The sequence below is a fragment of the Vidua chalybeata genome, chromosome 4, assembly GCF_026979565.1.
Source record: "Vidua chalybeata isolate OUT-0048 chromosome 4, bVidCha1 merged haplotype, whole genome shotgun sequence".
NCBI lineage: Eukaryota > Metazoa > Chordata > Aves > Passeriformes > Viduidae > Vidua > Vidua chalybeata.
The window spans coordinates 13,958,412-14,102,590 of NC_071533.1; the positions used below are offsets into that span (position 1 = coordinate 13,958,412).

The window sequence follows — 144,179 nt, forward strand, 5'->3', positions numbered from 1 at the left end:
AATTTTTGTTTTCCTGTGACTCTTCAAATTCTCACATTTAATATCCTTTTTCTCCATTTCCTCTAAGTTTGAGGTGGGGATAAGGCCTAATGACTCATTCTTACAACTGATTATAAAATACTTACTCCACTTTAATGGAACCACCTGAAGAATATAATACATTTTATTGCCAGATAAATGATTAAAAATCAAACTTTAAGTGCCTTATTCATGTTTAAGACTTGCTTTTGTAGATAGAGAAGAAAATCCATTCTCTGGGGGGTATTTTGAATCCCAAAGCACTTTCCCTGAATTACTTTTCCAGTGGGCCTTCTAGTATGCCACAGGAAGTTATAAAAGCACTCCAGTACTGAAAATACCTAATTCTTAAAGCATATATCAGTGTGCAATACTAATTAATTTCTTAGGTGTTCATATGTATTCTCAGAGATACTTTTGAAAAATGAAACTTTGTCTTGTTGCAGGGACAGACAGGACAAATGGAAAGAAGGAAGGGAATTTTCCATTATTCTCTTGAGATTCCTTTCATCCTGGAAAAGGGATTTGTACCATATAATAGCATTAAATCACCTGTCCCTGCAAGTTAACTCATAAAACACAGGCCATTAGAAACAAAGGTTGTAAACATTAAAAAAAATTGAAAGAAAAGGCTTTTAATTTTTTTCAGTTAAATGTAACAAAATTGCTGTAAAATACTCTTTTGTCCCATGTTTCTTGAGGGCAAGAAGAAATGGAAAAAGGCAGAAAAATGTAATTGTTTCTATGAATTCATACTCACTTAGGATTTTTCCTTAGGAAGAAAGGAGCTTTGCCTTGGCAGAAATTAGTCTTTACCCATCCTTTGCGCCTCAAAAACTGTTGGGTTTGGCCCCACTAGTAAAGCCTTGCTTATGGCAGCTGACATATTTAAAATTTAGCAAACTCATTTCACCATTACATTTCACATAATGTCATTAGATGACACACTTATTAGAATTAAAGTTTGGCAACTATTTGAAAAAAAAAATCTGCCATGTCTAATGATTTAGAAATCCCATATAAAAGAGGCTTAATTCACATGCTGCACCATAGCAAGGGAGTTCAGTTCCCCTGGAGAAGAAAAGCAATCAAAAGATTTAAGTATGGTCTTCAAATCTTGGAAAGGTCCAGATCTAAGGATATTTATCTTATAAGGCAATAAGCACCATTAACACATTATTTCATAGTGGATGGGTTATCTTGCATTTCATTTCCAAATGGAGAAAATGAAACAATTCCTGAACTAATGTTCTTTTAAATATTTCTATTGGTCTTCTATGGATGATGGTTTGATATTACAGAATTCTGTGTGTCTTTAGTTTTAGCTTCAGTTACTTTATTTACAGTGAAACTGGGTAGCATGTTTTGCTTTTTATTTGGAGAATATGTTTGCTACTTGTCTTGAAAAGAACTGCATTTATTAAAGTATTTAAGCTCCACATTTACTAAAGACAAGTAGGTCTTCCAAGCACATTCCAGCAACAGCTCAAAGCCAGAGATGATGGCTTTGCATTCCAGCTCTGCTCCCCACAGTGAAAACAGGTTTGAGAGAGAAAACTTCATCCAAGAGAATGGAAAAAAAATGTTCGTGGCAGGTGCAGGAATATCTGTGCCACCAGGTGAGCAGAAATGCAGACCTGGCAGATCTAGCATTGTAACTGAGATGTGATGTTATCTGTGGCTGTCTCCAGTCGTGGGGGATTCCTCTCACTGCTTGTGCAGGCCAAAGCAACTGGATCAAATTAAATGCACAAGGTTTTGATGACTGCAAGAGGGAAATTCATTCTGAGGTTTCGTTTTTCTCCCCTGCCCTTCATCCTGACCATGCATTTTGCTTCAAAGCTGCAGGAATCTTGCGAGTAATTTGTTTCCAGATGTTTGATTCAATGTCTTTTCCCTCAGTAAAAAGGGAAGAGCACAAAGTATCCTAGAGCACTTTAGTATATCCTAGAAGTAGCTGACTGGTTTCCCAAGTATTTTTTTCCACCATTAAATGGCATGTAGACTGCTTTGTTGGAAAATGTGGAGTCTTCCAAAATTAGATCTGTGTCCAGTCCAATAATTCCTTCTTTCCAATAACTAAATGCCCATGAACTCTGAGCAGCCAATCAGACACATTAGTCAACAAAGAACTTGTGAGCAAATATTGCCAGACCACTATCCCATGTCAGATGGTACACAGAAAACTTTAAATATGCCTTCTTACCTATAGACATAAAGGTAATTTTTCTTTTTCTCTTGGACACAGTTACTTGCATGGGATGGGACTCATGTCAATGAAAAATAAAATGTTCATTTTACTACAAACAGATTATTTTTTTTAAGAATGTGTCTAAACACTTTACATGCTCAGAGTATTTCATGTTCACAAACGACCATAAATTTATGCAAAGCTGGCAAGATTTTAAATGTAAACATTTTTGTAACCCTTCCTGACTGAAATATGGGTGTGGATAAATAACAGTTTTATCCTTCTGATTCCCTCTGATCTGTTCAGAAAGGAGCAAGCAACTTTCATGCTAGAGGGACAGAGAGAACTGTCTGAGAGAGCTCATGCTGAAAGTGCTCACAGGTGGAACTGTTCTTTCGCAAGATCGAGGAGGAGGTACAAAGATTGTGTTCCTGTCACAGTGGATTTGAAATCTTGCATGTTTTTGGCCTAGTTCTGTAGGATTCACTGAAGGTCAGCGTCATTCTCATTTCCACAGCCTCTCAAAAATCCTTGATCTAAGAGCTGGATGGTCATCTTACAGGATCCATCCAGTCTCCCGCTGTCACTGCCAGAACTATTTTGTCATGTCTCAGTCTCATCTGCTTCCCCACCCAAAGCCTGCTCCTGTCACGGCTGGTGTCCTCAAGTCACAGCCCACTGGCTACTCCTGATTGTGGTGCGTGCTAGGACAAGGTTCATGGGAAGCACTGACTGGAAATATAACTCCAAGAAACAGGGAGATGCAAAGCCTTGACTGGCAAGTAAAAAGCCTTCCTGCTGTTCCCCTTCCCACCATTTAAATGACAGGCATTTACAGATGTCATGGCCAAGAACCTGTTGTCTCAGGGTTTTAAAATAAATGCTTTTTGTCAGCTTGCTTGCAAAGCCCCAGTGCTGGTTGATCACCAGGAACTCTGCTCAGATGTGATTTTTGCATAAGGGTAGTGAGCAGACTTTCTCATCCTCTGGCAGATCAGTGTTCCAGATCACTTCCCACCGAAGGTACTGGACTAAGATCCTTGGCTGAAGTCCAGGAAGCACGTTCCTGCTCATGTTTATGGATGTTGGCATGTTTAAGCCACATCAAGGGCTGGACCAATGTTTTAATTGTGGTTAAGATGTGCAAGATGACCAAGAGAATCAGTCTTTGCTGAATTGCTCAAAGTGATGTCTTCAATTTTACCTGAATCAGACTATCAGTCTGTTTTCTTTCCAATACCTCACTCCAAACTTGGGGCAAAAATAAACTCTAAGCCTTACACATCAAGATTTCTTTTACACTTTCTTTGGATGCCATGAAGTAATTTTAATTTTTTTTTTTGTTGTCTTTGGGTTCAACATAAGGAGAAGTAGTCCCACTCGGCATCTGTCAAAGCATTTTCTTCTGAAAAATCTGCAGGGCTCTTACCCAAAATTCTCTTCACACGTTTGCACGTCTCTGCACTTGTCCTTGCCTCCAAGAAATAATGATTGATTTAGAGGGCCAGCTCTGTGTTCTGTGTTTAATTAAAGCCTACACTGCCCTCCTTTTTGCTATACTGTCTTCCACGTCCCAGGACTCTTTGTACAGAGTGTACAGTTGGCATTGTAATTAAATCCTTCCATTCTGGGGCCTTGTTTTTTACTACTAACCACTGGGTTTTCACCTTTAGAGCAAAGTTTTGGTATTCCTAGAGCATGGGACTTATGTCCTAGAGTACAGACTTCACCCTTCCCTGTCAAGGCTTCCTAACTTTCCTCCCCGGCCAATTTTCTGATTCTGAAGAGCCTCAATACATCAGTACTGCTCTGGTACACTGCTCTTGCCTGGACACGTGAGACATGCTTGTGGTTTTATGGCCATAAACCCCATCTTTCCAGATATTCCTGTGCTTGGGGTCCCTGTAACTCCTCAAAATGCTTCTCTAGACCCTCAACAGCAGTCACAGCATTTTTAGTCTCACGTTTCTTGCAGAAGCCCTTGTTTTTAACGCTGTACTGCTGTGTCCTGCCTTGCTGCAGGGCATACCCGTGGCATTTTCCACAGGTAAAGGCATTTATCAGCATCTATTTAACAAAGGTGTGTTCATGTTCACTGAGTGCTGCTTCAGGAACATTTCTCAATTTCACAGCACTGATGTGGGTATGTGAAGGGGCGCTCATTCTTAGCCAAAGATTTGCTGGTGAGTAATCTTTTTTTCTTTACCAAGCAGTTTATAAAGTTTGCAGTTTATTTGTGTTATAAATAGACCATGACAAAACAAATTTTATATTAAGTGATGCTTTAAAGAAGTCTACATTTCAATGAAGACTCCTAGTAGGTTTTCCGAATGAATATATTCATTTATGTATAAATCTGAATGGCTGCACACTGAATACCTAAAGGAAAGCAATTCAGCTTTAAGGATCAAATTTTTAGTAGGTGTTCAAGTAATCCATGATATTCTTCCTTGCATAACTTGGGTTCTCAGAGGCAGACAGACATCTGTGGGCTAGATAAGCATGTGCTAAATATCTGTATTTACATGTCTTCCTCTGGCACAAAGGTACATCTAAAATACATCAGTGGAAGTTTGAAACGTAGGTGAAGGTTACCTCAGGCTAATGCTGCCATTCTTCAAAGCCACCTCCATAAAGAGGTCTGAAAAAACCAATTTTAATATGAAAGCTTATTAAAAATAGCATTTATGGCATTTATATGTTATCAAGCTCCCTCACTGAGCACAATATGTGTAACTTAATCAATTTTTCATCCACTTTTATCTTTGTCCTCTGTAATCTGGCTCATTTTTTCAATGTGGGGAAAAATATAGGAAGTCAATCTGCTTCACCTTCTCCTCTAAATATAGAATCTGTTTAATGCAGCAAAAAGAGCAAAGCCAAAAATGGATGTAAATATTGACACATTTAAAATGCATCAGAAATCCTTTCTCTAAAAGCATGCCATAATTTTGAAAAACTAACTCTAAAAAATTATATTGTGTGGAAGGCAATTTGGATTTTTCTCTCTTGACTTGCTAAATAGGACCTTTCCTAATTGCAATGAGCACAGTTCAAATAATCTGAAAAGCCAATTTGATTAAAACAAAAAAATTGGTTTCATTCCACTAATTTAAATGAAATATTTGAAGTACCAAAAGCTTAAATAGGAGAATGCAGATTTAAATTAGCATAGATGCTATTAGTAACAGAATATAAATTTGCAAATCACTGACAATGAGGATCATGCTTCATTATTAACTCAGCAGGATTTAGTCCAAAGTTGAACAACATTATTTGATGTGTGTGCTCAACACACTGACAACTTCAAGGTGTGATTTGAACAAACTGAACTGTCATAACATTTTTTAAAGGAAATGCTGTTTATAATTCTATTTTTAAGGGTGGCAGAAGAATCTTTAGTGACTCTTTCAGTTTTTCTATATTAATGATGACTGTTTCTCAACAGTAATGACTAAATATTTTTTTTTTTCTTCCTGGATGAAGTAATCTGAAAATACCTGGCAACTGTGAAGAATGATATGACTGAGATTCCACCTTCCCTGGGATTTTGCTTCTGTAGTGACAGTAATTATTAATTATGAAGTCATTAGGATTAAATGGAAATGTCACATTGATGTTGTTATTAATGAAGTAGGTTTTCCTAGAGGTGACAATGTGCCTCGCTTACAAACCAGTGTGATGACAGCCACTACATATTTTTGTGGTAACTAGTGTGGTCCAAATTTTCTATGCTCCCAGGAACAGCAGCAACATGTGTTGGAGTCATCTGGCTCTATAATCAGAACATGAATGTAATTATAGAGACACACACACTGCTCTGACTCCATGCCCGTGAGGGCTGCTGCCGCTGCAATCTCCCTGCGGCACCTGGGGCCAGCTCCCACTTCATGCTGCTTCCCAGGCAGGGAATAGGTTTATCCTGGGATTTTGTCCTGTTCTGGAGCAGGAAACACTTCCTGTTCAGCCATTAGCTAAGGAAGAGTCTGGGTTTCTAAAACACTTGGGTTGCATTTTCCTAACTCCACTTGTGTGCTCGTCATCCCTGCTCCCTCCCAAAAGTTGTGTATAAAAGCAGGCATTGGATTCAGAGTATTTAGGAATCTGATTTCCTCAGTTGATTGTAATTCTAATAGAGCTAATAATGTTCCTCAGAAAGCCAAATTACCCAACTAACTATTATACATTTATAGTGAGATAACATTGAAGCTGTCAGTAAGCAGTCAGTGATGCTGTATTTATTAAAAATGAACACAGTTTCTGCATTCCTCTGCTTGGCTTTAAGTGGTGGCTGGTTTAGTTTTGTTTTGTTTCAACTGCACAGCTTCTACTAATCTACTTCTCATTAACAGCACCAAGGCAAATCCTTTCTTTCTGCTTTGGCTGGCAGTTTCAGAATTGTCTGTACATATAGTGCAAACAAATTTTGCCTTACTAATACCAACCGCCTACCTCCCGTGCATTTGATTAATCCACCTAATCTGTGGTGTTCAAGATACACCTATTGCCGTGGCATAATTTCATTTCCAGGTTAAATATAATTTGATTTCACTGGGAGGGAATTACTTTCCATGGCATGGGTGGATCTTGTGGAAGGTTTGGAAGAAGCTCCTTAATGAGCTAGTCAGGGATTTAGTGGTGGTAACCCTCTGCTGGGAAGGCAAAACACTAAAGAACATAACCAGCCGAGGTGTGTGGCTTGAACAAGGAGAAAATGCAAGTGTGAAATTAGTGAAAAAATATATTGATGGGAGAATGGAGCCTTGCTCGGACCACTGCTGCAGTCCCTATCATCCTTGTGTACCGCTCACATCTGACTTTGGTTTATGTCAATAGGATTATAAAGCTGTTGATACACATGAATGCTATTACCTCCAGTAATAAGATGCTGAATTAGTAGTAAAATACTTAATCCTCTTCCACTGTGTGTGAATTTAATGCTGTGAATACAGTGCAAGAGAAAACACAGACAAGTCTAAACTTCCTTGGAAACAGACATTTAGATATTGACTTTCCTTAAAGGCACCTACTTGGCTTGCAGGGATTTCTGAGATCTGGAACACTTGTCAAAGGAGAGAAATTACTGTTTTCCTGTGTTGGCCATGGCATTAATGAGTGTCTTAACGTGGATAGTTAATATAGTGGCTTCATACAGGGCCATAATTTATCATTCTTAATTAGAAAATAATTGAGTTTATTTTCTATTTTTCTGACAAAACCTGACGGAACTTCTGATAAATCTGGCTTCAATCAGTTTGGTTTGATTTACTGTAAGAGTGATAGTAATTAGTGGTGAAAGGGAAAGAGTATAAATAGCTGCTAAAAACTGCAGAAAAACACAGCAGATATGATAGTGGAGCCCCAGGCACCAAATGGATTCTTACCCCTTAAGAAACACAGATTAATCTGAAAACAGTTGCAAAAGTATTTTAAAATGAGGCTCTCGGCAACAAGATGGAAAAGCTGTTGATGTCATGGATACACTCTGATTTCTAGTGCTGTACAGGCAGCTTCCTCGGTTATTTTCAGACTACTTTCAATCCTCTCCTTTATAGTAAGATTGTCTTTGCCATGGTGACTAACGACTTTTTCTTACGTTTGTCAAGGTTGATTTTTGTGCTGCCCTTCTGTCTCACTTCACCAAGTCTCTAGTGAGACACTAAAGGTTCCTTCTCACACTGAGAATTATTCCCCAAGCCTTGGATAATATGTGAGACACAGCTTCAAGCATTTCCACCACTGACTGTGTCACCTGAAGGGAAACTTAACCTGCACCAGCAAATACAAAAATCCCTTTAGTCCCAGCACTTCTCCAGCAATTCACACCTGACTCCCACCCAGATAATTTAATCTGTGGAGGCTTCAGAACTCCATTTATCATCTCTTCCTCTTCTCATTTACAAGACAGCTAAAGTTATCTCCACCTCCTTCTGCCTGGGTCCCATTACCCCCTTAATCCATTTAAATCCTTCCATTATTTTTTTTTCCTCTGCTAAATCCTCAGCTTCAAGGTCCTATGTGCCACCCCTTAATGTTTTCAAGAATATTCAGCACTAAAGTACTGGAGTGATTTTTGCCAAGACTGAGTAGAGCCTTGCTGACAGTGTATCTTTGGCTTTTATTCTGCTGCTTATGGCTATGCAGCAAAATGGACTTTGGGCTTTTTTTCCAGTCTTCTTGAAGGTTCAGGATCTCACCTGTAAGGAAGTGAATAATGATTGGACTCAATGATCTTAAAGGCCTTTTCCAACCTAAATGAATAAATCTGTGAATGGGTCTAACTGGTAAATTTGTTTAGTTGAATACAGCATTTCAACAATAGACTAGTTTTTGTCTGTTTGTTTTGGTTTGTTTTTTTTTTTTTTTCCCCCACAGGAACTGTATCATCAAATTCATGCTTTTTACTCTTTTAGTCTCAACTCCATTTGTATTTTTTAGACCTTTTTTTTTAATGAGACTTGTTTCCAAAAGAAAGCTAAAAAAAGATGTGTGTTGCTCTACATCTAAATATCCTTTAATCCTTTTGGGCAGTGTACTCCATAAAACAATCTCATAAACTCTCCGATGCCTCAGCCAGTCCTTTACCTCCTCTCCCAGGTTCCATTTCAATTGTCTGCATCATAAGAGCGTTAACAGGTTTTTATGAAGATGACACACACATGGAAACAGCCAGTACCCAAACCCTTTGATCTTGTGTCCTAGATTTTGACTTCTGTTTGGCTTTCTACAGTGTGCTAATGCCGTGGAGAAAAGGCAGAGAAGGGTGTTGGGTAATGCAACCTGAGTGGTAGGAGATCAGCTAATGGTGAGCAGGAAGACACTCAGGAATGCACCGCCACACTCAGAGCTGATGAAGAGCTCTTCCAAAGCTATCATCATGTTCGTTTTCCAGGTTCCCTGACACTTACTGGGCCAAACCAAATGCTACTGAAATCCAAACTCCTTTGAAAATGTCTGCATCTGTCAATTCAGGGGAGTTTTTTGTCCATTACTGACAAATACGAATCTGTGGAAGCTGTTACTGTTATTGACATTACTACTACTGTTTTGGGTTGTAGTGGCTTATGACATTTCATAGGAACAGCCAACAAATATCCAAACTTAGTATCTGCCCTGAACCAATTTTACGTACTTTCTGAATCTCTTCTGAGTTACCTTTACCTTCTGAAGTGTCAGTAAATCACATAGCTTATGTGTTTCGTAAGTGCAGAAATAACTGGTTTTCCCATTATGACACAACAAATTCAATTTTTCTTTATAAACCCCTCATTTTTTTTTTCATATGGGAAAATAGCAAGTGGAAAAGTTAATTGCTTTGATGCAAGTATGTGTCTAAAGTTTTGAGTTATTTTGCTGTGTTGCATGAGGAAACATAATTTGATTCTTTCCTTTTCATTCTGTTTAAAATGGATTTTTTTGGATTCCTAAAATCCATTAGAATAAACAGTCTGGATGATGAAAAACAGAGTTTCTTATTTAGGGGAAGGAATGAAATTCAGCTTATCAAATGACACTAATGACCAAACTAAATTCACTTCCACACAAAATGCACATGCTGTTTTTCAATCAACATTAATTTGTCTTTCTCATTCTATTTTCAAAGTCTAATGGGACATTTCTAAGGATATATTTTAGCTGCCTCTTCTAGATTCAGAAGATCTGCAATTAATCTAAGCAAACTTATCCAAAATATGCTCGAAAAATTCTTCATCTCACTATGTCTCATCTGTGTTTAGACATGTGTTAGAAGGGGACTAATCAAGTGGTTTCATAGATGCAGTGAAATAGATTAAAACCCTTTTCTATTTACCCCTCTTGATTATAATTTGTCATGAATAATTTTATTTTCTGAGTGTCTACAAGAGTTTAGTGGCCTCAGCCTGGGGAAAAAATATAGTTTCTATTGCAATTTTTTTTTGGATTATGCTGATTACTTGTATTTACTAACTTTGTGAGCACAAAAATAATTCTGAATAGTATGACTATTCAACTAGACGTTGGTGGAGCAGTGGGAGATGCTGAAACAGTTTTGCAGGGGCAAAGGCCAGAGCTGTCCTATGAGGAATTTTGCCAGCAAGGGCCACCAGGACAGCTCTGAACTTGCTCCTTCTGCTCCTGGCTCCTCCAGTGCTCCCACTGAGTTCCTGCAGGTGCTCCATGTTCCTTGAGCCTCCTCGTAGGAAAGGAAGATCTGTATTTGCTATTTTGAGCACAGCTTATGCTAAGGAACAAAGATGGGCATGATTGCATTCCATATTATCTTCCAAAGTGCTGGTAAGTCTGGAAGCTGAGCTTATAGATAACCCCAAATTTGTGTTTGATAGATGTAGCACCCTTACAGGTAAGGCGATGGAAGGTAGAACACTGCCCTGGCTTCACAGGAAACAGGCTGGGTGGGTGAAGTTTGTTTAAAGGATGGGCAAAATGAAATCCTGCCATTTTCTCACTTCTGAAGTGATGATTTGCAGAGCCCTCACAAACTGAGAAGAAGGGCAGCAGTCAGTGCTAAACGACCTGGGCAGCCTGCCCACCTGCCTAGGGATTGTAGTGGAGTGTCTAAAACGCACAAATTCACAAATAACATGAAACCCTTGAGCCAAGGTAAGCTAGATGTAGAGAAAATGTGTTAAAATGACTCATTATAGTATCACAGTGTGCCTTCTCACATAAAAGCTTTTGAGCTACTACAGGCCTAGGGCAGAAGTTTGTAAGAGCTTATACAGCAAAAGAAGGATTTTGGTTATTTATTACTCCTGGTTTAGCCTGAAGAGTTTATGCTAATTCAATAACATCAGTCAAACTTAGCTGGTTGAAGCATGTTTATGCCTATCTTGTGTTACTGAAGTGGTAGAAAATATTTTGGCAAGCCTTACTTTAGCTTGTCATTTGACCAGGCATAAGAAAGGAGATAGGAAAGATTTACTATTTTTATGGTACTGATGGAGAAATAGAAGAAGCAGGTAAGGTGACATGAGTTGCTCAAGATCACAGAGCAGGTCAAGGCAAGTGTTCAGACACTGCCTGTAACACAGACTGATGAAAACACTGATATTATGTGAGAAATATACATATATATATATATATATATATATATATATATTTACTTAGGTTATTTATACACCAAATTTCCCAAAGTTCACAGCTTATTCATGTGTCATATAAAGCAAATATTTCGTTAGGTTTCACTAAGTTTATACAAAATCTTGTGCCAGCATTATGTCTTTCATTATTGTAGTTATTTTGAATATTCAGTTGAACATTCAACTGATATTTTGAATATTAGTTACCTAAGAATGTAACAATTTCTTCCATGCCTGATCTGAGAATGTTGCTGAATATACTTCTGGACCAACTCACATAAAAAGTCACTTTCATGATTTAGCTTTCTCTTTTGACTTATTGCTATGGATTTTTTTTTTTTTTTCTACTCCACAGACATTTTCATGCCATCACTTAACAGCATCTAAATTCTCCCATTCCCGAGGAACAGACAATTATATTTTCATCCAGCAGGACAACTGCAGCACCTGTTTTCAAGAATATCATTGCTTTAGTGTTAATTTTGGCTGGCCTTGTGCATTGTCAACTGTTATTAAATGGAATGGTGATGTTATACCACAACTCATATTGCACAAATATTGGGTAACATGTTACTTCAAGGTAGGAGGAAGCTGAAGCAGATTCATGTTGCTGTACACACAGAAGTATTTGATATTAGAATGACACAGGCTGGACAGACCACAGCACTCCAGAGCACTACACCAACATGCATTTCGTGGATACTAAAAGCAGGTGTTTGGGATTTTTTGTGTAGCTGGCTAAAAATTTAGCTGGGTGTCTGATTTTGCAGACATGCAGCTAAACCCTTGCCCAGTAAGTATCAGAGGTTGAGCATCAATTATTAATCAGAAGATTTCTATCTTCCTACTTCTTTGAAGATGCATATTTGTGTGTGTATAAATATTACACATACATATAAAAAAGATGCTGCAGCAAATCTTTAAAAGCCAATGCCTGGGTTTTGATCAAGAGGCATAAAAAGTGCCTCCAAGCCTATCGACTAAATTTAGTGTGCAGTTGGGAGGACAGTGCTCTCACGTCAGCACAGAGCAAGAAAAAAAGCTACTCCTGAGAGAATTCAGAGCATTTAGACTGATCCTCTATTTTGAACAGTCACCTGGCAGAGTGTTTTCCTTGACAGCGTAGCAGGGACAAACAATTGGACCAACACGATGATAGTAACACACAGTAGTAGATATAAGCACAGTTATAACTACATGTGATACAAATTATATTTCCCAGACATGGACAGCAGGTCATTTGAGTTTATCTTAAGTGTTATTAAGCTGCAAAATGAACATCCACCACTGCTGGGTATTCAATGCACACATGTATTTGTACAGAGGATGAGGATATGTGGACGCAAACCTCCTGCTTTTCCTTTTCAGTGGCTACAGGACAGACCCTGCCCCTGTGTACCAAGGAACAGAGAATTGCCTTTTCTAACCCAAAGCACAATAGCCATTTCTCTACCAAAATGCAACTAGATTATATTGTGATGGCAGTTCTGTAATGACCTAGAATTGAATGCTGTCAGCCTGGAAACAGGAGCTATTTCCTTTTCAGGGAGAATGCAAATACAGCTCCCTCCTCTCCTGGCCAACTGTTCCAGCCACCACATGATCCTATCCCACATCTTTTGTTTAATTTTGCTTCAACTTAGTCATTCTTGCATCCTTTGTTCACAGAGCTCCAGTTTCAATAGATGGGATAGATAGTACTCCTACCCAAATTACCTGGTAATGAGGAAGGGTGAGGAAAGAGCTGAAAGGAACTATTATGCTTCCTGGCTATATTCTTATGTAAAAGAACACTATTACCTTCATCCATTGAAAATCGAAATTGTGAGTGCAAGTCCCTGATAAGTAGGAAAAAAAAAAAAGCCAAACAAAACCAACCTGCATTATTTTCCTCTTTAAAAAAGACAAGAAGGAACAAGATGGTCAGCTTAACTCAGTTCCAGAGGAGCTCAGGAAGCACATCCTCTTGGAGTCCATTCCCAAGTATGTGACTAAGTGACTCTGAAGGATCTGATAACTGTGACTCTGAAGCTGACTCTGATGGATCTAATAACTGTGAATAAGAACTAACCAGCCCTTTCTGAGGTCTTTGACATCCATCCCCTGCAGCATCATTTAGGAGCGGACGGATTCTGACCAGGGGCATCTCTGGATGACCAGAGATAGATGGATGGATGGATGGATGGATGGATGGATGGATGGATGGATGGATGGATGAGAGACTGCCTGTGGCTGCCAGACTGGACACAGGCTACTCATGAACAGGACTTCCAGGTGATTTTGTGGAGGTATCTTAGACGATACTGACAGTCCCAAGTGCATCTCAGCCTAGACAGATTTTAGGACTAAGACCTGAAACATCAGTATCAGAGAATGTTTTTGCCTGAATACTTCATGTGATAAGATTTCCACTATTTGCTTAGGAAATTACAAAATTTTTATGTTTATGTTCCTATGTTATCCTAAGTCTGCACTATCTTTATTTACCATCAACCTCGCTAATTTTACCTGTCAAAGAATGAAAGCATCTGAATTAAAAGACAATGATGCATGAAAATCAGTAACTCCAAAGTTACAAAAGTAGTTAAAATGACTACACCGTGTTTAAGCAGATAATCACGCTTCAGGCCCACCCTTGCAAAACATTTATTTGTGGATGTGAATCACTGCCTGCCCAAAGCTCTACGCAAGACATGAGGAGCTCCCGAGGATCTGCAGCCCTGGCTCCGCGCTGGCTGGGACGTGCGTGCGCCCCGACCACGGGCCCGCAAGGGCTGAGTCATGCACCAACCACCGCAGAGGGAACAGCGCTCCCAACTACACACAAAGCCAAGTGGCGTTTGTGTACACACAGGACGGCTCCGATTTTGATGGCTCCAAGGATCAGCCTCACGCTGCCTTTCTCATTGTGATCCGTCATGTTCTCCAGTCCATCACGACTGCCTGCTTTCACATCCAAATAACATCATACTGAAACTGCTGAAATAATTGAAAAGCACGTAGCAGTCTTTGCTAATACTCTGCAAAAGATGTGGCAAATCATTTGGAAAGCATAAAAGATTTTTGCTTAACCCAGCCCCTCAGGTTTTCCCATTGTTACTGCAGACTTCTTAATGTTACAACTTTTTGTGCAATCTTTTCATTCAAAGTTTCTTCTTTTATTTAGCCTTAACCGGCTAAATACAAAACCATACCTAAAATGCATGACACAACCATCCCATCATTTAAAATCAGGTGTGTCAGTGTGGCTCAGATTAACCAGGAAGGTTCCCACAGCTTCAGACCACTGAAACAAAAAGTATAAAGTATAAAATACAAAAATAAAAAGTATAAAAAATATGAGTTAATTTTTCTCAGATAGGAAATTTTGCTCTGTTTCATCTTCTTTTAGGGCTTATCTGTCAGCCCTGTAGCCTGCAAGGTTTCAGCCAATTAGATCACGGCTTGTTTCCTATCTGTGTCAAAGTAAGTTATACAAAACCACAAAAATAAGGATTGGTTCTTATCCTGATACTGTCTCATTAACTACAGCGTTGCACAATTGTATCAGAAATATCTGACCCTTAGCTATAATAATTCACCAGGATGATGTCGTCTGAGCTGTCACCTTAGGTATAGGAGGTACTACGCAAATAATCTTGATAACAAAATGCCTCCCTTGCTTTTGAAGGTTGACTTCAGGGTCTTAGTTTCTTGTGTACAGATGAAAGATCGCGACTGTGCCTCTTCATGACAACCTTGGGGTTTTAACCCTTTGAACTTATTTTTAGGGTTTTTTTCTTTTTTCCAAAAAAAAAAAAAAAAAGGGTTTAGCATGAAAAGTGTTTACATGCTGTTGCTTCCTAGTAGTAATTTGAGGGGAGGGTCAGTGCAAGGCCATTCACCTTTAGTTTGTCCATGCTTTGGACTTTGCAAGATTTTGCCTAATTATACTTTAGGCCTGCCACATTTTTTTCCTAACTTCTGTTCCTCTCTCCCTTCCCCTCTCCTTTTTCCATTTGTAATTCCAGCAAGTATTTTATACTCCTGATGCCAGCTGTAAGAGTGATATGCTGAAGGGAAACTTATCTCAGATGCAGTGCCCACCAGTTAGTTTTAGGGGGTTAATTATTTCATGTCCTCTGTACCACACTAAAATCAAATTATTGTAATCTGGTTTAGGATTTATGTATTAGCATGGAAAGGTTAAGTATTTTCACAGTTAGTATCTGTAACTCCATCATGCATACATTTAAATATCTAATTTTAGCAAACCATGCTGTTGTTCCACCTGCTTCACTATATTCACACTGGATGTTGTGAAATCTGATAGTGCCTTTTCATCTAAATTGGCTTCTCACTGTGTCTTGGTCATCAGAAAGGCAGAAGTTGCACTTTCCCCTGCATCTCATCCTTGTCCAATTTATTTTTTTTTTTTCCTCCTCGGGTCACCTACCAGTCTAATGCTTCTGCCAAGATCTGCTTCTTAACGTGTTGAATCTGCAATTATTTCTTGTGGGTTTTTACTTTTTTTTTTCTCTCTGTCAACTTCTGTTTTTTTCTCTAGCCTGCTCAGCAGACTAGTGCTGCAATCCCATCACTCCAACCATTATCTGTCTCTATCCCTTTATTGTTTAAAGAACAAAAAAAAAGAAAAAGAAAATAAAATATTTTACAGTTCAAAGTCTCTTGAACTTGTATTAGCATTAGTTTTGGAAGGGTGGTGCAGCTAGGAAGGAAAAAAAAAAAAAAAACCAAACCAAACCAAACCAAAACAAAACAAAACAAAAAAAAAAAAAAAAAAAAAAAAAACAAAAAAACAAGCCTAGAGAAGATTATTTGCCTAAAATGTAGGATTAAAAAAACTTAACCAAGTCAGAAAGTTTAAAAAAAAACCAAAACAACCACACAACATTTTCTTACTACTAATCATATTTCTGTTTCTCCCCCACTCCCAATTGCTCTGCGAATTTGTAATTCACTGCTTCCAAAGGTTCTTCAAACTTGTTCTACTGGTTTTCAGAAGCAGACAGACTTGTTTTTCTAAGCTCTTAAGCACACTAACTGAATTTATTTAATTTTTAATTTCGCTCCTGCAAAGAACCCCGAGATGCTCCCAAATCAATCACTCAATTGTATCCTATGGATATATTCAGTGTGTACTCCACAATGCTGTAATTACCTTGTGTACAAAACCATATAGAGCCGTGCTAAAATGAAGGCACTGTTTAGCAACCGTAAAGACCTTGATCCCTGATGGAAAAGTGCCTTATCATAACTAATGCAGCCAGCTGCAAGGGGAGCAACTTTTCATAAAAATCCTTCCTTTGTTCTATCATAGACAAAATAAAGGAGGAGAGCGGTTGCTTTGTTGTCATGGGTGGAAGGGGCTTCAATAAGGGCCTCGTAAAGGTGTCCTGGTGCAAGATCCACCCCGTTTTCTTCCATATCAAAGTTATCCTGGAGGACCTTCTACCCTGGTTTCTTCCATATTAAGGTCCCTGGTTCCAAAGGTTTGTAGGGATCCACAAACTGTAAAGCTCAAGGGTCGCTTTAACGGTCTAAGGGAAGGATGTGGGATGCCCCTTGGAGCTCTCACAGTCTTGGAAACATGATATTTGGACCTGTGTATCCCCGCAGGCAAGGTGGGAAAGGTGGAAAAGGTTCAGAATTGCTGCTACGATCTGGGGAGGCTGTCAGGGTAATTAATGGGAACTCTGTCTGAAACGGGCCAGTCCGGGGCACAAGGACAAAAGGCAGCGAGAAGACCACGCTCTGAGGTCCGTGCTTGGTTCAGGAAGACGACTCAAACAAGGTGTTAAATGCGAGGGCCCGTGCCAGCCCCGTGGGGAGAAGGGCTCGCCTCCAGCGAGGACCTTTTCCGCCCAAGTTTCGCGGCCGCGGAGCGGGGCCGGGACGGCGCTCCGAGCCCGCGGCGGGAGGCGCGGCCGCCCCCTGCAGGGCCGCGCCGGGAGGCGCTGCGGGAGCGGCCGGGACGGAGGCGGCCCCGGGGCCGGCACAAAGCCCGGGGCGGCGGCGAGGGGCACCGCCCGTCTCCCTCCGCTTCGCACTACTTCGCCCCAGATGTCCCCGCCGCCGGAGGGGAAGGGGGGCGGGCCGAGGCGGGGCCGGGGCGGGCGGAGCGGGGAGCGAGGGAGGCGCCGAGCAGGGAGAGCACCGGGCGGGCTGAGGCAGCCGCGGAGCGGGGTGGCCGCGGCCCTGGCACGGCGGCGCCCGGGGGCGGGAGCCCAGGGGCCGGGCGGAGGAAGAGGAGGGGCGCGGACAGTGGCGAGAGGGGCCGTCTGGAAGAGCTGCCGCGCCGAGGCGGCGACGGAGGTGAGCAAGCGGCGGGAGGAGGCCCCTGCCCGGGAGGGGCTGACACCGGCGCCAGGGCTGGGGGGTCCCTGCCGGGCGCGGAGCGGGTGCCCGGGTGCCCGTGCGGAGCCGGGTGGGTGCGCGGCGGAGGGCGGCGGGCACAGGGCATGCGGCGCCGCGCCGGGGAACAGAGGCAGAGGGCTGGGACGCTCCCCAGCTGCTCGGGGGATTCCCCGGAGGGAGGTGGTCGCGCTGCCAGGCGACTCCGAGCCGTGCCTGCGTGGCCGTGCCCGGGCGGGCAGGGCGCGGGGCTGAAGCCCGGCCCGGGCTCAGGCGGCGGTTCGGGGTGCGCGGGTGTCGCGCAGGGCACGGGGCGGTGGCGCGGGGTGTCACGCCGTGACCCCGGGGCTGCCGGGCGCCGCTGCCGCGAACAAAGAAGCGTGCGGGGAGCAGCGCTGCCCTGCAACACGAACTCCCGAAAACGCTCGCAGCCGGCAGGAGGAAAATGGGCTGAGGAGAGGATTCGGTGATGAAGCCTCGCTAGGAGGAGTGTTTCTAGGATGGAAGGATATATTCGTTTCTCCTCGGGAGAAAATGAAAGACTTGCTGTGGTTTTGAGGCCACTGTCATATCTGCTCATTGTTTATTGTTGGGGATTTTTTTTTGCATGTGGCTAATCACGCCTGGTAACAACAATTTTTCTTTAAATCGGCTCTCTTTATTAATTCAACAGTATTAGGAAGAATAAGGAATAAGAGCCCTTGACTTTGGTCTTTGTTGTCTGCGTTTGCAGCTGACTGAATTATGACTTGCATGTAGGGTTAAAAGTGCTGTTTCCTTTATTTCAGAGCTCTAGGGGAAGATGTTGTCTCTTCTGACGTCTTGCGATTGAGATACCTGAGAACAGGTTCAGTAAGAATCAAGTTCCTGAAGAAGACACTACGAATGTATTGAAATAAGAAGCTGTAAATATTTTTTTCCCCCCTGTTGCTTGTACTGCATAAGGAACCGTAATGTGAAGCGCTTCTCAGGCACTCTCCCAGATGTATGAAGTCTGCAAAGCTCGCTGGCCAGACTGGCTGCTTTAGTCAGTGGTACTTGCCACATTTGTGGTGTGTATATAGTACTCTGAAGAGAAATCACATTTTTTATGAAATTCCCAGAAGGAACATTTTATTATGTACAGCTTTTTCTGTATGTATATCCAGAGAGATTAATGCCTAGAGTTGAAAGGCGTTTAGTATACACTGCAAAGTTGGCTTTCCCTCAACTTTTCCAGATGTATTGTCTCCCCTGTACACTGGGAGCACACACAACTGCCTGAACCACAGATGCAGCCATGGAGCTGCGTGAACTTGTGAGCCACACCAGAAGCCTCGCTGAGGGCTGGTCCCAGCCACCGCTGCACGATGTCAGCTGAGCTGTGATTTTGCCGTGCTGATCCCAGCACAGCACACAGATGGAGTGACACTCCTGCACAGGAGAGGCTGCTGAGTTTTACCAGGAAGGGTGACCGGTTGCTGTCACCTCTGTCAAGTTCTGCGTGCAAGATCGTCCTGTGCTGGATGAACGTGCGTCTCCCCGCTCCTGAGATGTTGAATATGTGCTGCAGCTTATGACACATCCAAGAGAAGAAGCTTTATAAAATGGCTCAAACCAGCTTGCTGCAGGGAAAGCAGTTTTACTGTAGGGAGTGGGTTTTCCACAAGCTTCAGCACTGCCTCCAGGAGAAAGCGAGCTGCGGTGGCAGTGCTGCCAACAAACCATCTCTTGTAGCGAATCCTGGGAATAACACCAGTGTTGTCTCTGGGAAAGGAGCTGCCTGGGGTGTGTTGTTGGTAGGAGGGCCCGGCAGTGGGAAGACAGCCCTCTGCACTGAGTTACTGTGGCCAAGCTCACCTGCAAACCTACAAAGAGGCTTACATCGCCAGGCCCTGGCCTTCCATTTTTGCAGGGCCCAGGACTCTGACACACTCTGTGTTGGAGGCTTTATTAGAGGTTTAGTCACACAAATATGCCGCAGTGGACTGATCCAGGGATATGAGGACAAACTAAGAGATCCTGCTATTCAAAGTCTCTTGCAGCCCGGGGAATGTGAGAGGAACCCTGCTGAAGCATTTAAAAGGTAAAAACAAATTAAAAAAAAAAAAAAAAAGCCCTGTTGAAAACAAACCCAAAATAAAACAAACAAGAAAAATCTGCTATTTAGGTCTTTCTTCCAGTGAGCCTAAGATGCAGATAGTTTAAAACGTGTTTGTTTCATGGCTTGTTATCTCTGTCAGAGCATGCAGACTTACCATGGAAAAATCTAACTTTGTCGTTATAGTTGACATAAATAAATATTTACTTTTAAAACAAAGTTTATTATTAATAGTGAATTTATTTACATTTGTATGTTAGTACCTTCAGATGTAACTGGGTGTTTTGGAAAGACTTGAAAGTAATTGACTTCAGAGTGGAAAATATCTGGTCCATGGTGTCTATGTGCCATAAAGGTAGGGCAGTTGTCCTTCACAGACCTGAAAGAGACCTTACAGGACCCTTGGAAAGGCTTCCAGTAACGTGCTCTGTCTAAGAGGAAACTGGGCTAATGGACCTCTGGGTCTGATCCAGCACATCGGTTTTATGTTTGTCTAAAAATATGTGGTAGGAAAATGTCAATTAACTCCTTGTGTTACTTCTCACAATATGCACAGATTGTGTCAAATCTTTACTGCTGCTGCTTCTTCTGTAAGTACTTCAAAGTGTTGATGGGATCAGAAATTGATTGAGAAATTGATCAGAAATTGATCACCCTGCCCCTTAAGAGGTTTATCAGCTGTCTAAGCTGAATGGAAAAGAAACAGGATTTTTTTACTAGTGTTGCCTAACAAACTATAGTCTCCTGAGTATATCACTGATAATTCTGTTTCTGTGAGGATAAGGGTATATGAAAGGATAAATTATATGTGTATAAGTGTATATCCATAGATATTCTTAAAACAATGTACGGTCTTGAGCACAGCCTGTGTCAGCATGTGTCTGTTGGTCTTTATTCCTTTGGGTCACAATGTAGGAAAATCATGAAGGGTAAGGCTTGTCTTCATCAACAGAGCTTCAGATGAATGTGTTGCCAATATAAAACTTCTCTGGAATATTGGTTAAACTGAATATTTTTTTTTTTTTTTGGTACTGTGTAGTGGGGTAACTTTTTGTGGTACTTGAGGGTTTATTGCCTGTTTCCAGCATAAAATTCCTCCCCTCTATTTTTTCTTTCCTGCCTACCACTATTGTGGAGACAAGTCCCGAGGTTGAACTGTAGTGCTTGCTCTCATTGCCATGGTGGTGTGAAAGAGCCTTCTAGTTCTGGTGGCTGTTACGTCCTTGCCTGCTGAATAAACAGGATGCATGTCTACATTGTTCTCAGTGTAGTGTCTTAAAACAAATAGTCTAAACCGAGACTAGCTCTGGATTTTTTCTTTCTGCTAAGTGAATATGCAACTTCTAACAGTGATTAGGGTCCTAATTTCAGAGGTACTAAGCCCTCTTAAATTCTAATGAATAAAAACTGGGTGCAATTAAGTGTCTATAAATGGAATATCAGACTGGCCATGTAGCTTCAGGCAGTCTTTTAAAATCATGAAAGTGGATTAATCTGGTGCATAAGAGCCTGTTTGTGTTTAAAAGTCTATTACAGGGAAATCTGACTAATTTAGTACACACAAGTTCTCAGTAAGAGCTGGAATCCTTCCTCTGTTCTAAAAGTGATTGCCTTACTGTACAGAACAGGAGCTAGGTAAATGTCTTTAGACAAAAATGCAATCTAGAAATATAAAATATAATACAGATTTGTTTAGACTGATTTTTATAAACACAGGGTTTAATGATGGGCTGTTTTGAGTAGGTCAGTATATGCGGTTCTTGGTTTTGTACTGGAAAAATAAAATGGGCACAACATGCAGCAATAGTCTTTTCCTTCTCAAATTTTGCAGCACTGATTGTGAACTCCTGTTATTACACTAAAAATACTTACGGGATAGTACAGCAGCTTCAGTCAGTCAAGGAGATTTTTCTTTTTGTCCTTCATCTATTCCCTTGCTCCCACTTATCCTGATCTCCTGCTCTCAAAAGCAGCTGTGGTGGCTAGTCTTCGTTCTCCTGTTTCAAATTTAAGGGAGATGAGGTGTTGGAGACAAGGTGCTGTGCTGGGAATATAAGTTTTCAGCACTGTGGCAGGGGACCAGGAGGTGGCTGTTGACAGCAGCACCAGGAGCTTGTTCTGCTGGGTGATACAATCTCTGTCCACAAACAAGATGCACTTGCCCCCCCCCTTCCCACCATCAGACGCCTCAATCATTTGTTTAATTGAACCTTTGCTAGTGTATAAACCGTGCAAGGAAGGTTTTAACAAAATTAAAATTTAGGATGTTCTGTGGTTTCTGAGTCTTGCCACTGAGCACTTGGATCCTCTGCTCCGGTGTGTTTAGAGTTTATGTTAAAAAGGTTGTTGTTAAACAACCTGTTTATGTTAAAAAGGAGGTTGTTGTAATGTGAAATGAGTTCTAGGAAGACTTACTAATCAGATGATTGCATCTCTCATTGTGTAGAGGCACTGAAGAAGCACAAAGTGCTTTGTCTCAATGCTCCATCGATTTCTGCCTTATTTTAGATTATTCAGTAGAAGAGGAGAAAGATTTTTCTTTAAAGACACTGTCAAATTTTTGCTCTGCTTTTCACAGCTGCTCCAGACCCAGCCGTGTATTCATGGCCTAAAATGGAAAGACTTCTCTTCATAAGTGCTAAACAAGATGATACCACTCTATTTTTGTGCTAATTGTCCTGGAAATACTGAGAAAGAAAAGCTTCTTAATGTCTGGTAACATGCTAGTTTATAAACAATGTAAAGTTTGTTAGTTAAAATGGTGACATGTTTTCCTGAAGGATGTTTTTTAAATAGATTTTCAGCAGTCCTGATGGTCATAGTGCTACATGTGCAAGCAATGACCCTCAAGAGTTAAGACGGTTCTCACACTGTTTAAATATCTCCTCTGTAAAACTTCTTATGCATTTATAAGCTTTAAATGCCCTAAAATTCTTTTGGGGCAGATCTTGAAGTTTTGAAGAACCATAAAGGCTGAATTATACAAATGCATTTAGCATTTTGAATTTGTTGCTGCACTGACAGCTGAGAGAAAGAACAGCTACTTACAGCACTTTTCTTATCAGGCACTTGGTGGTGGAGCACAAAAGCAGCTTAAAATGTGAGGGAGAGTACTGAACCCTCACACTCAAATTTTCAGTGAAAGTACAGCAGAAGGGAAGGAAAAGATGTTATAGACATCAGAAGTTAAGAAATTACGTGATAAACAAAGAATTTAATTCAAAATTAGGCTATTCTTCCCTATTGATACAAAAAGGTTAAATTCTGAATAACCCAAATTTTGTAATGTTATCTCTAAGGTTGTTTTGGTTTTCCTGCAGCAAGTTTATGCTTCCAGTGATTTGGTAGGAATACAGGCAGATACCACTTATCCAAGGCCATGAGGGCCTAGAGCAACTCTGATATAAGCTGTGGATAATGCTGAAATTTGTGTAAACCAGGCTGTAGAAAGGCATTTCCCTTATGTTCCTGGTTTATGTTTTCCAGACAGAGGAGATGACATTAAACACCTTCAGACAGTAGGGAAAAACACATAATTCCCATGGGTTGTGCTGCAGTTGGGATTATTGGTGGGAGGCTGAGCTTGCTTCGTTCACAGCCCAGAGAGTGCCTGTCACTAGGAGTGTGGGCATGGTTTACCCTGCAGAGCTGATTCTTTTTTGCACCATTGCTCTTGAGTTTGAAAGATAGCCAAGACCAAAGCTCCTGGGATAGAGAATTAAGAGGTAGAAGGTATTAAATAACATCATGTTTTTAAAGTTCCACCAAACTCACCTTTATTGTGTCTTGGTCTGGTACAAACTTAAACCAAACTTTGAATTTTGTTTGGGTGTGTTGCTGCAATTAATAAATTACCAAAAAATGGTGGATTTTCCCATCTCCCAGCAGGTTGGTGCAGGTGGAGCTGCATTGCTCTCACTCACAGGTGAAGTTTCTTTCCAGCTTCTGGGTGTCTTTTCAAGGAACTTCAAATCTTGTGAGACTTTTCACATCCTTATTTTTCACATACTGAATTTGGGTCAACAGTGTCCAAGTGTTTTTTTGCTTGTGAAATATCCTAATTTTATTACTAAAGTATTTCTCATACAGCTACTTTAATGTTAGAGGGTCTGAGTGACTTTTATCGGGAAAAAGAATGAAGCTGTGAATTCAGATTTCCACTTACTGCATTGCTAAAGTTGCATTCCCCATTCCCATGCAAGGAGATTTCCCTGATCAGCAGAGACCCAAAACCTCCAGAAATTTAAAAGAAATAAAGCCACAAAACCTAAACCAGAAAGAGCTGCTGAACAAATCTATTGCTCTTTAAGAACTTCTTAGACATTGTCTCAAGCTGATGTTACATCCTCTTTACCAAAAGTGAATGTAGGGAAGCGGTACCCCAGAGCTTAAGTTTTTTGGTTTTTTTTGGTTTTTTTTGGTTTTTTTTTTTTTTTAATGTCAGCATCAAAAGATGTTTATTTTCTTTCTGTTTCCTCCAGAAAGGACACCAGATTCTATGCATGCTGGTGCTAAATTCAGTGCAGTGGTTCCTTTTGTGCAGATTCCCAGACTATCAGAGCTTTTCTTCTGTTTCTAACTCCTCATCTCTGCATATTTGCCTTGTGATTTAATGTAGGCAATAATGTTAAGTGATGTAAAAGGCCAAACAGTTTTACAGTTCTCTAGAATATGCAAATACCTGTAGACTTGAGTGTAAGAGGTGTGAGAGGTCATGTAAGGTTCTCTGCTGACTGCAAGTTTGAAGCAGGGGTTTATTTTGTTTAAATTTGAAAGCCTTGTATGAGTTGTGTGAGTCACTCCCTTGGAAAGCGTTAAACTGCAGCAGGGCTTGTGCCAGTTGCTGTTATCTATGTAAAGTTCCTTCTGCCTGCTTGGAAACTCCAAAGGATTGAGCCTCTGGTGTTCTGTCTTTGGCAATGTAATGGAAAGCTCTTAAAGGGCAGAATTCAGAGGAAAAACCTCTGACTGTCAGCCAGAGCAAACAAGCATTTCCTTCCCGCAGCCCTTCACCTGTATTGCCTTTCCACGTTACTAAGTTTTTTATCTTTTTCTTCCCTCTTCCCTCAAGAGTGGTGTATCATGAGAAAGTTGCAAATTGTAGGTGATAGAGTTTTTACTCCTATCTAAATGATACGGGGTAAGAAGCTTTATTTCAAGTTCTGGAATCTTTGTCTGACAATGTAGAAAAACAGTGATTTGTTCAGCAAACCTTCTGTGACTTTTGTCCAGGGACTTTCAATCTGCAGTACTGAAATGTATTTTCCTGCTTAGATGAAGGAAAAGATTTAGACACTGAGTTGTAAACGATGGCAGATGAAGTGTGAAGAAGCTGTTCATTTTTAGAACTCCTTGTACCATCTTTGAAGTCAGTAATATAATTAAAATTATAATGGATTGTGTAGGCTTTATTGAGCAATTAACTAGTGAGCTTTTTGCTGGTTTGGAGTAGCCTATTCTTAATTGCAAAAATCTGAGTGCATTTTGGAGTAAATTTGAGATGAATTAGGAGTATCCTGACTTTAATGGGTTTTGATATTGCACCCTACAAACTTGGGAGTTTTCCTTGCTAGTGAATTAACCATGGTATGTGCTTCTACTGCAGTTTGCAGCACCCAAGTTCCAAGACTGCTGTGAAAAGGTGAGAGGCAGCACATTGGAGACAGTTGAAGATACCTGAGCTTGGGCTACTGGAAACCCAAAAGCTGCTGGGATTTCTAGCAATTTACTCTAGAGGACATTAGTAATTCAGTATTAATCTTTCATAGATGATAAATGACTCATTTTTTCTCACCCAGGTCTCAGACTGTCTGGGAGTGATCTACTTCTTTCTCTCTAATCTACTTCCTTCTGGAAAGGGCTGCTACAGAGCCCTTCCCTCTGCTTCCAGAGCTTCAGTACAACCTTGGGAGCTGTAGCTCTCCAGTGGTTGCAAGAAGGGGATGAGGATATAGGTTTTGTCAGACTCCTTTAATTTCGTAGAGCTATAAATGGTAGAAAAAAAGGCAAGGACTAACTGTATCCTGTTTCATGCAAAGAAGGATCTGAATGCATAAAAAATTAATTTACAAGACCCTTTAAAGAAGTAAGTTGTTAAACCTCCAGTGTTTTTGTTATACATTTACCACATGTAAAGTTCAAATGTGCAATTGACTGATTTCAACCTTGAGAAGGTTGGAAGGGGAGCTCAGAAAAATCAAGTCCAGCATCTCCTTCACCAGACAGAAAAAACTGAAGATGCTGGCTTCATCTGCTCTTATGCTTCACAGTTCGTCTAGAAAAAAAAAAAATTCATATGTTACACTGAGTTGGTTTCTTCTTGCTATAAACTAAGTTTTTTGCTACTCAGGGTGTTCTCCAGAGACATGGAGAATAAATTCATTCTTTCCTTTTTTGTGACAGCCTTTTACGTCTTTAAATACAGCTTTATTCTCTTTCATCTCAGCCTGAAATTCACTAATTCATTTTGTTAATGTGTCCTCAGAGGTCATGCCTAAGAATGTGGCATTAAAAAAATCCCTTACCTAAATAAAAGGGTTCGGTTTCTAAAGGGAATTCTTCTTACCAATGTTTTAGATGTGTAAATAGGCAACATTCTACTTTGGTACTTTCCCAGATTTTTGTCCATTCCTACATTGTTCACTTATGCTTGACTAGAATCCTGAAGCTAGATGGGCCCTAGCTCAGAAGAGCTTGATCTGGTAGAAGATTGATTTCTCCTTTTAGTAGTTTTCAGTTAAGAACAATCTCATTACAGTTAAAAGCAAATTGTTTTGGTTATCTGTGATTCATTTAATACTCAACAATGATGGAGGCAAGATACCAACTGAAAATCATACCAATTTATGGGTGAGATGAGAAACTATTTCTGTAAGAGCATGCCACGAAAGGGTTAAAAAGAATCTGCCAACTCAGCCTGTCTTTCCAGTGGACTTGCAGCAGGTAAATTTGCTTTTGTGAGAGCATCTTGACTCTGCTGGAGCTTCTGAGTATTTATGTGTAACTGGGCCTTTAGACTTTTAACTGGTGCTGGGTTTCATAGGAAACACTGTGTTCTGGTGTTCTCCAGACCATTAGAACTGTTGAGAGTTGCCTGAAGCTTAAGTACTTCGTGGCATGTTTCTCTTTAGGCTTTTCCCTTAAATCTGCGGAGTTAACGGGTCACATAGCAGCAGTCAGTGTTTCTGCAAGAGCAAGCTGTATGTTCCTCTTTCATTGTATGGAAGCACAGCCTACAGACTGAACATAATACCGTTTAAGGTTTTAACCTTTTCAGATTAAATTACCATAAGAAAGTTTTCCCGAGGCATTTTAATAATGACAACTTACATAGACCTTTTTGTCTTCTACTTCTATAGGCATTAACATTTTGGCTTTAATCAGTGTGGCTCAGACTTAAACCTTACAGGTTTTCCTATAAGCTATTTAGTTAGGTGGACCTTCATTCTTGTTAATTATTTCCCTTCCCTTCATTTTTCTGTGCACATGTTCATAGCTTGTGCAAGGGTTTAGGTTTCTTTTCCTGTCTTCTTTTTCAATGAAAAAATAAAAAGGATTTGGTGGATTGTGAAGTAGAAAGGATGTAGTGTGTCTTATATACTGGGAGAAGATAGTATTGAAATACTGCCTCCTGAAAGCCATGACTTGAAGAGGTTTCAGTTTCTTGAGTGTGATGATGAGTACAATACTCTGGGAATGGTGAGAAATCTTCTGCCTTTGTCCAGGAGCAGGAGTGTTTTCCATAGTTAATGGAAAGACATTTTGTGATTGAAGAATGACTGCTGAAAAAGAAATAATTGGGCCAAAAAGGCAAGAAAATAATTACATTGACCCAAGGGTTGAGTTGTACAGAGGTGTTCAAAGGTATTGAAGAGCAGGTGCCAGAAAGAATAGAGGTGGGTAGGTTCCTGGTCTGCTTGTGACATCAAAATGTGAGAAGATAGCATGAAAAAAAGAACTGAAAATGAGATCACGAAAAGAAGGCAACTGGGGAAAACTGCATAATGAAGAAGTAAAAGGGGCAAAACAATTGCTATCAAATTTTTCTCTCTGTCATGTTTGCAGATACCTTCACACAGAGTGAGGGCCGTGCAGGCAGGTAGAACGCCATCAGACTTTTGGGCTCAGTTGTGGATGCTGCTGTTTAAATTGATGGGAATGAGAGGAAGGATGAAATAAAGGATCATATGTGAGTGGACTTTGAGTCCACAGACCACCAGCAGTGTCTTTTCCTTGGGTTTTTTTCTTTGTCATGTCCTAATAAGAGGTGGTAGTGCATATGTGAAGAAGGGGAGGTGGGCACCTACCTGGCTGTGCATAAGATGCAAGTTGTGTGCTACAGATCTGTGATATCTTAGAACATGAGAGAAGGAAGGGGCCCTGGCAGCACCTTATTTAAGGTTATTTGCAGCATCATGGAGTTGTCCTGGAAGAAGGAGAGCACTGTTCAGAAGTTCTAGGTTGGTTAAGGAAAATACCAGCAGTGTAGAGATGACAGTAACAGGCAGGTAGGAATGAACCTCAGGAGGAAAAACTGTTCAGAATGGGATTACAGCATGATCTCCATCTTAGAGCAATTAATTGACAAGGCTTGGTTTAACTACATTAGCTCTCCTGCAGCGATAGTGAGCATGACACACTAAGCTGTCTATCCTTTTTCTATGCTTTCCTGGAGTAGAGTTCAGCAGGACATTAGAAAAAAGCTCAGTTTGTAGGTAAAGTGAAGCTGATCCATGCTAAGAGAAATAGTGTCCTGTAGGATTTTGGATTACCTTAAATGATCAAAGTCTTAACAGATGGAAACGTCAGCAGCACAACACCAAATCATTCTGTGTTTCTATACTTTTTTTTGTTAATACCTTCTTTAATTTTAAATTGTGGTTTTCATCCACAGTAAACAATTTGTGTATGAATAATTGGACGGGAGGAAGAGGAAGTTGTAGTTTCTGTCACTTGTTCTATTGTAGCTAAGGCTAATAAATATGAGGCTACAAAAGCAGTTCCAAAGCTAAACACAACAGTACAGTAAGATTATAGAATCAGGTTTACAGTGCTAACCTACAGTGTTTTTTCAGAGTAAATTATGGTGACAATACAGAAAGCATCAATTGGAGCTTTACAGGCAAAACAGAAAAAACTGTATCTGTTTGGGGCTGGGGATGAAAAAACCCAAACCACAAGGTAACTGATAAGGCCCCAGAGTGATGCATGAGGAACGTGTGCTGTGAATCGTGCTTTGGGGAGTATGGGAGAATAATTTTGAATGGGACTCACGAAAGCTGCTCCATCTGTTGCCTCTTCAACTAAGTGCAATAAACATTAGGATAGTCCATTCTACTAAGATGGAAAATAAGATGGATAAAGATATGTGCTAACAAACAGAGTAGGAAAGCTGTCTTAAGTGTGCTTGACTAGGAAGGTAAATTCTCAACAGCTTTTCATCTGGTATTTGTGCAGAGGATTTTCTCAAAATGAGGTTGGGCAGTATAATCCTGCAATCAGTTCAGCAGTGGAAGTGTGAGGTGCTTTATGATGGTGTGCAAGACATGACACAGGCAGGTGTGGAACAACTTCATTAGGGAATGATCAAGATTGTAAAATATCAGCTGTTGTTTGGCCTGGTTCTTCCAGGCTGGCAGTTCAAGAGCCCTCTGTTCTGAAGGAGCAGCTTACTGCTGAAACAGCCACTACAGCTCTTCTTCCTGCTTTCCAATCAGTAAAGTTGGGTTTTTCCCCCCTTTGGAATGCATGGGACAAATCTAATTAATTTGAGGGTCGTCAGACTGAACTGCAGTAGTGATGGTGGCTCTTTTATTGTGTGTATTAATCTGCTGTATTCTCTTTTATGGTCATGGAATAATAGAACATAATAAACAAGCATATAGCCTGACAACAGTCACAAAATTGAATTTATTCAGTGCAGTTTTCTACTTACCTCATCTGGGAGTTTTTAGGTTTCTTTTTGTGATTAGCAGTTCTCTCATGACAGCAAATGCAATCATATACCTGGAAAGAAATATCTGTTCCTTCAGTTGTGTTTATGCACTGCATAAATAGAAACAGAAAAAATAAAGGGATTTTTGTCTATTTCCAAAACGCAGAAGAATACCTACAAATTCAAATGCCTGTAAAGTTACAAGAATTTCAACTGTTGTGTACTAATGTGTTCAGATGACACTGCTTATAGAAGTTACATTTTTGTTTAACAAAGAAATATTAGTTTTGCTATGACTAGGGAATCAGGTAGTTAATAAGGAAAGCTGAAAAGACTGAATGTTTGTATTTGTGTATATATATATATATTTCACTTGCTGTACCTTTGATTTCATAAATGATTTAAAACTAACCTTGTGATTTTGATACATTCTGTTGCATATCTAAACTTGTTCATTTTCTTATTGTGGTGTCCCACTCTTACATGTTGAATTTCAGCCACAGGCTTTTGAATATTTGCAAAGTAAGTTATCCTAAATTTACATGTATGCAAAATAAGGCGAAGTATAGGCAATTCTCTCATTTCTACTAATGATAGTTTTCAGTAAGTCTGATTTGATGCTTTTATCTCATGCATTTGATCGAAAGCCTACGTTCTTTGACACCTCCTACTTTTTTTTAAAAAGAGAGAGATGCATTTGCAGGAAAAAAATACCATTGAGAACTTAACTGATGCTTAATAGAAAGAGAAACATTGATTTTTGACCGTAAATAAAGAGCTTTAAAGCAAAACCTGGTGGATGATAAATTCCAGGAATAAATCTAAATAATAGCAACTTAGACAGCAGCTCAAAAACGGGATGGAGAAGGAGAGGGAAAATAGGCTTAGTCATGTAGGTCATGGGACAGACAAGAAGATAAGTCAGGGAGTAATCAAATGCCTTAGTTGTCTTTATACTAATGGAAAAAAGGTAAGGGGTGAACAAGCAGAACTGGAAATTTTAGTGTACAGTCAAGATTGAGTTCGGTGCTCTAAAAGATCTGTCAGGATAACTTGTGTAACAGGTATGTTTTTTAAAAAAAGTAGCTTGTTTTGTGCATAATATGCTTGCTTGTAGGTCCAGAATAAAGTAAAGAAATTAAAGCCACAGGAAAATCTGAATAAAATACATATATCACGTGTGGTGATAGCCCTACACGTGGGATTTTACTTCAAGGTTTTTTGGTATGCCTGATCTTCCATGGACTGTAAATCAAACTACCTACCAACTACCTATCAGACCATCTTGTGTGTCTAAGAGTTTACCTGCTTTGTCCAAGTAACTAAGAGAGATTCTCTCACCTCAAAACCATGTCTTTTGTAAAATTACAAGTGCTTTACCCTACCAAAGCAGCAAGCTCAAGTAAGCTAAGCTGCTTTAAGATAACAAGTGTTGTCATCCATGGCATAGAACTTGGATGATAATGTCTGTGGAGTTAAAAATTTGAATAACAAATAGGAGATAAACATCAGCTGGGAGGGCGTGATACAAGGAGTCTGCCAGTGACCATGCTTCTGATATCAAAGAGGAGAGAATAGCTAGTAGGGAGACATAAATTAGCTTCAGTCAGATTGGAAAAAATCAGCTGAGGAAGTGAAAGAAATCTTTTGGATATAGTGACTATGAAATGATCTTAAATGCATGTGTTGGGTTAATGGTTGGACTCAAAGGTCTTTTCCACCCTAAATGATTCTATGATTCTTTCCTTAGAAGGGGAGGAAGAAGAAAGACAAACTAAAAAAGATGGAGATGTTCACCATCTCAGAGGATTTATGAGTAAGATCTGATGAAGACAAGTATATGAAAGAAAGGAATTGGCTGGGAAGAGCACTGAGGTCTTAAAGCACTGTATTAAATGTCTGGTTCAGTGGAACTGAGCTCCTCATAGCTCACATGGTTGAACTCTAGGAGGAAGGTGGCAGAAAGAAAGTAGAACAGTCAGTAAATGTGAAAGTGAAAGAGTAATGTAAAAATGAGAGCCAGACTGCAAGTTCAAGGTGCGTTGATCGTGTTTCCTGTGAGGTATGTTTCACAAGAAGTAACTACATATGTTAGCAGAAAAAAGACAATATCCACCAAGTGTTGGTCTGCTATTCCTTGGGGAGAAAAAACTGATAGCAGTAGGAAAGCTAAAATTTCAATGCTCCTGTATATTGCCATTTCTTTAAAAGCAGTCATTTTGCAGTCAGCTAACATAATTAAAAGTAGCAAGAAATAGGTAAGATCAAAGAGAAATACAGCCCAGGCCAAAAACCTCAAACAGATATCCAACATAGAATAGGTGAGATGTTCTCAAACTGTTTCTGATTGTTTTCAAAGCACAGGTTATCTTTATCAGGATTGCTGAAAATTCAGAGTTGAAAGAAAAATGTGTGTATTTAGTGCCTTGATTTAAAACTGATATAAAAGGTGTGGGGAATTAGAAGTGTGTCAAGATGAAAAATGCCAGAAGATATAATCAATCAGACAGACTATTTGCAGACAGCTGGGAGATAACAAAGAGGTGAAAAGCAACTAACATGGTATGACATGGTTTGGTTTTGATAAATTTAATCTAGTGTCTGTTTGGAAGAGTCACAGGACTTGTGGATAAGAGATAACCATAAATGCCATCTTGACTGCTTTGCTTACAGGAGACTGGTGCAAACAGGCCATGTGCAAGGTAGGACTATATTTGACTACATGGAATAAGACGTTGGCAACTGTACATAATTATCAGTACACCACTTTCAAACTGACACAGCACATCAAGTTGGTTTCATAGGTGTCTATCCTGTGGGTTTTTTTTTTCTTTTCAACCTGTTCCTTAACTCTGTGAGGTGACTGAAGAGAAATGGTTATAAATTTTGGGTACTATTGGCTTCCTTGTTATGACCCTGGTGTTATCTGTGGGGCAGAAGTTATAGGGCAGGAAGTACAATGTTTGAATTGCAGGAAAGCAGGTAAAGGTTAGACGCAGGAAGGGAAGGAGAAAACTTCCCATTTTGAAGAATATTGAAGCACTGGAATGGATTGCTTAGGGAGATAGTATTGATTTGTGGAAATCTTCAGGAATGCCTAGGCTTGTATGTCAGGGTGGCAGATGTAGAGCTGATCATGCTAAAGGTGGGGAAGTGGACTAGGTGACCTCTCCATCACTAAAACAGAAGTGTAAGAGTTTGTTTTGAATACATTGCACTTTTTTTTATATTACATGTTTGGGGAAAAATCTTTTCATTGCCTTGTGTACTCTGTACTCTTCCCCTCTTTGCCTTTGGGGACACAGATTTTTGTATGTCAGACTCAGAGTAATTTAGAATACATTTTATGTGTTAGGACATACGGCAATTATATTCAATTTAAAATAGTCAGCCTGCTCCTGGTAGCATTGTGAATGGTTTTCAGCCACAGTTGTCTGTCCTTTATAATAGCCAAGTTGTTTGCTAACTGTTTTGGGCAATCCACTATTACACCAAAATATTTGCTCTTAAGGTTTCTATTTTTCGAGGTTTCAAGTAAATCCACGAGTAGATCCGCTGGCAGTGCTTTGTAGGCAGAAATCACCTCTGTATTTGTGTGAGACTGTAGGAGGGCTCTAATCAATACCCAGGGTCCAGCATGGCCTGTTGCTGTGGGACCAGTGGCGCTGGTTGCACCATAAGCTCTGCTTTTGTCTGGCCTGATGCCCTAGAGCTGGCTTTTGTGCTCTCCTGGTGGGGCTGCAAGTCTGCCTTACAATTGCAGATAAAATCCAGGTTGCTACAAGACATTGCAAAATCAGGTATTGAGTTGCACAAGACTTGCCTGCTGTTTCTAATTCACCACTTCTGAAAAGGCCAGACCCTCGATTTACATCTGTGTACTTCACCTAGAGCTTTCCCAATGTGTGATTCTCAGGGTGGGTTTTGTTTTGTTTGTTTGTTTTCCTCTTCTGCTTTCTGCGCCTTCCTTCATAGGATTAACCATGGTTGGTTAGAATTGTTAGAGCCGGTTTGTCTTCCTGTGCAGCCTGCAAATAAATAATTTACTAGAAACAATAATCTGTATTATACTGTAGCCCAGGAGTGTGCCTTAATTCCAGTATTACACTTAGTCAGAAAGTCATAATCAGCTGCAGTGCACTTTATCTTGTTGAGAAAATACAGAACAAGCACCTTGATAACCAGATCAGATCTGTCAGTGTGTACACAGGTGTGCACACATCCAACTGGGTCACTTCACTTTTGCCTAACGGGTTATATTTTTCAGCTTTTTAAAGTGTGGAATTGTTCTGTGCTTTGCAGCCCTCGTATTTCATAAATATTCCCAGTTATTTAAGGGTCCCGTGTGTCTGTTTTTCTGGATGTTTTTACCAGTATGAGCAGCTGGGCAAATTAGTAAGAAGTAAAGGCCTGTATTCCACATGTATATAGTGCCAAGAATTGGGGTGGTGATATACAGAAAGCAGCTATTTATTTGATCATTAATTTCCCTTTTAATTATTAGCCAGAATGCATTATAAGGCAGGTAAATAAACTGTTTACTGTAAGTCATCCATAAGACATAAATGCCTTGTCACAGGACAAAATAAAACTCACTCCTCTACAAACAGTGCTACAAGCAATTTGTAAAGATGCTCTGGTTTTTCTTTCTGTGTGAATACAGCTGCTAAAAGTACTTGGAAAGAGGGTAATATTTCATCAGCTGAAGAGCAGGAATTGTCAATTTTATTAGAAGTTAAATTCATCTTTTCTTTTTTTATTGCAACCTGTGCCCCAAATGCAGTTTGGAAAACAAAAGAGAAAAATGCAGCTATTGGTGTAAGTCTGTTTTTGCTGAAGCTTCTAACAGTCTTTAACAGCTTTATCTTCACTGGCTCCATGCTTTTAAATGCAAATTGAGAACTGGGGGTGGTGGGGACAGACAGCTTTAATGGATTATACTCCATGCTAACCAACCCCTGGATTATTACAATATACAAATGAACATGTGTCTCTAAGCATAGGAGAAGTGAGCTCTGGTGTTTGCAGTCACTTGTGAGAATTTCTCAAGTAGGGATGATTAAAAATACTTGGAGTTTAGCATTTTGTTTTCTGAGGCATTTAGAAGCTCTTAGTTTACTCCATGAGCAGTGGAAGTAGTGAAAACCCTATTGTATAGATTTGTGCCCTTGGGTACCTCTGTCCTTAGCTGTCCTGCAATGGCCTGAGCTCCCCTCTGTGGTGTCTGTACAAGATAATTCCTTCCCCTTTCTCTGGCATGCAGCTTCTCCAGCTCTTAACTGCCCTACAGAGCCTTCTCCTTCCCAGCAGTGGGCTGGGCACAGCAGAGCTTCTGCTGCATCTCATTTAGAGGCAGCAGCATCAAGTTTCCCCTTAGTGGCTAGGATTTTTGCTGGGTCTCAGTGTGTGATTTTTTAGGCAAAAATCCCACTGCTTCTGTGTTGCTGGCAAAAATTACTACAACATTATGTAAATATAGCTGATTTACAGTCTCACTGTGCACTTTATTTTCAGTTTTTTGCCGATACAACATAAATGGAAGTAAGCGTCTTAAAAATCACATTTTAAAAGGCTGTGATATATCATGTTGTGAGCCACTTACAAGAAGAAAGATGCTTGTTTGCTTTCCTGAAGATTGAGATGAGTGCTTGGAGAATTATCTTGTTATACACTAGATATTGTTAAACTCTTTATATATAAATACATAATCACAAAGACATTGATCCTATACATATATATATATAGGCATATATTCCTGATCAATATGCAGGGTTTAGGAATATGACAAATAGCTGGTGAATTTCCTCAAGGAATCTGGTGTAGAAACGTGGGAAAAAGCAGGAGGAGGCTATGTGTGGAATAACGATGTTGTCCACTTTTTTACAAACTTTCTTTGGAAAGAACAAAGAAAGATGTTCATGAAATATACAAATAACGCAGGAGGAGGCTTTGTGTGGAATAACGATGTTGTCCACTTTTTTACAAACTTTCTTTGGAAAGAACAAAGAAAGATGCAGACATCTGGGATGGCGCTTGTCAGGAATACAAATTGGAAATACTGAGATATAAACTCTTGGGAGTTGTCTCAAGAAGCAGTTTGTTGAAGCATTGTTACAATGTTTAGAAAAGGAAAAGTCAGAGCTCAGTAGTAGTACAACAGATTTCGAAGTACGTACCTTCCGTCATAAAATTTGAAGCATGTCATGCTTTGCTAAAGTAGCAGCACTTGGAGTCTGATAAATCAGGGGTAGTGGTTGTGTTTTTCTTTGTGGGTTTGTTGTTTTTTTTTTGTTTTGGTTTGTTTTTTTTGTTTTTATTTTTGTTTGTTTGTTTGTTTTTTTTTTTTTTTTTTTGTTTTTTTTTTTTTTTGTGTTTGGGTTTTTTTTTTTTTTTTTTTTGCCCTGCTGCTTCTGGCCTGCTTAGGAGATGATTTTTATACACTTGTTCTGTGTGTTTGTCAGTAGAGAATGCTGACAGCAGGGTAGAGAAACAGGAGCACTTCTAGCAAGCTACACTCCCAATTTAAGTGGGACATAGCTGAATTTTTTATACACCAGAGAGAGTCAAATATGAGTAACACATTATTATTTCTTTTGCTCCTAGAGCCACTCAGTAATTGCTATTTGGCAACGTGTTTGCTTTATTATTTTTTTTCTTTTTTAAATAAGTATGTGCACTCCACTGTGACTCTTTACAGCTTTTTTGGACAATGCCGCTGTCTTTCTGCTCTGTTCTGTTGTGTCTTTGTGTTTTTTGTGGATCTAATCTAAAAATCTCAAGGCCAGCCATAAGCAGAACTTCAGCATAGCCTGTATGTATTCCTGTCATGTGTGGAAAATCATGTTTGCATGGGTTCAGTCAATTCAGTAGCAATCCTGAAGAATTCTATGGGATGACTCATTGTTCTGAGGAATTCTTGTTTGCTGCAGAGCATGTAAAACATTTTTGCTCTGCATAAGTAAGTCATTAGATTACCATTAAAATGAATTCCATCTTATAAAATAACTAATTGTGCTGTTTTCTCTGGAGATTTTATATTTTTACAAATATCCAGGTTAACTTGGAGTTTTTTTAATTATGACCACTTTTATATCTATATTAAATATAAAACTTGTTAAGATTAAGCTGTTACCCTTTCAGAAGGTAAAGAAAATCAACTTCCAGTCTTTTGCGAGGCACTCTGCAATTAAGCAATCTGTTACAACAATCTGTAGATGAATCACCCTTGAGGGAAGTGCTTTAAAGACATTGTTAATTCCTTGTTGATTTATGTTATTTTCCTGTGTAATCAAGAAATGGTAGGGGAGGGGAATTACTAAGTCATGTTATGGAGGCAAACACAGACTCACTCATAGGATGGTGGAGAAAAGCCCTTTGAGATCATTGACCCAGTACTGCCCAGTCCACCACTAAACCATGTCTTGGGAGATGAGGCTGACTTAGGGAGGGTTCACTCGGTGCCCCTGTCCAGGTCAGCGATAAGGATACGAAACAGAACCAGCCCCAAAACTGAGCCCAGGCAATACCACTTGTGACCTGGCCCCAGGTGGGTTTAACTCTGTTCCCCACCTCACTTTGGACTCCACCATCCAGCCAGTTTGTCCAGGAGGCTGATGAGGGTGATGCTGGCAGAGACTTTAGTGAAGTCCAGGTAAACAACATCCACAGCCTTGCCCTCATCCCCTGAGCAGGTCACCCTGTCCTAGAAGGAGATCAGGTTGGTCAGGCAGGACCTGCCTTTCCTAACCCCGTGCTGTCTGGGGCTGATCCCCTGGCTGTCACATAATGGGACTTTGGCAAATTAGCACAGCACTTCCCGAAAAGTTTCCCTATTATGTTCCTTGGCATCCACTCTGAACTCGTGATGTAAAGTGTCTCGGAAGAACAGAATTTTATCAAACAGTTTCAAAGGGCACTTAAAGAGAAAGCCTGATCAATATCTTGTTAATGCCACACTTTTATTAATATTGCTTGAAGCTGGGAGAAGTCATTGTGCCTCATTTCTTATGTGCATATATTTTTCCTAGTGGAATTTAAATTATGTTAAGATTCAGAAATACAAGTATTGTGAAGTGGAAAGAAGCAGAGCACAGGGAGACAAGGGGCTGTGGAATAGCAGCTTCAATATGCTAGGACTCATCTGCCTGGGAAGAAATAGCTCAGAGAGGCTGTGGTACAAATGGCATAGATAGTGGGAATATGACATTACTGCTCACTGCCCCTTCCAGTCAGAAGTTGAAGGATATCAAATGGACCAAGGACATTTTGGTTTTTAAACCACAAAAGGAAGAACCCTTCCACTTCATGCACTGTGCAGCTAAGCTGCAGACAGCCTTTCTGTTATGAATGTCGGAGCCTTAAACCAGTTGGACAGATCTGTGGAAGTGTGGTCAGTTAAGGGATGTTAAATGCAAAGGCTGAATTTCAGAAAGTCCCTGGAAGCAGTGATTGCTGAGATACTGGTAAAATTTGGCCTTCTAGTGCTTGCCCAGTGCTTAAATTATTCCTTAGACATCTGCTTCCAGCCCTGTTTGGAGCAGAGTGATCTGGAAATCTTTCCCAGACAAGACTATTTGCTTTTCTTGGTGGTGATCCCAACAGGTAAAAACTGACACAAGAATGCTTCTGGATGCTCCTAAGGTATTTCGTAGGCATTTTGTTAGGGTCACATGGATTTTAAGTGAAATTTTTAGTTTAAGATAACCATTACCATTTCTTCATATCTCATAGTAACATTCATTCTCAAAAAGTAATTTCATACAGAGAACTATGTGAGAAGAAAATTAGTTTTGATAGGGAAAGGGATGTTGCAGGAAAAATGCCTTGACACAAATAGCTGAAGGGGGCAAGGCAGTGTTGTGGTGGGGGAAGGGGTGGAAAATGTGGTCATTTCCAACCTCCTCCTTTCATTGTGGGATTGGCATCACTTGGAAAAGTAATTTTAACCTCATGGCTACTTTAATTTCCTGTTCTGTAAATTGGTAGCTGCTTAACTTCCCAGCGTAGTGAGCAGTGATTTCAGTTCTACACAGGCATCCTCTAAAGGAGTACCTAGCTGGGGAATTACAAGAGTTCCAGAAATCTTGTGCTTCTTAAAAAAAGAGGGGAAAGGCCATGTTTTAAAATCCATGTAATACTGAATATTTTCAGATCACAAGTATTCCATACTTCCTTTTTATACCTCTGAGGAAATTTCCCCCCTAGTCTGTTCTGCTAGATTCTGCTGTTACTGTCAGACGTGAAAAGTGCACCACTGTTTCCATTTTGCTTTTTTATCTGTCAGAAAACCAGAAAATAACAAACCTCCCCCAACAAGGCTTATGAATCATTTCTGAAGTGGGTTAAATTCTTGCATTAACAGGCAGGATTTTCCTATTCCCATTTGAATGCTTGGTAGGTGATAATGTGTTGACCAAAGTCTTCTAAAGGTAAATTTGTTCAGTAAAATAAATGAAAAAAGGTTATTATGGACTTGAGTAAAACAAAAATACTTATGATGGGCATGCCTTCGGGACATGTGCAAACAGCAAATTTACAAGAGAGTAAACTGTCAGATATGTATTTTTCTCACCTCATTTCATTTTCCAAATCCTTGTACTATAAAGTCAAAGTTTACTTGCCAAGTGTATTTAAAGATAATTTAGTCAGTGAAACTTACAGGCTTAAATCACTATGAAGTTTCCCAAAAAATAGTAGTGTAGTGTGGAAATACTGAATAGATGCATGATGGTTATGTAGTGCTATTTAAAGATACATGTAAATACAGTTAGGTATATTTTTAAGAACCACCTGCTAAAGAGAGCAACAGTAGATGCAAATTTGAATTTTTTTAGCCACACAATCAGATGTGTTGTTAGAGCTGCATCCCAAGGATGCAGATAATCCTTTCCCGGTAACAGGAGCTTGGCAACTTCAATATAAATAAAAGCTAATACATCAAAGTCACTACCGAATGCCTCAATCTGCTACTAATTTGCATTTTATTTGTGAAGGTATGGCAGAAATTCTGTTCTTTGTAATACTGTTGTTCATTCAGACTTGAACTCTTTGAGCTTTGATATTTCATGTGTCTTTCAGACTTTTTTTTCCATGACCAGCTATTGTTCACTATTGGTTTCTGATAAGCAGTAGCAACAGCTTTGGCAGAGACAATAGTAGTGAAGTTCTTAAGCTTTAGGCCAAGTAGCTTCTTAGTGAACCAACATTTTTCCAAGTCTTCTAATTAGCCTTGAACACTATTACATAATTTTAAAGTATTGTTATAAATTAGAAGTTCATGAAAAAGTAATGGTGCCTAAACAAGAGCTATATCACTACCTACTTGTTCAAAGTATTTCTTCTAGTTTAGTCTACTTCAATATTTTCCATGGTGACTTTTTTTAAAAAGTAACTTTGCATTTTAAGTTGATCATAGCTTTGTCCTGGATGCCTATGTGACAGTCAATGTATTGTTCAATGCATTTAAAATACCAATTTTGTGTTGTGCTCCTTCCAGGTGCATTCTGCTGCCTCTCTTGGGAATGAAGCCCCCTCAGCAGACCCTCTTCATGCTGGTGGATTCGGTGGATGAGGGCTGTAATGTTTCTGAGGGTGAACAGACTTCCACGAGTTTATCTGGGACAATAGCAGAGATTTTGGCCAGCCACTTCGAGTTCTTCCCTCCCTGGCTGCTCCTCCTGTGTTCTGCCCGCAAGCAGAGTAAAGCTGTTACAAAAATGTTTACAGGTGAGCACAGAGCACAGGAATTGTTTGGGACCTCTACCTAGGATGTTGTATTTGCCTGGCCCTGGGGATGGTGGGAAGCACTGCTGCATGCTTACTTCTAAAAAATGACAATAGCAAAAACAGTAATTCTAAATTAAAAATCACACATCCCTGTTTCCTAAGGACTATGGAAAGTTTAAATCAGCCAAACATTTTAGAGTTAAATTTTATCTTTGCAAAGCATCCATGTTCTCGTCAATATCTTGAGTTTTCCTCTTCTTTACTCATTTTAGAAGGCTTCAAAATAGGTGATGTGTAAGTGCAGAAGTATTTCAGCTGCATACACCCATTCCTTATAACCTCAGAAGGTTTTCCATTAAAATCTCTCCCCATGTTTGCAAAACGCCGGTAATAATCTCTGAAGTTGAAACTGGAGAGAGGAACAATGTAGATGTGAATTCTTAGACTGTGCTTTTGGCAAAAGTTGCACAGTAAAAAAAAAATTTTACAGCTTCTTCTTCCAGGCTTTACTGTGTCATGAGAACGTTTCTTCACTGTAATGACATTGTTACTGGAAGTTCTCTGAAATTTAATAAAAGGCAATATCTGGACTGGATTCCAGGCCTATGTATAAAGCCTGTGTGTATTAAGGACACAATTAGGACAAAAAATGTGATTATAGAACTTAGACCCATAGGCTTGCTCGTTTCCACAGTGGCAGAAGGTCAATGGGATAATTGCATTTTGGAATGAAGTACTGTATTAATCAGCGGCAGACATGAAGACTGGTATTTGGGAGTATGTGACAACTGAAAGAAACTTTGGGGTGGCTTCACAGGGTTCCTTCAGGCATTCACATGGGAATAGTTTTGTCAGAGTTTGGCTGGTTAGATATGTTGTTATTGCCAAAAACCAGACAAGACTTTCTCACAACAGTCCTGTTTCCTTTCCATTGAATCATACAATGTTTCAGACTAGCCCTAAAAAATTGCTGTTGTCTTTTAAGTATATTTCCAGATGGAATTCCTGACAGGAAGAATCAGCAGAACTAATGGGTATGCCTTTAAAAAATATTTAATTCCAGTGAGTTAATTTTTCATTTCCACAGAGTGTGACTTGATAAATAGCATAAAGGAAATTGGTGTGTGATACTATAATCCCATCTTCACTGTGGAAAAGGTACAGCAAAGAAAGAATTGGATACAAATTGAGAAGATATTTTAGGGTCTATTTGGAGGCAGTTATGGTTTAGCCACTATGAAAGGAAAATGTGACATTACAGCCAATGTGATGGCTGCCCATTTAATACATGGTTGGAGGATTTTCCTGTTACCAGCCAATATTCAGGTTTGCAATAGTGAGGAACTGAGGAGCATGGCTGAAGCTTCTGTTAACTTCAAAAACTATGCAACTTGGTGTTGTAAAACTGCAAATATTGTGGGTTTATTTTTGGTTCTGGCCTGCAAAGGATTAACTGACATTAACTCTTCTGCTGGAGCAAACTCTTCTCCTTCTTTGTGGTATTTGAACGTTTACTTTTAGCTAAGCCAATTTTTAAAGCTATTTATATTTAGTTGGTGGGTGGGCAGTAGTGGAGATTGACAATGAGTATTTGGACCAAATAAAAATCAGTTGCACTGATCTTTAACTTGGTGAGAGAGATTAGGATCCTTTCAGAACTGATGAAGAAAATGTGTCCCATCTGTAGTTTTTTCTGTTAAAAAAGTTTTGGAGCATGGTATGAAATATGCATACATTGGCCAGTTTTAATTTGTTTGCAGTGAGTTTGTATCTGTTTTCATTTAAAATTTTCATTCAGTAAAAAATTCTTCTGAATCTGTCTAACAAATAGGTTTAGCGCTCATGTCAGCAAAGTGTTCCCAAAAACTGGAAGCAGGCTTGCTGCAGTGGCCTTGTCCTGATGATGCTCTTTTTTTGGGTGTGCAGTACAGATGGGAGCTGTGCAAGCGGCTCCTGAGCCAAAAATAGTGATGACATGGAAGAGAGAGTCCAGTCTTTCTCACCCACTGTCATCCTGACACTGCCAGTGGTGAATAATCATCCCTAGCACTCTTAACAATGAGAAAAGGAGGAGGGGTGTTTGTTCTGGTCCTCTTTGTTCTTTCACTTCTGGTGGCGACTTATTTATGAAAACTGAATAGCTGTGCCTTCATCTGCTGCAGCTTGTGCTCTGGGCCCTTCTGTATTCCCAGATTCTGTAGTAGCACAGCGTACTACAGGTTTTTTCCCCTTGCTCAAATTCTCAGCTTTCACTAATTTAAAACCAAAAAAAGAAAAGTGGAAAAAAAAAAAGTCTTGCCTCTTGTGGCTACAGAGACAACCTCAAAAATATGAACCAAATGTGAGACGATGCCTGGCTGAGTCTGTGGTCACCCTCCACAATGAGCAAATGCCAAATGAGTTAAAAAAGGAGAGGGACAGATAACTGCCTTCTCTTCATATGCTCTGTCACCAACTGCTACATGCTGCCTGCTTGCTTTTCCTAGTGGCTTTTCCCCTAAATTTAACAATTCTGTCTTGCACCCGTAGTTATCCACGTTGTCTCCCACATCATCGTTTGTTATCATTTGGCTCCAAGTGTGGGCACTCAAGCAGCTACATCAACACAGCCTTTCCAACATGGAAGTGGCACAGAACATAAAATGTATTTTTTTTCATTTTTAGCTAATGAGCTAATGAGCTCTCTTTTAAAATGAGACTAAATCTTGAAAGCATAGGAGTTGTGCTTACAAAACTAATTTCCTGGTTTGAAGATCCCTCATATTAGTTGGAAAACTTGAGGCATTTTCAAATCAGGCAATTTTACATAGATAAGTTGGAGTGAACAGCAGATAATTTCTCATTAAAAGCATAAAGGTAAGTAGGCAAAAGTGCATATATACAAATGGTTTTAAAAGACTTCTTTTTAATAGGCATTTACCTAATTTCTTCTTTTTTTTTGCTAGACACGTAAATCAAGTTTCTGTGGCATGGGGCTTGATTATACCCCTCAGTTAAACACTGACATTCTTGTGAAGAATTCCTTATCATGCGTGAAGGATGGCTGCACAACCTGTGCAGATGTCACATCTCAGGGAGCCATAGTTCTCATTAAGTTCATGACAAATACCAGAAAGATACTGGAAAATTTAATAAAAAAATGAAAGTGGAGGTGAAAGGGTTCAGTTTAGCTTCAGAGGCAGTTTAAGTTCCACTCACCCACATGTCCAGAGGCAGGAACTGACAAAGTCATCCATTTTTCACTCATCCTTTTATTTGTCATTCAGTTCCAGACAGACAGGAACTTTTAGGAGTTGGTGTTTATCCGAATTTGTTCTTGATTAGAAATCTCGGGAACATGTCTTGCTCATGTTTCTGCTGTTTACTGGTCTGAATAGATGTGAAGAGTTGTTTTCCTTACAACCTTTCCAAAAAATTAAAAAATAAGCAAAAATGTGAAAATCTTAGAGAAATACAGTAAAAAATCACAATGCAGCTTCTCTGAGAAACCTCACTTTCTGGTGATTAGAGCTACTCATGTAGTTCTATTGCTGAATCCCCAAACCAAATTGGTTGCCAGATTTGGAGCTGAACTTTTCTGCCATTCCAGAAAATAAATGGCATGAGACTACTTCAGGAGAGATTGCTTCCAAAATAAAAAAAAATCTAAGTTGTCCTCTAATTTTTCATTGTAGGTTGGAATTTATTTGGGTGATTTAATGTTTCTTTGAAGTCTTCATGGGAGTTGGATTCTTACTGTAAAAGATAAACTATATTTTTATGTGGTTGTGAAACTTCCTTTTATAATATTGAAGCTTTGAAAAAGTTTATTTTTTGTTTAGGTTTGGGGTTTTGAAAGAAACATAATTTAAAATGCTTGGGAAATATATAGGGAGCTTTTAATTACTGTGTCCTTTCTTTTCATTACTACTTTGAAAGCATTGTACTAGGGAATTTCATATTTCGTTGTAAAAAGTTGTGTGAACTTGGAATTTAATTGCCTTGTAATTAAAGAGGGAAGACTAAATTGTTTCAAATGGACTATTACCTGTAGATCTAATTAAAGAAACTTCTGTGCAGTGACACGGACCAGGGAAAGCAGCAGATTCAGCCTCAAAGTCTCGTAGCACCTGCAGAAGAGACAGAGAAATTTGTAATGCACAATATACTGCAAATGCACTAAAAGCTAAGTGTGCTGCCTGAGTCTCCAGGTGCCCTTTACTCTGCTGGATAAGTTATTCTTTTTGAGCAGGTGTGCATAAATGGCCACAGAAGTACCTAATTCAATACATGTTTAGATCAGCAGCATGAAGTATTAATGCCAAATTACTGCCATGTTCGTAATAATTTGTATTACTCTAAAGCTAACAATTCAGTTAAATACATTAAAATGCATTTAAAACTTCTGTTATGTGCTTATGTACATCCATTTAAAGATATGAAAGTGGAAGGATATTTTTAAGTATTGAAACTTGCTAGTTAATAGCTTTTTGACTATTAAAGTATGAAAAGGTTGACATGCTATAAAAGTATTTATAATCAAGATCCTTTTTTTTCCCCTTTTGAATGACCCTAGATCTTGCCAATGAATACATTTGGAACAAATTTGTTTACAGAACTGCCAGAAATTTAATAAATTAGAACAATCCATATTGGAGCTCTCGTTGGATTGAAACTGATGTGTTATATGAAAAATTTTAACAATGCAAGAAGCAGGGTCGTGGGACTGCAAGTTCTGTCTACTGTAACTTCTGTTTTGCTGAGCTTAAGTAGTTCATGGGAATGCATCAGAAACAAAATGAGCTTTCTCTTAATATTTTTGTGCTTCTTGTCCATGAAAGTGACTTATTGTATGGGGCAGGGTTGAAAAGCAAGTTTGCAAGCACTTTGCTTGGAAATGTAAAATGACTTGATTTAGGCAGATATATGGGGAGAAAATACATAGCTTTGTTTTCCTTCTTCAAGCTAGCAACAAAAAATTCAGACTTAAAAAAATTCAGTTCTATCTATAAGGCTTCATTTGAATTATTTGCTTATTATAGTATGGCCTGATGCAGTGGTTAAAATTAACATCCTGTTTTATGTCCAAAAGTCTGCTACAATGGCAGTTTGTTATTCCCAGCCCTTAAAGGGCATTTCATCCCTGGGATGTGTGAAGGTCTGTATAAGCGTAGTGTGCTTCTTGCTATCCAAGCTTACTTTCAGATACAATATATAGGATCTCATTAACAAAGAATGTATTGTAATACTGCAGAAAAGAAAAAACGAAAAGGGGAAAAAAAGCAATTTTTGGCTTCCATAAATATGTTGCCAATCAAATAGTTTAAAACTGCTCTGAAGCCTTCTGAAATTTATTTACTTGTCTGAAGTGCTTAAATATTTGGTGTATCTGAGCTAAGAATAGATAATTTTTAGCTCTAGTATGGAACAAAGTAATCAGAGCATCTTAGAATGTTTTGTGTTGGAAGAGACCTTAAAGACCATCTCATTCCAACCCCCTGCCATGGGCAGGGGCACCTTCCACTATCCCTGGTTATTCAAAGCTCCATCCAACCTGGCCTTGAACACTTCCAGGAATGGAGCATCCACAGCTTCTCAGGGCACTGATACATCATTTAAAGGGGAAAAAAAGTGCCACACACACAAGCCCTTCCTTTTTTTATTTTTTATTTGGAGGGTTTAGGGTTTTTTTGGTTCACTTTCCCACCCATTTTGGGAAGCAAAATGAAAATTGTTTTTCAAAGAACGCTTGCAAGACAGACAAGAGTCTCATTTTTGAAGCAGAGATACAGAAACTGAGAAAGAGGTGCTTAAACTACTATCACTGCGAGTTTTCCTGGGAAGGCTGGGAGTCAGGGGAGGTGAAGTGTAATCATTAGTCAGGCAACACTGAACATCAGCTGAAATCTCAGGCTTGCTATTGTACCAGTCCATCGAGGGTTTTCTCATTGCAGAGAAATGAAATCTGCTACTGAAAAAACATTTACGTGATGTAAAAATAAAAAAGCTTACTTTTGCAGGTATATACTGGAAGGCAGGATGTGGGCATGGGATTAATGTGAGAGGTTGGGGAGCAGGGTCATGTAGGTCTAAAGACACAGAGAATGATTTTGCAGAGCTCCCTGCCTGTTCTTGTTCAGCCAAGAGACAGGGACAGATCTGTGTGAGGCGAAGCAGGGCAGTTCAGAGGAAGGTGAGTGAGTGGGGTAGTTGTGTTTGCTCCAGATTGAGCAAAACAGAGCTGTTCCCTCTGCACAAATGAGCCTGGCAAAGGGACACCTATCCCTAATTACAGCTCCTTGTATGCATGTGACCGTGTGTCCATGCACCAAACAATGCCTTGGCTTTGGTGTTATTTTTTCACTTCTGTATCTTCTGAAGGATCCTGACCTAGAAACAGACTTCACTTCAAGTGGGAGCTTTGGGATCTGCAGAATCACAGGACACTGTCTGCTCTTACTCAGCAAAGTTTTTTGTTTGGGTTATGTGCAAGAATTGAGGGCTTCACAAAGTTACATACAGAATATTTTAATAAAATACATAGTAAAGCAATGAATTATGCTATCCTACAGGTCAGGTTAGGACATTACTTGAATTTGTGGCACATTATGGTGGATAAAGCTGTTTCTGTGTTTCCTTTTAGAGCCAAAAAAAAAAAAAAAAAAAAAAAGAATGGAATGGAGAAAGATTATTTTCTTGCTCCTGGCCTTCTCATTCAAAAATCTTCAAGTAGTCAATCTTACTTGTGTAGTTTTATTCTCTGAAGTGACTGTGCAAAAATGTCCTCTCCAATGATTTCATTTCATGGAGAAGCATGATTTTGTTTTAGGTATTCTATTGATTCAGTCCTGTTTGTAGTGCTTCCATAAATTACTATGGGAAGCAGAAATATTTTAGTAACACTTACATAGCTTACCTCTCTGTTCTCCTCTGTGGTGTTTGTACAGTGCTCATGTAGACTAAACAATTAACAGAGTGACCTTAATGGGACATTCAGAACCTCTGCTGAAGCCACTGGGGAGCAAAAACCACAGCTCTGTTGCCAGCCTGAATTTGCTGTCAAAACAACTTCAGACACTGAGCAGTTTGATCCACAGTGTTTAGATACAATAAAAACATAAATATAGAAGCAACATCCTTCAGAGGCTCACTTAAAATGTTTTTTTCCATGGAGATGGGGTCGGAATTGAATTGAATTGAATTGAACACATCAATCTATGGTTGCTTTTCCTTTGGTATAATTAGTAACATAGCTTTGGTTTGAAGAGCGGTTGGTTTTGTGTCTGACTAGCTGAGCTGGCTGTAAGGAAAGGATCACAAGCTGTCCCTGGAAAAGTGAGGTGCAATTCTGACCTGAAATGCAGTCACTGAAGGTGCTGCCTCCATGACCTCTGTGGTTTTCCCGTAACTTCCACAAGAGCAGCATTCAAACAACGTGATGTGTCATTAATCAGAGAGGGTAGGTCCTCATCAAGTGCTTACCTTGGCCCTACCAGAGCAAATGTTTGAAATGGCAGAGGCAGCCGTGTATCCACATTGGTTCAGCCCCATTCCTGAGAGTCTTATGGCCACTAAGGCAGCGCAGGGAACTTCCTCGCACGCGCTGCTGGGAACGGTGTCCCTTTCCTTGAATGGGGAGGGGACATACACGGTCTGTGTGTATGAAATAATGTCCCTTTTTCTTCTAAAGAGTAAACAGGCTGGAAAAACAAAGAGACATGACTACAAGAGAACCTATGTCTTTATACAATGAGTCACCTACCTGAGAACCAGGGTGTTTATCTAGAACTCAGTCTTCTCTTGCAAAATGTAGGTAACTTTCAGTGTGCAGAGGTCTGAAGATGTTTAAAACTATTTTTTGAGTGTCTCTCCTGTATAAAAAGCTTTTAAAAGAAGCTGTGGTGGTAAAGTTAGTGATTTATATACATTTAATCATGCATGTGCAGCAGGTGTGAATACCCTCTTTTGTAATTAAATAAATATAATAATTGTCTTAATCTAAATAGCTGAAAATTACTTAGAATTCCATTGTTAACCACATTGGAGAAGGGATTATTCCTTCAATAATATAATAATACTTAATAATCTTATTTCAGTTGCAGTTTTGATGGTTTTACTTAGGTGTTTAGTGTTGTCCAAGGCAGACACACAATGCCTAATTCAGAGTGATTTTCAATATTATTTTTGTTAATAGCACCTGTTTTTTCTTATACTAGATGATGATAACAGTGCATCTAATTATCAAAGTTTTCTGCTATTATAATTAATATATATTCACTGTGTTTACTGGGGAAAATATTTTATGGTGGGTGTTCCCCACCCAAAAATGTTTTGGCTTTTATTTACTCTTCTTTCAACATTGAGTTAAGCAGAGCTGGATCAGAAATAATTACAGCTTTCTCTCCTCTCAACAGGTTTTCGAAAAATAAGTCTGGATGACCTCCGAAAGGCTTACATTGTGAAAGATGTGCAGCAATATATTCTGCATCGTTTGGACCAGGAAGAAGCCCTGAGACAACACCTCACAAAAGAAACAGCAGAAATGCTGAATCAGCTTCACATCAAAAGCAGCGGTTGCTTTTTGTATCTGGAACGTGTCCTAGATGGAGTTGTGGAGAATTTTATCATGTTACGGGAGATCCGTGATATTCCAGGAACATTAAATGGCCTCTACCTTTGGCTCTGTCAGAGACTTTTTGTGAGAAAACAGTTTGCAAAGGTCCAGCCCATCCTTAATGTAATTCTTGCAGCCTGCAGGCCCTTGACCACCACAGAATTGTATCATGCCGTGTGGACCAAAAACATGACACTGACGATGGAAGACTTTCAACGCAAATTGGATGTTCTGTCCAAAGTCCTTATCGATGGCCTTGGAAATACAAAAATCTTGTTTCATTACAGTTTTGCGGAGTGGTTGCTGGATGTAAAGCACTGTACACAGAAATACTTGTGTAACGCTGCAGAGGGACACAGAATGCTGGCGATGAGTTACACCTGCCGGGCAAAGGATTTAACACCGTTAGAAGCTCAAGAGTTTGCATTACATCTCATTAATTCTAATTTACAGTTGGAGACTTCAGAGCTGGCTTTGTGGATGATATGGAATGGCACACCTGTCAAAGACTCCCTGTCAACCTTAATTCCTAAAGAGCAAGAGGTGTTACAGCTGCTGGTAAAGGCTGGTGCTCACGTCAACAGCGAAGATGACCGCACGTCTTGCATCGTCCGGCAGGCTCTGGAGAGGGAAGACTCTATCCGTACCTTGTTGGACAACGGAGCGTCAGTAAACCAGTGCGATTCCAATGGGAGAACGCTGCTGGCCAACGCAGCGTACAGCGGCAACCTCGACGTGGTCAACCTGCTGGTGTCGAGGGGAGCAGATCTGGAGATCGAAGACACCCATGGGCAAACAGCGCTGACCTTGGCTTCTCGGCAGGGGCACACCAAGGTGGTCAACTGCCTCATCGGCTGTGGGGCCAACGTCAACCACACAGATCACGACGGCTGGACGGCACTGCGCTCGGCGGCATGGGGAGGGCACACGGAGGTGGTGTCCGCGCTCCTGTACGCTGGGGTCAAAGTGGACTGTGCCGATGCTGACAGCCGGACGGCGCTGAGAGCAGCAGCGTGGGGAGGGCACGAAGATATTGTGCTGAATCTGCTCCAGCACGGGGCTGAAGTTAATAAAGCTGACAACGAGGGCAGGACGGCTCTGATTGCAGCTGCATACATGGGACACAAAGAGATCGTGGAGCACCTGCTGGACCATGGTGCGGAGGTGAATCATGAGGACGTAGACGGGAGGACAGCGCTGTCTGTGGCTGCGCTCTGCGTGCCGGCCAGTAAGGGACACGCCTCGGTGGTCAGCCTTCTCATCGACCGTGGTGCTGAAGTTGACCACTGTGACAAGGATGGCATGACTCCACTGCTGGTGGCTGCCTATGAAGGACACGTGGATGTGGTTGATCTGCTCCTGGAAGGAGGAGCTGATGTTGATCACACAGACAACAATGGCCGGACACCACTTCTGGCAGCAGCCTCCATGGGCCACGCCTCCGTGGTGAATACTCTTTTGTTTTGGGGTGCAGCTGTTGACAGCATTGACAGTGAAGGTAGAACAGTCCTGAGCATAGCATCTGCGCAGGGCAATGTTGAAGTAGTACGGACTCTGCTGGACAGGGGGCTAGATGAAAATCACAGAGACGATGCAGGCTGGACACCTTTGCACATGGCAGCTTTTGAAGGTCACAGGTTGATCTGTGAAGCTCTTATAGAACAAGGTGCTAGAACAAATGAAATTGATAATGATGGACGGATACCTTTCATATTAGCCGCGCAGGAAGGTCACTATGATTGTGTGCAGATGTTACTAGAAAATAAATCCAACATTGATCAGAGAGGCTATGATGGGAGAAATGCTCTCCGAGTTGCTGCCTTAGAAGGTCACAGAGATATAGTTGAGCTACTGCTCAGCCACGGAGCAGATGTGAACTACAAAGATGCTGATGGTCGGCCAACGCTTTATATCCTAGCATTAGAAAACCAGCTTACAATGGCTGAGTATTTTTTAGAAAATGGTGCAAACGTCGAAGCAAGCGATGCTGAAGGAAGAACAGCACTCCATGTTTCCTGCTGGCAGGGCCATTTGGAGATGGTGCAGGTGCTGATAACGTACCACGCTGATGTGAACGCTGCAGATAATGAGAAAAGATCCGCTTTGCAGTCTGCTGCATGGCAAGGCCATGTGAAGGTCGTGCAGCTTCTCATCGAGCATGGTGCTCTGGTTGACCATACTTGTAATCAAGGTGCTACTGGACTCTGCATTGCAGCCCAAGAGGGGCACATTGACGTTGTCCAGATATTACTGGAGCATGGTGCTGATCCAAATCACGCTGACCAATTTGGGCGCACTGCTATGCGGGTTGCAGCCAAAAATGGACACTCCCAGATTATCAAATTACTGGAAAAATATGGTGCATCAACTCTGAATGGTTGCACTCCGTCTCCAGTCCACACAATGGAGCAGAAGCCCTTACAGTCGGTCTCCTCTAAAATGCAATCCTTAACTATGAAGTCCAATAGTTCAGGAAGTACGGGAGGAGACATGCAGCCTGGAATGCGGGGATTATCCAATGGGCCTGCACACGCCTTCAGTTCTCCTTCGGAGTCTCCCGATTCTACGGTTGACCGTCAAAAGTCATCTTTATCAAATAATTCCCTGAAAAGCTCCAAAAATTCTTCTCTCCGCACCACGTCCTCGACGGCCACCGCTCAGACGGTGCCCATCGATAGTTTCCACAGCCTGTCGTTCACAGAGCAAATCCAGCAGCATTCCCTTCCACGCAGCAGAAGCAGGCAGTCCATTGTCTCCCCTTCTTCCACAACTCATTCTCTAAGTCAAAATCATAATTCACCCAGTAGCGAGTTTGAATGGAGCCAAGTGAAACCTAGTTTGAAATCAACTAAAGCAAACAAAGGGGGCAAAACAGACAACTCCAGCAAGTCTGGGTCAGCTGGAAAGAAAATAAAGCAGAGTAGTTCCTCCCAACCCAAAGTGCTAGAGTATGAAATGACTCAGTTTGATAAACGAGTACCTATTACCAAATCTGGCACAAGCATGCCACTGAAATCAATGCCGCCAGAACCACAGTGCAAGATTTTGGTCCCTCCAGCTCAGCAAGAAGTTGGTCGATCTCAGCAGCAGTTCCTGATTCACCAACAGAGTGGGGAGCAGAAGAAGAGAAATGGCATTATGACAAATCCAAATTACCATCTTCAGAGCAATCAGGTTTTTCTCGGCAGGGTTTCTGTCCCACGAACAGTGCAGGACAGAGGGCATCAGGATGTGTTGGAAGGCTATCCCTCCGCAGAGACAGAACTCAGCCTTAAGCAAGCCTTAAAACTTCAGATTGAAGGTAGCGACCCAAGCTTCAACTACAAGAAGGAAACACCATTGTAAAAGGTAACCTACCCAGTCACAAAGGAACCAAATGTCTGCATTTCATTTAAAACGTGTTAAAATGACATTTTATTATAATTTACCATCATAATTGCTTATGTGATGGATGTTAAAATCTTAACCTGTCAAATATTTCCTTTGCTGTAATTTAAAAGCACTAGCCATAGAGGAATTGGATCACTGTCATGTTGTCTGTTGAATTCAGTTGCTCAAATTGTGCCCCACTGTCTTTGATAAGTGAGTTTCAGGTAGCATTGATTTGGAATTTGATTTTCAAATGTAAGGACAGAGGAGAATTTCAGTTCATGATGTTTTCAGATATAGTCTTTATTTCATTATTTATGAAAATGCTCCTCAGAAAGTTTCTGAAGGTTTTTGTAAGTTATGGGCAACCACTTCTCTGAATGTGGATTTCAAGGGTGAATAAGTATAAAATACTATTCTAAAGCTTTGATTTTATATTTCTCTTACTGTAAAGGTAATCCTCCTATAAAAGAGGTGCTTTCCTCAGTGCAAGATTATTATTTATGTTATGGTACCAATTTTCTGACCATTCTCTTGTTCTTAGTCAGTGGAGGTCATTTAGATATCTCACCTCCTCTCCAATACTGAATTTTAAGCTGAAAAAGTAATTATCAGTCTCTTTTTCAGATATGAATCGTCAGTGAGTCAGCTAAAATAGTTCTATTTTTCTCCCTCTTCCTGTTGAGGTGTATATTTTTTAGGGCATTTGGAATGTGTTAATATGTTTTCTATTGGAATCTTTAATTTCGATCACACATTTCATAAAGATGGAAGCAGCATCTTTATGAAATGTGCGCCCACCTCTTATTGCTTGCTCACTTACTTTTGAAAACATTTTTTGTCTGTGAATGCAGCATTTTGGACAGCTCAGGCTGCTGCTCCTTAGAACAAGAATGTTCTTGCCAGTTCTGACTCAGTTCTGCTGCAGGTCATCAAAGACAGCGTGTTTCTAGGACAGTTGAAGGGGGTGCAGAATCCACACATGGAAGGTTTTCAGCTGTCAAAAACTTATAAACAGGCATTTTCCTAAAATGTTCTGGAAATTTACTTTAATTGAATATATCTGTAGATGTAGCTGAGGTCCCTTTAGAATTGCAGAGCAATAGAATATTGTGCAGGACCCTGTTGGGTTGGCGTTTTGCTTCCATTAAAAAATGTTTGAAACAATACAGTGTTTCAGAAACATCTGCACTAGATGTTTGTAAAATTTGTAAAATGCAAATTTTACCAAAGGATCAGATAAGCTGTGGGGCTGGACAGCAGGAACAGGCATAGAGGAATCATCAGCTGGGAGAGAAAAGTCCCTAAATCTTCGTAAAAGTTACAAGTACTTCAGATTCCCACAGTAGTACATCATGCCCAAACAGGATTAGAATTTATTTGTCATTTTTTCCTCCTTCTGTAAAACTTTGAAACATATAATTAAGGATTGTATTTCCTAACTCTGACGTGCCTGCACCTGATGTTCATCGCGTGCTTTCATGTTGTACTTTATTGTAAATCCATTGCATGGTTCTGACGTAGAATGTGTTCATCTGACCTAACCTGTCATCAAAAGCCTGGTTTTGGTGAATTTTTCCATCTTCCTTGATTTTAAAATATAAACAGCATATAAAGAAATCTGAACATTCCTCATATCATACTAAAATTTGGCTTTGCTTTGTCTGGAACAAATGGTGTGTTACTGAAAATTCAGAGTTTCTCTTAGTGAAGTTCTTGGTTTTACAAATGGCTAAAAAATGAGGTGTGGATAACCAAATGGTTCCTTTTGCTTTTCTCTTAACACTTCCCAGAGCATCACTTTAAAGATGGGAATTTAGAACAATTCTGTGTGGATTATGAATTACTTGGCACAGGCTGTAATTTACCTCCTCTTTTGCCAAATCTCAAGCAGAAAAAAGGGTAATTTCCCTGACCAGTGGATAAATGAGTCACCTGTGGGGAGTCACATCAAAAATATTCCAGAGAGGCACCAAAGGAATGGCTTTCCTTCCCTAGCTGCTGCTTCCCACCAGGAAGCTCTCCTGTTGTGGGGACCTTGTAGGTGCTTGGGATGGCAGAGAGCACAGGGAATCAATCACAGGACTGGGGTTAGGCAGGAAACACTTTTCCTCATCAGGTTGTTGTTGTGTGCTTTTGACTTTAATTAGGGATGATACAGCTCTGTTTCTGACAATGCTGTTTGTGTTACAGACTATTTCAAAGCTTAATGTTTTTATTTTATACTTCCAGGCCAATTCCATGATGCTGTGAACAGAAGCGCTTCTGCTCCCGATGATTTATCAGCTGGCTGGGATGAAAGCAAACAATGCTTGTTTAGTCCACCTAGAAATTCAAGAATGTGATTCCTACAGTTCAGTTACCTTAATTACTGTAATGTGCCTACATTTTCAGGCTGCCTTCTCAGTATAACCCTCTGTGCTTCGAATTTTTTTTTGTGTACTTTGTATTTAATACCCAGAATGAGCACTTTTTTTAATTGCAGAAAGATATATGCTGTATTTCCCTGACCACAGCTGAAAATGGTAAGAACCAGGAATTCTGATTTCCTATTCCAGATCGCTTGGTAGAGGTGCATGTGCCACAGTGAACTGTGTTATGGAAAAGGCAGTGCTTTTTGTATTTATTTTTCTGTGGCTAAAGAAAATAAGCAATGAGTTTGTCACATTTGCATTGTTGTCATGTATTGTCAGTTCCCCGTGTATTTCAAAAGGTTCCCTCCAGAATTACAAGTCTTCTAACAGTATTTTATAAATACTGTACTTGTGTGTTCTGTCTGTGTAATTGCTGTTCAGTGGTGGCAAAGAAGTCGGACTGCAACCACCTGCAGTGTCTTTGGGATTTTTAAGCGGCAAAAATCCACTCTCTGGTACTACAGCACCAAATCTGGATAGCAGACTGGGACCACTGAAAGCAATAGGCAAATTTTGGACACTTGGTCTGCAATAGGCTCTGTTATTGCTACGGTGATGAGGTAACTAATATGGGTATGTCTGAGGTGCTAAGAGGTCTGATCCTGTTTTCTTGTATATCTCTATACATTAGAAACAGCTCTTTCTCTTTTCCAAGGTAAAGGACTATTTTTGGGAATGTCACTAAAACAAACCATGGAAAATACAGACCCTTTGTGAGCAAGGCTGAGAGCATATGCAGCGAGAGTGCAGTGGAAAAGCACAGCAACAGCGTTGCCTGGGGAGTACAGAGATGGCTGAGTTGGCCCTGTCCTGAGACAATAACTCCTTAAAGCACAAACTGGTATGAATGTGGTTACTGCTTCACGGGGATTAGGTAGAGCCAGCGTGTCTCTGTACCTGGAGCACGGTGAATCAGCAGTCAGGGGAACCCATCCATGGATAATGGAAAGCTGGTTTCCCACTCTTACAGCAGTAGTATTTTACTTGTGTGAAAGAGAGCAAAGTCAAGGTCATTGTTGTGAAAGTGAGCAGTGTGAGTTTTCCCTTCGAATGTGCACATCTTACTTGCACAGTTCTGCAAGTGATAAAATGAAACAAGTGGGTTCTTTTCTCCTACAAATGCAAGCTATATTCTACTATTCACCATTACACAGCCTTGCTCTTTAGAAAATAAGCCTATTTTTGTATGCAAGTGTTTCTTCTAAAGGCTTGGGTTTCATCTTTTTCATACTCTAATTTTGATCATTCCAGAAATAAGATGATAGAGAGCTGAGGTTATTTTTCAAAGATGATTAATTAGATCCTTAAACTTCGATGAGTGGTGTCTGGATGTAGATGTAATGCATATTATGAGGCACTGAAGTGCTCCATGTCTGGTTATTATAATCAACTGTCATCAGAATACTTCTTTTAAATCTTGCACCTCCATTCTTACTTGCTTTTTCCTAAATGTAAAAAAAAGAATCTTTTCTAGTCAGGCATTCAGCATATAGTAAAATTAGATGTTAGAAGCTGACAGACGGCAACATGGATTACTCTGAATGTTTCACGTATTGAATTTCTTGTCCCCGTGGGACAATTATAAAATAAACATAACAGGAGTCTGGCAGAATGGCCTTAAGAGGGTTAGTGGTTTAGAAAAGAGAAAGTACCAAAATGTTCTCAGCAAACTTGTTCCAAACCTCAAGTGTAGTACATTTGCAATACTGTGCAAGAATACGACTTTCCTTAGTGATTAGATGTATGTTTTGTTCTGTGGAAAGGGATCACTGAATGCCAACATTTTTTCTACTGACCTTGACTGTCATTGGGATTATATTTATTTAAATTTATTGTGTTGTTATGAGTTGTACCTTGTGGACAGAGGACGTAAAAAAATGGCCAATTTCACAAGGGGCCACAACTTACAGATAGTCTGGTGGGTTTTGTGTGAATAGTATTTACATTTGAAACAGTCACTGGGGAAACCCTCTCCAAATCAGCAGAAAGTAGACCTGTCAAAAATGTTTTCAGAATGACAATTCTGCCACATTTTGAATATCCCTCTGGAATGGGGCATGAATTGCTTTTAAATCATCTATTTTCTCAGATGGTCTGTGTAATTTGACATTGCTGTTGCGCGTAATTTTTAGCATCACCATTTGTGAGGGGTTTGTGTGCCAAGCAAAGTTGCTGTTCCCCCATTGCTCCCTCTGCTTTGCCCTTTCCCATCTATAAATGAGTGGAGGTCAGCAGAGAGGTGCAACTGTGACTCAGCACAGTACCTTCTGCCAGGCAGCAGTTCTCACCACCCAAAAAACCTGAATAAAACAGGAATCCTGTTTCTCTTCGTCCCATTTCGCTGGTCCTTCCAAGGTCATCTCCACAAGACATCCAAAATTCTTGATGGGAGAGATGGGGAAAAAGACTGTTTTGTGGACATGGATATCAATACTGTGTGCATGTGGAAAAACTCATCTGGAGAGAAATGCATTAAGAGATAACAAGGCACAATTGATGCATTTTTGTCTTCTCTGTGATCAGTATTGAAAACATTACCATTTCTTTAAAACTAAAAAGGTGTTTTCCCTCCTCAGTTACTCTGCTATGCAAATGTCCATTATGCTTAATATTCCCCATCTGAACTCCTCAGTTAACTTGGTTTGCAGATGGACTGTTTTTTCCTGGAGTGGGTTGTAAATAGCCTTTAATGTACATTGAATGAATTTCACATTGTAAAATTTTTATTTTATTCCTTGTATTATATTAAGCAAAAATCCCTGTGTATATTAAAGTGCATAATAAATATATTTGCTTTTCAGCAGACATCTAAATGTTTTAATTTTTCTACCTCATTTCCTGTGACATTTGAGGAAAAGATTATTAAACTTGATTAACTTTCATGTAGTGCTAAATGAAGCATGATGTATGTGTCATGTAAGCAGCCGAGGCTAGCAAACCTCAGACCCTGGCATTAATTCCTGTGGCTTTGAGCATATGCAGGAGAAGACTTGCTGCATGTCCTTCTGTTTAAAGTGACCATTATATACTGTAAATACCACAAGGGCCAATAAATTAACTATTTCAGTTGCTATGAGTTCTTAACAAAACCCCAAAGGGGTTTTGTTAATTATTGCCTTGATGAGTGTTTCTCTGTAGTATTTTCAGCTTAAGGAAAAGCTCTCTTACTTTGAGTGGCTACTCATTTTTCTTGAATGTGTTACTAGAAAAGGTAGGAGAGAGAAGTTTTCTGGTCCTTGCAATAATACCCTTTGGCTCTGTGATCTTGTCTCACTTCTTCAGATCGTAGAGCCAGCATGATTTCTCTGCAGAGGGTTTTTGAGTGTGCAGGAGGAGTTTGGCTGTGCCTTCTGCAAATGATGATGCTTCAGGTTTACCCCCCAAGTATTCTGGTTCACACAGATCCCAGCAGCTGGTACACATGGCTCAACTGATTCCTAAGATTAGGTGAATGGCAAAATTGTCATTATCTGCTGACTTGTATTCTGTGAATTTCTGTTATTGACCCTCTTTTGTTAAGTTCTCAGTCTGAAATAACAAAGTATGAGATGCGTTAATTCAGTGGCTATTTTTCATTGAAGCAAAGAATTTTCACTGAATTAATCTTGGAATAAGTTTTATTATGTCCCAGAGACAGATATTTTCTTCAGATAAGCACTGTAATAATATTGAAATAAAACTATTCAACACCTGGTTTAAATCTCTTATTCTATGGAATATACACAATCATATTTAATAATGCTTCACCTCTTCTGTGAGATCCCTGCTACCATTTGGCCTGTGCATTACATGTATTTTCCAAAAGAAAGCTGAGATTGATTGGTTGGCACAACAAACTAAAGCCTTTCAGTTGGAGGCCCTTGGAGAGACAGCACTGAGAGTTTGGCCTTGATCTAAATCCTAATCATCTTGTGCTGCAAAGAATCACAGAAACAGGGTATGAGACTGGGAAATCTAGTTGGCAAATCATTTTGATAAAGAAGTCTCCAAATGTGTATGTATGTAATATAAACAGATTGACCTTTAGAATTTAAATGTAATTTTCTGGTTGTGGGGACAGAATAAGGCATTGGGGTCTGGTTGTTGGTTTTGGTTTTTTATTTTCCCCAAAAACTTTTTTGATGTAACAGCTTTTAAGCCTGCATCTCCTAGGGAAAAAGTTATTTTGAAATATTAAAATAAGTAATAAAATTCTCTCCTCTTAGAGTTAAGGCTGTGAGCAGAGCTATTGTGTATTTGTTATATCTTGGTGAACATTAGGCAATCTCATAGAGAGACTTTTAAAACTCAAAACTTTATCCATAAATGACACAGTGGACCTTTATTATGATTTATTCTGTCATTTTCCATTATGTTGGCTATATAATTCACATTGTGTTTTCCCCAAGAACAAAACGTTCCAGTCTTGCTCCATCTTTAATAATAGTGTGATCGTTCTGTTGCTGTTTTTTCATACTGCTCTCACGAAGGGTGTTACTATTCGCCAGTAAATCCCAAAGCACTTCACAGAAAACGCAGGAGAAATACTGAGATGAGGATGCATTTGCTCTGTCAGTCACTGAACAGGCTCAAAACAACGTCAGGAAAAGCCCCTGGGCCGCTCCCAGCACTAAGCAATTCTGCTGCCTTGAATAACCTGTTGTCTGGCATTAACTCATCTCCTGCTTTTTTTTTTTTTTTTTTTTTTTCCCAGTTGCTTTTTTTAGTTGCTTTTTGTGCATTTGCAGTGCACAAAAAGCTGGAGGCTGTCCACGCAGCTGGGTGCTGCCAGCTCCAGCTCCTGGCTGGCTGCTGGAGCTGTGGGAGGGGAGTCAGCTCAATTCTGGAGGCTGCTCCGCCAGCAGATTCCTGCATGGGAATGGGCTGGGGACCAGGGACCACCTCACTGCCTCTGGCCCGTGCTGAGCAACATGGCATGGGGGGGAGAGCTTGCCAAGCTCTCTCTGGAGTTGTGCTCATTTTTCCTACTGCAATCAGAGCTTTCAAAAAAAAGAAAAAGAAAAAAAAACCAGAATTATCCAGGACCTCGTTAACAGGTGAGAGCTCTGTGAGAGGCAGCACTGAGCATGCATCCAAGCCTTTGTGTCCTTGTGCCAGTTTTCTGCTAATGTAACACTCTGAAGTGAAGAGGAGATAAAGCAGTCTGAATGTTTCTGTCTGTGCTAACATTTCACGTCTCCCCTGTGCCTTGATTAGCTGTCAGCCTGCTGAGGAATTAATGGGGTTGCCTGATTTGAAGGCTGTCATTCGATGGTATTCATGGTGTGGAGAGACAAGATCCTTCTACAGGCACAGTGCTCAAAGCAGAGAAGTTTTTCAGAAGCTGGAGAGGACCAAGTTGTATACTTTCCCTTCCAGCTGGACGTCTCCATACAGGAGCAGGAGCAAAAAGCACCTGGACCAGTGATGTACAACATTTAGTTGCATGAGAAGAAAGCAGGGAAGAAAGGCTCACGTCATCTCTGAAGTCTTCAAAATGCAGCTCACTCTTTGCCACATCTAAAAACTTCACTGCTAAAGCAAATCTTGAGATGATTAGAGGGTGCATAATTAAGAGTCCTCACTTGGCTGCCAGAGCTGTTCACTGCAGACCCAGAGCGAGGCAGAAGCGCATTTGCTCTGACTCTTGCAGTGTTGGCCCTGGTAACACCGTGGTTAATTCACTCTGCTTGTGCTCTGCTGAGATTTCCCACAAGAGCACTGGATGGAGTTGGTTTTGAAATGCTTTTGCTAATTACTTTTTTTAACATGTGAAATTAATGAACAGAATTATTCAGGGACATTTTTAATTACATGGGGTCGAGACTTCAGCAGTTACAATCCACTTCCATAGTAATATTTGAAGAGTGTGGTTCCCTTCACCTGAGGAAAGGTAGCAAAATCTGTGCCTAAATTGATAGTAAAGTGCTTTTTGGCTCACACTTCTGGCTCATTTACATGCAGCCTATTTTCTAAAAAGGGTAAGTCTTTCCACTTTGCCAGGATGTGATGATGGATTTAAGAACAGCCATTTCAGGACACTCCAGAAATTCATCCAGCCCTGCAATGTGTCATTAGCAATGACCAATATCAGATGTGAATAGAAAAGTACAACAACAGGGTAAATTTTCAATTATTTTTTCCTCTAAATGTTCTCTAGCTGTTTGTGGTTCAGAGATTTCCCAACCCAGAGACAATGTTTTTATCATTAATATTTTGTGTGTCAGTCAGTGCTAACTAAACCAGGAACAAGTGGCAGAGATTGAAAAAGTGCACTGTAGCTTATAAATATTTGTTCTTTAAGAGTAAGACCACTGGACTATCAGCTACTGAACACAAGTTTTAAGCTGTGAGTAGATTTATGCCAGGTCTCTATACGTCCAAAAGAATTTGGTCTGGAATAATTGTGGAGCAGTTCATGTGAGCATTATACAATGCAGAAAATGAAGATACTATTTGAAGCATAGGGATTTCCTTGCATCTGCTGAAAACCTGTTTTGCAACAAACTAGAAGGAATGTTTCCGTGCCCCAGATCCATGTAGGGAAGTTGGTTGATTTTTTGCATAGAGACAAGACAATCCCAAGAACATCAGAGTTATTCTTCCCTTATTACCAACATGAACAAACTTGAATATTGATTCACTGCCTCTCCAGCTCTTAGCCAAAGCCATCAGATGCTGGTAATAGGGGATGCACACTCTCAAAAATTAGTGTTTTCCAGATTAACAGTGGGCACAAAGGGGAGCACAGGTGCAGGAGTGTATTTCCATGGTGCTGCTCAGCGGTGCTGCTGTGCAGCACGGCAGGAACCAGGTGAAAAGGAAAATTACTGCAGCAGATGTACTCCCTCCTGTGTTTCCTAAGCTCCCAGCTTGCCAAGCCGTATCCCCAGGATGGAGCACTTTCCCTGCAGAAATAATGACTGTGTTTGCCTTTTCAATCTGTTTTCATTTAACTCTGGGATTTTTCACAGATCACACGGACAGTGACTAGAAGTTGCCAAGTAGTGTCAAGCTGCTTTAAACTTGATATTCCCCACACTCCTAATCTACTCCTTCAGGAACAAAACAGATTTCCACAACTTAGGTAACACCGTGGTCAAAGTATTTCTTGGCTTCTCCAGTTTTCCCACTCTGGCAGGACCGCTAGGTTGTGGGTACCATGCCTCACATGGAAACACCAGTCTCAATTAAATCTGCTCTGTTCTCACTTAGGCATCCTAATTATTAGGGCTTGGGGTGGTGCTGAGCATGGAGATGGACAGACAGGGGACCACTGTGGAAAATGAGGCTTGGTCTGTACATGTATGTTTGTTACATCCTGGGGAAAGCATGGAATGCTTGTTTGAACACCTAGCTCCGTGGTGGGTAGCACTGGCTACCCAGAAAGCTGCCCTTCAGTAACAAACGAGAGGTGAGACTGGGAATCAAAGCCTTCCAAAACACACCAGGGTCTCATTTTTGGCACATCAGAGGAGGGGCTGTCAGTGCAGAGCATGGCGAGAGCCATACCAGAAGGCTGTCCTCGGGGTGGATACAGCACGGGATGTGAGGCGTGGGAGTTTTACCTTGTGAGAAGAAAACATTGCTCATCTGCCCAAGAGGTTGCTGAGACTGACAGAAGAGGCCCTGCTAAGTTAGAGGTGATCTGAAGACCAAGTTAGCGACAGAATGTCTTCATCCTCCTCCTAATGTAGTCTGGGCTGTCCCCTGCTTGGAACAGCTGGTGGGAGGACTTTGTTTGGATATCAGGGCGCTGCCGTAGCCTCAGAGTGGAAAGCAGGCTAGCGCAGCGTGACCCCTCCCTTCGGAGGAGGAATCTAATCCGTGCATGTAGTTTTTTGAAATTACATAAGGCTATTTAAGTGTGTTTCTTCCATTTTGGGGACGTTTGCCTGAGTCTGTTGTGCAATTAAGAGCAGCAGTAGCTGGTTTTGTGCAGCTCTGCTGGGGCTGCAGTGCGGTCGCTGCATCCAGAGCTGGAGCACAGCGGCTTTCATGGGGATAAGTCCCAGCCACCACCCGGACTGATGGCTGCCAGCAGGGTTGGCTCCCCTGGGAACAGGCTGAGAGCTATTCAAAGAGCTTGAATCTTTCTCTAAACATGAAATGCAGCCAGGTTATGACACACAGTTCATCCTCTGTTGGTTGAGATTAATCAGGGAGTCCCCAGGTACACTCCCTCAGCCATCAGCGCTGCGGGATGTGCGTGGGAATGCCGTGCACGCGCATCCACACAGAGGCCAGCAGGTTTATTGGCCCCAAGGCAGCGCTGGCTTTTCCTGACCTGTCCTGGCTTCTACAGGGCACATTCATGCAGGCACTGAGCAGGCAGGAGGAGGTGGTTAAAGCCGGCACAGCATCCTCGGAGACAGGACCAAGTGGAGAGACCCACTTGGTGTCTCAGCCCAACCCCAGGGCTGCCATCAGCACAGTGCCCATCTCCACTTTCTTCCCGAGGGAGGTGGGCCCACCTTCTTGGCAGGATTCCCCCTCCAGCACCAGGTTCAGAACAACATCTCTGCTCGTTTTCCATAACCACTTTAATCCCCAAATAACTGTTGAGACTGAAGTTTACTGTATAGTGAGATTGGGTTTAGTTTGAGGTAATCCAAATGGAGCATGATGGAATAAATACTGCTTCACTCACTGTTACTATTTCATCTGGCAGTGGGTGAAGGAAGGGTTGACTAAAAGAGGAAAGCTACTTCACACAGCAAGAATTTCCATATTGCTTTTAAAAATTAGTTAAATAAAATGAAAGAAAGCAACCCTGAGTCCCTTTCCTCCCAGCAGACTGCAGCATCTCAGAAAGAATAATGTGCAGCATCTCAGAAAGAATATCATGTGTGAAAATGCAGAAATAACTCCCAAATGCTTTTTCTATCTCTGTTTTTATCGCTTCAATAGCAGCTTATGAAACATTAGTGTAAAAAGACTCAAAGCATGAGTCTGAAAAGACACAGAAAACAATAAAGTAAATCCCATGGGAACAACTGTCACTGTCCTTCAGCATTCCATTGTTCACTGTATAGGACCAGAATGTCAGTCATTTATCACTTATTGATCACTTTAATGCTAGGCATTAGTATAGGAGTTCTGTAGCTGAAATTCCACTGAAAGAACAGTGTTTTATTGCCGAGTTCAAAACCCATGAAAAAATACTTCCAGAAACATTTATGATTGCATTTAATCTGTGACAAATCACAGCAGAATAAGTTTTGGCCAGTCCCTGGCTTTAACCAGATGCAGAGGGATTCAGGCTTCTCCATTGTACAAGAAAATGACTCATATATTCCTCTTTCATCCTAGGGGACAGATGAAAAACTGATTGCAGGCTTTCTTGCCACTATCTTTTTTTGCTCTTGGACCAGTCCTGTGCTCAAGGCTGCGTTTAAGGAAAATAAAAGATGTTTATGTCTAAGAGATTAAATATGCTTTGGCTGTAGCCATCAGTTAGTCCCAGCTGTGGCACTGTGCTAAACTTGTGCTGTATCTCAATCCTGAGGCATGGTGACAAGGAAAAAACCTTGAGTATTTGCCCCATCACATTTTTATGCTGTTTTTCCTCCACTGGCTTTGCAGACTTTCATAACCACAAGACATTGGAGATTGTGCTGGCAAATTGCAATCTAGATTTAAAAAATATCTATATATAAACTCTCTTCAAAAACCTTACATTCAGTGAAAGTTTGGCCTTGTGAAATGTTTATAGTACAGTATTTTGATGTCTATAAATTCTGTTGAGACTCGGAGCCCAATACAACTGCAGTCATTACAGACACAGAGAAATTGTTTTCAGGCTCGTGCCAACAAATTGTGATTAATTGCTTTGTTGTGGTGCAAGCTGGTTTCTGAACACGTTCCCCATTAACTCTGCGAGCAGCCCGTGCAGTCACTGGCACGCTCCACAGGATCCATCCATCCTCCCTTCCACATTATTGCCTGCAAAATGCAGTGTGCAAAGCTCTGCGTGGCTTCCTTCCCTCTATCTTTGCCTCCAAACTAGAAACTGCTTCTTTTTTAACTCCTCTGAGGATGCATTTGGGACCAGCAAAGACGAGGGTACTGCTGTCCTTCATAGCAATTACATATATTTTTTATTATACATTGCTATATATATATGAGAATAGCAGCAATTTATCTAAATTGAAACTCTTCTGTGGAAAGAAGACTCAGAGTCAGCTCCAATTTTAATTTTCTGCGAAGTTTGAAATCACTGAAACATTTTCTTTTATGATTTTGTTACTTCAGTTTTTTAAAGTAAAACTTACAGAAGGAAAAGGCAGGCATAAAAACGGGGGGCTTGAGATGAGCAGGCAGCATTTTTTAGCTGATTTCATACAGGTTCCTCCCCTTTAGATCTCTGGGTCAGGGTGGCTTTCAGGTGTTGAGCCTGAAGTCTTTAAACACAAAAAGTTTAATCTTCACCCAGCTTTAATTCTCCAGTCTTTTCACCATATGAGCTTGTAAATCTGCCCTGCACCACGTTTTCCAAAGTAGCAGTTTTTTGCCTGCTTTTAGCTTGTTTTATTCGTCAAAATCACTCGGAAGTATGAGCAAGCATATTCCAGTCTCTCGTTCTCTGCTTCCCAGCTTTCCTCTGGCTGCCGTCCACCAGGGACATGGGAAGAGGCACAGACACGACTTGGCTTTGTGGAAAGCAGTGGTGAGGCTTAAAAGCAGGTGAGACAGCACCAGAGAATGTGGGGGAGGAAGCTAATTTTCTCCTCTGGCATGTTTTTCCCTTGATTTAATCATTCCAAGCACCCTATGGATCTAAAATCTGAGCACAGGCGTCTTATCTGCTGAGGTGTAATGTTTCAGAGCTTCTGCTCAGAATAAACAAAATGAGGCATGTGTGCTTTCACAGAATATATTAGTTCATATTTTTGGAGCATTTCTGGTCCAGCTGAGGGAAGTTGGGTTCATGGTCATAAAAAACACATAGGCCTGGAACCTGGTGTGTCCAACAGGCAGGGATTATAAAGCCTGATGCCCTTGTCCAGGAACAAAGCTACAAGGGGAGGTCATACATATGTAAGGGAGAGATTTTTAAGATGAGGATGGTGAAACAGGTTGCCCAGAGAAATGGTGGAGACCTCATCCCTGGAAACATTCAAGGCTTGGTTAGATGGGGCCCTGAGCCATCTGAGCTACTTGAGGTTGCTCCTGCTCATTGCAGGCGGATTGCTCCTTTCCAACCCACACCATTCTGTATTCCTTCATCTCAGATTGCCCTGAAAACCCATCAGATTTATAATCCTCAAGTATAACCAAATTTCCTTTACACTTAGAGTAGCTTCATTGAAGTCAACTTTAGATTGGTGCAGTTGGAGCCATCAGTGGTGAGGAAAAGAAAGGTAATCTCTATCTGTAGGAAAATGTTATGGTGAACTGTGCTGAGCTGATTAATAAGAACAGAAATAATGCCTTTGTTCCGTCATAAGAATGGGTAATTATGTTTATATTACTCACAGCAAACTGTTTGGAGCTGACTACAGGAGATGAAGTAGCTGCTGTGTGATTTCACTCTCCATGGTTCAGGAGTTACATTCTTTTGTCTTAAAACCTCCATCAACAGCAGCTTCTGAACAGTTAACAAGCCTGGTAGAGGATCATACAAATTTGGCATCTAAGGCAGCTTTAATCAGCCTGAAAGTCATGTTGTAAAGAGCTTCTGGTGCTGTTATTTACTGCACTACAGTCATTTCTCTCTTCCTTAGAGCCACAACTCTGCCTAAAGTCATATCACCTACTGCTGTGATCAGATTTCACAAGTTAAGCAGAGTCACACCAAATCTGTGGGTGATGGGAGCCCTTAAAAATACATCTAGTGCTGCAGGCAAAGGCATCTGAGTCTCAGCTGGATGCCTGTGCTGCTTCTTGGGGGTCTCTCTCTCAGGATTAAAAGATATTTTTTGCACACAGCATGACTGCAATATGAAGGAAGAAGGGTGCAGGAAATGCTCCTTCTCTTTTCTGTCTCTTTAATCCCTTTCTACTTTTGTCCCCCTGTTGTCCCCATGCCTTGTGAATTAAAACCTTCTCCTGAGATGCTCTGTAATCTCATCTTGGGGGCAGGGTTTGTGGTGCTGCCGCCCCAGAACTGATAAGGTGCCTCTCTACCTCCCTGCTGGTGCTTCTTCATTCCTCACCACCAGCTTTTTGACAGACAGACACAAATGTCACTACTAAAACAAACCTAGTTGCTAATGATGTTTTTATTATTGTTATTACTATTATTATGGTTATTCTTATTTTAGTTAGGGGCACAAAAGTGTCTTTCTTCCTAGCAGAAGGAACCTAACAGAGGTTCCTTGAGTACTTAAGACCTGCAGAAAATGATAGTTCACATCCTCCTGTATCCTTCTTTTATTAAAGCAAGTGTTAAAGCTAATTATATAGACACCAGGGCAATTGCTGGCTCCATTCAGACACAATGAATGTTAATGAGAACGATGCCTTTTTTTTTTTTTATTCACCATAAAACAAGGTCCGTTGCCTCCAGCTCTCTGCTGCATAAACCCCAGGATGTATTTTTATATCTTTCCATTTGGTTTAGCATTGTCTTGCAGAGAGTGTGTGACAATAACCTTTAATTTGAGGAGATGCTACTGCACACTGTAATTAAGGCAGACAGTTGGGTGTTTTTTTGGTGTGTTTTTTTTTTTTTGTGTGTTTTTTTTTTTGTTTTGTTTTGTTTTTTGTTTTTTTCTTAATTATTTAAAAGAAAAGGCAATCAACCATCAGCAGAATCTTTTTAAAGACCAGGAGACCTCCTCCTTGTTAAGGTGTTTAGAAAGGATGTCTCCTAGAGCTTTTTTCCTTGAGAAAATAACCTTCTTTTTAAATATATTTAATATATCAAGGTATTCTATAGATTGTCTTCTTAAAGGTGGCTTGTTAAGGTTTTGCTGATGTAACAAAAACAAAACTGGGAAGGGTTTTGATTGTAGCTGAGCTCAAATTTCATTTTGAAGGGGAAAAAGCCTTTTAATTATTTCTGAAATAATTGCTTATGATAATACAATCTCCTTTGTAGTGTTTAGACAGAAACAGTTTCTATATAAATAGAGACATTTAATGTAAGAGTAACCTAAGCTTTGTTTGGAACACTGTGATACTTCAATCCCTTTTATAGGATCAAAAGGTTTTTCATATCAGCAGATAGCTGTTAAAAAAACAATTTCAATGATAATTGAAGGCCTAATTAGTTTGTAATGCTTAACTAATATCTTTACTACTTCATGACTTTCTAAGAAAGAGAGAAAATAGCTCCGCCAATTTAAGCTAAAGGAACTCATAAAATATGAATTTGAAAAGGCTGCTTGAAAACAAAAAGTAAAGGTTCTCTTATTTAAAAAAAACCCCAACTTTTTAAATTGAGCTAAATTAGAATGTAGTTTCAGCTTTAAAGTTCTGAGAGTGGCAGTATCTGCATCAATGGATTTCCACACAAACCACAGAGGAGGGCAGTAATTGAGGCTCATGTTTTACAGAGAGGAAAATTAAAGAGTGGAGGAGGAGGTGCTGCGGAGGGCATCCCATCCAGATGCCAAGGGATGGCCAAGGTCTCACCCAGTCAGTGTGAAAAAGGGGATACCAACCTGATATTTCCATTTCTTTTGCAACCACGGTCTTGTTTCATCCATGAGGATTATCAGTGGTTCTGACAAGAGAAGGAGATTTCACAGCAATCAAATAAAAGGGATTATTTGCTGACACTAGGATGGTTTCTGGGTGGAGAACAAGGGTAGAAGTGAGATTTATGGCGTGGAAACCAAAATCCAGGCAAGGTTTTCAGCTTTGTTTTATCAATGCTGCTCAACATTACACTCTCTACTGTGCATCACCTGCTTTCTCCAAAACAAGTTCATCCTCATCATGGAAATATGGACTTGTGGAAAACCACACACTTTTTCTGACAACACTTTTATTTGTAGGGTTCTAAAACAGAACCATGAACATTTTGGGTTGGAAGGGACTTTAAATCCAGTTCGCCGCCCCGTCCTGGGCAGGGAATGTGAGCTGCATAAGTACTAGATGAAAAAATAAATCGTCTTCAAATATGCTTCAAGAGGGCTTTCTGGACTGCTAGGAAAATGGTTTAAAGCCTTAAAGCTTCAGCTGTCTTTAGGATTATACAAGTTGAGCATCTTTGATGGGACTTTTGGTCAGTGGCTTAATGGTTACAGTGTACTGTGTCAGGGATTATGAACCCCCACATGTATGGTGCTAAATTGCTTGTGCCTTGGTTTAGCAGAGGGAAAAAAGCTCTGACATTGCACCCGCTATTTTGATAGAGTCATAAGAGTTCATGCCAGCCAGCTCAGAACCATTGTGATCAGATGTGATCAGGAAAAATGGAAAATGAGATGGTTTAGATGGGATAGCAGAGCACTGAAGAGAGCTAGGCACAGCAATTATGATATATGTATTTTTAATTAAATTTCATAGATTTTAAATGTCGTTCCAAGCAGGGAGAATTCCCAAGGCTACCAATCATTTCGCACCACTTATAATATCCATAAAGTGCTGCTGCCTTTCATCAAGTCACTGCAAAAAAGAAAAAAAAAAAGGAAAATCTTTGAGCAAAATGTGGAAGATTTATAGCTCTGGAAAAGTTTGCAAGAATGACAGTGTTGATATCCAAATTTTGGCACTGTTTGCTGTTCATTTAATCTTTCTGCTTTAATCTCAGCAAATGAAATTGACTTAAAACCTCTGATTTTTGTTACTCTCCAAGCTAATTCTAGGGCCAAAAAAAAAAAAAAATCTGTGATGAATATGCCTGAAGGATAATGGAAATTGATGTGCTTGGTGTTTGTATTAGAGTAGGATGTGCTTTGTACTATATATGCAAAAGTGCTACTGCTTTATCATCATATGTGATCTTCTGCTATAATACTTCCCTAGTGTTTCTGTTTGTATTTAATTTCTCCTTGATATCTGTAGAATACAACTTTCCAGTGGCAATATCCTGGTAAAGAAAAGCCCAGGGATATATTTCTACTGAGCAAAACCTCTGAAAAGAAAGGGAAAACAGATAAAGTCCCCCCACAAAAAACAGCTCGTCTAGAAGATTCTGCTATTGGTGATATATAATTACCTAATCGCTCCCATCCTGGTATGAAGCATATAATTAGCTGACATCCTCCCTCCTCCTGAAAGAGAACAAATGCTGCATGGATTCAATTAGGAAATGATTAAATAAAGTATTGCTGGAGCTCAGTACAAGGAGGAATCTGAAGGACTCAGATATTTCCTCTCAGTATCTCAGCACCTAAGATAATAATATCCATTATATCTTCTAAGTTGCTCAAAGCAAGGGCTCCAAGCAATCCAGGGAGGCAAAACATTAATCAGGAAAAACTGTTGTGTAAATAAGCTGGCAGACAATACCAATGAGAATGTGTTTTAAATAATAAAGGTAGGAATGACTCCTGTTCACTTCTGAACCTGAGCTTTTCTTTAACATGGCCAAGAAAAACTACCTGAGCAAGTTCCATGGCCTCTTCAACAATAGTCATTAAACAGTATTGTTTATATCCCTTTGGTATTATGAGAGCACTGGGGGAAGGCTACAATAATTGTTAAAAGCTAATAATACATATGGTATTTGATGATTTGTTAAATTAATGAATCATTATATACCTCAGATATGCAGTAACTGTGATTCTGGCAAGTATCACTTTATAACTTAACTGTAGCAAGATTGAACTTAATGGAAAAGCTATTAAAGTAAGAATGTGAAATCTTCCAGAAAATAATGCTACCATGTGCAGCGAAGACTGCAGAGCCTCTAGCTTCTAATCTCTTCCCTGGCTTCCCCGTATCTGAAGCAGACCTTTTGTTAAGTCAATTAATGAAATTAAATTATAAGTTAAAGAGAACTGCAGGAGAAAATCTTCTTTATAAGTCATTTATGTGATAGATAAAAAATATGAGAAAACTTAAGCAATTACAATTCCATGCACTTTGCTAAACAGTTGCAGCTGTAGTGAACTTTCATTCACTTATGGAGGTACAACTAGTTAAAATGCCAGCTCCATAGTTCATTTCCATAAATGAGCAATCCCAGCACTGGGCATTTGTGCACAGCAAATCTGTAGGTACCCAGGCTGTGGTAATTGGGAGCCTCATCCCTAACTGGCCACAGCTGTGGGAAGCAGGTGACCAGCATTGAAGGTAATGAGTGCCCAGGTGCACTGACCAACCTCCAAAGGTAACAGAGGGCACACAGGTGCAGTGCATCAACATCAGGGTATAAAAGGTTGGGCTGAAGAAGGGCAGATGCTTGCAGCCTTCTGAAGTGACAGGATGTCACTCTGTGTGGGCAGAAGCTTGAAGCCTTCTGATGAGGTATTGCATGACTCTGTTTGGGTAAATGCTTGAAGCCTTTTGAAATTCTGTGGTGATACTCTGTGTGTCATGGCTCTCTCATCTGTGACATGTGCTGTAACACAAATCCCTATCTGTAATCTGGAGTCAGCCATGGAGGCTGTAAGAGTAGTTTTTTCCACAGTTCTAGTTATTTTTTCCAGGACATGAGCCCTGAATCTGGCTCCAGTTTTCCTGGCTGTGTGTGTGGAGTGCTATTCCTGACAAATGCTGTCTCTCTGAATGGTTTGGGGCTCACCATGTGTCAGCAGGACCCCTGTAGCCAACTGCAGGCTCCATCCCCAGCCCAGTGAAGTACAACCCTTGGCACCATGTAATCTCTGTGGAAAATGCCAATTGTTTCTACTCCCCCAGCACAGATATGGAGGTTTATGGAGATACTTGCATATCTCTATGGGTTAGGTCTATGTGGTATGCAGTAAGAAGAGAAACTGGGAAAGAAGTTGAGAACTCAGCCTTTCCTCCAAACTCAGGGATGCACCAGCCTGGCAGCACCATGTGACACATGTTTATGGTGACAACTGTGGGATTTCTGCTGGCTTGATGCTGAGTTACTTGGAAAAAACCTTCACATAGCTTTTAAGATGGGCTTGTATTAACCCTAAACTTCAAAGAACTTATTTCTAAGTTGGTAAACAGAGTTTACTGGGTTACATAATGGAATTTCTGTAAATAACATCCCATGCTGGCACAATGCTATCTGTTCTGCTGTGGGATTAAAACAGACTTTGTCCTTCTGTAATTCTTGATTTTTCTCTGTTAGCATCCAGATTTTTTGCTTATGGCAATACACAGAGGAGAGGAATATTAGCAGGAATAGAGTTTTATGGCAGCTGTAAAAATAGTTGATTCCATATACCTTTGTGCCTTGCAGAGCATTAGTAACTGGATCCTGGCTACAGCATGTAATTACATTGCTTGATGCATTGTTGGGCATTAGTAGGATTCCTTCCATCTGTCTAATATTTCCCATCCAAGAATACTATCACATTTTATTACAGCCATTTAAAAATTCCTAATCCTTTTCTGGGCTCACTCTGGGTGTGATGATACAGAATTTCACCCAAAATATTTTAAAGGCAAACTAGGCATTAAAAACAGGCACGGGCAGTATTTTTTATCACCAATGTTTCAAAGTTATGCTTTTGCTGGTGTAAAATAATTTTGGGCTCATTAGAGATGACCAATCCTTTTATTTTTATTTTCACAAAATCATCAGTCAAATACAAAAATGCTTATCAGAGACCGAGGACTTCGCAAAATAAACAGTTGCGTCCATGGTCTCTCATGTTAATTACATATTAAATTAGCTCACCCCATAGGCAACTAACTTAAAAAATCAGATCTGAAGACATGTCAGTTGTATCTAAATATGAATTAATTTAACAGAGGAAGGCAAGATCACTCACCCTCCCTCATCCTTTGTTCCTCAGGCAGCAGCTGGAGGTGCCACATGTACATGAGATAAAACGGAAACATCCTGCCTTTGCTGCTGGTGCTTGAGACATTCCTGTATTTTCAGGGGAAGCACAGGTTGGATTGGCCTTTAGGGCTGAAAGGCTCTGTGCTGCTCCCCCTTTGTCACCACTCCCTGTGGAGGTGGCTGCAGCTCCTTCTCTGCAGGTGTCACCAGAGTCTCTCTGCCCTGGCCCTGTACCTCTGGCAGGGCTGGCAATCATGTAGGGCACTTGGGCTTGCCTGCTGCCAGCCTCGGGAAAGCATGGGAGCTCCTTGGCAGGGGATGCCAGGGCTGGCTGTGTGCCCTGCCTCGGGGAGCTGGCTGCACCATCCCCTTCCCTCCCTGCCCGTCTCCAGTGCCATTATTGGTGTTGCCCTGATAAAAGCCTGCAGTGGTTTGGTCTGAGCTACAAATGATCTCAGATGGTTTTGTAAAAAAGTTGAAAGTGTGGGTTTTTTTGCTAAAGTTTTTGTTTTAAATGTAATTATCAAATGAAAAGAAACCTCACAGCCTATCAGTTTTGTGTTGATCTCTAGGAGATATGGCTCCTTAAAAAACCCCACATGTAGGCTCTATAACTTCTCACTTTTGGGATAAGCCATTTTAAAATTATACATGACTTTCCAATGCTAATTAATTTCAGGGTCAAATTCCTTTTTTTTTTTTGTTCTTAATATCCCACTTTTAAAGTGATGGCCCAGTTGAGAGAAATAGGCAAAATACATTCCCTGTGCATTTTTACCCTACCTGGATGAAAAATGGCAAATACCCACAAACTGAAGGATTAGGCAGCATGGTAAATTCTCTAATTACAATAGACTGAAAAAACCCTCAGGAAATAGCAAGACAGAATGTGCTTGTGGTCTGCAGTTGGTTTTCATATAGTAGGGTGAAGATTTCATTAACATATTGAAGTGGCACCTTACTGCCCCACATCAGGGAAGGCTGGAGTAAGAACTATCTGTTGCTGTCTTTATGCACAGATTAGCCAGAAAAAATTCTTGTTAACTGGCAGAAGAGGATATTGCATTTATATGGTGATTTAGGGAAATGGAGGTACTAAATTTCCTGCACACAATCTTTTTTATGGACATACATCTAGAAGTACCATTGTGTGGCTCCATTGAAATCTGAGCAGGAATACTATTTCCTGCCGTTCTCCTCAGTACTTTTCTTATTGTTTCAGCTGTCTCCAGCATCTTGCTTTGAATCCTTGATTATAAATGACCTAAATTCTTGAATTACCATTTTTGTGTTTTCTTCAGGAAGCTTCTGTCAGTTTCCAGAACACACTATTTTAGGATGAAGTGCTTAAAATAGACACATATGATTTTGATAAATAAAAGAAAAACACTGCAGTCTGCAAAGCCATCTGAATATAAAAGTGGTTTGTCTTTTGCCCACTCTAATTAGGCTATCAAAAATAGAAATATTGAGCCAGGCACATCCAATTAAGTTTGCCATTCACCAAGCTTGAGGCTTTCTTATGGAGACTTCTACCATAATGAAAAGGAGATGGAAAAAGAAAGCAGTCATTAGCAACGCTCAGGGAATTTGGTTTTCTTGATGTGAACGACGGCCGTGGTAGATCTGGGAGGTGGCAGGACTTGGTGGCTTTTTCTTAGACAGTTCTCCTGGTGGTGCAGAGTATAATGATGGTCTTCTAGTGGCATCAAAGAATGTTGGTGCTGCTACTGAAATGGGCTTGCAGACTTGAGCAATCACCATGCTCACGTTCATTAAGCTGTGTAAGACTACGGGGCTGGAAGGGATTGCTTTATTTTGATGGCTGCCAAAGAGGAAGGGTGTGGGGTCCTGGAGCAGCTCGGAAGCCTTCCAAGGGCTTGGATTTTGTGTTTACATGGAGTGAGAGAGGGAGGGTTGACCAAATTGACTCACGAGGTCCCTTCTAGCCTAAACTTTTCTATGGTATTTCTGTAAGATCTTGAGTTGATAAGGATTGATTGGAGATAATGGTGGAGGATTGCTTGGGCTTCATAATCATCCTCTCATTCCCATAAGATCTTTTTGCCCAATGGAGTTCATTCAGCACCGCTTTAAATGAACAAGTATCATTTTCTGAATGGTGCTGGCTCGTGCCAGAAAGCTGTCATTCCCTGGAGGAACCATGGCTTTCTGGACAGGGTGGTTTTTGTAGTCGCAATCTTCCAAGCAAGAAAACCAGTGCAACCTGCACATAAGTGAATGAAACTTTGTCACCTGCAAGACAGGCTGAGAATCATTTTCTAGTAAGTGTCAGGAGATTTTGGAAGACATGTCACTGAGAGATTAATTATTACACAGAGGGGAAAAAAAAAAAAAATTGGGAGGCCAGTGTACACACATTCTGGTGAAAACTCACCTGAAAGACCCTTGATAAACTCTAGGATGAAACAATTCATCAGTGCTCATTTGCTGAAGGGAGTTGGTAAATTACTGGGGTAATTTCTATCTGCAAAAGTAGTTCACCAGTTCACAAAGAAGAATATATAATACTAAGGACTGTCTCACATTTCCAGCTGTGGATTAATAACAACTGCATGCATGCTGGCACATAATTTAGATTTCAGCCATGAAGTCTCAGAATTGTGGGCTGGAAACTGCAGTAATGTATTTCATAAATACAGCTATTGTTTTTGCTGGCATCATGTTGCACATAGCATTAAAGAGAGCACAGTGCAACATTTAGCAAACTAAAAGGCCAGGGAACTGTCTGAAAATCAAGTTTGCATTATTTGGGGGATCAAAAAGCTGTTCCAAATTGAACTAAAATGCACAGATCAAGTTGCTAAAATGGAAAGTGTGCGTCTATGGGTTTGAAGTTTTCCCTAATTTGAAACTTTTACTTATAAGGGACTATTTTAAAAGTTATTATTAAGATTGGATATTTATATAAATATCAGGCTGTAGTTCCTCCCCACCCCCAAGAGAAACATTTGAATATTTGATCTTGAATATTTGGTGTCAAGCACAAATCCAAGAGGAATCAAAACATACCACTGAAACAAGCAATTGCTGAACCAAGGCAACTTCATTTCCCTCTTCCAATGACATTATCATGCACATCCCTATGAAATCACAGCTTTTAGAAATTAAATAAATTTACATTAGTTTGGGTTAGGTTTTTTTCAGATCTGGGAACAGAATCACTCCCACTGAGCCTTAAAGTAAATTTTAATCTAAACACCATGAATTCCCTTTTAAATGTAGGTTTTGTAGGTGTAATTCTCTATTCAGACTAATGCAATTTCATTTTTAGGTATGAGATATATCTGAACACTTAGATAAATAAGTATTCCTCTTTTGTAAGAAATTTTTGGAGCATGTTGTTCTTAGATTTGAAATCACATAAAATAATGAGGAAGTTGAAATTCACTTTTTTCACAGCATGATTCCCTATCGTCAAGCTTTTGCTTATTTATGTGAGTATAAAATGGGATTTCAAAAAATTAATATTTTGATTTTACTCATCTGTATTCTAAAGCTGATGAAGGCGCTTAGGAGTGAATCAGATGTGCTTAATTCAGGGCAAACAGACAAGGAGGAGCAGCAATTCTGTCCCCTGAGCATAGATTAAATCAAGATTAGCCAAGTAGGTGTTGTCCATCCTACTCAAAAAGTTTCTATTGATTTCTCAGAGATCTCATGATTAATTTTTTCCAGAAAGAAAACAACACATGCTACAGGAATAGTGCCTTGACACCCATGAAGGCTATTCTATTAGGAGCTTAGTGACTCAAATAAAAACACAGAAGCTTTAAGCGGCCACACTGCAGGCCCAGATTCACACAGCATTTATGTCACTGGTGGTTTTACCAAGAAACTTTGGCATGAGGGGGTTAAATTGACACAAAAAAGCAGCTTTTAAATTCGCATGGTCTGTAAGTTAGGCTCAGGGATGCAGCAGGAACATGTAGACCTCCCCACTCCTGGAGTAGATAAGTGCACACATGTGGCCAACCATGTGTGGGCAAAGTCAGATATCCAAGAAGGAAATTGAGAGAGGACTGAGAAGGAAAGGCCAAGAAGAAAGTTTTTGTTTGCAGTCCATCTTTCAAAGACACTTAGAAACCTCATTCCAGACTAAAAAGGTACATTTAACCCTAAAATGAAATGACAGCTGTGAATCCTTCTCTGCAGTTAATCACTGGAGATGGCCTTTCTCAGCATCCACTTCAGTATTCCAAGAGGGAGGAATGAGCCCTGTTTGGCAGGGTTTTCCCTTGGGTTTAGATGCTGACTGATGAGAATACAAAAGCAAAATTGAAACAATTTTGTATATCCATTTGGACATTCAACATGAGCAGATGCAATCTCCTGTGACCATTCCAAAATTGTTAAATTTCCTTAGTTTGCCAGGGGGATTCCTGGCACAATTCAGAACTGTAACTTAAAGCAAGTTAGTTATTTATGCTTGAATACTCGAATGAACAACTGATAAACACATCTGGATATAATTATCTTTGAGTAACCACTGATCTGCTCTTTCCAAGTATAAAACAATATTTGTTGCACTCTTCTTTATTGAGGTTTCTTACCAAATTCACATCACTGAGTCATGGGAGTAAAGTACTCAAGTATAAACTTCATTGCCTGTGAAACCCCACACTTAATTCACTGATCTTCTCAATTGCTCTGTCCAGGGCAGGATTAATGGAGCAGCGCTTAGGAACTTATCAAAACCACTTTGAGATTGTTTTCCTTTTGTCTCAGTTAAAAATAGGAGTATTAACTTTCTCAATAGGAGTATTGATTTCCAGATAATTTACAGGTGGGACTTGCATCATTATGAATGCATCCATAATGAAACTTGAGAGCATTCAGAGAAGCTGGCTGGAGTTAACAGCCAATACACCGTTGGGAATCCAGTCACTTCAGCTCAAATCTGGGAAGTTTGAAGTATTTTAGAATTGATACAATCTCTCTCACGAGGTACACTTCTCCCACAGGATGTTGTGGCAGCAGGGCTCCCTACCTGCTGCTTCTCCTCTCTTATTTCCACAGAGAAAGCTACTTCTGTACATGCTCTCCCCATCTGTCCTCTAGGCCATATACATGCATTTCATCCACAAGCAATTATGCATGAAGCAGAGTGCTTGCAGCTCGTGAAGTCAGGGGACCGAGTTGTCTGGTTCTTGTTTGGTCTTGTTTACTAAACACATCATGGCTAAACACAACACATGGCTACGGCTTAAACATTGATTCTTCATGGGCCAGGGAGCACTCCCCAGCCCTTTCTGTGACATTTGGACAAAGCCATAGTGGTTGAAATTTATGGTGTCAGGCTGCAGATATGTGATTGATCAAATAGCATCAATCTGTCAGAGCACAGGGAGAGAAGGAAGGACACGTAATAAATAATAGATGTTGCCTGTATTGTAAAGCATGCTGGGAATGGAGCTGTAAATGTAAATCCCTTTCTCCCTCTGTATGGAACTCCAAAAGCAAGCAGTAATTGGAATTATCTGATAAGTGTTATTAAAGTGAAGAATTGTTACAGCTTTTAATGCCGAAGTCTCCCAGAGCACATTCTCTTTGGGCTTACTCAGCCCTAGAGAGGTCAATAACCTTTAGTGCAATCCACTGGGGAAATAGAAATGTCAGAACTATAAAGTAGCCTGTATCTATTTCCAAATAACTGGTTTGACCTATGGATCTAAATACTGGAAATAAATAAGAGTCTTGAGCCATGGAGATGTCAACCACCTCCACACTGCTTGGACTGCAGCAGAAATGGCCATTTTTGCAAGGATGCCAGCTATCATTCAATAGTGATGAGTGACCATCTTTAATTATTATTGCTTTTTCAACATTGCAGGACTGCTGTGCTGCCCTCAGAGTCAGTGACATGTAAGTCATTTGGCTGACATTTTAATAAACATCTGGTTTTTTCAGAGTAAGGCACAGCGGTCATCTTTGTTAGGGTTTCCTGGCATTCTGCTGTTGTCTCCATAGATATCTGCAGTCTGTTCCTGCAGAAACAAAACAAATATAAAACCAACCAACCCCTTCAGAGCTCGCAATGGGATGGGAAGTCCTTGGGAGCTTTCATTCCTCTCTGTCCATTCTTCTCACCCACAGCTCTGCTGGGGTAAGAGCTCACAAGAGGATAGCATTTTCTTCCTCAAGTGATGATGTCTTCCTCATGTAGAGCAAGATTAGTGGACCCTCCAGGGTTAGAAAACTTAGGAAGAGTGACATTATTCCTCATGATCATTGAGTTTCCACCAGCCCAAGGGGCTTAAAGGGGGTGCCTCAGGATAAAGGGCTTAGCTTTAATGTAGTTACATTATGATGTCCATATCAACTTGTGTTTAGGGTTTACATGGGTGCAGTTGTCTTGCCCTAAAAATGCACATATCTTCCATAGTGTGGGATGGTGGGAGTAACACTGCATGAGGTGGTGCAAGAGAAAGAGAGAGGGAGACTTTCTCATAAATTGCCAGCTTAAGCAAATAGTGAGAGTGCCAGACAACCAAACCTGTAAAAATTTTGTTTCACTGCTTCTTAATCCCTCCTGGCCACGAAATATTGTGAGAGGTCAGTAGTAAGAGTGGTGTTGTGCTGTGGAAATATGCTGTTATGACTTAGAGTTCCTGTCAGAGAAACTGAAGTGTTTTCTGAGGTCACAAGGTGAGAAACTTTAGAAAGTGAGAAACTCTCTTATTTATGAAAGGATATAGGCTCACATTAAATGTTTTCATCTGATAACAAGTATCATTATAAAACCGGGTTTGGAAGCTTCAGCATATTCTTTTTGTATTAAAGGGCAAAAATGCACACTGAAAAACCTAAGCAGACTAATCACTGAGCACGTGTGAATTTATTTTGTCTTTGCTTTTATCAGAAGTTACAGAGGACAGGGGTAACAGCAGCAAGAGTGGCTGGACTAAGCAATCTCAAAATATAATTCAGTCAGCAGTGTGCCTGGAGAATTGTAAATAACCTCCTACATGCGCATACAGAGCAGAAACTAACCACAGTTTGTCATATGAAAATTAGTTCTACTCCAGCACCAGCCCTGATCATCACAGAAGGTCTTGCAGTGTTTTGCCTGAAGCAGAAAATCAGGCAAGACACTGAACCCATTTTTCAAGATTCAAACAGATTCCTAAAGGAGGTCTAAAGTGGGTTTTTTGTTTTGTTGTGTTGGGGGATTTTATTTATGTCAATTTTTAGGATATACCACTTGGTAGCTGCCTTGTAGAGCTGGGTCAACCTGAGTGCCTTTGAGCTGTGCTGCATTTTATGACAGATTCAGGAAGGAATAGAAATAGGCCAAAACACTTAAGGCAGCTGGAAGATAACAAACTTCAAGGAAAGGGGAATTATTAAAAAAGTCAGAAAGAAGGCAATGCCCCAGGATATCCTGAGAGTAATTAAAAAATAATAGTGCATAGGACTTACAGCTAACTCCTTGGCAGTGGATTGAAATGTGCCTGAGGAAAAGATCCAAGACTTAATCCGCATTTTTTTTAGATGGAGAAGTTGGCATGGTGAGTGGCAGGGGATTTGTGCTGTCCATGGGCAGTCAGGGTGCCTGTGCAGTCTCAAGTCTCAGCCGTTACAAGTGCTTCACTTGTGGGGCAGCACCTTGCTCCAGACACAGCTAAGTGCAGCTCAGGGCCAGTGGAACACCCACACCTCCACCAATGACACTGCCCAGCTTAGAGAGAAATTAATGGTGGTGTGTTAATTGCTACTTTGGCAAACATTTAATCTGGAGCTCTCCTCCAACTCCCACCAACGCTCTGGGCAAGCTTTCCTCACATCATGTCTCTGCTGAGCTCTGCTTTGCACATTGCAGTAGCCAAATCCAAGACTCCCATCCATCCCTAGGAATGCCATTGCTCATCCCCATCTCCTCACATGGCAAGCTATGAGGTTACTGTGAAAGCTGCCATGTTTTCTGTTCCCCTCAGGCTCTCTATCCTCTCAGTGCTCTTCCATGATATCCACCAAGATCCAAGGAAAGGGAGATGTGTGTCAGTAGTAACACAGCTCCAGCTAAAACCCTTCAGCTGGCCCAATGCACAGAGCTCTGCCTCTCAAGCATTTCCTTCTTACTGGGTCCTCTTCCAGGGAGTGGAAATTGAGGGCAGAGGGGTTGGAACTAGGTGATCTTTAAAGTTCTTTTCAACCCAAACCATTCTGTGGTGATTCTATGGCTCTGTGCATTGTCCTGGGTACTGCAGTAAAGATTATCCTTGAAAATCAGTGTCAGCAGGCACAGACTGTGCCCCTGCTCCTGGAGGAGAGGTGAGGAGAAAAGACACAGAGCAGCTTTTTCCATGTGTGCTGATGAGACAGAAAAGAGAAATACTGCCATTCTATCCTCTGATTCGTTGAAGAAACAAAAGACTCTTGCTATCAAGAGTTGGCTTAAAAACAGTTTAGGACAGAGGAAGGGTACTAATGGGGTAAAAATAACAGGATGAGTTAGCACTACCTGACACCCTTTCCTCAGCTACAATTTCTGCCTTACAGTGCAAATACACCTTACAGCATAATCTAGTCAATACTGCAAAAGCAGGTATTCCTGATCCCTCATCTCAGCTGTCAGAGAGGTTCAGCTCTACCACATTCCTGTAGTGAGGAATGCTTACACCATTAGAGTTTTAGAAGAGAAATAACTGGAAGCAGTACCCTTCACCAGTTGTTGAGCTGTTATTCTGCATTCAGCCAGGAAGCATAAAAATGCTGCACAACCCCAGGGTCCACGTGGCACGAAGGGAGAATATCTGGAGCAGACAGACTATGCACTGAAAAAATATTTTCCTACGCTGTGCAGCAAGGGTTTGTGAATAACAAACAGATTTTTTTTCCCTCGTCTGAGCAGCCTGAAATTAGTTTCTGATGCAGAAATAGCATTCACGTTTCAGATAATTTACATGTAATAAATTATCCAATAGTTCTGCTTCTCTATGTTTAAGGAGTAGCAGACCCTTTACAGATCTAGGGTAACAGCAGGGAGCAATAATTTCAGATAACCTACTCATATAGTACTTATTATAACCAGAATATGGTCATAATATAATAAGTTTGAAGCTGAGACAGAAGCTTGGGAAGATTGAGGTCTGAAGTAATTTTTTAGTGAGGAGAAACCTGTCCTTCTGCCCACCAACCATCTATGACTACTGAATTTTATTGCCAGAATTAAAGCTGCTTTCTCATTTCCAGAGTGCCGCTTTGGCTAGACATACACTTTTGTCAAGTGGAAAACAGAGCAGCACAGAGCAAACAGGACCATTCATTGCTTATTTTCTCAGTGTGCTGGTGATTCCACCCACATCTGCTCAGATGGGTCTGAACATGATCCAGGCTCTACTGGATCCCCAGCAGGGGATTTTAGATCAGGCTCCACGTGTAGCTGGTTCCCAAGACAGAAAGAGCATTTTTGAACTGTGCTCTTAAAGGTGTTAATGTGATGTAATTGCAGCTGCCCTGAGACAGAGTTTAAGAAGGTGAAAAAAAATCTTACTCAGTGGCTCAGTTCCAAACTGAGCTGCAACAAACCTGGTGTTATATTAAGATATGAACACAGCACAGTGAATCTTCTCTGATGAATTAAAACCAGCTGCAGGACCTTGTGAAAATTGATGGTTCACATAATGATAAAAATTTGAGTGTTCTCACTGCACTGTTTAAAAATTGACATTTTTTCAGAGATCTTCGTTTCTATCATTCTTACGTATCCCCATTAACATGCTTTAGCATGGCACCTCTTATCTATGTACTGATAGATCAGGGATTAACTTAACATTTAGTGATGAGTGGCAAAATGACAACATTTCTGGTTGGATTTTTTTGTTCCAAAACCTCATAACAAATAGCTGCATAACCCTCTGTAATCTCAATATAGGCAAAATGGATATCTGAGGATTCAGAGCAAAAGTGATCTTGGCCTGGTCTGCAGCTGAGTTTTGAATTCTGCCAGTTAGTCACTCAAGCAGAATTCAAAGTTTACTGAGTAATCTGGCAATTATCAGAGCAACAAATGTGCTGTGTTTTTTGGGACTGGATAAAACACACTTAGGTTTCATTTTTATTTTTAAAAAAACCTGCATTTTCATCAAAAATAAAATAGTACATGGATAATTAATTAACTTTTTTTTCAGTGTCACTGTTAGAATTCAATATTTCTTAATCATTCCTCAGCGTTAAGAATGTTACTTATTTGAGACAGGAAGCACATTGTGTTCAACATTTTCCCTTTGCAGCGCCTGGCAGGTTTTACACTGTGGCTTTCCCTCCTTGGTGCTGTTTTTTGGGGTGTGCCTTCCATGGCACAAGGCAGAAATGCAGAACAAATCTCTGAATGGAAAAACTGGGCAGGCAAGTCTGACATTTCTGTGGTTTATATTACCTGTTAGTCAAAACAAATAAGCAAACCCCAGCCACATGATGGAGGGAAAGAGAATAATTTATGCATGAATTTTCAGTCTCTCAGCATTTTTAATTTCCCAGGTTTAGTTCTTCACTTCTCATTTTCCTAGCCTGAAAAAGCACACTCTAATGATCTCTACTAAAGACAACTATAAACCCCTCTAATGGTTTTGCATTTGTTGTAATGACATCAATTATTCATGGATTGTTATTCCTGAGTAGAAATGAGGAAACCTTTCATTATGCTTTTGTATCAATCCCCTTCTGATAAGTGTTTCAGTGTATCCTTGCAGCCTGTGCAGTAGGAGGAAGGCTTTAGCCCTCATTTCTCACATCCTGGTTGTATTGATCTGAAGGCTGCACTCCTGGAATGAAGCAGATCCTTGTTTTTTGGAAGAGGGAATGTTGCCAACTGATTAATAAGGGGCTGACTGTAATATCTCAGCAATGTTAACTTTTTTTCAGAAGCTGAAAGTCAACATTTGAAAGGCAAACACTGCAATATACAACCTGCAGCTCAGAAAGCATGTTCATAGCAAATATCCTGCTAACTCATACCAAATTATACCCAATAAGTACTTTCACTTTGTGATCTTGGCAGCTTTAAGATTTCAGAAATTATGGCTTACTATGGGAAATGCCAAATGTTTTCACATATGAAAGCCAAATTAGACACAGTGCCATTTCATACATGGGGTCATTCAGATATGGGAGATGTTTTTTCCCCCTCTCTGAGACCAGTGAAGTACAAATGCATTCTGTATTTATTTATATATTTCAAATTTATTTACAGTACCTTATATTTTTCATGTGTAGTTTGTTTCTACCTGTCTAGTTCTAAAATGCCCTTCAAATACACTCAGTTAGGTGTTCCTTTGAAAAATAAATGAGGGCAGGACTTCAAACCTTTATGCAAAAAAAAAAAAAAAAAAAAAAATTAGCTTGTACAAGTAGACAACAAAAAGGGTTTCTGTGATGTAGAAAGTCTGGCCAAGATCCTTGCCTTGGGTGGAGGAGCCTGTCACTCCTACCAGTGACAGTAGGGTTGTGTGGTGAAGTCTGTGTGGGTGTCCAGGGCCACTGTCACTGGTGCAGACAGAGGGAATAGAAATTGAGTGTGTTTTTGGTGTGTCAGCAAAAGAACTGCATCACCATGGCAAATTACAAATGTTTCTGCAGATGTGCTGGGTTCAGTGCCTCACCCCAGCCAAGCTCAGAGCCTTCTGCAGCCCAGCAAAGGCCACGAAAGCCAGTGCCAAACACAGCAGCTGCCCTTGGAAGAGACATCTGCAGGCTCCACCCAGGGCCCCCCAAAGAGGGACAGGGCAGAGAGAGCTGGCAGTTCCAGGCAGCTTTCCCTAGGGACAGCAGGCAGCTCTTCCCAGGCACCAGGAGCAGGAGTCATCCTCCAGCCCTTCGAGGGGGATGGCCACAGTTAGGACGGGTTTCATGCCAGGGGAGGGAGAAACAGTAGCTATGCTGCTAATTCCTAAGCTTATATCCTATTTTTTCCCATTCAAATTGCCTTTTAGTTGTACAAAATATTTGCTGTCAGTGCAATGGAAGCAGCTCCACCTTGGAGAGGGGATAATTAATTTTCCCAGACTCTGGGAGCTGGATTTGTTGTTTGTTCTGGCTTCAGGAGGACCCTGACCCGTCTGCTGCTTTGCTGAGCAGAGAAGATAATTTCTTAAAACTGCCCTTATCATGAAACCTGCCTCCAGTGTTGATCCAATCTGTGTCAGGCAATTCTTATACTGCAGAAGTAAAGCTGGAAAGTTATCTACAGAGCTCCATCATTTATAGAAACTGCCATGACCTTCTTTTTGCAGAAATATTTGTTCCACTGGACAAGTATTTTATGCTATAGTCCACCATGTCCTCCAATTCTTGTATAAATCATGGGGATAATGTATTTTCACTTTGTCAGACTATTGTAACTACATCTCTCAGCTTTAATTTCTGTGGTAATTTTTGTTTTCAGCCCAAAGTACTTTTAATTAGATTTAGATTAATTAAGACAGCACAAACAAGTCCTAAATACATGGGACAGCTGCTCTGTCTACTGTGAGAAGCAAACTAAAGAGGTCATGTTTGCATTTGTCATAGCCCAGGATCAAGTGGCAGGGATAGATTGCAAAGGTGGGATGGCTTCTTCCCTGGCAGATGCAGACCATGAACATGAAAGGATGCCACCAAACTGGTGGAATCCTTAGTGTCACCTAAACTTAGTGACAACACGGAGTTCCTTGGCACAGGAGAGCTGTCTCCTAGCTATGCTGCGGCAGGAAATGTGTACACCAGCATGAATACGAACGTCTCTGAGTCTTGCTTGCCAGCACAGAGGTGAAAGCTGAGCATAAAGTACTTGAGGCAACTTTTGGTGGGTTACCTTAGGGAGAGTAGAGGTGTTTTGGGGGGAAAGGCATGGAGAAGGCAAATTACAGATGGTCTCATAGCCTAGTCACAAAAACAATGGCATTGTTATGGGCCTAGAAATCAGAACATAGGTCCTCATTCACAATGTGATCCACACCTAGCCATGGAGGAATTTCCATCCAGGGCTTTGGTTTGGTCCCATATGCAGGTCTGCCTCCAAATTGTCAGTCTTAACCTAGATTCACTGTGTGTGTAGCACATTTCTCCATGTCACGCTAGTATATTCAGTTTGAACTGTTCCTTGCATTTGCACCTTAATTCTGAATCTAAAATCAAGACTGGGGATTTTTTCAGATTCTGTTTTCAGTGACAAAATGGACTGCAAAAGTAAAAATGCTTGGTTTTTGTCATTTGGAGAAAGTAAGTGGAAGGTTCTGATGCTGCTGCTACTCCTAAAGCTGGAATGTAGCTCTACCTTTTTTTTCCTATTTCTACCTTTTCCCCTACTGCTCTACCTTTCTCCCTCTTGCATCGTGCAGATCTCATTAAGCTGTCTGTGAGCTTGAGCTTTCTAAAAAGCAGGTCTGGCTGACTCCTTCCGTGCCAGGAAAAGCTGTTGTATAATTGAGTCTCGCTCTGTTGGTGCATATCCGTGTAAGGAATCTGTGGCTATCATGGATGGGCATGTGCTGTCTTGCACTTCTTGCATGGCTCTAGGTATTTGAGGGCTCCCTTGTGCGGTTTCTTTTATTAAAAATAAAATTTTAAAGCCCCCAAAAACTTCCTTCCTTCCTTGGCACACATTAAGAACAATAGCTCTGTTTAATTTTAAAGGGTTTTCTTTCTTAGATGCTGAAGAGAAGATATTCTAATGAGAAAAAAAAAATACTAAAAGAAGAGAATTTCAGATTTACTTCTGCATACAATAAAGTCATAACTGTTTCCTGAGAACTGAATTTTCTCTTCTGGTGAAAAGAACTCTCAGGAATGTTTGAGTATAGATGTCTTTAAATGTACTTCCTTTATTCTACAAAACTCTTCTAAAAATGAGGACAGTAGCTTTTCCTACTTTATTTCAGTACTTCCTACCTTAGGATTTGGAAAAAAACCTGCATCCCTGTCTTAATGCAATCTCCTGACAGCATTGGCAGTGGCAAATTTTAGAAATGTACAAAAATTGTCTTCATATTGTGGATGGTGCAGAAGGTGATAAGAAGCTTAGAGGATAAAATAGCTTGGGGAAAAGGAGGATTAACCTCTCTTACTGAGAGTGGAAGAGATACCAAGAAATTTTATTTTGCCTGAATTGCATTCCTAGTTTGAATGCATTCAGATTTGTGGGAGGATGTTCTGGAGGAGGGTGTGTGGGAAGAACTGTAGTTCTTGAATTTTGCACTCTGGCTGCATTGGCAGAGCAGACTTGGGAGCTGATAGGGAGCTCTTTCACTTAAGTAATGTGTTTTTCTTACTGGGAAGGATAATTTATTAAAAAAAAAAAAAAAAAAGAAAAAAGGTTAAAAAGGCACCTCCATTCCTGGCAACTTTTCCTTTTTTCCTTCCTGATATACCCTTTCTTTCAGCTGTTCCTCAGAATCAGCTCTCAGCCCGGGTGAATCCACCAGCGAATGTCCCAGGCAGCCACAGATGACCCCCAGCTGTTGATCTTGGATGGGACCTGGAAACACAATCTTCTTTTGTGGGAGATTTTGAGTCTAATCATTTTGGTGCTGCTCCAACCCAAACCAAAACTCAAACACTTTGGAATTCTGCATGAAAGGCAGCAGTGCCTGAGGAGAAGGGAGATTTGCTGGCTGTCCTGGAGCTGTGGGTCTTCAAAGTATACAAGTGTCTGAAAGGAGGAGGTCAAGAGGGTAGAGCCAGGTTCTTCTTGGTACTGCTGAGCAACAGGATGAGAGGCAAGGGGCATAAACTGATGCATGGGAAGTTCCACCCGAATATGAGGAAGAATTTCTTTGCTCTGCACTGGAACAGGTTGTCCAGAGAGAGAATGGAGTCTCTTTCTCTGGACATATCCCAGAGGCATCTGGACACAGTCCTGAGTGACAGGGGTGCTCTAGGGGATCCTGTTTGAGCAGGTAGTTTGGACTAGATGATCTCCAGTGGCTCCTTCCAGCCTTCCCCTTCCTGTGATCCTGAGCTCTCAAAGAATACGTGAAGTAGGCAGGCAGGGAGTTCCCTAATAGACCTCTAATTTACATGGAACCTGCAGTGGGAAATTCATAGTGCAGAGAGCATCTCTGACAGGGCTGGTCTGATAGATAAAACTACTGAAACAAATCAGAGGCTCTAAACTGGCACCTGGAGTCAGGATACCAATGCAAAATGGGGGATTTCAGGCTGGAGCTCCCCAAACACCTGACCCCAGCTCTCCTCCACCTGGGCAGGAGGCCAGGCTCTCCACATGGGTGACTGGGAAACCACAGCCCCCTTCAGGTTCAGAGAGACCAGCCTTGTCCTTGCTCAAGATGGTCAGCATTCTCCTCTTGCTTCTACTCAGGACTTTTTATCCCACTCATGGCACAGCTCCGGTTGCCCTACTGAATGTTTTAGAAAACATCACTTCAAATAAAATCTCCAAGGCTTAACTTAGACAAGAATATTTAAACTTTTCCATAGACATGAAATCACCAGTTGGCACTAATCTGTGTTTATAGAAATAAAACCTGCTGGTTATTATTTGCTCTTCTGTTGGTTAAGCTGCTTTAACCCATGCTGCTTCCATGCTGGCCTTTGTTCAGAGGTAGCCTGACAGGGGGTGAACCTCCAGAAGGATTGGTATTTCAGAGGCTGAATGAGTTCCACTGCTAAATAGCTTAAAATTTGTCAAAGTCAGAACTGAATGATACTTCATGGGCTTGGCTTTTACATTAGACATCTTTGGCTATGCCTGAATCCCTCTCTTATGGGACTCCCTTTCCTCAGCACCTCAATTTAAGGAGAGAAATGGCTGAAATTCAAAGCAAATACTACAGAATAATTGTGGGAAACAAAGATTGGGTTCATAATAATTTATTGTATCAAGAAAATTATTTGGGAGTGGTATTTAATCAGTCAGCAAAGAGAATTGTGTCTTGGGCCCCTCTTACCCATTGGTACAAGTTATATTTCAGGGGCTTGAGCAGAGGAAATGATCTATTCATGGAGGAACTCTGGTTCAACAGTTAAAAATGGAAAATATTTGGAAGATATTGTGAGAAGTGGCAATCAATTTGTGATAGAGAAGCAGAAAGCTGGAGAAAAAATAAGACCACAATGCAAATGATTTTGCATTTTTCACCTACTTGTAATAGATCTCTAGATATTTGTGACAATTAAACTGGGAGAGGTAATTAAAAGAAAAATATTATAGAAAGATGATGAAAAGACAACATTCCAAACTGCTGTTCCAAAAGAAGATGACAACCATGAAAACTGACCCCTCAAAAAATTCATTGAATACAAAGGCCAATCTTGAATGGGTGTCTTAAATTGCATATTATTTCTGTCACTTGCAGGATCACCAAAATGGTCCTGGTTTGTTTTTTTTTTTGTTTTTTGTTTTTTTTTAAACGATATCCAAAGGCGAGTGAAAGGATTTCATTGTTAATGTTTGTGGTGTAAATGTTTCTAAGCATTAAATGGCAGTCTGTGGTGTTTATATTGGATTTAGATCCAAAGCAGCTCTTGAAGCTGTTTTGTCAGGTGTTAAACTGCACAGAAAGACACCACATTACTGACTATTGCAATTGTACCATAAATTATCAGATTATAAGAAGAGGACAATATCCTATTATTGTAATAATCTTCTACAGTTACCAATGACAGTCATAAAATAAAAGTCTGAGTATTTTTAGGTTGTCTGGCCCCAGAACGCATGTTTACTTTAAATGTATTTTTTGCCTTGTGAGATGTTGAAGTGGGCAAGTATTTACAGTCAAATGGATCTGAGGAAAATCCTGCCACAATCCAAGACTTTGGAGGTCAAAGGAAAAACCATCGTTTTCCTTCAGTTTACCACTAGTTTTCAGGGCGTAGATATTCACAGATGTGAGGGAGAACAAGATTTTTCCACTATAAGCTTGTCATTTTCTAGAGGTATACAGAGTGGTTGTTTACTTTCAGATGTAAACCAGAAGGCATAAAAAAATTAGGGTTCCAAATGATAGATTCAGTAAGAGACCAAGCACCCAGGATGGGTATTTCAAAGCAGACAAAAACTTTTGATCCATATTTAGCTGAAGTTTATTTGGAAACTGCAGATGAATTGGTTAACAGCTGATGCAAATAGTTGTGAGTGAGCAAAGGGCCCTGACTTCTCATAGCTCTTCTGAAACACAGAAAAACTCATAGAAAATCCTGCTTCATATTTTGAAGAAACCATCCTGTGGCCTTTGCTTATTTTTTGTTTTAATCTGGTTTATCTTCCTAGCCCTTAAAGGCAAACAAAGTTAAGCAAATGGGAAAGTTCATAATTTTCCTCTGCTACTGTTACATGGTATTTTTGGTTGTGTTGGCCTGGAAATCTAAGTCATGGCTTACATTCCTAATATCATGCAAGAGACTCTTTGGATGGTTGCATTTTTACTGGCTCAAAGTGCACAAATACTTTGAAGTGGCAGCATCCAGCTGCAATCTCTGTAACCAGCCAGGAGTACACATCCCAGAGGAACCATGTCCAGAATGAAAACATACTGTTAAATAATAAATAATATTACTGAGCCTTCCACATGTCATTCTAATCTCCTGGGAGATATTTTAATTTAGCTTAACACTCTAAGCGTTAAGGCCTGTCAGCACAACTGGCCTTGCCTACCCCAGGCTTTGGTGGCAGAACTTTGGATCTATAAATTATATTTCTTGTAGCTCTGAGCTTTCATCTTTCTGCAGCAGGTATGATGCAGGTATATACTGCACAAGCCTGTGGAGAAATTAGGAAAATTTCCTTGTTTTTTTTTTTTTTTTCTTGCCAGAGGTTGTGGTATCATTGTTCTTATCTCCATAGCAGTGAATGGCTAAAAACGAGAGGAACCTGTGCTTTTATGTTCACACAAAGAGAAGATCTCTAAGTCTGACTAACAAAAGCACGTAGTTCTTATAGTTGTTCCCTCACCACAGCCCAATGGCTGTTGTCCTTGTTTGCAAGATGGGGATTTTATCCCAGGATTTCACAAAGTCAGGCACTTGCAATTTCAGATACTCCGCTTCTCATCCTGACTAGGATGTGAAACCTGTGTTTTCCCGGTCAAATGGATATCCTGCATTATGAGCAGGCTCACTGCACTGTACCAAGGCTTTATCTGTCAGCTCCAAACCAGGAATTGCTCTCTCCAGAGAGCACAAACATGAGTAACCAGCCGGACATTCCGAGTAACATCACCTCGTGGGAGTGCCAATGGCCCGCTGCTGACCCACTTAATGACAACTTGTGTAGGTGATGCTGCTCTGAGGCTGTTTGCAAACAAACAAGGAGCTCTGCCTTCGAGGCAGGTTACAGCCTGGGAATGAGGCATTATTATGTCTGCGTAGGCAGGGAAGATATTTGCAGTGGAATCATGGCCCCATTGAAGCGAGTGGCAGTGCTCCCAATGCCTTCAGTTTGGCCAAACACTTGTCCTTCTGTTGGTGCTGACCCACAACCCTTGACTGAGTTCAGTGGAGACTAAACAGCACAAAATTCAGCACTGCAGTGCCATGGCACTGCAAAATGAGCTCTGAAACCAGTTAGTGTCTACAGGGTTTGCAGCAGTTTTCACTCAGCTTTGTTTAAACCCAAATATGTGGAGATTATCTGTAAGTTCTCTGCAGGAATTTATGGTTGTCTCGCTAGACAGCTCTCTGAGTAATAATTTTAAATGATGGAGCTGTGTTATCAGGCTGGATAAAGTCCAGTTATGTGGCAAAGACCATAGGCTTCCAGAACAAGATGAGCTACAGATGCAGGGTGGAATAAAACATGTTTTTAAAGCCTCTCGCTTCTATGTGTGTTTTCCACTGAACATGATTGATAGAAAGAGGAAAGCCTGCTTTTCTGTATTAAGCATCAACATCCGTGCATTTTGCGAAGGCAAAACATGGCTCCATGTTTTTATGTTGATCTGAATGTGCTGAGACACTGCAGGGTTCAAGTTCAGGCGAGGAAATACTCTCCCATGAAGTCTATGAATTATTATGGCTTTATAACTGTGGGGTATAAAAATCCTGGGTATTTCTGTAATTTTTAAAAACTGTCAGCTTTCCAGCAGTGTGTAGGACTTGGTGAATTTGTGTGGTGAGGGCACATGAAAGAGGACTGTGTAATTATCATCCTTAAAACCATTCAGTAATGCTGTCCCTGCCATGACATATCCATCTCAGACTGTAAGATATATAACTGTGCTTTATCATCAAAATCTATTTCAACTGGTATGTCTTGGATCACCCTGTTTTCTCATTTGTCTCTGGTATTTCCTGGTCTTTAAATCTCCAGACCACCTGGGGCTCTTAACCCCCTTTAATAAATAGGTCCATCACATTTTCCCCATGCTCAAAAATGTCACAGCTGCTTCCAATATGTTATGCAGGGATCATAAAAATAAGTACAGTATAAAACATTATTATAGCCCTATTTCTATGTTTCTCCAGCACAGCTCACTCAGTTCAAGACATCAGCCCTTCTGCAAACTCTGTGATGTGATTATTCCTTCTAATCACTCTGCTTTAAGATATCCTGAAGGGATGCTGGTACCTTAGTGCCTCAGAGTAGCTGCTTAATAGCCACAAACAACTCTGCATGTTTTTAAAAGGCAGGCAGCGTCCTGGTGACAGGACAAGGGGGAATGGATTTAAACTGAAAGAGAGGAGGTTCAGATTAGATATTAAGAAGAAATTCTTTACTGTGGGGGCAGTGGAAGTGTCCATGGGGATTGGAGCAACCTGGACTAGAGGAAGGTGTCCCTGCCCACGGCAGGGGGTTTGGAACTAGAGGATTTGTAAGGCTCCTTCCAACCCAACCCAGAGTTTCCCACAGCACAAAGCAAGCTGCTGCTGTTCCTGCCTGGGAGGAGGACCCAGAGCAGTGTCTGAGCACGGCCAGTGACAGCGGGTCACACACTGTGCCTTCGGCGGCCATGGGCTCTGTCTCCGTGTCTGGGAGTCTCTGCCACTAATGGGTCTCGACAGAAGGGAGCCGCGGCTTCTAGGCACCGCTCCCTTGAAATATTGCCTGAACCCTGAACGTGCTGCATGTGTGACCTGAGCTGACAGAGGAGCCGTCAAACACTGATGCATGTTGTTTGGGTTTGCTATTACCAGTCCTGTCACTCTTCTCACATTGACTGAGGTGATATAAATGTCTCTGCAGAGCCCAGGGTTTTATTCAAACACATTTCAGGCTGCTTTCATGAATTAACAGGATCTGGGTGATGAACCTGTATTGAGGTTCAGCAGCCAGGCTTACAGGGGTTAGGATTTTACCCAGCACAGTTGTACTGTACATTATTTACAAATTGGAAACAGCTTGAACACAAGGACTAAACAGTTACGATGTTCCTAATTTGTATTTAACCTGCATTACAAGAAGACATCTCCAGATCGTTACACAGAAAGAAGTGCATCATCACATATTGGATGTTCTAAATGTAATTCTCATCTATAATTTCTTATGGTCTGGTTTCTTTGGGTTTTTTTAATCGCTCCAAAGGTGCCAATACATGCACTCAGATCAACATTGTGTGCTAGTCAACAATAGGCATTTTAGCCTGTTGTATAGATAGTTCCCTTGCCTGGAGAACAAGGTTGTTTATGGGATTTAGGAATAAGAAAGTGCAACTGCCCTTTGTTGGCTCCCTTTAAGGTCCCTTCCAACCCAAACCATTGTGTGATTCCATGAATTTCCACCCTGTCATGTTGTCCAGGCAGTTTGGGAGTTCTAGAAATAAAACACACGTTTCCAAGAAAGAGACGGATACTTTCTGTTACCGTAAAAGCACGAACTACATGCAAAAGCCCTATTAATAACAAATTACCGACAGCCTTTTCTGCTGAGGTAAACTTTGAAGTACACACTTCTATAGATAATTCCATCTTCTTTTCACAGGTCATTTTTCTTTCTTGCTGCATTTTCTATTTTTCAGTAGCATCAGTAAATAACCCTCACAGCCAACCTTGCAGGGGCATCATATGGAGTACCTAGAGACAGTTTAATCACAGGCAGCATGGAAAACAAGACCTGAAAGCTATTTTTTATCTTCTACAGATAATTTTCTTTCCAGTTTGCTTCTCTGTGAGGCAAACTGTTAAAATATTTTGAAAAACTGAAAATCTGTCCTACCCCGGTCCATTTAGGCTTAAGTATTCCTGCAAAGGAAGATCGTAACAAAGGGTAAGAAAATTATGCTCCCTCCAGAAGTACTTCTGAAAGCTTACCTTGGGAATGAAAGGGATTTCAAATTAACTTCATCATCTTTAACCAAACCTTCATCATTATTTTAATGTTTTGCTTTCCTTCATGCTGCTGGAAAGCACTGGTTTCATATCTAATCACAGACAGATCAGCAATGTCTCCAGTAAGAAAAAAAAAAATCTGTTCTTTGAGCTAAAATAAAAGTTAGAAGTTTGGCTCTCAAAATGATGACTGATAAATTGGCAAATGGGTGAAGTATTTTAAGAACCCTTAACAACCAGAGAGCCAGATGATGTGAATGGATTTATTTTAGATACAGAGAGCATCCACAGCCCTAATCTGGCCAATTTTTTTCACTGTTTTTTTTAATAAGATTTCTATGATTTGTCTGAAGTTTGTTTGCAGGATACATTCCCAGTAAAGAAGGGTCATCTTCTGTTCTATTTTCTACTTTAGTCTTGGTTTTCTAGACTTGTGTTAAGCCTGTCTATAAAAAACCCACAAAAGGTGAGATTATATTATCAAACATCCTGAACATTCATAGTATCTCAGAGTTAAAATGGTACCAAAGCATTTCCACCCACATCTCTGTTTTCCAGAGCACATTTTCACTGTTCAGCATGAGTGCAGCTCATGAGCTCATTGTAATGGCCTCATGCATCCAGCAAACCTGGCCCCTTTCCATGGGCATGAATAATTCCCAGCTAGGCTTGGATCTCTGTGAAGGTGTGCAAGCCACTTATTTTTAGCAAGCTTCTTGTCAAGAAAGTGTTGACTTCTCTCCCTTGGGTTCTCCTGCTCTAGGGTGCCAGCAGAGCTCCGGTGCCACCAGCCCTGGTGCTGCTGTGATGCCTTTCCAATTAGTAAAGGTTCTGTGATGAGGAACCACTCAGGGGCTTCAATGCCAAAAAATCCTAAACCAAATCAGCTGTAAAATCTGAGACTTCTTGTTGTTATGCACAGGGAGCTCTGGATTGTCTGGAGTTCCTTTGCATCACTAGAGACGGAGTTTTCTCTCACTTCCAAACATGGTAGCAAAGCTGGAAAAGAGGATGGGTTTGCTCTGACCGGATGATAAAAGTGAGAGATTTGCTACATTTGCACATCATGCTTCTATTCTCAAAATGACTGGTTTATGACCAATAGTAAGGAAATTAAACAGGATTTGGATTTGCCCTTCAGGTTATAAACAGCTCTATTATTTACAAGGCACTTTGCACTTGACTCAATTGTAGCAGGATTTTTAACAGCAGCTAAATTAAAGTTGTCTAAAGATTTCCATTAGCACAGGCAAGAGAGATTCATAAGTATGTGTGTATATGATCTTTGACTTGCATGAAAAAGTCAAACAGTTATTTGTTGTAATTTTTTCCATACTCATTTTTAGATACCTTAAAAAGAAGCTCAAACTTTTCATTGCAGGTCAGCTTTTGGCTTCAGTCTTCTACCCTTTTCCCTTTTTTGGCTCTTTTTTTTTGAGATCAGGGATTTTAAGAAATCTCTGGTGTCAGGCTTAAGCTTTGAACAGCCCCAGTTAGATGTGGGATTGCAGATGGATCAGCACAGAGCACTGGGAGAAGCCCATTAGCTCCAGCTTCCTCACTCAAGAGTTTCTGCTTGACAAATTGAGTCTGGGGGTCCAAGACTTTCTATTGCCCTGGTTTTCTAATTTTGTCTAATCAATAAAGTGAAAATTTGGAGAGGCCATGGCTTTTTCTTTGTTTTCTATTTGTCTTCTTGAAAAAAATCCTCAAAAGAATTTTGAAGACTGCTAAATTTTTGACAGTGGAGATGCCAATCAGGTCAGGTCCCTGACTCCTAACCATCCTTTTTTTCTTGCAGCTGTATACCTAAACTTCCTCTAAAGTGCCTGCTATTTTGTAATATCCCATTTTAAAATTGACTGACCATGGCAGATACCCATCTACTTACTTGATGCTAGAATGTCCCTGCAATATTTTACCCTCCATTAATTACATAAATGCTCTTTGGCCCAAGATTTCTGAATGAGACATGAGTCATGTATGTATTTTTTCCCCCCTGTAGTTTACACTACCCCAGTATTTGCCATTGTAGCAGCAGACAATCTGCATGTTCAATTAACATTTTGTGGCCAAAAAATGTGATATGCACTTGCTTCCTCACTGTAGGTCTTGCAGATGCACAAGTAACCATCACCTCTTCAGCCCAAATCTTACTAGAAGATTAATTTTTCAAAAGCATGACTTTATTTACAAAATAATTACACCTTGAAATACATATATCACTGGAATTTGCATTTTTCACAAAAATCAGGTTTGTTCAGGGGCGTTTATTAGGTGTATTAGCTGTGATGCCTTTCCTCAAGAGTAGTGACATGGAATGGGAATAGTATTCATGAAACACTGATGGACTGGGAGGAAATGCTGCATTTCCTTTGTTCTTTACATGTTCTATAAATACTTCATGTGTTTGTTAAAGCTCTGTTATTTCTGGAAGCCTACTTACTCTCGTGTTTAATTTTTCCTGAATCCTTTGAGGCTGCAGATAGTTTGGGATACACAGAGGCTTAACATTCCATATTTATGCTCAGCTAATAGGCACCACATGAAGATTAGGAATGTAAACGGGTTGTGAGGGACAGAGAGGGAAGTTTTAAGCATGTCTAAAAAAGGACTAGACTTAGACTTCTCTTACTCATACTTGTGACTTTCCACCCTTCTCACAGAAAAAAAAAAAAAAAAAAAAAAAAAGGAAAGGTCATCAGAGCATACTAAACTCGATCAGATATTGGAATGGTCCATCATTTGTCACAGAAGACAGTGTTTGTCTCCAGGCTTGTCTTGATCATAACCAGCTTTTTCTCCTTGGGAGAATGTATTGCCAAACATAAAAAGGTTCTCCCTTCACCTCTGAAACTAAGTGCGATTTTTTTCTTGCCACAATATTCCTATCATGCCCCCAAGAAATGAACAACTGGAATGTTCTGTCTATGGCAGTTTGTGGAACAAAGGCGCTTTTAAAATATCAGAGATATATAAAACTTTGTGTCTGTAAATATACTTAGATCACTGAGTGAAAAAGTTGAAGTGCTTTCAGAAATGATTCAGTGCTTTTACTATCCATTTAGAAACACAGGTCAACTGATGAAAATTTGTTTGAAACACAAGCCTAAAATTGTTGAAGATGGTTTTTAGTGCAGTCACAATGTATAAATCATTTTTTAAAGCAGAGTGTAATTCCTTAGGACCTAGGTTCGTTAGGTGCTTATGAAAATTTTACTCATTATGTTTCTATTTTTCAGGCTTCTCTACTATTTGTTTGTTTAAATATACATTTAGTCAGTGAAAAATGAATCATGTATAACAGTTCTTTGATCAGTCAAATATAGCAATAATGCTGTTTTGAAAGGAGTCATCCCAACAAAAGCATTCCTCTTGAGCACCCTCATTTTACTTCAAGGCCTCATATCTTTGCCTGGAAATTCAGCAGTGATGCTGGTTTGGTAATGTCTGTTGGGAGCCACTAGAAAAACACAGAAAACTGGTTTTCCAGTGCAACTGGAAAAATAATGATTTCACCTTATGCTGTGTGAAGAGGTGAAGCAGCCTAAATGTGTCCTGAAGCCTAGAATCATAGGACTTCAGAGTACATTTTCTTTTATTACTGGCATCTTTGGGCTTATAATGCACAGGATGTTTCAAGTGGCAGCAGATTTATATGGCACTGCACATCCTGAAGAACACCCTTCTGCATGAGGAATTCCACTTACAGCAAAGAAATTCCTCACAGCTGAAAATGCTGAGCAGTGCTATAGGGCTGCCAGAGTGTGGTTTCTTCTGTTTTGAACTCCTCCTCCTACCAGGTAGTTAGGAAAGGTCAGGTGTATATTGAGAAAACAGGAGGTTGGTTGGTTGAGCAAATCCCAAGGCACTTTTTTCCCATTCCAAGAAATAGAGCCGGACTCCTGTGTACACCCCAGAAAATAAAAAGTCCCTGAAAATAGAGACCAGAACCTTCTGATCTCCCTGGGGATTCAACACTTTTATTTGTAGTGATGATATCTCTAAGAAAGTAAGGCAGCTGCTGATTCACAAACCATAATGGGAGTTTCAAGGGCATTTGCTCAAGTGAGTGAAATCCTGAGATCATGACTACAAATCTTGGCAATTGCTCAGTTGCTTTTACTGCAGCTCTGAAGCTCATCTCTGCTATTTCCCATGTGAAAAACAAAGCCCACGCAGGTTTCTTGTGCTGCATTAGCATTCTCCCACTTGAAGTTCCAACTTCATCTTGATGTCCCCCATCTCAAGATGGAAACTCCAAAGAAAAATCAGCATTCCCTGTTTTTTCGAAGGCAATAAAAAGATATATTTATATAGAGATAGATAGATAGAGATGTAGATATATATAGGTGTATGTGTATATATATCGTGATTGAAACTGAATTTACAAAAAGCTTTTTTGATCTGAAGCTCTGACTTCTTCAGCCACAGGAAACTATTCAGAGTAGAGACACATTTTAGAGTCAACAAGAGGTTCTGCTGCCAAGAGAGGATGGAGGAGGATCAAGCCATAAAAGAGGGAAAACAAATTTCCTTGCACCAAGACTTGCTGGCAGTCACTGTGCTGGAGTTAGGCCCCCTTTCTCTCCTGTCACAGGTAAATGAGACAGATGTTTAAGGTGTCAACAGTACCAACACAGCTGTAACCCTCCTGGTGATCACTTTTACTGCTGCAGAACCTCCCACAGGAGCACAGGCCCTTTCAGTGTCATTCCCTGGGGGATTTCCTTCAATAAATTGTCTGGATACAGTAGCTCTGGGGTTTTATGTCATTTCTTTAGGTTGTCTTCCTGGAGATGAATCTTTCTTTGGTTTTAACAATTCTTCATTCATGTTACCTTAGTTTATTTTGGTCTAAGGATACCACCTTTTTTATCATTTGTTCAAGGAATTGAATCAAGAACTGCTTGAATTTAATAGTCTTTTTTCATTTACTTTCAGAGAGACTTTCCATCAAGTTCAAAACATTCTAGTCAATGCTGTTTAAGTGTATTCACTTTTTTAAAATGAGTGATTTAAATATATATTTTTTTTTTCATTACTCACCTTGAAAGGCTGAAAGAATTACATAATTTCAGGCTCTGCCCACTCCTTTTAATTCCTACTGGGCTTTCAGACTGGCTTTGAAAATATGAGACAATTTTTTTCCTCCAAAATCTTAGGCCTTTGCAATCTTGTACCATTATTTGATCTGCAAAATCTTGATTTGGACTTCCTGGCAGATTTGTACTGAACAGCATCTCTAATCCCTTTCAGGACACATTTCATAGGTTGAAAGAAAGGGATTTTTTAAATATAGGCAAAATTTTAAAAAGGGCTTTACAAAAGATTTTCCCCTAACCCAATCCTCTTTAAAACACGAAACCCAACACCAAGTAGACACTAATTCCAATTTGTAACAAAACCAGGGAAAAGGGGGAGTGCTAGTGGTTACGCATAATTCTCCATATGAGCCAGACAACTTAATAACACCACTTATTAGAGAAGCCTTAAAGGTAATCCCATTAAAGCTATTCAGCAGAACACTGATATTTTTCTGAAATCTGCTTGGAAGCAGACAGGATTACTCAAATGAAATGTGAGCAGCTTCCTAGTAAACCTCATCCCCCCACCTCTCACCCCCAAGGGCTGCAGACCTTGACGATCTGTCGTTCTCTCCCTGGATGGGTGAGGCAAAATTACGACTCAGTAACAGGCAGTGATGGAGAGGTGGATGTACAACCTACAGCTCTTCTCATCCTGGCAGGATGTGAGGGCTCAATGACCCTGCCACAGCTTTTTTTCCTGGCTCTCTGTAGGGGTAATTTTGGTAAAATGGTCACACTGTGGGACAATTAATTTCCAGCAGATAATTGGCCAAATGTAGGGGCACAGCAACAAATGTTAGGGAGATCATGACTTGCTGTCCAAATGGCCTTGTATGGATATTCTTCCCACTTATTTTCTTCAACCCTACCTGCCTCCCCATCCAAGAAAATGCTACAGCTGGAACATGTGAGGTATTCCTATGATGGTTGGTGGTGAATCCTCGCTGCTGGGAACAAGTGGTGGTGGTTTGATAGAGCTACAGAGAAGTCTGGAATGACAGGAAGCCACGATCTTGTTTGAACCTGAGAAAGGGTGAATTTCTGTTTTAAAGCACCTTATCTAAACAATACTTAAGGAAGGAAACCTTGTGAACTCTTGTTAAAAACTTATAGCTATAATTTAGAAATTCCTTTCATCTTGCATGAAGGGGATTTTTGCCTGGAAGAAACAAGGATGCAGTGTTGTGATTTGCATGGACTGTGCCAACAGAATAGGGATACATTTGACAATGCTGTTTTCACTTAGTTCTACTCTTTTAAATGTCTGCATTTCTCTTGGATCCTCCGAACTCTTGAAGATCCACACATAAATATTCCTTGAAAATGGGTAGGTTTTTCTGATTTTTATGTTAGCAGTGTCTACTTTATTGGTGTTTAACAATAGGAGAACATAACTGTACTCTGTGTAAACATTCTGCAAGTAGTTTAATCCAAACTTACAAGGATCTCTGGTTTCCTTAAAGGTGTCCATAATTATATAGCAAAGTTCTGAAGAGTGTAATTCATCATCTTAGAAAACTGGGCTGGAATACTACATGACTCTGGTTTAGGTTTGGAAAAGGGAATGTCATACATCCAGAGGACTCTTTTTTAGTTCAATTTAGTCTGCTTTGGTTTGGGGTAGTGTACTGGAATGACAGCTGGGAAGAAGTTTGTGCACCAGTGAAACCACGGGTCTAGGGCCTCCCTCTAGACATTATTCAGCTGTCTCTGCCATTTCTGCAAGGCTCTAGAAGTGCAATTTTTACCTGGCATTTGGCTAGGTGCTGAGACTTGCTTTTTCCATAATTAAAAGCAACTCTCTCCTTCTAGCAGGATGATGGCTGGATGGTTCTTTCCTTTCATGGCCTTGCTGAAATTGGCAAGGTACTGGGAAGACTGGAAAATGTTGTTAAGCCTTTACAGAATGGTTTGTCTGCTGGCTAAAACAGATCAGAAGGTGCTCATTTACTAGTCCATGATTAAAAAATAAGGAGGAAATGCTGCTATATTTCTGAATGGTACCTTTTAGTCATGAGTTTATTGTGCTTTAAAAATCACAATTTCAGTGTATTTGTTTTGATTGACTGGATTTTCCCCATCGGAGTTGTCCTGACACCAACACCCTTGTGACTGGTGGCTTACTAGGTGCTTCTGTAAAACAGTCCTGATGCACATGGGACACTCAGAGCTGCTTTCAATGCTGTAGTAGTGGCTCAGGTTTGATAAATTAGAGAGAGGGATGTACTGATCATTTTCCCTTTTTTGCATGAAAACACGGACTTTCCATGCCCTTCTGTTAATTCTGACCTGTACTCTGGCTCTGACCTGGGTATTTGGGCAGCCTGAGACCATGTTTACTGATCTGTACCTCCTTCTGCTTGCTGTCTCTTCCTCGGTCAAACTTTGATTTCCTTTTGGCCTGAGGGAACTGAAATCAAGACAAGGAGCAAAAGTTAGCTTTGCCAATATTATGGTGAGCAGAAAAGAAGGAAAGTGTTTCTTGCCTTGAAAATAAATCGTCTACGTGCGTCTACATGCTCTGCCTGGCTAAAAACAGTAGGGTTCCTCTGCTGAGTCCATCCTTGCTGACCATCTGTGCCATACTGGAAATATTCCCATTTTGGTGGCTTTAGTATAATTCCTCAGTTCATTGCAGACCATGTCTTTTCCTCTCAGAATAAGAATTTTACTTCTAATTTTCCCAGAAGCTGTGGATGTTTATTTGTATTTATGGCAACTTTTCCTTTACAGTGAGCATTTCATTTTGCCTCAATTTGGCAGTCAGATTTCTTATAGCTAGAAGTGCTTCTATCCATGCAGAATTAGGCATATTTCAAGTGAAACTGATTCTTGGTACTGACTAATACTTGATTCAGGATCAGGTTGGATGGGGCCCTGAGCAACCTGGTCCAGTGGAAGGTGTCCCTGCCCACAGCTGAGGTTGGTGCTAAATGATCTTTAAGGTGCCTTCCAACCCAAACCATTCTGTGATTCTGCCATTCTGTTGTAGATAGAGGTGAATCTGGCCCCAGATTCAGCACATTGTTTCTTTTTTTCTAACTGTCAAGCAGCTGGATGACCTGGAAATGAATGCTTCTTGTCAAATAAATTGATATCTAAATTATTGTTCTCCAAAGCAAAACAAGAATGTACCAGAGTTTCTGGGAAAGTTAATTTCATACTTTGGTCACACATGGTTCCTTTCAAAAATACAATAGATAAAGTGCTGCTTAGGGATGTTTTTTTCTACTTACCTTCATGCTATGCACTTTTGATTAGAGGTGATTGAATAATTTATCACAAATTGCTTATTGGAGCAGGTTTGCTTCATTCCCTATCATCCAGAATAATGTATTTTCAAAATATTATTAAAATAATTGTACACGTGATCCTCTGAATAGTTTCAGTGAAAAATTCCTGGTCTAAAGCTTACATGGAAAGAGGTTTGTCACAAAAGAGGTAGAACCACCAAAAGAGAATTTTGATATTCAAGACTGTAGGCTGGTTTGGAGTTGATGAACAGGTCTCTTATTTTCTTCCACGCCTTGACTGTCTGTTCACCAGTCTGTTATTGGTTTTCTAATGTAAACACACTTGTGTTTTACAACATTCACTTTGTAAGTATTCTCCACAAGTCATTGAAAATGTGCTATTTCTATAAACATCCCTGCTACTAAATTCATTTGAAGTGATATTCACCAGTAAATAAATGTAGACCATGCAAGAAGACATGAAAGAAAAATCCCTTGGGGAAGGAGTGGGGGTAAATTGCAGAGATAACATATCTTTTGGAAGCTTTTATATAAATAGACCTACAGATTTCCACATATTTATCATTGGAGGAGATTAAAACGTTTGATGTGCAGTTACCATTTCACATGAAAGCAAAAGGTAGTTTTTCAATTGGATTTGGTCCTTATAATTCAAGTGCTGACAATCGCTGCAAACCTAATTTAATTAATGTTTTATAAGATCTTCAAGTGCTCTGTGGAAATTCCCCCCTCCCTTTGTCTGGCTGTGGTTTCATGTCCGTGGGCCCATTCCTAGCAAGCCCTTCACATGCCAGTGGCTCTCCTCTCCCCTGTTTACCCTCTGGAGCTGCTCCCATCAACACAGGCACTCGACATGCCTACAGCTGCTCCAGCTGGGTGTTTGTTTAATCAACACCATTACCTGTGGCTTGGACAGCCCAACAAGGTGAACAGGCTGCCAGTCTCAGGGCCTGGCTCCTTGTCATCCTGTCCCTGCAGACACGCCCCTGGCACAGCATGAACATCAGTGCCTTTCCAGATGTTTGCCAGGTCCCACTCAAAAGCCAGACACAGGTCTGTGCTGCCCACAGCCCCCACAAACAAAGAGATCCGGATGCCTGCTGTTCCTGTCACCACCTGGTCCCTTTTTCACCCCTTTCTGTTTCACAGCAGCCCTTAGAAGGGCAGATACCCTCTGCAGCCTTCTCTGTAATGCCCTGATTTTGGGTGTTAGCAGGTTTTGCTTTGTCTTGGCAAGGTGATCCATAATGTCCCAGTGAACTGTCACTGACCAGTCTCCATCCAACTACAGAACCACAGAATGGGTTGGAAAGGACCAGAAGGATCATCTTGTTTCAACCCCTCTGCCATGGGCAGGGACACCTTCCACTATCCCAGGTTGCTCAGAGCCCCATCCAGCCCTGCCTTGAACACTGCCAGGGATGGGGCAGCCACAGCTTCTCTGGGCAACCTCTGCCAGGGCCTCACCCCCTTCACAGGGAAGAATCTCTTCTTAATATCTAATCTAACCCCACCCTCTTTCAGTTTAAAGCATCTTCCTCTTGTCTCTCCTGTGCAAAGGCTCATGATAGATGGGAAAGGCAGGTGGTGGATCACAAAAACATGGATCACTTTCCCTGCTGTTGGCCAGCAAGTTTCCCTCTTACCTGCTTACCCCTCTTCTTCCCTGGACTCAGAGGGACACAAAGGTGCAGTTGTGGGTGTAGCAAAAAGGTTCCTGGGGAACAAATTCCTGAGAGTGCTGCTATCCCATCAGGGTCAAGCAAGAAGTTCCTGGCCCCAAGCGCTGGAGGAGTTTGGCTGTGGTCAGGAAGCATACTGCATTCAAGGGAGAAGCTTCAGGAAAAGTTTTTATTTTGTAGGGACTCTCTGCAGCAGGAGTTTCTGAGCAGCTCACTTCCCCCAGGCTGAAATAAGGCCAATGCATTAGGAAGAGCACAGGAATGACAGGAAGCTGTGAGAGGGTCAGGAGGAAAGGGAGCCTGTTGGTTTCCTGGATGACCTTAGAACAATATGATTGCTTATATTAACTGGAGCATTTGCCAAAGAAACAGTTGCAGCAGTCCACGAACACGGCATGATATTGCAGAGAGGATGATTTAATGAGAATAACAACCTTTCCTGTAGCAGTCAGGAATTTTACCCCACCTCCACCACAAGACAAAATATGCTGTTGGGTTTTTCCATTTCATCAGTATGACACTGAGAAAGCAGCAGGCCTTGAGCAGGAAAAGAAAAAAAATCATGTTATAGCAGTTCTTTCAATGAAAAAGGGAAGGTTTGCTTTGCCCACCTCCTCACACCACACTTGTCAGCTGTGCTGGGCCAGAGCTGCCACCAGACAGAGTCATCTCACATACCCTCTCCCTCTTCTAGTTAAAGGAATGATGCCATAAATGCAATTAACAAGGATTTTTTTTTAATTAATCTGGAGAGAAAAAAATGTAGAAGTAGTCCTCCTATGAGTATTTCACAAAAGCTTCTTGGCACAAGCACATAAATTAAAAGAACAGAAGTTTTTCACATCTCTGCACTTTTAATGAGCACAAGATCCAGGACCCTGAACCCTGAATTTTATGTGGAGATTTCAGTAATTCCTTGCAGTCATTTCAGTAGCAATTTCACAGTGTAAATTCCAGATACACAGGGAGGAGGAAAGGACTTTAAGGACAATCACTGCTTTCCAGCATATTACAGCATCTGTCTTTTTTAATGTGTTTTTTCTTTTTTTAATGCACTATCCCTGTTCAGGTTTCCTTCCTTTGTTCTCTTCCTCACTCCGCCCTTACCTTCAAAAATAATGTTCTTTTATGCCTTTGTTAAAGTGATATGAAACACAGAGAGCAGGCTACACAGGGTGTGATAGCTGATGGTCATCTGGGGTGTGGTGGTCAGCTTGTGTACAGCATGTTTCTAAGTTTAGATCCATTGCTAAACTGAGTGGCATCTCTTCACTCACTTCAAAAGGGGAATGTGGACTCAAGCCTGAGAAAGTAATCCCAAATTTTCCAGCTTCTCTTTTATGAACATACTTTAATTTCCTTAATGCAGAGAATTGATTCATATTCCTGTTTGGTTCAGTAATTTCAGGGATACGTACGACCTTCTTCACAATTATTTTTCAATCTGGATCTTCACAGTTTGTACTCAATTCACTCAAGTTTAGTAAATTTATTTCCTGCACTGCTCCACCAATCCATTTTGTCTCAAAACTAAGAGAGGATGTGAGACAAGAGCAGCTGTGGTGACAGATCCTTTTTTTGATGTCATGCCTTTTTTTTTTGATGTCTTTGTCTTTTTTTGTGTCTGTGCTCTTTACTCATGTGCACTTTTTAAAGATACACCTCATGTGAAGGTTGGATGGGCCCTGAGAAACGTGGTCTAGTGGAAGGTGTCCCTGCCAATGGCAGGGGGCTGGAGCAAGATGGTCTTTAAGGTCCTTTCCAACCCAAACCAACCTGTTATTCTATGAATGCACAGGTTGCATGCTTTCCCTGGCAGATCCTTGTTTTATTTCAAGTCCAGAAAAGGCACCAGATCTATATGAAAGCATTGCCCAAGCCAGCTGTCAAACTTAATTCTTTTTTTTTTTTTTCCTTTTGGCCTTGCAAAGTATATGCAACTATGTATGACTGCTTTTTTATAAAATCATTTGTAAAGTTATTTTAAACAGCTGAAAGTACTTTGCTTTTTCTTCCAAGAATATTACTCCAGTCAGAGATCAAGCACAGGCATTTTCAGCTGAAAAGATAAATATTTGGAAAAAGAACACTACATTTTGCAGAGGGGTCAGTGAACCTCACAGTCTCAGTGCTTGATGACACTTGGGTGACTCAAAACGGGCTGTTTTATAAGGAAAGCAAAGATCCTGGTGAACTATTACACAGTGAGCATCTCTCATCCTCTCCCTCCTAGTGTTCTGCTGGCACCTTGGTTAGCTGGGAAGTGAGCAGTGGAGCTTTTCTCCCAGTGCTTTGGTTCCAGAGATGCCAAGCTGCTCTTTCAAAAGAGTGAGTGTCACTTGGTTCTTAACGAGACCGCAGGCGCTCGGCAATTCTTCACTTTAGGGGCTTAAATATAGTTTTAGTTCATGCTTCTATATGGGAAGCTTTTGATTGCCATTTAAAAAAACCCATCAAAAACAAAGAAAGCATAAATAAATATATAAACAATCAGCCCCATAGCAGGCAATGCTCCCAGGTCTGTTGGTGGTGGCCAAAACAGATGTTTTACCCAGCTCAGTAATATTTAAACTGTAGACACTGCAAATATAGTTTTTTGTGGTGATCTTGCTTCTTGTGCTGGGTCAGATTGGGAGCCCTGATTTCAAACTGAGCTGGTTCTGGCTGTACACCAAAATTATGGGCTGGTGATCTTCCTGACTCAGACCAGTGGTCATCACCTGGGGTTAATTACCCTGTTGATTTCATTTCTGGCCAGCCAGTCAAGCCACTGCTTTTTCCAGTGGTTGGGCTGTACCCTCTGTGAATGTAGCAGGTGATGCTTGCTGGAAATTTGGGCTTTTTTGTCTCCATTGTTACATTTTGCCTAATTAAGCATCAGCAGCAAAGTAGGACCAGGGATCATATTTATGGGTTTTTTTCTGAGTCAAGGAATAATGACACCAGAAAGAGGTGTAATTTTGTAAAGTTGATTGCTAACAAATGCCTTTCTTACATTCCTTCTGGAAGCTCAGGGGGGAGCAGCTACTTCACATCCCACAGGCTTCTGTCCTGCTGTCCAATTTGGTTGAAACTGGGCAAGGGTGCATTTTCATGGAGGCAGTGATAAGCAGACAGACAGACAACATGGTCTCATGTGCAGGGTTTCCTTTGGAAACCAGGCTAAAAATAACACAGTGATGAATGGAGCTTGACTGGGAGGCATCTCACAGGAGGGAACTGGTGGGGAGGGGAACAAATGTGACCGTCCTGTTGTTATTTCACATGTCTGGATATCAGCAACAGCCTCTCAGAATATTTCTAGTGATGTGCTCACTTGAAACAGAGCATACAGATGTCCTTCCTTAGCCAGAGCTCAGTGAAAATTTACATCCTGGTAATTTTAAACCCTAAAATCTCCTGAGGATTTCAGCTGGGCTCAGTGTCCAAGAGTATCCTGATCTTTTCTTTTTTCTCCTTGCAACTATACCAAAGATAATAATCATATGTTCTGTTTAAATAAACAGAAGTATTGGTCTCAGTGCTTCTGACTAGCATTGAGCTAGACTAGCACCATCAAAGCATTCATGTGAGTTTGTGCTACCTAACTGGACAGGTCTTCAAGAGGTCTAACAGCAAGAAAACAGAGGCAATAAAAGATAATAATTTTTACTTTGATAGCTTAGCAGAAAATTTTGGAAAGAAAGTGAATATATATTGAAAAGAAACAGCAAACAAAACCCTGCCCAAATCATTCTGTCATTGCAAGTCAGCTTGAAATGTTCTAGTTTCCCCTGTGGGCTATTCAGTCCTCTTGTTTAAATTTGAAAGAAAACAAAAGGTGGCTATATATATTTTTTTTTCAACATTGTAAATTTATTTGCAAGCCTTTTCTCCTTCAGTACTGAGGACAAATTAAGTGTAATCCAAACAGTTTCCCATTCTTAGAGTCCTCTAGGATTTTGTCAAAGTACATAACTTTTGAGTTGCTTAATGGGCTAATATGAAATCTAATTCTGATTTAATTTGATTTTTAATTTATTAAATATACAGAGGCAAAAGTGCTAGAGAGAGATTCCCAAATAGAAGAATGTGTTTACAGGTATTCCTAAGACAAGAATTAGTAATTGCCTTCTATCAGCAGTTAATTCCACTGGAATAAGACAGAGATAGCAGACAGTGTGTGATGAAAAGAGAGAAAATGGGATGATGCCATATTAGGCAGGAGTGGTTTGTCCCTAAAATGTAACTTCCCCATTGGAATTTTCAGCCATAGAAAGAAACTGATTTTTGGAACTGACCACATATCCATTAGCCTTGGCTAATGCTGATTAAACCATGGCAAAACAAACACAAGCAGCAATGAGTTTTGCAGTAAATGTTCCCAGCACACAGTTTATTCTTTCAGGCAGTGTGGTAGATAGGGACAGGCGAACGGAAGATCTCGGGATGTGACGGAAAGCTAGACCCTTCCCCCCTTCTTCCTGCTATAGTTAATCAATTACCCCTAAAGCATGCAGCCCCTCCTAAACTCAGTAGTTTTCCACTCCTTACTAACCCTAGCCAGACCCACCATCCCCTTCTGACGTAGTGAAGCCCCCTTGACTATTTAACCCCATGAGATAAGATAATAAAGGCCATTTGACCATCCACCACATTGGTGTCTGTGCATGTCTGTGGCCCGAGTGATCCGGGCGAGGCCGGGTCGCCGTGCTGTGTCTTGAAACCAGGTCGCCCGCCTTCTCATCAGAAGACGACATATGGTGCCGAAACCCGGGAATGGAAAGGGAAAAGAGAAACCCTCGGGTAGCGGGAATCTCCTAGACGAGAGACAGCGGCCAGAACAGCCAAGCCGATTCTAGGCGGGGGAGACGTCCCCAGACCAGCGATCCACATGGAGGCCATCGCAAAGGTCGTGAGTTCGATTTATAAGCAGTGGGGAATTAAGTGTAAGCTCAAGGATCTTTACCTCGCTATTGCGAGACTCCTTGAGCTCGGGGCGATTGAACGTCCCGTGGATATATTACACCCGGAGGTGTGGGGGAGATGTACGGCCGCATTAGCCGAAGAAACAAAAACCTCAGGCAGCGGGAAAAGCCTTAAGGCTTGGGGAAAAGTCGAGTGGGCTCTGCGCGAGGCGTTAGAGGAACAAGAAACATGGAGCGCGGCGAGCGCATGTTTATTAGCTACACCCAAACTGGGGGTAGGAGCGGCAACGCAAACCGCCTCCGATAGCGAGGTACCCGGGAGCGGGGACCCGGGGGGATCGGGCGCGTCCCCCCCCTCCCCGAGCCCGAGCCCAACCCCCCCCGCGGGGCTTCCCGAAAAACTCGCGGACCCCCCGTACGTCCCTTCACCGCGGATCGGCGACTCAGCGCCAGGGGCGTGGCAGCGCGCACAGTCCTTTTGGGAGGAATTGGCGAGGGAAGCCTGAGACGCGGAGAGACGAGCGGTGCCACCACCGCCCTACCTAGCTGAACATGGCGCCGGCGACCGAGAGGATGGGTGGGGCGCGCATGCTCCCTGCGGGAAGACCCCAAATACCCGGATTCTCGCTAGTGCGCAGCCGCGAGGAAAGGAGGAGGAGGGGGGCGGCGGAGAGCGCATGCCCAATCAGGAGCTGTGCTCAAAGCTGCTACCATTTAAGGGAGAGACCTCCCCCTGCGGGCGGCAGGGCAAGCCCAGGGAGCGGGAACGGCACCACTCCCGAAGGGAGGGGGAGGGACGGGGCCGGAGCCACACGAAAAGGCACCGGGGCCCGGAAACGCGCTGGCACTCGACTTCCGGCTCTGAGTCGAGCTCCACCAGCTCCGACAGCTCGGGAGAGCTGACGGACGCTGACGGGGACTCAGAAACAGAAAAAGCGGAGCTAACGCGGTTTGAAACAAAACCGAATAAAGCCTTAAGCCACATCGGAAGGCAATCCCAACGCGAACCAGCCCAGTTTACCGACTGGGCTAGAATAAAGATAGCTTGTGCAAAGTAGGCTCCCTCAGGGGCAGTAAAAGCCTTCCCGGTGAGGATCACCGGGCCAGAGGGGAATCAGCAAAGGATATATAATCTGGTAAACCCCAAAGGGCAGCCATGCGCAGTGCTGGACATCAAGGACTGCTTCCTTTCAATACAGCCACAACCCAGGGGACTAACAAGAATTTCGAGTTTCTGTTTACAGGACATGCTCGTGGGTCGTCCCCGTAACACGTACATCCCGGCTCCAGAGAAAAGCGACGAGCCACCAAAACGCCAGACAGCACCCAAGAATCCTACACCGGTGAGACCCAGACAGCAACGGTGGCATTGTGTGATCTTAATATTAGCGCTCATCGCCGAGGGGCGAGCCAACCCAGACTATCACCCCCCTCAGCCATTCAGGTGGGTCATGCAGCATCTTTCAAGTGACAAGGTGTTCGAAGAAATCACCACGGCAGGCACCCCATCCTTCGTGTTCCATATCACCGACCTGTTTCCAGGACGACCAAAACTACGACCCCACCACCCGCACATCATGTACATGTACCTGTCCTACTGGTGTCCAGCCTCCAACCCTGGGAAGAAGTATTGTAACTACCTGGGGTGGGGATATTGCGAGCACTGGGGCTGTGAAACCATTGTCACAGATGCCAGACCATCGGGAGAAGGGTGGGAACCGCAAGAGCCCGATATATTCTTGCAGTTCACCTGGGCACCTACCGGCTGTAAAAAGCCCGCCTTCAAGGGAGGGGTCTAATAGCAACTATCATACACAACCCGAACATCGGAAGTGCACATGACGGTTCTGCAGCCAGAACACCCTAGTTGGGCCACAGGCAGAACGTGGACAGTAGTCCTCAAGGCGCCAAAAGAGTGGGTGAACGTGCGAATTATCAGGCTCCAACCACCGGCACCCCGACCGGTAGGACCCAATATAGTTATTAAAGACGTGCTGAAAGGGGGAAACATTACCCATCCCAAACCACTACCCACAAAGGCCACCGATATCCCGACCGGCCATGCAGATGCCTTCCAAATAGGCCGCTTAGCCGAGTCGGACTCAGACCCAATCTTCCGCATGCTAGAGGCTACCTTTCTATCCTTGAACGAATCCAACCCAAACCTAACCAATTCCTGCTGGCTTTGCTACGATGTTAAACCTCCTTTCTACGAAAGATTCGCTCTAGACACCCCCTTCAGTTACTCCACAGCCGAAGCCCCTCACCAGTGCAGATGAGACACCCCCCGTAGGGGGATCACCCTGAGTCAAGTCACAGGCTGGGGCAAATGCTTTGGCAATGCAGCCCTGGCGAAGCAGAAAGGCAACCTCTGCACCGAAGTCGTCAAGCCCAACAGAAAGATCAACAAGTGGGTGGTCCCATCCGCATCTGGGATGTGGGTTTGTCAGAAATCTGGGGTAAGTCCTTGCGTGTTCCTTGCCAAATTCAATGACGCTACCGATTTCTGTGTCCAAGTTCTGATTGTTCCTAGGGTCCTGTACCACTCAGACGAGGAGGTGTACCACATCTTCGAGGAGCCCGGCCGACTCCACAAAAGAGAAATAATAACGGGAGTGACTATCGCAATGCTGCTCGGCCTGGGAGCAGCTGGCACAGCCACAGGTGTCTCGGCCCTCGTGACCCGACACCAAGGGCTTGCTCAGCTGCAAATGACCATTGATGAGGACCTGCAGAGGATCGAGAAATCCATCTCCTTTCTAGAGAAATCAGTTTCCTCGCTTTCGGAAGTGGTCTTACAGAACAGGCGGGGACTGGACCTCTTGTTCATGCAGCAAGGAGGTCTGTGTGCCGCCTTGAAGGAGGAATGCTGCTTCTACGCGGACCACACAGGAGTCGTTAAAGACTCCATGGCAGAACTCCGAGATAGACTGGCTCAAAGAAAGAAAGACAGGGAAACCCAACAGAGCTGGTTCGAGTCCTGGTTCAATCAATCACCATGGCTCACCACTCTAATTTCCACCCTAGTAGGTCCGCTAGCGATACTGCTTTTAACCTTTACATTCGGACCTTGCCTGCTAAACAGGCTGGTCTCATTTGTTCAAGCTCGCCTAGAACGGGCCAACATCCTGTTTATAGGCCGGCAACAAATGCTGTGAACCAGAAACCGAGGACACTGCCAGTCGCAGAGGTTCTCTAAACTTCCCTTGTGAAGATTACTCAGGTTTACCAAAAAACCCTTTTCCCTTATCACATTACAACTTTATACCTCACCTTAGTGCCTATGTTTATAACTACCTCATTCATTAGTAAAAAAGGGGGGGGGAGATGTGGTAGATAGGGACAGGCGAACGGAAGATCTCGGGATGTGACGGAAAGCTAGACCCTTCCCCCCTTCTTCCTGCTATAGTTAATCAATTACCCCTAAAGCATGCAGCCCCTCCTAAACTCAGTAGTTTTCCACTCCTTACTAACCCTAGCCAGACCCACCATCCCCTTCTGACGTAGTGAAGCCCCCTTGACTATTTAACCCCATGAGATAAGATAATAAAGGCCATTTGACCATCCACCACATTGGTGTCTGTGCATGTCTGTGGCCCGAGTGATCCGGGCGAGGCCGGGTCGCCGTGCTGTGTCTTGAAACCAGGTCGCCCGCCTTCTCATCAGAAGGCGACAAGGCAGCCAACACAGGAGCCACAAAGCTGTGCTCAAATGGGAGTAGCTGAGAGATGGAAGCAAATATACCTCCAAGAAAACCTGTTCATAGGGATTTTTTTGCACTTCAATGGATTTCATCCAGAGGCTAAAAAAGATATAGAGATTCTGGAGAGTTAAGCTGCACAGTCCTTCCCTGAGCAAATTAAATTACACTGACTGCCTTTGACAAAAGCAGAATGTAAGATCCTCTACAACAACAGACATTCACACAATAGGCTCTTTATTGTTTGTTGATGATGCATTCAGAATGTACAACTTTGTGGAGAGAATTACTGCTAAAAATAGGAAACCTACAGTCCCCAGAAAGCTGCTCCCCTCTCCTCTGCCCCACCACCTCTGTCAGTCAGCCAAAGTCCATCACCTGTAATGTCCTGGTTCAAAATAAGGCAACTAACTCCATAACATTCCTTCTGTGCTGAAAGCCACAGACCAGGCAGCCTTTTTAGAGTTTGGAGAGGGACCTGACAGGGTGATACCATCTAAACCTATTTAATTCCAAATGGAAGGAAGGTACCTGACTTCATTTTGCTTCCCAGAAAACTCTCAGTCATGGGCTCTTATTTGCATTACCTGTTCATGTTTCAAGATGCTAACTGCCCCTGCAAATTGCACTCATTGAGGTAGAAATTGAGTCTTTAGGATATGCTGGTGCTTTAACAGTGCAGACAGTGGATGACATTCTCTGGGGCAAAGAGGTCACCTGAGGAATCCTGGAGATGTTAGCTTTGAGCAGTGTGTATGACACTCATTTCTGGCTCCACAGAACCATACATGACTGGCTCTCACACAAACATATTTTGAAAATCCCCTCTTGCTGTCTCCCAGCTCAGGCTCCTTTATCCAAGGAGAACTCCCTCTCTTCCCATGCAGGCAGCTATTCCATGGAGGAGTGTTTGTGTGTTCTGCCCAGCTGTATGTGTTTGAATATGTTGCCAGACAGAGCCATTCCAATGAAATCATTGGACTGTTATTTGGAGGGCTGAAATTTCACCCACTTCATAATTTATTTTACTCTCTCCAGAGCCAGTCCATCACTTACCCACTGGAATGTGTTGCCAGCTGTCACAGCGCACTAATACTCCTTGGCTAAAAAACTTCAAAGTCTGGTAGGCTGTCCCAATGGGGAGGGGGAAAAAGTTGGCTGATGAGTTTGGTGTTTCTCCACAACAACTCACTCAGTTGCTTACCAGGCGTGCCCAAATCCCTGTTTCCCATACACTGCAACAGCCAAACAAGAGCAGAAAACTGGCCTGCTGTCCCACATCTCTGCCGGACAGCACCCATGAGTCTCTCACAGGACTTGACATCTGTGGGAATGGGAGCCACTTCCAGCTTTTGTGTCTTTGTGCTGATGGGGGATGGTTTTCCCCTATTAAATATAATATCCCATCTCATCTGGAGAGAGGCTTAATCTGAATCAGAAGTGGGCAATCATAAATGGGAAAGACAAGGAAAGAAACTGTCCCTAAGTCAGTCAAAAGGATAATTTTGGTGGTGGACACTTCAGTTTTTCAATCAGTTTAGGCTCTGTTTGACCCCTTGGACTGTCCATTTTAGAGGTTGTCCCCACATCCTTGTTTTACAGTGCTTGATAGTTTGCAGTGATTGTTGTGATGATGGGGCAGAGAGGCTTTTGTGTCTCTGTGTGTACTTTCTCCCAGTATCATGGGAGCACGGTTTACAAGCAGCCGAAGGGTTTGGAAATGAATGCCACTGATGTGAAGGAATGCAGAGTTTGCAGCAAAGTTATTACCAGAGCCAAGAGGGACATGGAGGGTTTTTGTTGTAGCCTTTATGTCCGCAGGGAAGGGCAGGCTCTGGAATCTCTGGATTGCTTGTTGCAGCCCTTGCACTGAACTTGGTGAGAAAGAGCATGGGAATGAGGGGAGAGGAGGAGGTTTTGGAAAAGGGGCTGTGTCCTCTCAGGAGCAGGAGCCCTAGGTGTGCCATCAATTCCAGGGACACTGATAGACATGCTTAAATCAAATCCTGTTGTTCATCCTTCATTCTCCAAATCTCTGGAGAGGTTTGGTCAAAATCAGGCATTCCTGCTGTAACCCCAGAGCTTTGATCTTACCTCGACTGTATTCTCATGATGAGGTTGATAGAAAACTGTTGGCCTTCATTTGTGATTTTCAGAAGATTAATGGTAACTGGTCATCACCTCATTTATTTGCAAGTGTAGCATAAAGGGAGCACTGGTTTCATCAAAGGAGCTGGCAACAGGTTATATGTTACACATAATCTCCACCAGCTGCAATTGCAGCTATCTGATATCATATACTTCAGTTACACAATGATATCTCTCTTCTTCCTTTACTGTTTTTCTTAGATATTAATATTTCTAAGTACTTTTCTAAAAAAAATTAAAAAAAAGAAAGAGAGAGAGAGAGAAAACAAACCTGTTTCCTCCCCCACTACCATTTCCCTCTGTGTATGAGGGCCTGTTCTTTTCCCCTCTGACCACTACTTTCTGTTTCCTTCATGCAATCCTCCCACTCAGCCCCTCTGCAATTTGATTTAAAAAATTAATTTCTTGGCTGCAGCTTCCTGAAAGCTGTTCTTTAGTGGTTAAGCATAAATCTCTGAGCTTGCTTTTCTCTTTTTCTATGAAATATGAAATACACCTACTCTTGTCTGAGCCATCAAAGGGTGTCATCAAAACATCTAAATATTACATCAGTTGGCTGAATTTCTTCATCTTTTATTTATTTTGATATATTTGCTTTCCTTTTTATATGTTATCAAAAGCTGTGTTTGCCTTTTTGTCTCTTTAAAGTTGTACACATGGTGCTTCTAGGGAAGGAAGGAAAGGAAGGAAAAGAAGGAAGGAAGGTTTCTAGTCATTTTCAAGACATAATGCTCAATGCATTTTTCTCTGACTCAGCTGTGCCTTGGCCAGTGAAGGACACAGGACAGAGATGTTAGATGCAGAGCTGGTTCAGAGGCTCCAGAGCTGTTCCTGCCCACCAGTTGCTAACAGGAGGTAGGAGAAACTGGAGATTGTAGGCACTGATGATAATTTCATTCTCTTAGTGCCACCCTATGCTTTAAACACTGGCAAATAAGTCATGCCCTCCACCCCCAAAAAATTGTGCCAATAAAAAGAGAGAAAATATTTAGATCACCCAGTTATTAATTTTATTAATTTCAACAAGTTTTGGTAAAGGTTAGGGGACCTCACACTGTGCAAACAGGCTGTGGATGAAGGCAGGACAACTCTTTCTTTGGGCATGACAATCCAAACTGTTGTATCTGCTCTGACAGTAGGAATTTGCGTTGTTGTGCTTGCTGGACTATTGCTCGCCCATTGGATTGCATGAGAAATAGTATTTTCACAAAATATTTGACAAATGCAATAATTTATTCTTACCGTGCCCCAGAAGTCATAATTACATTCCAGTCTTACAGGAGACTATGCTCTGTATCCTTCTGACTCTTCCAAACATAATCTGTTCAGTATCAGGCTTTTAATTCTGTGTTGGGAGATAGCCATTTGGCTGATACAGCCCTGAGAATGTCTGGGTAAATGTCTGGATAATTTCAGCTGGAAATTGCTCTGAAAGCCATTTCCAGCCCAGTCAGACATATTTCAGCCTGTGCCCAGATACTCTGGATGCTGAGAACACAACCAGAGCAAATGGGCTCCAGTGTTTGACAGAACATTCAGTCATAGGGCAGTGGTCACGTGGATGATCTTTTTCTGGAAACCTGTTTAATGCTACATCAGAGCTATGCCATCACTGAGCTGACCCTTTTACTGCCTCCTCAGGGTCTGTCAGAGAGCAGCTTCAGGATTTTATTCGTAAGGAAAAACTGAGAGATTTAATATAAAGCACGTCTATCACATCTGTCATTCTCACATCCTCCACAAAAGGCAACAATACAATTTGAGTATTTACCTTATATGGGATACCTCTTGGACAATGAATACCACAGGGATATTGAATGTTTTCTGTGCTTTTTTTTCTTTTCCTTTTAATTTTGGGAATAAGCCTTATGCACACATGGTATTTCAGATCTCATTGATTAGCAGCTGGCAAACAATTAGCTACGTGACAGTGAATGGCTAATCAATCAGCACCACTGGAGGCAATGCATCTCATCTTACAGCTCCAAAATGTCATTTCTCTTGACATTTACAGATCAACTTCTAAAACTCATGCACAGCCACAGTCTTGGGAGGCCTTTCTCGGTGGGCTTTTTCCTTCAGTTCTGGGGTTTAGTGGGACAATTTGCTATTTGGGGGTTTTTACCTTGCTGTGATGGTCATTTAGGGAGCTCACCTGCAAAAGATGGAGTGCCTGTCCCCTTCTCTGTTGGTCTGGTCTGAGGGTTGGGCTTGCATTCCCACCAGAGGGAGAATTTCCCATTGCCCAGATCCACTCCTGTCCCAGCCTTGTGTCTGTGGGTCTCCCTGTTCCACCTAGGAACAGGAGGAGTGCTTGGTATGCCCCTGGATTAAGGATTGCTTTGTTTTTTTCATTTTCACACAGCCCCAGCACAGTCCTGTGAGAACTCCTCAACCTCCATCCCTCCTCTCAGAAGAGATAATTGATCATCTGATCATCACTTGATCATATTATCTCAGTCAATGATCAATTGACCATTTTTGGTTACTATAAATAATTCTCAGTGCATGCAGAGGTATTCTGCTGGCTTTCTCTTCTTCCCTTCCTGTTGATTTAAATATGATTTATTTTAGTGTGAGGTTTTCATTTATTCTTAGCTGGAAACAGTTTGAAGGAAACAAAGGAGAAAGTGAGAGAAAAGTGTTAATTAATGAGACAATGGGAAGAGGGACACAATGGAGAAACGGGCCTGCAAGAAATGTTACATAATTTACACATGCTTAACAATTCCTTTGGGAGTCAGGAGACCATGAATAACATGGATTTAGCCATTTACATATCTCCTGTATGGACCATTAGTATAATTTGTCACTACAGTTTTCCCTTCTCTCCCAACATATTTTGCAGTTCCTGGTGAATGTTGTGCCTGGTTTCCATGTTGCATTAGGCAACGTGAATATTCTCTCAGTTTTACCTAGTGCTGATGTATAAGTTATTAATTGCTGGTATTCATAGCTGAATTCATGAATCTCTATAGATTATTTTTCAATGGTAGAACTGAAAAGAGGGAGGATGTGGAAGTATAAAGCTCATCACAGAATGGAATTATTCATTATTGTTAAAACCTTATGAGTACCACAGCTTGCTTCTCTTATCTGCACAACACAAAGTTCACTTCAGTGGCTTTCCTCAGAAAGAACATAAAAAATAATATTAAGGAAAAGGGAGAACAGTTTGCTTTGAGATTATGAGATCGGACAAAATTATAGAGAATGTAAGAAAACAGAAGTGTTCAGAAGCATGTTGTAAAAACCCAGTATATTGAAAATGAGTTCAGTAGAGGATATATATCCAGCTCAGTAGAGGATATATACATTCAAAAAAAAAGAACAATAAAAGAGGATGAAAAATGTATCTCTGCATACTTCCTTCCCTTTGCCTTCTAAAGGAGGGAGGTGAAGAGAGCAGAGAGAGGAAGAGGGAAACCTAAAGAGGAAACTTGACATTTTTTCATTTCCATACTGAAACAACCTTTTAAGTTGTTATTTTAGTTTCTTTCCCTTCTTTTTAATACTAGTGACTAATGTTTTGCTTTACCTCAGAATACTCATTTGAAATAAAGTGTTGATACAGAGCTTTGAAGGGGAAAATTTACAGACATCTTTATTACATTCAGTGCAGAGTTTTCATTTTTTAAATGCTTTGTGACTTGAAAATCTTCACATTGGATATGCTCAGTGCTCTGCTTGTGTTAAAAAGAAAAAATTCCCTTAATGATACACAATAGTGGCAGTGAATGGAGCTTAAACTCCAGCAGAGCTGTTCCTATGTCATCAATGCTCTGACCAAGAGGAGTTCAGACAACTTTGGGGGAAATGTGTACACTATTATGCTTCACTATTTGGGCTGTGGTATGAGAGCTGGTAATTATCACCCCACTCTCTCAAAGATTTCTATGAATGCTTAACTCTATGCTGTGAGTAATCCCATTAGCACCATATTGTTCTGCTGCACGGAGGAAACCTTCCCAGAAAGGCTGACTCGGTGTGAGTGCAGAAATGGAAATGTCATTTCAAAGGGAATTATGCCAGCAATAAAAAAATTACAATGAAAGAATCCTAGAAAAAAATTCCCTTAGAACTTGAACCACTAGAATGATATTTCATTCCCATTGATTAGGTGGACTCCAGCTTATCCCAGAAATGTTATAAATAGTGTGTTGATTGAAGTGCTAAGGTTTTACACTTGACCTTTGTAGGCAGCCTTCATGTGCTAAAACTTTATATTTGAGGACTAAGTCCTGAACATAAAATTGTTCCTTCACAGTTACAGAATCAGAGAATGGTTTGGGTTGGAAGGGACCTTTAAAAGTTAATTTGTTCCAAACCTCCTGCCACGGGCAGGGACACCTTCTAGTAGACCAGGTTTCTCCAAGTCCCCATAAACCTGGTCTTGAACACTTCCAGGGATGGGGCTTCCACAGCTTCTCTGGGCAACCTCTGCCCATGTCTCACCACTGACTAATGTTCATGTTCCACAGGAACAACAGGGGGAAAAGTTACAGAAGTTTTATATTTTTCAGTCTTTTCTCCCTTCAGGCTTTCTTTTTTCTATTACACACCTCCCAGTCTATTTTACTCCCTCCACTTCAGCAGCTTGGTTATCCAAAACTATAGGAAATACCAAACTTTTCATATCAAATGAAAGCTAGAAATGTCAGCACATCCAGTCTGTCTGTGCTTTAGGGAGAGAATGAGGTGGGGAAAAGAGGTATTAAGTTAAGGAAGATGGGAACAGCTTTTGCACTTCTTTTTTCTATTTATTTTTATGGTCCATTGCTAAAGAACTTCTGTCTCTGACAATATAAAGTTGTGATCTGGACCTCCAAAATGAGCAGACAAGTTTCTAAAGTCCCTTTTGACTCTGGACAGAGGAAAGCTGCACTCTGGTTCCTGCAGCCCCGAGTGCTGCTGGATTTGCTGCTGCTCCCTCAGTTTCTGGGCAACCTCAGTGTCTTTTGTCCAGAATCTGTGACAGAAACAGATGCTGAGACCGGGCAGTCTGTTGCCTTAACCACATCCTTGAGGGTCCGGGCATGCATAGCAGTGTGTTACAGGCAGTGAGGGCATCCTGATCTCTCCCCCTGCTGTTGTGTCCCTCCTGCTCAGCAGTGACAGACACTGAGGCAGATGATCTTTCTATAAGGTAATTTCTGTTCTGAGCCTCTCACTGCTTGCACCGAGCCCTTTCATGTTATTAAAAAGTAATTGAACAGGAGCAAGTCTCATGTTGTTGGCAATTTGTCATCCACCCATCCAAGTGGGCAAGCCCAGCCTTTGTGTCCACTGTCTCCCTGCTCACTGCTCAGCTCTGCAGCAGCATTCACTGCTCAGTGCATAGCAGAACCATTTTTTCCCTTTTTCATATTTCCCCTATCATTATGATTGGCATTTTCTTTTCTTGACAATGCTTGACAGAAAAAAATATTATCCTTCCCTCTGCCCTTTTAATTTTCCAGGCTTTCCTTTTCCTATGCCTTCCTTCACCAGGATGGGCACTTAAACAAACTCTGGATTCTTCACTATTTTTTTGCCTCTGTGCATCCTGAATTATCAGGAGCTGATTTACTACATATTTACTGCAGTCTGACTGGGAAGGTTTTCTTCAGTTCACTTGGTTCCTTTTCTTTACAGTAGATTTACTGTGACCCTCTCAATTTGTGTGAATTCAAACATCTAATTGCTTTCTGATGCTAATGCATACCCTTGAATTAACTGCTGAGGATTATGGTGTGTCTGGTTTCACTGAAGCAATTTCACATTACATTTTGTCTCATTGAAAAAAGCAAGACAGTTTTGAAATAATTAATGCCTTTAGCAATGACACTACCTTGGATTTTAAGCTTTAAGAATGGTTCTCCTTGTTGACTTCACTTACTGCATCCGTTGGCTTCACCATCTCAGCCTTTTTTGTCACAAAGAACAAAACAATCCAGGGAGAAGCAGAAGTACTGTAAATACAAATTGCCTGGATGGATATTTCCCACTTCAGATCTGAACAATGGATTGTTAAAAGTGGAAACGATGTCACTCTTTATCAATCTAAATCAAATGGCAATGAAGGTTACTGGAAAAAAAAAATGGCAAGAAAGCAGTTATTGTAACCTGGGAAGGAAACCTAGAGCTGTGAAATAACAGCCTGGTTGGTGTTTACAGTAAAATATAAGGATGCAGTGAAGATTTTTATAAAGCTACAGTTCAGGAAAATTAGAGAATCAACAGACAAAGGAATTTGAACAAATTGCTTAGGGCAGGGTTGGCCTCAGCCTGAGGTTTTCTGTCATTGTGTCTTGGTAATGCCTGCAGTTTAGCAATTTGACTAACTCTCTGTGACATTTCAGCTGTCCTCCTTCTGAGAAACTCACTTGCATTGGGTTTATGGATAGGGATAAGAATGCAGCTGCAGGAAAATATACCAAAAGGCTAAATATTTAGACTTCTAAACGAATTGATACTGAAAATGAGCAAATTAAAAGGAGTGAGACTGTTCTCTGGCTTCTGGCAAATTGATGTTTTTACTTTTTCAAGCAAAGTGACAAGTCAATCAAATATCAACAAAGAAAAAGCAAAGTGAACTAGAGAAAGTAAGGGTTCTCCTTAGGCAGATTAATCACTGACAATAGTGAAAAGTAACTGCCTATTTACATTGCTGCTCTATTTGGGAGGTGAAGTCAAGGACATTTTACCCCCTAACTTCCCTATCCTTACAAAAATAAATAATTCTGTAGCTTGTAAGTGCACACTCTGCAGTCTCCCTGACTCCAGTGGGACCGTGGACATATGCAAGCCTGTGGATCAGATTTAAATGTATTGCAGTCTTGTTTCCAAGAGGTCAGTAATGTCCGAGCTAGCAAAGGAGCCTGTGCCCTCCTGCACATTTTTTCCATGCTGTTTGCATTATCACTTGCTAAATTTATCACACTGCTTCCCTAACACTGCATATCTTTCCTGCCTGGGAATTTCAGATATAACAGAGTGCATGCTCTGGTCACATTTTCAGAGAGCCTACCACCCTCTACAGCCACAATCTGCCAGGGAGGGTTCTAGGAGGCAGCTTTTGGGAAATACTCACCTGCAGATATAGAGTGTGGTTCCTCTGAGACAGCTGTATGAAGGGACCCACACAGATTAGATATAGATGCTAGGGATAGATATATATTAGATGTAGAATAGACATTAGATCTAGAATTGATCAAGTTATACATTGGATAAAAGGAATAAGTTTTTTACTATGAGGGTGGTGAGGCCCTGGCACAGGTTGCCCGGAGAAGTTGAGGATGCCCCATCTCTGGAAGTGTTCAAGGTCAGGCTGGGCTTGGAGTAACCTGGTCTAGCTGAAGATGCTCATTGTTTGAGGGTGGACTAGGAGAACTTTAAAGGTCTCTTCCAACTCAAAGTATTCTGTGATTTGGTGATCCACAACAATAAATCACTTTGTATCCTTCCTGCTGCCTGGCTCGGATCATCAGCATCTCTTTCTACTTGTTCTGTTTTAGCTGAGAATGAGGAAGGAAGGAGGATGTTTAACAGGAAAAGGACACTTTCAGGAGTAAATTATACCCTCTTGAGTTGCCATAAGCTTTGAAAAGTACAGTAAAGAGCTGCAGATGAGGCCAGAGCTGCATTCAAAACACAGGCATGAGGACAAATTTATTTGAAACAGTAAATGACAGGAAGCCACTTGAGAGAATCTAGATAGGAGCACGTACAGCTCAGCTCAAGCAATGCTGTGTCTTTACAAAAGTATTTCATTTTCACATCTGTCTACATAGGATCCTTGGAGTTTGGTTTAGGTGAGATTTGAACCCTAGAGAGGAAAATGGGAGACTCTTTCCTGATCCTGAGCAGTCATTAGCATGCCTCAGTCCCAGAACAGTGGGATGAGCCATTGCAAAGATACAATTAAAGGTGGCTTTATCTCCTGTGTAGAAGTTAATGTACACATCTTGGGCCAAGGTTGAGATACAGCAGCTGCTAATTAATATATTAATTATATTTGAAGGATGGAGGTCATTGTGTATTTTCAGGGCCTTTTACTATTTCCATTCTTTAACAAGGAAAAGAAAACTGAAACATCCATATGAAAATGTCCAGAATTTAATTAACTTTCAAACTGAAGGCAGTGGCTGTATTTCTTTGTAGCTGTATTTCTTTCTATCTGATGCATCTTCCTCTTTTTGTCCCCTGCTGTCTCTCTTTTACCCATTAAAAGAAAATTAAAACTCCACACTTAGCAAGATTATAGATTTTCAACATAAATCTTTTCATATGTGTGGCTCACAATACTCTAAGAGAGAAAATGGCTCATCCTAATATTTTTTCATTTTAGAAGTGGCTTCAATGCCTACCCCAATACAGACAGAAGGCACTGGGGAAGCTGTTTTAAGCTGGCTGCAATTATTCTTATTTCACAACAGAAACAGACAGAGCCTATCCAGCTCTCTTGTTTGCATCCTGCTTCCTTCATTGTCATTAAGGATAAAAGCAAACTCAGAATGACACTGGCAGCCAGAGATCAGAGATGTGATGTTGTGAAAGCCTCAGCCACGAGACACATATATGCATTACCCAGAACTGTGATGTGGAGGCAAGGGTTGGGGTGAAGTTATTAAAACTTGTCTCAGCACCTCCTGTGCTGTCTGGGAAATGCCACACCATAAATTAGCTTTTGTGTCATGACAGTTAAAATTAGGGACAAAAAAAGATAAAGAGTATACTACATTAAATGCTTCTTATGCTGTCTGTTACTGGTAAAGATCCTCTTGCTGCAAAATAATTATACTTATTGACTGCAAATAATGTGTGATGCACTGTGGGCAGAGAATTAAAGGCAATTTGGATCCTTAACATTCTCTTTCAGAGGAAAGGAGAATATAAAAAATGAAAGTGGTAAATCTTCCCTGCATGCATCTTTTCTCTCTGCTATCTTATAATTAATGTTATTTTCACCTGGTCTAATCTTTCTTTATGCTCTGTCATCTGTACAACACCAATATCTCTCTCCATTGCCATCTACCATGCAAGGCAAGAGAAAGAAAGGCAAGAAAAAAATGTGAACGCATTAATAAACATTTATTACTGATTTAGTTCAACCTGGAGCTGAGATTGTTTGAAATGGCAGCATCAGAAGTACATCCTCTCACTCATATATACAATTCTTTCCTTCAGAATGCAGTCTTATTGTGGGGTTTTTTCCCCTTGGAAAATTCCACATACACTCACATATTTAATCACACAATGCAAATCCAAAAATGCAATTATCTCTGTGACTTTTACAGAAGCTTCATGTATACTGAAAAGGGAGAATAAGCAGCAAAGCGGCATGAATTACAGATGGATACTTCTATCAGGGCTTTCTGGTGATATTATAAACAAAGCGATCCTCAAGCCGCCATAGCCCTGAGCCAAAATTATAGCCCTGTGCTTCAAATAAAACCTTGTGAAAAATTAATGGGGGAATGTAAAATTAACAGTGTTCGTTCCGAAAACTCTGACGCAAAGGAGTATATCCTTAAACTGTGCCTGCCTGCTCCTCCTTTCCTCAGTGGTCAGAAGTTTTTTGGTCAAAGGAATGTGCCCATTTTCCTCTTATAAAATAAAGCTGGCTGAGTGCTCCCTGATTTGGAGACACTTTTGTAAATCCTTTGAGCAATCTCAAATTTGGTCGGGTGTCTGGCCCTCTAATCCGTGCTCTCCACATTATTTTAGGCCACTCTGAATTCAAGACTGTAATCGTGGGGCACCAACTGCCCTTGTGGTTGTAACCCAAGTGGAAAAAGGAGATTGCACATAATCATCAGATGATATGTAGGAAAATACATCCATTGGCAAATGAGGTTTTCAGATTTTTTCAGCTTTCCTTGGAAAGAGGCAAGCAAAGAGGTAGGAGACCGGAGCAAGAGGGACATGTAGCATTGAGAGAGGTGGCTGGGGATGGGCCAAGGTTTCCACCAAGACATTTCTGAGCTTGTGCTGCAGCCTGACCTTGCCTGAGCCTGCTGCCTTATCCACAAAAGCAGTGCAGTGTTCCTGAGAGGCCACCTTATGGTTGACTCATGTGCTTTCCCCTTTGACTGCTCACTCACACAACAGCCACATGCAAAGTGTTTGCTTGTCCTCAAGTAGCCCCCAAGCACTCTTTAAAAATTAATCCAGTCCAAACTGTTGAATGGGGCTGTGCTTCTACCTCTGCAGGATAAAAAACAATGGAGAAAGAAAGAAACAATTTGCCACTTTGAAGCCTAAAAAATAAAAAAGAAAAGAAAAGAAAGCCTTTCATCCTGTAGCATGATGTATCGTAAGTGACATGGGTTCCTTGCAATAGCATCTGCAGACTATAATTATCCATGTAATATAACAGCTGGGGAGTGTTACTGTGATGCTTTGGGTTGATGGATGCTCTGGGAGGTTAAACAGAGCTTGCTAATAATAGGATCTCTAAGATGCTACATAGATCTCTGTGAATCTCAGGGATTTCTGCCCTGAAGGACCACAGGACACCGAGAAACTGGTGCTCTGCTCCCATCCTGCCGTCCGCTTTCTCCAGCTCCAGTGCCTGGAAATCCTGCTGTCCCACAGTTAATTGGGCCACTGTTTTCTCTTGTCTCAGAGGGGCCTTTTCCTTTTCACACTGAGAAGGGAAGCCTGCTTTGTCCTTGAGTAATTTCCAGTCCTTTCCCTGGGACTGCAGAGGGGACTGGGCAGCAGGGAGGAGGGAAGGAAGGAAAGCTGTACCTCCAGCAGCTGCCAGAATGGCAGCTGCATAAGAGAAAATCTGGGGTCCACGGAGTGGTTATCCCTAAATCACCCTCTCTTGCTACATGTTTACAAACAGACCATGCTGTCATTAACACAAGTATCACACTGAATTCAACTTTGCTCTCTGTGTGAAATATGAAAAAGAGGAGGAATTTAGAAGCCCCTGCCATCCTGAGTGCTTGCCACACTGAGCGGCTATTCATCACCTCCACATTCAAAGGGCTTAACCTTTGTAAAGCCTCAGCAGTACAACCTTGCCAGGATTAAACTATTTAAAGCTGAGCTTGCCAGAGCATCTGCAGTTTGCACCTCTTGTCATATCCATGGGCTGCACGACAGGTTGGAGAAGGTGTAAGGAGAAGCTGCAGTGACATGGCCAGAATCAGAGCAAGATTAATCACAAGTGTCAGAAATGCCTGTCACCACTGAGGCCAGGAGTAACACCCTGCATGTCTGGCCACTGCTTGAGCCAGAGCACAAGCATTTCCATTTCCCTGAGATTTACTCATCACCTCTCTTTTCCCTGGAACAGCCCGTGCAGAGGTACTGATTTATGTAGATGTGGGAAGAATGAGGAAGGTTGTGACTCACACTTTCACAGCAAATACCAGCCCTGGCCAGTTGCTCTGGAGATGTCTGATATCTGCCATTTGTGCCTGATGTGCCCTCTGGATCAGAGGAGTGAGGGTGGGAAGGTCTGTCTGATGACAGAGCTGTGCAAGGAGTGCGATGGAGGGAGGACATCTCTGCCCTGACTGATTTGTTATGGACTCTGCCTCCATGTCGTCATTCACATTAGTTATGGCTAAACTGATTCCAGTGGAGTAACCTCAGCCTCAAAATCAGCTCCAAGGGCTGGTTTTGGTGAGTGACATAGAAAATATCCCTCTGCTTTCCCTGGAACTGAACACCAGCAGTGACATACATTTATTGTGTCTGCTGCTAGGCCACAAATGTCCTTTGTTCAGGAAGAAGCAGGACAAGTGAGGATAGCTATTCAAGCACAGTTTTCCCTCCTTGGAACATCCATAGGGTGCATGTACTATTCTGGGACAAGAGTCACTCTGTATCCTCAACTCTGCATGCCATGGCCCAGGCAGAGAAGGAGGTTTGTCTCTCAGAGCTGAGGAGGGAGTCAAGGACAGGCCCTGGGAGTCACACATCCCAGTTTCCTTACATAGTATCCCTGAGAATTTTGAAGTCAGGGGTGCAACTTGAAACCCTGGGAGAACTAATAAGCAATTTCTGTAATGGCCAATTTGTACAGTACTGGAATTGCAAACTGAGACCTCAAAAGGCAAGAGGATCCTAATTGAGCAGGATATCAGTTAAATTAACTTCTCCCCTCAGCTCTGCTCTTGCCAAGTTCCTAGATATTTTTTTACCAAGAAAGCAAAAATTGGAGCACACGAGTGTTTTCCTTCTAACTCTAACTCCTATTCTCTCTAAGCTAAAGACACTAAGCAAACCTTTAGGGAAAGTTTAGAGAAAAGGAAAATTGGCTCACTCTTCCCACTTATTGCTTTAATAGGAGGGTTTGCAAGGAAATGAGACTTTCAGGATACAGCATTTATTCCTAAAGCCCACAGCAAGCTGTCACTCTGCTTTCCCATGGAATTGAGTAAACAGAATGCCACTTGGCCTTTAATAAATGAGAAAACAAGCTCACAAAGGAGCACTTGATTTGAAGTGACAAGGACAAGAGTAGAACAATCCAGAGTAATAAGTGAAACTTGAAATTTAGTAATATTCCCTAAAGATGCTGCAAATCCTGTTCTGACAATTGCAGAGGTCCCCCGAATACATTGTTGCAGTGCTTGAATACTCTTCCATCAAAATTCCCACCACTCCTACTGTTTCAACTTGCTCAGGATAAGGAAACCATCATGAAATACAACAGGAAGGTGCACAAAGTAGCTGTTCTTTCCCATTTTCCTTCAAGGTGTCTATGAATTTGTGCTTTGGGAAGTTTAATTGAAGCTAGCCACATATGGAGAAATGATGGGCTTGCTTGTTTCAGCTCTCCCTGGGGGGATGCCCTTCCCAGCTGAATTAAGTTGCCACTGTGTTTCACTAATGTGCATCTGATGCCTAATGAATTGGGGTGTTATTCCCATTGCACAGAGGTGGATTAAAATCGAGTCCAAAGCCTTTTCATTCATTTTGCTAATTATTCTCTACATTCATTGCACGCAGATGAAATGATGAAAGCCCCCCTGTTGTGCAGGATTTGGACATTTCACACTTGGAACATAAATTGGACTGATTATCCTTGCAGCACTATTGTCACATTTGGGAGTGTGAGTGCCAGGAAGCAATAAACTGTGCACTCTCACATTCCCAGTCTTTTAGCCCCTTGGAATGTGAGGGAAAACCCTTTCTTTGTATGTCCTGTTTCAGTTTCATATCTAGACCATTTTGGCACAAGACCTAGAGATAGATTTCCTTCAGGTCATATTTTTAAAAGTTATCTTCCATTTCCATGTTCCCATACTCACAGAAGTTTCAAACAGAAGGCAAGATGCCGAAATTGTGCCAGTGTCTTCTTTTGGCAGTATCTGCTGGGGAAACAGATGCAGAAATTCTCTTAAAATAGAGAGTTTCTCATACAAATCACAGGCTGTTAAGTGACTTCCAGAGATTCCAGTTTATGGCTGATTTGCACTCAGGGAAGAAGTTGTGAGTGGTTTGGATTTTCCGGTCTTTTAAGCTAACTGGGTTTGGTGATAGTATAGGGAAAGGCTTTACTGCTGAGGTGCTGATCCAGTCATACTGCAAGTGCATTGCTTCCTATTTATCTGGCACAGCAAAGTCCTTTCTCCATAAGGACAGGACCTCAGGAATATCCAGCAGAGCTCCAAATGCTATATCCGAACTTACCAGTTAATTCTTTAGCCTTTTCCCAGCTTTTTTTCTGTGTCTGTGTGTATGCAAAAAGGCTGGAGATTTATAATCTCCACCTGCACTTCCATCTTACAGGTAATACAGGCAAGCTGCTGAGGGGCATTGAATTCTGGCACTGCAAGAGAACAAATCAAAAAGAAATTTGTGGCTGTCATAAAGCACAAGATATTTGTGTGAAATAGTTCCCTTTTTGGGAAAAGTTTCAGTATATTCACAATAAAAGTTATGCTGTCAAAAATCTCCCAGCTACAACAAAAGGGAAACTAATGAGGGAGAGTAAGTCCAGCATGAAATCAAACAAACTGGAGGCATCTCACACGTAAACTTGGAATCTGATGTTGTGCATCTCCTGTGGATGTGTGAAATATATTGACAGTTTGCTTAGTCAAGTGTCTTGTCTGGCTGATGGCTGCAGCAGCAGCAGCACATGAAAGAGACTATGTAAAGTAGGGGACTAAAATTACTCTTCAGCTGTGCTCCAGTAACAAAGGAAATGTTGGAAGCAACAACATCTGTGCTGTGTGGCAGAGACAGGATAAAAAATTACTGTTAACTTGACACACTGTGAAAAACTGGGGTGTGTTAAGCAATTGCATTCCCACTTTGTGATAATGTGGCTGTGACTATACTCTTGACAGGAATAGGCTGTAATTCCAGCAATAGGAAATAAGAAGCAGAAATAATCCAAATTCAATGTCCTCCTGGAATCTCATAACCATTACCAAAATGCACAGGACACTGGCTTCAGGGCAATTGCTCCTGGAAAATTTGGGGATGTTCTAAGCAAAAAAAATAGCATCTTCTAATGCTGCAGTTGAGGGGCTCCTTGAGTATCTACCCTTCAACACATTAGAGCTGAGTCTTAGGGATAGGTCTAATGTTGTTTTGTCCAACTGACAGAATTCCAACCTGAATTTTCCCTCATAATCATCCTCATAGTTTGCCTCTTAAAAGAGGCAAAGCCACTTTGCCTCATAAGAGCTTTTAACAAGATGGGGAGATAACTGGGAGAAGAAAACTTAATGTGCCTTAAGGTGCACATTAACACTTATTCTTAACACAAGCAGAAGTGTACTCCTACCAGAACACGACTGGCCCTTGACAGCCACGGGCATGTACCAGGTATGTTCATTCTGTTTTCAGAGTGAAGTGGCACCTGTGAGAATACAGGTTAACCCTAGAAATTTGTTTAGAAAGTCCTTTCTCTTTTTTCCTGTGAAGTCAATAAGGTTTTGGAGCCTGACTGGGTATAAACATGCTGACATCAGATGTAAACGTTCCAATCGTTGTATTAAATATGTTTGACTGGAGTTGGAGACACGGCCAAAGCCCTGGTGTTATTTTCCCAAGTAGAATATCTTGATACACAGTGTGTGCAAATGCTGCTCATGGCTTTACTTGACCAGGGAAAGGTTCAGTGCTCCTGGGATGAGGCCCTGCACATGGGATCCCACAGCTCTCCCAGCACTCCTTAGAGGAGCCCAGACTTAAATGAATGTGTGCTGGTTCCTTCACCTTTAATTAGTTTGCATCCTCTGCAACCATAATGCACTGTAACTCATTGACCCAACATGAAAGGAGACTAATTGGTTAATTGAGAGAGAACAGTGCAGTGCCTGCTCTGTCCTCAGGCACCAGGGCTTCTGCTTCCCTGAGCAGGATTGCACCCAAAGGGCTGCTGGGTGGGCATCCAGCTGATCCCAGCAACAAGGGCAGGAAATAAATGCTTTTGCGCCATCACCAATACCCTTCCTTCCCCAACACCCCCTTTTGTTCCCCTTCTTCATTCCCTCTCCATCATAGCTAAGGTTTGGGAAGTGGAAAACGGGCTGAGCAAAGGGATTGCTTTGCAGCTTGCATGAGGCTAGAGCAGCTGCTCTTTTATCTTCCAGGCTTGAAGGATTCCTCCTGGTGCCCTGCTTGGAGCTGCTGAGCTGTCATTTCTGCTCAGCTTGGCTCTCACCAAGTGAATTTCAGTGGGAAAACCTCTTTCCTCAATTTGCTTTTCCCTAACAATGCACACAGCCTTCAGTTCAGGAGGGTCTGGGGAGATTTCTTGTCTCCCCTTGGTGCTGACCCTGCATACAGCCAAGGTAGAACCTTTGCTTTAGTTTTAAAGTAAAAGCTCCTTTATAAAATCAGCAAATATTGAAAACATAATATTGCAGAAAAGAAAGATATATCTAATAAAATAAACAGTAAAAAAAATACTAAAACCTTTCCTTACTTTCAGCCTTTTTGGTGGTAAGAACATTGTTCATTCTGTTTTATTTCATATTAGAGATCTAAGAATTTTAATACCCGTAGCGAACTCCAGCTTGTCTTTGACTCAAAACTGACTGGAATAGCATCAGTGACACTCAGCTGGAAATTCAGTTTCTCAGAAAGTAACACCACCAAACCTTAGCCAAGTCTGCCCCATAGGTCTTCTCCACCAAAGTGGAGCTGAAAGTATTTGAAGAACAGAATAATCCCATGGCATTTCTCTTCAGTATTGCTGCTGGAAATATCGGCTGCCTTTCAAATATCTTTATGCTTTCCTGAGAAGCCTGTGATGCTGAAATGCCCAGGGATTTTCCAGCAAAGCCTTGAGAAATTGAGGCTAAGGCTTAATTTACATTTTTGCCCACCTCAAAGCCCCTTCATCCATTAATAAAGAATGTTACCTTGGCCTGTTAAAATGTTCAAGTTATGAGATCCCTTGCTTTCATTTTGATTGACATCATATACCAAATTTCATATCATATTCTCTAGGTGACCCTTCCTTGGCAGGAGGGCTGAACTAGATGATTCCAGAGGTCCCTTCCAATCCTAACAATTCTGTAATTCTATGATATAAATTTCTTCAGGTAATGTAGAAAATGAAAGACACATTTTTTCTCATAAGAAAGGCAAGGCTTGAAGATTTTTTCTTAGTCTAATGATGACGGAATGAAGGTTAAAATCTGCCTGTGTGTTCTTACCAACTTATGGCAGTGCATGCCATTATCATTCATTCATGTGCTAAACAATGAAACATGGTGCATATTTCAGAACTTCTTTTTGCAACACTGTAGATGTCAATAAAAGGCAGTGAGTGGGGCAGTGTGTTGGTCTGAGCACAGGCAGCACCTCACACGGTCAGTCGTGTGTGCTTGTACAAATTTAGAGCGCAGCTGGAAGCGAGTTTGAGTGGCACAATTCCACTTTTGTGTGTGCAAAGTACATTTTAGCAGCTCTTGTGCTGGTTGCCACATATGCCTGGCAGCTGGATGCTGAGAGAGTGGCAAATGCAAACTGCACACTAAAGCCATGAGGGAGTACTCAACGAGTATTTTCTAAGTGAACAGCACAAATAAAATTACCAAAAGAAACCGCCACTGCTCCGAGACAAATCCCCATCTCACCATCACACAGAGCCCCTATTAGCCATCCTCTCTCCTTCTTTTCTCTTTCATCCCCCATTTTTAATAACTATAAGAGATGAGATGCTGTGTGCTGATCCGTCTCTCTGTGATTGTAATATAGACTAGATTCCAAAGGGACTTCATAAATGCACATTACATTAAAATATTCTACCCAGTACAACTTTGTTTGTTCTGTTTCTTTTTCTGTGGAATCACCTTATGTAAAGATGATGTCTATCTATTTGCATCTTGTTCCCAGAAATAGATAAGATTATGGACCCACGGGCAAATATGGTCTGAAGCTGTCAAAGGTAGAGCTCCAAAGACCCATAATGTTCTCACATGTGTTGTGAAAGAAAGAGATGACATTAAAAAGAGAAGACTAATTTAGTGTACCTTCAGGTATTAGACTACACAGAGAACTCACAATCCCAGACTGCATTTGCCAAGACCTCAAGGTTGCTCCACCACAAGAGTCAAATCTGTAGGACAAGTGTTCACATTAATTCCATCAAACACTTGGACAGGCAAATTCAGAAACAAGATGGAGCTGAAATATATTGTAGAAGTCCTTCCTGGAAAGTTGGTGCTGTGCTTATCCTACTGTTTGTTTCCTATGGTAAAAGATATATGCATGCAATATATATGTTAGCAATAAACCCAAAAATTCTACTTCCATTTAATTCCTGGTGGGGTGGTAGAATGAGGCAGTAAAAAGGCTAAAATAATTTTCCATTCTCGTTGCACACAATCCACAGAACTGTTCATTGAGATGGTGAGACTTTTAAAGAACAAGCTTCATGCAACGCAGAGTATTTATGAAAGCTGTAATCACATTAGGGGGTACCTAATGATTAGGTACCCCCTGTGATTAGGGGGTACCTAATCATACAAGATTATCTAGCCTGGGCTGAGAATTGAGTAAGGTCAGGGAAGAAGAACAACTGAGTTGTCACCAATGGAATTAACTTTAGATCAAACCATGATATGTTGTTCAGTCTAAATTAAACTGAACGAAATCATAACAGGTTTGGGAGTTTAGACAGAAACCAAGGGCATGGGTCAGTAAAAACACCTGGACAGGAAAACTCTTTTCATTATATCACTACTTGGAAAACTATCAGGATAGGCGGGGATGGGGGCGGGAAATCAAAGCAGGATTTCAAGAAAAATCACCTGCATAAAGAAAACAGAAAGCTGTAAAGCCTTGTAGAAAGATAAACTCCAGAATTCCATCTTGAAATGTATGAATCTATTACTTGTTTTCACACCCATTGAAGAGGAAGGAGGCTCTTTGGCTGTGGGGTGGAAGATGGAGCATATGAGTTTTTTTGCATGGATGCTCTCTGTTTTTTGTTTCTAACTTTCCTCAAAGATAAGCTGTAGCAACTGAAGATTTCTATGCTGGCCTTTTTCAAGCTTGGTTAAGACATCTGAATGTTTGTGAGATGTGTAGAATAATCTGCAGGAAGGCTTGAGTAAAAAAACCACTAAAAGTAGTAGCAGTAAATTTAGGAGAAAACCCTTTAATCTAAACTCACAGTGAATGTGATTAGTTTTCAGGCTTTGCTCTGCCAGCTTGGATTTATGTTTGTTTGATAAATATATTCCTCCTTCTGGAGCATTCAGTAAATGCTTGTTTCCTTTAAAGTTTTCTTTATCCAAGAACTGTAGTGGTTTGAAAAAGGCTGACATGAGCTGAACTTGTGTAAAGTGACTTGTGAGAGATAACTGAGGTCTCCTTTAGACAGCTGAAAATAATTTCTTAAAGTTTAAAAGTAAAAAAAAAAAAATGTTGATGCCCTTGAAGATATTTCTAAGGCACTTTGAAAAATAACTCAGTGCTCCTCTGTGTAGATCTAGATTATTTTTATAGCTGGTGCAAAACAATCCAAGGTTTGCTAACTCTGTAGTTCTTCCACAGGTAAAACTGTGGCTTTGTTTTCACCCAAAGCCTCGTTCCAGCTGCTCTTGGTACACACATCTCTGCTCAAGCAGCATCCTAACTGATGTTCCCTGGGTGGAATGGGTGTGGTAAGTGAGATGGGCAGATATGGAATTCCTGAACTGCAGTCACAGAGAGGAATTTTATCAGCTCTCCCTGAAGCATGTCACTGGTAGCAGTGTGCATACAGGGTTATCTGTGGAGATGCTGATACCCCTGTGAGGTGCATTGCTTACTGAAGCCCATCCCAGGGCCAGCTCAGGCCCTGCTACTTTGGGGACAGCTGGAGTTTGGGGGCAGAGGAAGGGAAATCCCAACTGATATCCTGTGTCTTGTGTGCTGCAGTGCATGCACCTCTCAAGGGAAAGTTACAGCTCAGTGAAAGGCCTTGGCTCTGCATTTAAATCCCTGAAAAAAAGGAGGGCAGAGGGGACAGGGTGATGCTGAAAATGCAGAATGTTTCTCACAGTCTGTAAATCATAAAACAAGCATAATGGCAAAAGCCTAATGATGCTCAAAAGACACAAAATTGTGAGTACAACTAAAAAAAAAATCATCTGAGAATGGGAAGAGATTGATGATAGTGATAACCTCCCCTTATGAAGAGACTCATAACTGTACTGTTCAGAAGGGCAAAGGGGAGGTACGGAGCTGTAGAGCCCAATTTGTGAGCTACAAATATAAGAAGCCAGGCAGAAAAAAGTCTTAATGAGACTCAAAGAGCACCTGCCACACTGCAGGTACTTGTACATCACACAGACACCTTCTGCCAAGGCAGGTGGAAAGAAAAGCCCAATAGTAAACCAAAATTTGTTTCATATGCTTCCCCATGAGGATCAAGGAGAAATCCAGCTCCTCAATTTGGAGCCTTGTGCAGCCATTCATACTCTCTGCATAGCAGAAATGTGCTGACAGATGGATCAAGAGAAATTGAATATATTATAGCGCTGAATTGAGCATTTGGTTTGATCTGATGAATGCAAGATCAGCTCTTAATGCAGATGAGAATACTGATTATGCTGTGATTACCATGCTTCAGTGTTTCAGAGCACATATATATCGGCATCCAGCTGAAGTCTGAAATAAATAATGAAACTTAAAGGGCTTTTTTGCCTTCTGTAAGGGATGTCCATGTTTTGTTTTTCAGGGCTAGAATCCTTCTATAAAAGGAGGGAAAAATCAAGACATAAATGCCTTGATTGAGGTAAAAGCCATTTACTTTCTTCCATTCTTGTTAAGTCTTCCTGGACTAATGTTTCCTTCCCTCTAACAGCAAAGCACTCCAAATGAATGCATTCTGCTTTTTGTATGTTAATGGCTGGAGTTTAAGTTGGAAATTGCTCCACTATCAATTATGTGAGCTGACGTGAGCGACGAGACGAAGGCACTGAATACCAAATCATTGCCTGCCTGGAAATGGGAAGGAGGGCTGGGCGCAGCCTTTGGAAGGTAGGGAGCACTTATGGAAGTGCACCCAAGTTTTGTTTTCGTGTTACTGGAGGAGTCAGATTGGTTTTGGAGAGCAGGAGTGGTCCTGAGCCATCCTGGGGGAGCAGAGGAGCTGAAACAGGGATGCTGCAGATCCAGGTGCTTTGTCCCTGCTGTGCTGGCTACCCCTGCCCGCCATCAGAGGGGCGAGGTGAGAGTAACTGTTCCCCATTTAACACATTTAGCAACAAAACTGGGGAAAACACTTGCTTCGGTAACTTATTTGTGCTTTGTGAAGAGATGGCTTTGCTCTGAGACACTCTCAGGCACCAGGATCAGGAGAGCTGGCACAAACTGCAGAAAGCTGCACACAGGGGTGCACGGGTGCTGTGATTTAAATACCCTGCATCCCCTGGGTGACAGGGCTGATATGCTGATGTGTGTCTTTAAGCTGCTATGGTGTCTGAAAGCCACACACCATTAGCCAGGTGACACTTCGTGCCCAGATACTGCTGTGATCGATGCTCTAATAAAAATACCTGAGAGGGAAGAGCAGGAGAGAGGGAGGGGATGGGCTCATGGAAATGACCTTACCCCAGTAGCGGCCAAATAGGCATGGTGGCCATAAAAACTAAGAACAGTAAAGAAAAAAAATAATTTGTATTCAGCCAAGGGTTGGGCACTGTAAAATGAGGAATTAATAAAGTAGAAGCTCCCTATTTTCCATTTTAACATCAATATATTAAGCAGCTGATAAAATCCAATAGAGAAGGAGAGATGCCTTCCTTTTGCATATGGAGTGCCTTCGGTATATAAAGGGGAAAGCCTGTCTGGGGTTTAAGGTGTTAGTTAGCATGGGATTCTGGATGCAATTAACTTCTCCCTGTGGACTTTTTATGTCACCCTGGTAGAGTCATATATCCTCCCTGTTCCCTTTCCTAAAGGTAATTTAGCCATTATGGAGGGACTGAGAGTAGAAATGTCATTATTAATGCTCAAAGTGCATTGGCCGCCATAATGAATTCAAGTTTTGTACTAGGAGAAGACACTTGGGTTACTCAGAGAGGAGGACAAAAGAGTGTTTGTCTGTGTCATGCTGGTTCTGTGCAAGGAATTAGAAGTTAATCACCACCAGACACCCCAAAAAATGTCATTTGTTATCAGGAATGCAAGGACAGGCTTTCTGCTGACTTCCTCTATGCTGATGTGCCCTTGCTGTGAGGAAACAGCCTGGGCCTGAGAAGATTTCAACAGCTTCTCCTTAAAAAAATATAACTTCTTGAATCCTCTTTTCTCCCTTAGCCTGGGAAGGGAAACTTTAGAAATGGGATTGCAAGGAAACAGCAGGGTGTTGCTCAGCACACATGGTTAGTCTCAGCTTTAGAATGGAGGATTTGGCCTGTCTCAAATGTAAATAATGAAATGGAATTGAGGGGCACAATGAGGCTGTCTGCCACAAGCAGACATTGAATACCATGGCTCCTCTTCTGCCAGACTCCAGAGAAATGAAGGACTGAGGCCAGGTTTGGGTAGGCCAGGCTGTCTTTAGTGATAAGTGGTCATGAATTCAGTGTTTACTCTTCATCCTGCCTTTCCCAGACCATCTGTCTAATGGGGCAAGAAATGCCTTTCTTGAATAAAAATTTCTGCAAAACTTTTAGTGATTGATAAAGCCAGGTATTGTCGACACATTGTGTCAAAGGAACTTTGTGTATCTAAGGGGAATGTGGTGCTGTTTATCAAATAAAAAAAGGTTCACTGTTGTGGTATCCTTGCCAAAATATGCTATTTTAAAGATGGCTTGCTGTAAGCACACAGTTTGTGGTAATTGGGGTGGGGCTGCAGCAGACCCTCATCCCCAGTGGGTACAGCTGTGAGAAGCAGCTGAGCAGCCTTGACAGCAATGAGCCATGGAGTGCCCAGGTGCACTGACCAACCTCCAGAGGTAACAGAGGGCACACAGGTGCAATGCATCAACATGAGGGGTATGAAAGGCTGGGCTGACGGACAAGAAGGGCAGATGCTTGCAGCCTTCTGAAGTGATGTTACTCTGTGTGGGTTGAAGCCTTCTGGAATTGTATGGTGACATTCTGTGTGTATTGTGGCCATCTCAACTGTGACATGTGCTGCTGCTGACCTGCTGGGAATACTGGGAAGCCAAATCACCCATTCCACCCTTGGCTGCTGTTGTTACCTGACACATAAGTCAGAAGTGACTTGATTTGTTTCTGGGGTCATTTGTGGTGAAGAGGAATGCAGAAGAGCTTGTGTTTCTAAAACTGTTACTTTATAATAGATAAAGTAAGATATAACTCAAAACTCTGCTTTGAGACTTGCCTTTTAGGCATGCATGTATATCCTGACTACTGGATTTTTTTAATTGCTGTGTATTTCTGTGAAAGTAATTCATGTTCTGCATTTTGCAATGAGTGCCTTTCACCAAGCTTTATGTTTCTATTCTGATCATTCTACCCTAAGTGCACAAGTGGCTTTCTCTACCATGTCCACATGACTGTCCCAATTGTAAAATAGAGTTTTGGGTTTTTTTTCTCCCATTCAGATTAGGTTAATAAGACAAAAGGAAGGAATGTTGTAACTGCTCTATAGTTTTGAGGGTTTTTTTTCCCCCTCAGGCAGACATATCCATTTTATGGTTTAGTAAGAGACATGGTAGTTTTCATGTGGATTGCAATCTAGATGGTTTTATCTTGAAGACATCTGTTGGACTTTGTCAGCTGTATGTCACAATTACTTGCTGGTTTATTTCTGTCAGCTGTTTTAAGATATAGATATTGCTCAGATGCTGTCTCTGAGTGAACCTTGGTGTAGGTACAGTTTGTGGTAATTGGGAGTGGCTAATGGGCTACAGCTGTGGGAAGCAGGTGACCAGCATTGAAGGTAATGAGTGCCCAGGTGCACTGACCAACCTCCAAAGGGAACAGAGGGCACACAGGTGCAGTGCATCAACATCAGGGTATAAAAGATTGGGCTAAAGAACAAGAAGGGCAGATGCTTGCAGCCTTCTGAAGTGGTGTGGTGTCAGTCTGTGTGGGTTGAAGCCTTCTGAAATTGTATGGTGATGCTCTGTGTATTGTGGCCATCTCAACTGTGACATGTATGCTGTGACACCTTGGATTTGAGCTTTTTGCTCTTTCTGTGCTGATTAGTTCCTCTCCCACTGCCAAGTTGTCTTAATTTAGTTAAGTTATCAGCAAAAAGCTTCCCCAATTTTATTAACAGCCATTTGTCCAGGTAATCTGTTTTTCAGGTTATTAGTTAGGGAAACTTTATCCCACTGTGTCCAAGTAGCTTCTGCTAGTTTTTAAAATGGAATATTTATATCTCAGCTTTGGCCAAGGTCAATATTACATGCAACATGAGTCATTGAGATACTACCATAGGTCACCTAGAATTTACTAATCTGAGGCCAGCAGTGTTCCAAAGGGTCTGTGAGAGGAGCTCTGAGCACTGGATTATGGTCTAAGGGGATAGAGAGCTAATCCTGCCATAAACAAGAAGACAATCTGTGTATAATGTCCTGCAATTAATTGGCATGATTAGTCATAAAAACAGTTCACAGAGGGCTCACATGGCTTCTGTGATGGTCGTGCACATTGCCTGTAACACAGAGAGGATATGTAATGTATATCTATGAGTGCTGCAGAGTGAGACAGCTCAAGGACAGCTTTGCAACAACTTCTGTGGACTCCATGTGTATCTTGTGGCCCCACTGCAGCTGCACCTAGGCCAGGCTAGAGAGATCCAAGGGGTTTATGATGTGCATGGGATGCAGATGGGATACCCACGCTAGGCAAGTCCTCAGGCTCACATTAGCACAGATGCAGCCAAAGCTGTCTATTTTTAAGGAAGATATTCCTGAAAACACAAGAGGGTCTTGTGAATGGTCAGGCTGGGGAGTTTGCTTAATGTGTGAAATTAGAGAATTGGAATCCCCAGATATAAAGCTTCAAATCTGGAGGAGTCTAAATGGTGAAGCAACCCTATTTAATTTTAAATTTAATTTTAGCTGGGTATTGGCTTCCTTCCACACCAACTTGCCAGAAAAACTGCAGGGTAACTTTCTGTTTATCTTGAAGGCACCAGCCAAACCCAGACTGAACTTCTCTCGTGCAGAGGAGAAATGCTGCTGTTCAAAGGCCAAATTTGAATATGATTATTTTCCTTTTATGGTTGAGTGGTATTAATCATGTAGACTGTAGTCGTGGGGAAGAAAAAAAACCCCATAGAGACTTAAATTTGTTCTTAGTAGGTTTTTTTTTTTTTTTTTTTTTACAATTCAAAGGTTTCTCTTTGCTTTATAGTGACAGTAAGACATGGCACAGTGGAAAGAGGGAGCTGGCTACAAAGGGACTACTGATGTGTCGGGTCTCCCAACTCAACTTTCCTGTGCTCCCTGCTTAGCCAACAGAATTTAGATTCTTACCTGGGCTGGTGGAGCTGGTGATTTATGGAACCCAAATGCAAAACAAGATTTTTTGCTGTGAAATAGCCTGCATTTCTCTCAGTCATGCAGCAGCCTGAGATTTTTCATGTGTGTAATCCATGATCAAGGCCATGGTTGCAATCAGCTTCATAAGGGCCACATAAGTGTTGTCAAATAACTTGTCATGACCCACTCTAATTTTAATTAACCTATTGCTTAATTTATACACATGGCATTCTAAGAAAATGCCAGGTTCTTAAAGGTTATTAAGGAGATATTTCTTCTGCTCTAAAAATGTGTTGCCTAACTGAATTTCATGACTAGGAACTAAAGCAGTAGGGATGTGATTTGGGGTTTTTTTTATTATTATTGTTTGGATAGTTTGGGATTTTTTTTCTTGGTTTGTGCAAGGGTGTTTTTTTTTTTTTTGTATTTTCCAATTGCTTAGTAACCTATTGCAATTGTGCCCTATTTAATCTAGTGCAGACCATGGTTAATGGACTTAAGCTCCAGATTTAAATTCCTCTAAAGGCACCTTTAGTTCCTTTAAAGGTTTAGAAATGACCAGTAGCCACTAAGGTGGTCCTAAACAAAGATTAGATGCAGTTTTTTTCTTCCTCTGGTGTTGCCAATTGAGTAAAACTGAATCACTGCATATCTTGTGCAGATGGAGAGGAAACAAATGTGTTTTCTGTTGTTTTATGTGCCCAGTGCTGTTTTATAGCTCAGAAAAGATAGCTTAATTGAGACTGTCTGTGCATGGCACTCCCTGTGTTTAGTGTTTTGCCAGCTTGCAGGAAGGAACCATGGTTTCTTGCCAGATCAATCACAGCAGAGTATATGCTTCCCTAAACACAAACTGAATCATGTTTGCTTGGCCTCCACCACCAAAAAAAGAGAGCGTGCACTCCCTACCACTTTGAATGTTGGCATCCCAGTTGCCTTGCTTGTGAGGACTGGCTTTTATTAGGTCTAGCTGGTAAGTTGCATTTTCTGTAATGAGAAGGCTGTAAAATCTCTGCCAGCCACAAGTCCTGCTGGCACTGCCTGCACCCCACTGGCTCCCTGTGTGATGTGTGTGTGTCACTCACACTGGGGTCACAAAATCACTGCAGGTTTCCCGTGGCAGCCCAGCGTCACCTGGGTGCTCTGGGGCAGACCAGCTGTGCTTGGCTGATTCATGTTGGCAGCTGGGGTGGGGAAGGAGAAGCCTTCAGGAGCACCCCAAGGAATCTTGCAGTAGGAACAGCACCTTCAGCCAGCACAGGGACATCTGGTTGCATGGAGGGAAATAACACCTATCCAAATGAAACCTTTTAAACCCTTTCTTTCATTGTAAGCTGCTGCTGTTCAGTGGGACAGAGGGATCTGTGCTCTCTCCATTGATGATGGTGACAGAAATACCAACAAGATTACTGCAACGTGCAAGCCTTTGCTGCCATGGCATTATTTCCAGTTAAGGCATTACACAGGCCTCAGATCCTGTGGTGCTGTTCTGTTTCTGTCCTGTCACCGCACACACCTGCTGGTGACCTGCTCTGTGGGATTCCTCATGGCACCATAACCTCTGTGGGTGGTTTTAGGTGTCCATAAGATGCAGAGTGCTCTGAATCCTGCTCCTCAAGGTGCTTTAAACAGCTGTGAACTGTAAGTGTGATGACACAGCTATGCACCAACACATGAGGTAAACTTTAGAGAATTTTGGTTGGGCTTGCCTGCTGGTGGGCTGGTAGGTCTGGTTTGGATCTCTCTACCTACAGAGGATATTTTGATTCTACTCATAGATGCAGGACACAGCCATTGGAACCCATGGCCAATATGCAGGTGGCACAATACACTCCATGCCATATCTTGCCTCACTGGTTGAGCGCTCTCTATTAATGGACTTATTGGTGTTGACGGATATGTCAAAAACTTGGGAGGGAGTTTTAATGTATTCCCAAACTGCATTCCAGTGCTGCTGGGCTGTCTCCTCAGCAGCACTGGCTTTTTTTTTCCCCTTTCCTCATGGAGTCTATCTGCCCTGCAGGCTGAATATATCCCCTGCTGTGAGTGGGTCTCAAAGGGCTGTTACTGGTGTGGGTAAATATGGCAGAATAACCCCTCTTTATTTTTGCATACTCCATCCCTCAAATCTTTAAAGTTGGAATCTGCAATTTCCAACCCAGCTGGCTTTCATGCTGTTCTGGAAGAGAGTTTTGCCAAAACACCAACAATGGCCTCAACTGTTGTTGGTTTGGCACAGCTGTATTCACAGTGGTCTTCACAAAACAACTGCAATATTTAGAGAAATGCACAAGGAATTTGAGACTGTTAATTGTTAAATATTTTTACACAAAGCATGGCATTATAAAGATTTTCCTTTGTTTTTTCTATTTAACAGCTGTGGGAATTTCCAGTCTTAAGTGACAGTTTCTCTTATTACTGGGTGGAAAAAAAATAATTTTGTAAGTCAGCAAAGCCAGTTAAAACTCCTATTTTAGTAATTTTAACAATAGAAAAATTATTTTGGTCAGCCCTGAAGTTTCATAGAAACTAAAAAGGACTTTCCTATTGCAAAACTGCAAGGTCATTCAAGTGGAAAGAAGACTGATCCTGTGTAGCCAAGCTGGACTTGCAACTAAAGGAAAAAAAGAACAAATAATACAAAGTAGGGGTCCTCACACCCAGCCAAAATATGTTTGCCCCAAAACTTCCTCTTCTTGACCCTATTGTTGTCCTCCTGCAAGCCTCAGCCCTCTCATCTGGGAATTGTTTGCATTTCAGCCTCACTGAGACCGAGTGCTGATCGATCCCTTCCAAGCTCTGCGTGGTGCGAGCTTTCCCTTCCAGAGGGTCTGGTTCCCTTTGTGCCCAGTGCAGCCATGCTGGACTGCTCCTGCCAAGAGCTGTTGCACCAAAGGGGGATAGCTTCTCCTCTTGAAGGCCCTTTTCACTGAACATCATGCTTCCACTCTGCCCTGCAGGGAGTTATCTTGGTTTTTACAGCCCCCCGAGCCTTGCCAAGCTGTGCTGACTGGGCATCCTTGACTGTGCAAATAGGGGAAACGTCATTAGTTTCCTGGGCACTCCTCAGTCTGGCTAATTAGGTTTGTTCCAGAGACTGCAGAATTGTTAATTCTAACATTTCTAACCAGCATCTGCCTGGGGAGGACTTAGTAATGATATGACATAAAATCAGAGCCTTATCCTAGGTTTGGGGGGGTGCAGCTGTAACTGCTGCAACAAGCTGGAACAGAATGGCAAGTTATTTAAAAGAAATATTTTAAATACGTGGAAAGGTCACTTGAAGGAATTTGACTGAATTGTAAGCTGCCACTCCAGGGAATAGAAGGAAAATGACCTCCTTTGCTATGGAGACTGAAATATTGCCAAGCCTTGAAATATTCAGATGATTGGTCAGCTGCCAAAAACTTGCTATTCATGAAATGCCTGGTGTATACAAGCTTGTAGGGCTGTTACAGATCTTAATGAGCTAGAGACTTCTGCTTTAGAAAAGGCAGAGGAAGCAGCTTGTCCTACCAGATCCTCTGTTTCTGTCTGTTCTACAAGCATGGGACCAGAGAGCCCAGTGCCTTCCTCTGGTGGGAGTGATGGGCTTGCTCTGAGCAAGCCCAGGAAGGTGTTTGCCATGTAGGCAAGCTGTCTGTCATATAGCTCATTAGATGGCTTGATTAGATTTTTGCCTGAGCCCCCACAGCCCTGGAGTCATCTTAATTTAAAGCCATTCTTTGGCTACTCAGTTTGGAATTTGTGATCAATGCAGCCCCAACATCTGTCAATCCCCAGTCCCAACTCTCCTGCTTCTGCACATCTGAATGAGGCTGCAAAGCACTTGATTAGATGGAGACTCATGCCCTGCTGCTCTTTCTTTCTCTCACTCCTGGTTTACACAGCTGAGTGGCTCTCTGCTTTACTAGCAATTGCACGGCAGGCACTGCTAATAAGCCACTTGCGTTCCAGAAACCAGGCTTTGCTCCATGAATTCCCTCTCACATGCTCTGTGATCACCAGAGCTAAAAACTGCTTTTATTTTTGGCTTTTCATACAAGTTTGATTTGTTTCTCTTTAAGAATTCACAATTTAGCCTTTGGTTTTCTGGCATGAAATTGAGAAATGCAGGTGACCCCATATCAGATGTTCAAACCATTCCAGTCTCACTACTGAAAAGTCCTTGTCTGAATTTTTGCTGCTTTCTGGTCATTAAACTAATTCTGAAAAAGCCAGAAAGTTGTCTGATAGTTATAGTAGGCTGGGTTTTTTTGGGTTTTTGTTGTGTGGTGTTTTTTTTGTTTGTTTTTTGTTTTTTTGTTGTTGTTTTTTGTTTGTTTGTTTGTTTTTGTTTTGTTTGGGTTTTTTTTGGGTTTTTTTTGAGAAGGAAACTAAATGGCAGCTTGAGGCTTTCAGAGATTGAAGGCTGTCTTTGCCAAAAGGGCTACTGATTTTTTGTTCTTCATTTCTAGTTTTCGCAATAACTAGATGTTGTTCTCAGCAGGCTGTGTGACTTTGTCTGCAAAGCTTCCAGCAAAATCCAGTAAAAAAAGAAAAAGCTATTCTTCATACAACTTAGTAGTTTCTAACATAATCCTTGCCAGAAAGTTGGAAAACAATATAAAATGTAATAAGAATTTATTGAACTGTGTAGGAGGAATGCAGTGCCTCCAAAATTATATTAGATTGTGTCACCAAAGGAACATCAATTTGTAAGCATAAAATTAATAGAAAAAAACCCTTAGCTTGCTGAAAA

General features: G+C 41.3%; 1 protein-coding gene across 1 annotated transcript; it reads left to right on the plus strand.

Annotated features, from left to right (window-relative positions):
- The first annotated feature begins 17,486 nt into the window (after positions 1-17,486).
- ANKRD50 (ankyrin repeat domain containing 50) lies at positions 17,487-57,571 on the plus strand. The gene is made up of 5 exons (XM_053941107.1): positions 17,487-17,604; positions 18,432-19,708; positions 40,153-40,382; positions 48,776-52,323; positions 54,577-57,571. Exons 2-4 carry the CDS (start codon positions 19,230-19,232, stop codon positions 52,318-52,320), a joined length of 4,254 nt encoding a protein of 1,417 aa, XP_053797082.1. The 5' UTR covers positions 17,487-17,604; positions 18,432-19,229; the 3' UTR covers positions 52,321-52,323; positions 54,577-57,571.
- Positions 57,572-144,179: the final 86,608 nt, after the last annotated feature.

Coding starts and splice junctions, on each gene's coding strand:
- ANKRD50 (XM_053941107.1), top strand. CDS start 19,230: ATGGCTCAAACCAGCTTGCTGCAGGGAAAGCAGTTTTACTGTAGGGAG. Junction 19,709..40,152: donor CCTGCTGAAGCATTTAAAAG/GTAAAAACAAAT, acceptor TGCTCCTTCCAG/GTGCATTCTGCTGCCTCTCT. Junction 40,383..48,775: donor TGTTACAAAAATGTTTACAG/GTGAGCACAGAG, acceptor TCCTCTCAACAG/GTTTTCGAAAAATAAGTCTG.